General features: G+C 35.5%; 1 protein-coding gene, 1 long non-coding RNA gene and 1 other non-coding gene across 3 annotated transcripts; all 3 read left to right on the top strand.

Moving 5' to 3' along the window:
• The first annotated feature begins 29,179 nt into the window (after window positions 1–29,179).
• LOC127855156 (partitioning defective 3 homolog) lies at window positions 29,180–116,210 on the top strand. The gene is given in 24 exon segments (XM_052390561.1): window positions 29,180–29,387; window positions 39,446–39,550; window positions 40,886–41,084; window positions 44,159–44,283; window positions 73,232–73,414; window positions 75,575–75,634; window positions 76,880–76,889; window positions 77,670–77,751; window positions 81,629–81,754; window positions 82,674–83,427; window positions 84,629–84,796; window positions 87,810–88,109; window positions 89,334–89,804; window positions 90,738–90,877; window positions 91,190–91,323; window positions 95,541–95,672; window positions 98,013–98,246; window positions 99,244–99,381; window positions 103,795–103,954; window positions 104,448–104,675; window positions 105,252–105,376; window positions 105,734–105,873; window positions 109,378–109,502; window positions 110,527–116,210. Coding segments are annotated over 24 exon segments (4,845 nt in total). The 5' UTR covers window positions 29,180–29,261; the 3' UTR covers window positions 111,107–116,210.
• Trnaa-agc (transfer RNA alanine (anticodon AGC)) lies at window positions 114,236–114,317 on the top strand. Its single transcript has one exon. It is a non-coding gene; the product is annotated as a tRNA-Ala (tRNA).
• Window positions 116,211–126,507: 10,297 nt separating the features above from the next.
• LOC127855157 (uncharacterized) lies at window positions 126,508–127,862 on the top strand. Its single transcript, XR_008037376.1, has 2 exons — window positions 126,508–126,957; window positions 127,670–127,862. It is a non-coding gene; the product is annotated as an uncharacterized LOC127855157 (long non-coding RNA).
• Window positions 127,863–144,179: the final 16,317 nt, after the last annotated feature.

Below are 144,179 nucleotides of genomic sequence, written 5' to 3'. Positions count from 1 at the left end.
CACAATAAATTATACCCTTTTATATAGGGTATACTTTCTTTTTGAAATATTATGGAATGTACTACCCGAATTTTACAAGCGCTAGTACGTAAACATTTCCCTTTTATACTTTGTAAATTAATTCATTATGTATTCAAAATAGATTCAGATATTATCAAATTGGAGGAGCATCCGATATCGTTTCGCTTAAATTTGATTTAATCATTGCTATCATATGATAGGTAATTAAATGCTATTTCGAATTTAAATGTACTTCTTAATCATTTAATCATTTTTGGAATCATTGTACGTGTTGACATTGGTGTACCGTCGCGTTATCGTGTCGGAGTCGGATTCTGATTATTTCAGGTAACCATTGCAACATATTGATACAATTAAACGATAGATCCTGTATAAGCGTCAGTACGATCATAATAAATAAATAACACAATTACACGATATTGTGAGTGTGTGAAAAACAACAATAATATGGCTGTAACACGAAATAATATCGTATTATTAACATCCTAAATGATTATAAATGCAGTCTCTGATATTTCTTATTTAGAAAGGTTACATACAATCAATTATATATATATATATATATATATATATATATATATAGATGTATGTTTGTATTGTTGTATTGTATGTAATTGAGACTATAATAAAGAATAAACTTTTTCCTAATGTGCTAATATCTGGTTTTTGTTTTCGGTCTGCCGTGTAATCATCCTCGTTTGTCTTGTTATCATTAAAACGTTGTTTCATGTTTGCATCCTGGTACTTTTGGGCATCGCGATTAAAATCAACCGAGTCATACGCATCGGTCCGAAAGAGATTGTTTTAACAATTTAGTTCTAAATGAATAAAAAAAAAATAATAACTGACTATTTAACCTCCTCTTATGGTAGTAAATCATGAAAAATGTATCTAACTTATTGCACCCCTCAGTAAGAAGTCTTACCTTTTGTGTAAAAATAAACTAAAGAGAGGACAATGTTAATATTCCTTTGACCTATTTTACTAAGCAGATGAACAACAATTGTATACAATAACATTATTTACAAGATATTTAAACAGATAAATGCACACTATCTAAAAAAAATAAGTTCACTCAATATTCAAAATATAACTGGTTATGTATACATTCTAAATGTATTTGATTATCTTCAGACAGCCAGGAAATATATAAACGAAATTGCCGATTTAAGCCCTTGTTTAAAAAATCCGCACAGTAATTAAACAGCCGCTAAAACAAAGGCGACATATGTATATCTATGGCAACGAGCGACGTTTTGCAGACCGGTTTTCACATGGTTGAAAATCAATGGATCGCGTCATAAAATGGCTCGGATTATGAAGGAAAATATGTAGTACATATGTACATACGTTTACTACTTAAAATTGCAAGTTATATTAGTCTTCCAGCTACACATAAAGGTGAACATAAGATGCACCAACAAGAGAGAAAAACTTATTAAACACGATTCCATTTATTTATGGCAAGGAAAACATTTCCAAACAGTGGGACAAGACACTGTGAGAAATTATTCGATGATCGACACAATTCTTAACGGAGTATATACATCATGAAATAATCAGACAATGTTATCATTATAAAGCAAATGAATGCCTTGAAAACGATTATGTTTAAATTATAATTGTAACAATTGTAACTTAAGTACATACCAGCAACAACATGTAAATATGGGCTTTTATTCAAATATATTTGATTAAATATATCAAAATATGTGTATGAAAACAGACATAAATGAGATTGTTAAATGGCGACACAGGCATGCATTATTATCCCACTATTGCATATCTTTAACCGACTTTTGTATACTAGTCTAAGATACAATTGTGTTTTTTTTTTCACTTTCTGGAATAAACCAAATATAAAAAGCAAAATATTAATTAAACAGCAACATATATATATCGGTTTCAATTCGTTCCAAAGTTCACCCATGACCTGATAATCACTGAAACACTCGATATTGATTAGCTGTGCACATGTCATTCGAAATAAGGTAATCCACATGTAATAAATACAGGTGTTACGACATATCCATGCGCCCGAGAATAAATGACAAAAGCATTAATTTATTTAATTGTCAGACAGGTTCACACCTGCAAAGTGCTGTTGGCTGATATTTACTATTTATTTTTTAAACCACGACCTTAAATTTTATGTCAATAATTCATAGTTTTCACGCACTGATAGCAAACGCACTGATCGCATAATGCGGGCGGCGTTTTAAGGGAAGCAATAAATGTTATTACATCCCTTAGTAAAGGTGTTCCAGTATTTTTGTGAAATTAAACGCTATGATCAACGATCCTCATATTTCTTGAACATTTCCTTCTAATAATTATAAACAATAATGTAACAAACCACTTTTCGAAGGGAATTCAACACTATCTGCTGATCGCATAAAAGTCTTAAAGCTATGCAATTAAATTTACAAATAGCATATGTTATGTAATAGACCACAGTATTCTTCAAAAAGAACCATGCTATATAAACAAGTAATGCCTCTGCAATTACTGAGGTCCGGTGTGTGCTCGAGGTAAACAACCCCGAAGAAAATCAAACACAACAAACACTATTTCAAAGGGCGACGGAGTAATTTCGGTTACTCCATTACTGAGGGTGTGCACTTGCAGGCCTTTTTGATCATATTGGTTTGCAAAACACCAAAAAAAGTTAAACCACTTAAGAGGTATATTGCAAAGTGATTCTTATGCCTCAATTGACAGGATAAGTTAATATACCATGTACATAAGACGTGTTTTGCGCCAATTTCTTAAGACACTTGTCGGAATAAATAAATGAAAACCGCATTTGCATTAACAGGAGATAATTATTATCCTCATTATGAGGTTCTTCATTCTGGCAAGTGATCAATCACTTTACACACAGGACAAGACTCATGTGCTAACAAAGTTCGTAATGATGTAAAGAAATTTTAACGTTACAAATTTGAGATTTCTTTCAACTTCATATTAACATAAATATAGATTTATTTTTTTTATCGCTACTCCAAGTAATACTTATGTTTGCTGATTAAGTTCAACAACGTTGTGTAAACTTAATAAATAGTTTTATGCAGTTCAGTATTTCATTTATAAAAAAAATAATAAATAAATCAAAACAATAAAAAGAATAATATTCAAAACAATATACTTGACGAACAGTTGAATATTTAAGAACGCTAAAACATGCTATGACAATTAATGTAATTTTATTTTAATTAACTTATGTTATATCTGACCCGACCCGACCCGAATTTTCTCGGGTATTTTTATTTTGACCCGCCGACCCGACCCGAAGAATATTTTTGACCCGTGTGAGCCCTAGTGGTAATAAATAACATTGAGAACGATAAATTATGGAAAACGTAAGCGCTTTAACAACTATTCAAATAACTGATCGTTGATGCACTTCTAATCTCAAAGCATATGTCATACCACACCAAATATATTGAATCTACGAAATCCGTAGCATCTGTATTAATTTGATTATTAGATTCTCAATCACAAGAAAAATCATTCGGGTTTAAACAATATTTTTCTATGATTACATGTATGTAAAAGTCAGATGATAATAACGAGATTTTTTATTCTTCATATACTCTATTATACAAACAATCCATGAACTTCCATGTGGTATGGTGAAATGATTTTTGAGTGTCCATCAGTCCATTCATTATTTAGGAAAAGTGTATACGTGACTTCCAAATAAATTATACTCGAACTGACGCATAAAGGTCAACTGGTGTGGTATTCTGGTTTGCATCTTTTTATATATAATATAAATCTAGTTAAATTAACGTTGTTAAATTGTGTGTACATTCTATTCAGCAAAACAAAGTGCATTATTTTATGTACCTAAAGATAAACATAAACAACTAAGACATATAATTTGGCCATTTACGATCGGCTTCTTAATTAATTTCACGACATGAATGATAAATGATATAATGGTATGTTATTACAACTTTCTTTTATATCAACGAACAGAAGTTGTCGTCTTGATTTGTATCCTACACCTGAGTAGTGATGATAATTAAATTGAAACGTATTCACTTATAGCGCTATTTGGTATGAGTTTTGATGATTCGATGAGTATTTGTATTTACACTTTAATATTGTTTGTGAAACATTTCGGGCAAAAATGTCATTTTCCTGTGAGATGACCCGAGTTTTATTCATTTGTGTTTGTTAATTGAGAACCTGTGTTTCGTCTATTGTACATTTATTCGGTGTCATACTGTTTGGCAATCGGTTGCTTGCCATAATAGAGGGCCGCATAAGGTTTCTCTTAAGCTAGAGATTCATTCCGTGTATATAATATGATATCAAAATGTCTAGATATATAATGATAACAAAAGGTCTAGATATGCACACAAACCGTATTGGGCTTAGCAGCCCAGGCATGTACCCTTGGGTTTGTTGTTTGGGACGCAGACACTGCTGATTACGATCTAACACTGTCTGGTAAGTCATGTTCCTTTGCTAGCATCATTGCCCATGATGGAAGGGTTTTACAGTTTGTATACATCGGACCTCAAACATGAGAAGCGCGTTGCTCTTTATATGCTATGGATTTATAACACTAACATTAAATCGGGTTTAGCGTGGGTGTACTATTTTTATCCCTCTATTTTTACTCTTAAATAATTAATCATTTTATCGCAGTATACCCGTCTATTATTTTTGTATAGCTCAATCTTTTGAATTAGCTCCGTATGTTTTTTATGATTGATTCGGTTATGTCGTAAAAAATGTATAATTTAATATAACATTTAAACAACGTAACGTTAATATTGAACACTTATTTGTTTTCGAGCTTGTCCTTCCGTTACGAAGTTTAACATGTATGAAGTCTATGTAATATGAGCACCAAAAGTTTGCTGTTTTGCTGTTTACAAACTGGCGTTAGTTTGTAAACAAATATTAAGGTATAAATATAGTAAAACATGGGATAATCACTCGTGACGATTAATGCGGTTCAGAATTATCATTTACAACACAATTGTTAATAAAAAAGAAATAAAGCTTGCGACTGGGTGACCGACCGTTTGTATACCTAGCTATATTTACCCAATTATGTTTATGTCACTGTTAACAATGAACGTAATCAACTGAGACTTAATGTACAGTCAGTATAGACCTGCACACATTGGAAAATAAGGGAGATTACACAGCATGCAATAATGCAATCCATTACTGACGAAATTCGTCTGCCCAATATTTATATATAATCCATTTCTCCTCATAAGTTTAAAAGAACATTAACAGCAAATAAATAAAAAAAAGACAACAAATATTGGACGTTTATGCACATACAAAAGTATTTTAAAATAGTTCACGTTGTTTTGCAATGCGATTTAGTACTCCAAATAACTAAAAAGCAAACTTTGTAAAAAAAAACTCCATTTTCCCTCTTACTTGAAATCTCCAATTGCAGCTAAAATATGTTTCAACGAGCGCACATATAATTGATGAACCAGAACTAAATGTTCAGTTCGTTATATAAATGGCGCGAAAGTAAATGTCGTGATAACAAAAACATATTAAATACGCTGCGCCACGCATATTCAGACAAAATAGATAATCATGTACGTAAGTTTAAAGACAAAAGAAATGAATTTAAACGCATTTGCAAAATAAACATTTTACACTTTCAAAGTCACTAAGGAATTTTGTTTTAAATAAACCTAATTCCGTGAATCTTTTTTTAATATTAAACTTTCTAACGTTAAGTGTTGAAATATATATCTACCTGATGAGCGGCTTATACGCTTAATTAATTTACTATTAAATAATAACGAGCCGGGCTTTGCTTATGCTTCTCATTATGATTTCATTGTTGGAACTGCTGGAGAACTAAACGAATCATTTACATGCCAAGAAAAAGAACATTAATTGTTAAAACTTATCAACAATAAAATTCTGTTATTGATCGAAAACTGTCGAAAGTTTATAACGATACTTCAACGGAAATTCCAAGATACTTATTTGCACTTTTTAATTAACTTCTTAAAAACAGTTATGTGTACAAGTCTTATCTATCTCGTCTTTAAATCGGCTGTACTTAACGACCCAGGTAACTAAATAGGTATCAATTGAAACACACGTTATGTGTAGATATCATAAATAAAGCAATATTTAGCATTGTTAAGTCTTTCGTCATAATACAATATAAAACGATCAGTTCCGATTATTAAACATAAACGGTAAGCACTTAGTAACTAGTTGGTTTCTATTTACCATCCGGACCGACCCATCAGGGGGATTTAAGACAAGGTCAACAATCTTTACTCTTCGAAGTCGACAATGGATTTCCAAAGAAATGCATTAAAATGCGTGTTTTAGTGACACAAAATAGTACTTTACGGTGCAATCATTGTATAAAGATGTATTGAATGCAGTGGATGTTAAAGAGCAGTTTGGAAATGTTAATTTCACCGGATTAAAAATAATTTGTGTTGCATCTGAGTGAAAATCTTTTCAAATTACCTAAAAAGAATTAAACACCAGTGTGTTGTAAGGATTGTCACTATTGAGCAGTGGTTTCCAATTATTAGCTAGGATACTCGAGGTAAGGACAACTGAAATTGTACGATTTTAACGCATATATTTCAACAGACAAGAAATATAAGCCGGACACACGTGACAATAACTTTCAAGCATGGATGAATTAAATTCTATACCTACATGTATACAGCTTCACTCCACGACTGTGCGCATTTCACACCTACTAGAAGACCTCGTAGGAATGATGCGTAAAGATTAGGCGATGTTGCTTATTACACAGTCACAAACCTTATGAAAACAACATGACTAAATAAAACTTTTTGTCAGCGAAAATTTCAATCAAATGCAAGGCAAATACGATTATTTTGACTTTGACAAAAAAAATCATAGCTTGGACACGTCATCAGACACGACTCTCTGTGCAAGACTGTTTTCCAGGACAAAATAGAGGAAGGTTGACGTCGAAGCCATCAGAAGAAAACCTGCATGCACAATGTAAAAAAGTAGACAACCCTTTCTTTGGATGAATTACTCTCAGCAGCTCATAACCGACATGACTGGAGGAGGATTTTTGTATCGTCATCCATAATTTCTCCCTAACGGCCGAACCGGTCAAAGGATTGATGATGATGATGATGATGATGATGATGATGATGATGATGATGATGATGATGATGATGATGATGATGGTGGTGGTGGTGGTGGTGGTGATGATGATGATGATGATGATGATGATGATGATGATGATGATGATGATGATGATGATGATGATGATGATGATGATGATGATGATGATGATGATGATGATGATGATGATGATGATGATGATACAGTGGCTTTTTATGTTGTTTTAAACAATGGATCCCACATGAGTTTCATGTATTAAAGGTTAATTAGAGGACCTTTCTTAACTTAAGACTATTAAACACATTATAACAATAGTACACCATACTCTTAACATTCAATTTTGACCCAAGTGGTGACCAGTAAAGATCATGGAGTCCATAAGAAACCAATGCACAGTCGTTTAATATCGATAAAAATAGACTGGTAGCAAAGATAGAAATAATAGAAATAAAAGTTATATTGCACACCAGATAAGTATAAATACCAAAACAAATGATGAAGTATTGATAAATCATTCCTACTACACTACTTTATATCATGACCATACGGTCTGTTCGAGATGTATTTATTGATGTCCTTCAAAATATTGTTTTGCTTAACGTCTTTGAAATAGCATGCATTTGTGGGTTAGGGGTTTACACATATATATATAAATATATTAAAGAATAAATGTTAATAAGAAGGCGTCATTTTTTGAAAACTGGAGTTAGTTGTTAAGAAATTTAAAAACTATGTTAAGATGCTCTTTATAAACACAAATGGATCGATGAACAAACATCATAATAAAGGTATAATAGCATTGCTGACTCATAACAATACTTGAGTCATGCACATACAACTTTATTATTTTATTTAACCAAAATCATTTTATATTATACGATTTTGTTCAATATAAAATAACCATTACATCATTTTACTGTGTTCTTACTCTGCGATGGTCTTTTTAATACCTCGGTGTATTTGGGCTGAATTAAAGGGACCTTTTCAAAGATTTTGGTATGTATTGAAGTTTGCCACGAAATGCTTTATATTGATTCATTTAAACATTGGTTCTAAAACGCTCCAGTAAAAAGTCAAGAATTCAATTTATGAAAGAAAAAAAATAACCCTCAACTGGGCTCGAACCTCTGACACCTGGAGCCCTGGAGTAAAAGTCTGTCGCTTATACCACTCGGCCATCCGTGCTCATACAATGAGCGATGTATTTTATACTTTATATCTGCACTTCTCGTAATATCACAAAATATAACGACAACAACAGAACTCTCCAAATTATTCAATCGTTTCGCGTTGCAACGCTTTATAATTTTCAGGTTTTTAATTCGTCAAAAGATGCATAGAATGGATATTTTAGAGCATGGTAAATGTTCAGTATTACTGTTTCCTCACAAATATCATAACTACAACAAAAATGTGCGAATCTGAAACAACTTTGTTTTATTAATTCTGTCAATTTACCAAAATGTGAAAAGGCCCCTTTAATCAATACCTGTACAGGTAAATTATAAGGACTATATGGTTCTTTCACCCTGTTAATTTGCTGATAGATAAGGAAATTTGATTATATTGGTTTCGGAAACTGCTTACGTTCTTTACGACTTGAAGAATATGAATCTGTGTACGGAACTAGCGCCCTTTCTCTAATATCAATATACCCAAGTCAAGCGACTTCAACGGCGACCATCAAACAAGAGGTTTAAATGCCAATATAAAAAAACGTTACACTTCAATCTTTGCCATGTCTTCATTAAGCAACGAAAGTATGTCTTTCGAGGAAACACCAGACCAGAACATTATGGATTCTTACCTCATACTGTCGATATAGTAACTACCTGACGTGTGTGAAGTTAGCCTATTTGGCCTATTTAGCCTATTTAGTACATAGGTTGAAACATACATCCTATTTAGCCTATTTAGCCTATTTAACAGCCTCTTCAGCCTTTTTAGCCTATGTAGAAAGTTTAATATATAGGTCAAAACATACATCCTATTTAGCCTATTTAGCCTATTTAACAGCCTTTTAAGCCTATTTAGCAAGGTTAGTACATACGTAGACATACACATCCTATTAAGCTTATTCATCTCCTGGAAGCGATCTAGTGCAAGCTGACCTGCCGTCGACTGCCTGTCGGGCTGACCTAGTTTCGGCCGGGACTTTTAATAAGGATGGGAGTCATGTGCAGCCTATTTAGCGTATTACGCGACATTTTGCCTGTGAGTGGGTATGCCCCTTTAAGGGCCCCTTTCGGACGAACAAGAGTTATCCCCCGGAAGCGACCTAGTGCACGCTGACCTGCCGTCGACTGCCTGTCGGGCTGAGCTAGTTTCGGCCGGGACTTTTAATAAGGATGGGAGTCAGGTGCAGCCTATTTAGCGTATTACGCGACATTTTGCCTGTGAGTGGGTATGCCCCTTTAAGGGCCTCTTTCGGACGAACAAGAGTTATCCCCCGGAAGCGACCCAGTGCACGCTGACCAGCCGTCGACTGCCTATCGGGCTGAACTAGTTTCGGCCGGGACTTTTAATTAGGATCTGCCCCGTGCATGCAGCCTATTTAGCCTATTTCTCGTATGCGTCATTTCCCAGCGAGCGGGTATGCCCATTTATGGGCCCCCTTCGGACAAACAAGAGTTATTCCCCGGAAGCGACCTAGTGCACGCTGACCTGCCGTCGATGCCTGTCGGGCTGACCTAGTTTCGGCCGGGACTTTTAATTAGGATGGGAGTCAGGTGCAGCCTATTTAGCGTATTACGCGACATTTTGCCTGTGAGTGGGTATGCCCCTTTAAGGGCCCCTTTCGGACGAACAAGTGTTATCCCCCGGAAGCGACCTAGTGCACGCTGACCTGCCGTCGACTTCCTGTCGGGCTGACCTTGTTTCGGCCGGGAATTTTAATTAGGATGGGAGTCAGGTGCAGCCTATTTAGCGTATTTCGCGACATTTTGCCTGTGAGTTGGAATGCCCTTTGAGGGCCCCTTTCGGATGAACAAGAGTTATCCCCCGGAAGCGACCTTTTCATTATTTCTGAATGTAATTACGTGTCTTTATTGAGGCACGAACATTTGCACGTCTGACGAAGACAACTCAAAATACAAACGAGCATGAGCGATACTGACTAAGACAATAGTGGTGTCGCTGATTCCTGGTACAAATGGAAATTGTGTAATGTTATATCAGGGGTATCAGGAAACCGTTGTCTGTCGACATTAAGAGGGTATAAGAAATTAATGTGCATGCATGTTTGAATTTTGAAACATCTATCAATTCTTTATATCCAGAGATAACCAGTACACATTCAAAACGGCTGGGTTACGCTGAAATCTTATTGGTATAAATGTAGGAGGACAAAAGTAATTATTAGTAATTATGAAGAGTTTTTTTTATATAAATTCATACTCTCATTAATAGCTTGTTAAACACCAAAACAACAATACGTCCGTTTGAATTGCCTCATAGTACACCTATGATTTGACAATAATAGATATTGATGAGCTGTGTGGAGATGATTTTCAACATGTTATCAATACAGCCGTACAGACATACCCTCAATACGCCCGAGAATGAATAACACAAGCATTGTCTGATTCATTGATTTCATTGTCAGAAAAGTCAACACCTACAATGTGATATTTGTTGATATGGCGTTTACTACAAAACATGTTTTAGGTTTTTATCCACCTTTTACTTTATGTTCATCGTTCGTTTTGTTTTAAGGAAGATCTTAACTATCATTATACCTCACTTAAAGGGGCCTTTTCACGTTTTGGTAAATCAACAAAATAAAAAAAAGTTGTTTCAGATTCGCAAATGTTTGTTTTAGTTATGATATTTGTGAGGAAACATTAATACAGAACATTTGCCATGCTCAAAAATAGCCATTCTATGCATCTTGTGACGATTTAAAAACCTGAAAATTATAAAGAGTTGCAACGCGAAACGATTGAATAATTTGGAGAGTTCTGTTGTTGTCGTTAGATTTTGTGAAACTACGAGGATTATAAAGTATAAAATACATCACTCATTGTATGAGATCAGGTCGGACCTCAAAGACCTCGTGAAGAGGCCGGTAGGACCTGTAAATAAACTCTGATTTAAAAAAAAAAACTCATTGTATGAGCACGTATGGTCGAGTGGTCTAAATCGGAGACTTTTTGCTCCAGGACTCCAGTTGTCAGTGGTTCGAGCCCAGTTGAGGAATATTTTTTTTTTATTCTTGATTTGTTACTGGAGATTTTTAGATCCAATGTTTAAATTTTTCAATATTAAGCATTTTATGCCAAACTTCGATATATGCCAAAATCTGGGAAAAGGCCCCTTTAATGTTTCACAATATTTTTATGAAATTAATGTCCTTGAACAACCTCTGAATATTTAAGTTTCATTTGTTTTTAATTATCAGAAAATTTCAAAGGACCCACACCTCGAAAGGAATTCAAAATCCTATACTAATCGCATTTAAGTCGATAGCCTACATACTTCATACAAAACAATAGCAAAATAGCATCTGTGGTGTAATTGGAATATTATATTGTTCTAGAAGACTCAGGCTTCATATATAAGAAGTGCTACATGAAGATTTGAGGTCCAGTGTGTGCCCGAAGTCAACAATTCCGAAGTTAAACCAAGAACTACAACCTCTAAGGACGAAGGGGAAACCCCATGACTATGGGTATGCACCTAGGGGCCTTTTATAAATTTTCTTTGCAAAAACATCAATTTAAGTTAAAACCGTTAATAGGGATATGATGCCTGAAATAAGTACATACAGACCATTTCACCAGGTAAACTGTCTTATTTTTAGTTCACAAGGCATAATTAGTTAAATGTCGTGCCAAGAACAAAACCATTTGCGAATGCATATGTTCGTGGTTTTTAAACGCCATTTTAAAAGTTCTAAAGACACTTGTTTGATTATTAATATTATAAAAACTATTTTCATTAACAAGACATCATTCTTTTCATAACTTTAAGAGTTTTGGAAATGTTCTGCCTATGTATCTTATGACATAAAAAAACACTATATACTGGTGATACCGTTGATGCCACATATGAAATTATGTATACAGTTTATGCGTTAGAGCTACACGTACTGATCCCAAAGCAACTTGCTTTCCTAAGGAAACGGGGTAGAACCTTTTACATAAAGAACGGAATAGTACGAAAATGTGTTTGGCAACGCGAACGCTTGCAATGATAGATAACGTTATATCAAAATATGGTAGAAAACGATCTCGTATCACACAACACAAAACCTTTTTGTCTTAAGGAAACTATTACGTTATTTTCATCATGAAATAACGAAAAGCAGAAAACAGAGCAGGAACGATTCTTACATGTGTTAGATGATTGATACCTGGGACGACACTTTCGACACAGATACTGTTGGAATGCCGTTGATGCCTAAGATGAAATTATATGTTAAGTATTTCATCGTTACAGGTACACGAATGTTTATGTAAAGAATTTAACTCTACTTTCCAAGGGAAAATAATTTTGCAAAATCATGACGTTTTGTTTCTCGGAAGGCGACTTCCGAACAATGAACTCAATTGATACCACACGCACACACAAAAAGTTGTGCCTTAAAAAAGTAAAGAGGTTTCTTTATTAAGTCACGAAACGTAGAAAACAGAGCAGGACAGGAACGATGCTGACCTAGATACGTGTGACGACATTACGAAAAAAGGTATCAGAAAAACGTCGAAAGATTTTTTTTACAACGATTCTAGTATAAATATGTGGTATTACTTTGGACTATTTGCAAAAGAAAAAATAGGGTGCTTGGTATGCATGATGAATCCGGCACCAAAAAAGGGCCAGATCAGTAGCGGATGTGGAGAATCAATTAATCGGTCGCCTACAATCAAGTAAACGCGAATAAATACGATACTTAAATTGTTCTATTTATAAGTCTAGACCAATGGTAAGGTTTAAAGCTTTTTTAAACCGCTTTGATGCCGTAATGCTTTGAATTAAGCGTACTTGTTGTCAATGTGCGTGTGTGTTTTGTGAAGTCTGTTGGGAAATAAGTTATTATTTGATGAAAATACTGAGCAATTAGCTTGAATGCACCAAAAACAATCAACGTAACATAATAGTATTATATGGATATAACTAGGTGTCTTCTGTACGGTACGAATAATTTTATGTCTGACGAAGACAACGCAACCTAGAAAAGAGCATAGGTCTTTCCGACCCTAGTGGTGTCGCTGATTCACGATAGAGATCGATGATACATTTTAGATGGTAACAAGCGTAAACGAAAGAGTGCATGACATTAAGCAAACAGCTGTAATCGACGATAATGTCGCCCGGAAAAAGAATGTTTTGTAGCACGCGGTCTCGTCGTCTTAATATCGGCGTGCATGACTTCGTCAGGTGGTGTAATGTTTTACGGACAATACTATCAGGAGAACATTAATCGTCGATATCAACTGGATAGAAATGTGCAAACAATATGATCTATAAATGCTTCATATTCTGAGATTACCCTTACAACGTAAGCATTGCTGGATTACTCTGAAATACTATTGGTATACATTCAAAAGCAGGACAAACCTTTCATTTGCTTATGCTTAAAATGACTATGTTTATTAATCCATATCCATATTGATAATTGGATAAACACCAAACTAAAATTTATAAAGACGTCCCTTAAAATAGCTCATAATAAACCAATGACCTGATAAGTATAGAACAGCTCGATAATATTTAGGTGTGACTTGAAATCATATCATAAAGACTTAATCGATACAGCCGTCAGTACGCTCGGGAATAAATGAAAATTGCGTTGGCTGTTTGATAGATTTCATTTTTAGAAAAGTTCATATCTGCAAATGGCTAGAGATTGAAAAATACTACAAAAAAGTTTTAGATTTTAACCCATGACGTTTAACTTTATGTTTATGGTTCGTTGTTTTCAAGCCAATGCCAACAAGCGCCCTGCAAATCCACATAATGCGAGCAGCTTTTAAAGGGAAATGATACAAATTTTTACGTCCCTTGCTAAAGTTTTTTAAATATTGTCATGAATTTAAATTCCATGATAAACTAAATAAATATTTCAGGAAATTCTCCTTATTGTAATAATCAATAATTGAGTTACAAACCACACTTCGAAAGGAATTCAAAAGCATATACTAATCGTACTAAAATCCATAAAGTTAACACAACAATTTACAAATAGCATTTGTTTTGCAATGCAATGCAATATTTTTCAAGGAGGACCATGCTACATAAAGAAAAAGTGCCAGATGAGATATGGGGTCCGTGCGCGCCCCGATGTCAACAACCCCGATGTTGAAACATAACAACAAGCATAACTACTACTTCCAAGGGCGACGGGTGACAACCATGACTTCTGGTGTGCACTTTAGACCTTTTTGATCGTCTTGGTTTGAAAAATACCAATTGAAATGTTGTAAGGGGGATGTTGCAATGTGCGTGTTGTGCCTAAAGTGACGGGAATCGGTTACCATATAATGTAGATAAGCACATGCAGATGATCGATTTTCCATGTAAAGTTTCTTATTTTGTTTGATAATTTGTCGATAAAAGGTGTTATCAAACTTAAAAAGTCAAACGTAAGACATTAACAAAACATTTTGTGAATCCGTTTGGACAAATTCAAAGTTGCTGATTAATTTGCTCAATTGAGCATCCATTTGCAGATGATATCTGAAGCTTAAAAGCGCCAAAGTTAAAAGTAAGATGGTAATCCCTACGCAAAGAGAGCGCCTGAACAAACCCACACTGAACCTGTATAAACACAGTAAACTTTTAATTTGTCCTTTTTCCGCAATTAATGGAAGATTTGCTATAGATGATATGATTAAAAGAGGGTGTACTGAGTCTACAAAACTGCCCGAAATCAAAAACAAAGCCATGTCTTTAAAAAAAACAACGTTCGCCTGCATAGACGTTCGCCTGCATGATTAGTTCTCGGTCATTATAGGAAATAAATGCCCGAGATCATACATATATACATACCGTAGGCAATAATTTTGTGTTAATCATTTGCGCGTCCGTCGTCTGTACGCCGAGAAACACTTGTACCCATATTGCAATGAAAGTTGTCTTGCGTCATTTTGAAATAGAGTGTACGGTTTATGCATAAGTATATAAAACATTCTTATCTCAAATCTCCATCTCATATAAAATCTCCTATTTCATCAATGCTGAGTTTGATCACACAATCCTTAGCGGTATCTTACAGCGGCGTGGACAGTTAAACGTTCATGAGTAAACTGTATCTTCATAATTTTTGTTCATTCTCTCTTGACCAACCTTCATTAGGCGCAATCAAAGACAGTGTGTAAAAAAAACCTTTGCACGTAATTGAAAATGATACATTTTATGCATAACAATACATATATATTTCACAACCTTTTAAAAAACGCATATTTACGTAAATTGTATGAAGTATTCACAAATCACAACCATGCTAGACATTGTTGAAATGATAAAATGTATCTGATGACCGGTATGTGCCCGTAGTCAGAAATCCCTGCAGCAACCCATCACAGATTTTGTACCTCACGGGGCACCACTTTAATTTTCCCCAAGGGCCCCGTCGGGATAAACCCAATGCTTACGGATGTGTACCTACATACCGCGTAGCATATTGGTTTTGGAAACTCCATGTTTACTTTTCGACTTTAGGAATTTGAATCTTTGTACTGAACTAGCACGCCTGCTCTATTGTGCAGTGTAGTAAGTCAACATATCGAAATCCACTTTTTCAACGGCTACTATCGAACAAGAAGATTATATGCCGCCATAACAAACTGCACTAAAAACGTTAATATGTGCCTTCATTTAGCCACGAAAGTATGTCTGGCGAGAAAATACAACAGAACAGAAAATTAGGGGTGCTCACCTAGATACTGGCGATGCCGTAAACACCTGAGATTAAATAATAGTTACAGTTAATCATCGTTACTGGAACAAGTATTACTCTCTAAGCAATATAGCTCTACTTTCCAGAGGCAACGGGGCAGACCATATGACTGCTGGTGTGAACTGTGTGATCTTTTAAGCATATTTATTAGAAAAAAAGTTTTTCAAACTGCTTTAGTACGCTTATGCTTGCAATGAAAGGCGATGATATATCTTAAATTGACAACATAATGACGTTTGCTTTCTTTAAAGGCGACCACTTCACAAATAACTAACTAATATGACACCACATTAAAGAAATGCTGTGTTTAAGGAATGAAACAATGTGTCTTCATCAACTCCCGAAACTGTCTTAGAAAACAGAGCACAAAAGGAACGTCCTATAAATTTATTTGGTAATGGATACCTGCGCCGACAGGGACGACACTAATGACACATACTATGATCGTAAAAACGAAACAGTAAACGAGAGAGGGAAAGTAATTATGTACCCATGACAAAGATGTTGATCATAAAATAACATGCGTTCTTTCTTAATAAACATCCTCTCAAAGTACCTTTTTCCCCTAGCAAAGCGCTCTCAGGTTAATGTTGAAAGTTCTTTAACAACGGCAGTTAGAAACAGGAAAGTTAAGCTAAGTGATATACATGATGAAAATTGAGATCATATAAAGTTAATTTTCATTCGCACTTAAATTGGTGTATTGATAAGTCTGTGCTAACGGTAAGGTATGGAGCATTGATAACCTTATGATTTGCATTGATCATTATAAGTCGTCAAGTGGACACTATTTTTATCATTTTTGTTTGTTTTGTCTAATACAATTGTTTTGTGACATACTGTTTGGCAAGTGGGTCTAAATTAAACCTTTAATGCACTCAAAACATCAACGTTACACAGGTAATGAAAATAACTACAGCGACTTAACGAAGACTTAAGATGTTTGCTTAATTTCTTGCACTCTCTCGTTTCCTGGATACTTGAATCGATTGAAAGTAATCAGCAACTAGTGTCGATATTGCCCATGCTAGATTCCATGTTTAATTGTCTTCGTCAGACATAGAATAACTCGTACTATAATAAACACACCTTGTTACGTTTATTGATTACTATTATGTAATGTTGATGCTTTTAGGTGCATTTAAGCTCATAGTCCAGTACTTATTACAAAATAATTATTTCCAAACTGTTTATCACAAAACGATCGAAAAAGTAACGACACACACACATTGACAAAAAAAAACAAACAACAACACACAACTGGTGCCATTTCAACGACTAATAACAGTCAATTCAAAGCATAACGGTATCGACGCAGTTTTAAGAAGCTCAAAACTTTACCCTTGGCCAACAATGTACAAAACACAATTTTACTGCACATGAAAATAATATTCCAAGAACCACAACTTTAGAACGCAGCCTGTCGACATTTACCAATAACATTTATTTTTTGAACGTTTTTACTACTGCTTACTCAATTGTAGTCCACGGACCTGTCACGGTTCCGCTACGTATTTGGACCTCTTTACTGCTGGATTCATCTTGCATATAACGAACACTCTTTATTTCCTTTAATGATAGTGCCGTTGTTAACGAACTTTTGTGATTTTTTTCCGTATACCCTTGTCCGTAGGGAAAGAGGTCCCTTGTGATGCTTTTTATTGAGAAGAAACATCATTATTGGCAACATCTTTCGCATAGTGACACAATTACCTGCGCTCTTTTGTTAACAGTATTTTGTAACTAACACAATCTGTGTCGATTTTGTCATCTCAGATATCTAACGCATATCTCGGTCAGCATCGTAGATTTTTGCCAAATATTCAACCTCGTGTATCAACGGCATCACCAGTCTTTCGGCCAGGATTCTCCATGTTGAGTTCTCTCGAAGGACATTATTTGGTGACTTAATGAAGACGCATCCTGACTTTTTAGTGCAACGTATTTATGATGGTTTTAGGCGCGTCGTCCGATTATCGCCTTTGAAGAAAGAATACATTGGTTAGGATATATTTAATTATGACACTGTTAATTGATAAACGCTTACTAGTTCCGTAAAAGGCTCGTATTCCTCAAGTCGTAAGTTACAAGGCAGAACATTGCCAAAATTAAGAACCACAAAGTAGAAAAGATGTTTTGTTAATGCAACTGTGGTTGTAAATTGTTCTAACAAGTGTATTAAGACCTTTCAAAATGGCACTTAAAAAAACTTTTGAAAGAACAGAAGGACAAGTTTTGCTCTTCGACACAGATTAAAAAGTTTGAGCTCATGTTTAATCAACATAATCGTTATGAGATAAATAGTTCACATTGTTCATCGTACTGAATCTACTTATTGACATGATATAGTTATCAATCCCGTCATTTTAGGCAAATGAATCACGTTGATGCTTTTGTAGACGAATGTTAGTAAAAGGCCTTCAAGTGTCCACCCAAAGTCACGGGTTTTCGCCCGTCGCCCATAGTTGTTCTTGTTCTTGGTTTAACGTTCGGGATTGTTGACCTTGGGCACACACCGGACCTCAAATATACGGGTAGCACTTCTTCTATATAAAGCCTGTGTCTCCTCGAAGAATATTAGCTTCCAATTAAACCACAGATGCTATTTTTAAAATGAAGTCTGTTGTCAATGGATGCGATTAGAATAGGATTTTGAATTCCTTTCGAAGTGTGGTTTGTTTCTGAATTGTTGATCATCTTAAAGAGGAAAATTTCTTAAATATTCTTAGGTTTATCATTGAGTTTCATTTCATAAAAATATTTGAAAACTTCCACAAAGGTGTGTAATACTATTAATTATCTCCCTTAAAAACAATCATCATTAAACATACAGTAAAATGTGGACCAAAAAAAAGTTTTGTATTAAACATAACATCAAACGCTAGCACTTTGCAAGTGTGAACTTTACTGAAAATGAAATAAATTAATCAGACAAAACATTTGTTATTTATTACCGGTTATATTGAAGATATGTCTTAACGGCTTTATTGATAACACTCGGATGGTCTTACTTTAAATCGCCTTTACACAACTAATCAATATCGAGCTGTTCTATGATTGGCTGATCATTGATATATTTATAGCAAACTTAAAGGGATGTATTAATTGATTTTGGTGTTTATCAAGCTATCAATGAGGATAAGGATTTACCAAAAAGTCTTTAAATAATTACTTATTAAAAGTCCTTTTCTCCTCTGTAATTGCGTAATACGGATTATGGTATCAGGGGAACATTCAGTGTCGACTTCAACGGTGTAGAAATGTGCATACTAAATGAATAAATGAAGAACATATGTATATTATTTATATTTGGACATGAAAATTACAACTTGAGCATGACAGGAATACCACGAATACCATGAAAAACTGTTGGCATACATTGCAGAGTAGGAAATGACTTTTATTTTCTAATACCTTTAATGACATTTTTATTTATTAATTTTTGCATTGATAGCTTCATAAATACCCTTTCTGTTTGCTTCAATTACACCAATCACCTAATAATTATGTAACATCTCGATGATGATTTGATGTGAATAAAAGATTTGCATTCAGATCATTCATATGTAATCAACGCAGCCATAATAACATATCGTCAGTTCGCATGGGAATAAATGAAAAATGAATTGACTTACTTAATTTTCAGAAAAGTTCATCATGCAAATTGCTTGTAACTGATAAAATTCATAGAAAGTAGGTTTAATGTTTTAATCAACAACATTCAGGTCCGTTTTTTTTACATGAAAAACAAGAAACAACCACCAAATTTTAATTGTTTTATACATAGCCTGAAACTAAAAATCCAGATTGAGAAAAAAATAGCCCTCAGTAATGATACATTGCATATTTTTGAACAAAAATGGGATCGAATTAAATATTCATAATGCTTGTCCACTTAAATATACAAATCTCTTAATGTTAGTTTATCATTTCATATATTATTTCTAGTTTATTTTTATTTTTGTTTAATCTTATAACATCCTTGAATATATATATTAGAACACATCCTGTTTTCACTGATAGAAATGTTACAAACCAAGGTCTAAAACATTATAAGGCATATTCTGTATAATTTGTTAAAACCATTGTTTGCAAATGAAAGACATGTATGTATACAATATATAACAACAATACAATGCTTTAAATGGATACAAATAATAATTTAAAAAAAAAACACATTATACTGACTCTTTTTTGTGGGGGTGGAGAGCTAATGCCGATAGCCTGTGTATGTAAGCAGTGCGTAAAATACATAGTTTTACTTGCGTACAACGTTGTATTTAAAATCATTTGACGTCGATACTTTAACTAACACATGACATTTTATTTCCAAAAAGGAGTTTAAAATATAGCACAACGGTTACCCGTATTTAAAGATGATTATCCATATGAGTTAAACAATCAAACCGAAGCAGACAGGGACGCGGTGAGTTATCAAAAGAAATGACAGTATCAAGAAGAGATTGATCGAATGAAATAATCATCTTTATCAAGATTTAATATACCATGGAACAGAACAGGTTTAGCAATTCAATTTTCCTAAAAACAGTTATTTAAGGAAATTCATTAAAACAAATAAACAACCGCAAGCTTATCAATGGAGATGAATTTCGCAGACATTGGCTGTAGTGTTCTGTAAGTAATGACCCTGTTTTTTGTTTCTGCTGCAAAGATGATTTTCGGTACAACAGGTGCGTCATTTCTTATAAAGGTTCACGTGATTGTCAGCAATTCTATCAGCGCAAGGGAAAAGCAGTGAAAATCTAGCGAATTTTCAGTCATGGAAGGAACTAGAGCTTCGACTGCAACACATGAAAACAATTGATGACGAACATTTGCGTCCCATTAACAATGAAGAACCGTATTTGCAGCTAATTTGAAAACGGCTGATTGATAAAGTCCTTAGCATGCAAAATCTTGCTTTTCGTGGGTCGCATGAGTAACTGACCCCTTCTGATAACGGGGCTTCATGAATTTTGAGGATTTTCTCTCTTTGTTTGACCCACTTTAGGATGAGCATCTTCGAAAGATTAGAGACAACATGTACAATATCTAGACAAAGACCTACATAATGAACGTATTCACTTTTTATCCAATCCGATCAAACAAAACATTCTAGCATCTGTTCATGATGCTTAGTACGTTGTAATAATTTTAAATTGCACACCAGATGCTGGTCGTACTGAACAGATGACCATGATCATTCGCTTTGCGGATAATATTTCAAATACAAGAAATCAGATTGCAGCAGGAGCAGCATCTGTAAAGGAACATTTTTGGGTTAATGTGCCTCTAAAGGAGACAACTCGTACTAGTATGAAAACACAATGCTGTCCAACGAGTTTTTTTAATGTCTACCCCCGACTTTTTTCCTTGATGCCCACATACTTTGAGTTTGGCCGTTAATGATGATGCAAAATGTTGCTTCGAAGCTACAGCCTTCCGTGATCTAGTGACAAATGTACATGTATTCTTTTCTGCATCAACTTGTCGTTGGGACGTTTCGAATCGACATGTTTCTAATATCACTGTTAAACCACTGTGTAAAAGAAGACCGGTAAGTTGATTGGATGCTTTGTAACAGTTTTGCTATCAGCTTAGTAATATATAAGATGTCATTTGGGATTTCGGATGAAAAGCAAATAACAGGAACACTTGGAAATACATCACAAATAGAGGCACGGGGTACTGCAGAAGCAGTTTCTAATTTAAGTGTGTCGTTTCTCTTGTTGTGTGAAATGACGTATTGTTTCCGATCAGCATGATCAGTAAACAACTTCTTGCAAATGAATTATGTATAAATGGCGTAATCAATCAGCTGGATAACCGTATTCCGTAAAACGTAGAAACAACACGGAGTCTGATAAACAATGGTAATGCAGTTGAAATTTTAGTCAATTGAGAGATACCAACACTTTTAAGCCACAACCAACCCGTAATTGAGCAGAAGAAATAATTTGCATAGAATGGGATTTAAACGAACCTGTTCAGGATCTGAAAGACAAGTTCAACTTTAGCTTTTACTCTGCTGTTCTTGACACAGCAAGAAAGTCACTCCGATGTAACCAATTACATCGGTGTTTGGTTTTCTTTATGATGTCAACAGTTTGAAGAATAAAACTAGAAATAAAGTTATAGAAAATTTGTTGAATCGTGAGAAAGTTAGTAACATGGAGTCACCAAACATATTGATGCAGTTGATCATGGCTGTAAACGGAAAGCCATTATTTTTAATGCAGCTCACTTTCCAGCCGTATCAGTAAGAAAGTGATTCGTATTTATTTCGTATTTATATTGGCTCTTTATCTCGACTTTATTCGCTACGAATTTTCTTAGCGGGAGCTGTTATTTTGTGACCCGCTAGGGCCAATATTGTTTGTCACTTTAGTACCCTCTCTTACGATATACTTAACTGTATATTGAAAAACAATCTAACAGATATTGTTCCAAACACTTATAACAAGCGCACTGATCGCATAATACGGGCGGGTTTTAAGGGAGATGACAATTATTATTACTTCCCTTACACAAGGTTTTCCGATATTTCAATGCAATTAATCTCCATGATCAACTACATGCATATTAATGGATTTTTTTCTGTTCATAACAATTAACAATTTGGTAAGAACCCACTCATTGAATGTACTTTAAATACATACTTTAATCGCATAAAATCCATAAACTATGCACTTCAGTTTCCAACAAAGCAACATGCTTAATGTAACAGAGTGCAATAATACTTGAGAAAAAAACATGCTATATAAAGAAGAAGTGCACGCTTAAGATTTGAGGCCCGATGCTTGCTCGAGGTCAACAACCCCGAAGTTATCAAAGCAACAAACAAATCTTCTGTTACCAAGGGCGACGGGATAACTTCGGTTATTCCATTACTTCGGGTGTGCACTTGCAGGCTTTTTTATTATAATTGTGTGCAAAAACAGCAATGAAACCAAACACTTTCTTCTAAGGGGAATATTTGTGGGAATATTGTGTCTTAAATGACGGGATTTGTTACGATATCATGTAAATACGTTCACACAGTACGATTGTCCATGTAAACTTTCTCATTTTATCTGATAACGAGTAAGTCGAAAAAAGTGAGCTCAAACTTAAAAGTCAAACTTAAACTAAAAAGTCGCATCATAAATATCAGCACAGTCACATTATTACTTAAATGTGATTTCAGTTTATTTCCGTCAAATTTATTTACGGATATGTGGAAACAATAAACTGAACTGATGAGTATTAATTAGTTAATTCCCATTAATGAACTAATGCAAGACAAATTAAATCGCGCTTAAAACTGTCATGAAACACTTTCCAGTAAAACGAAAGAGTAAAATGCATCAACTTATTGAAATACAGAATATGTGTTAGATATTCTGACAATTTGAATAACTTTCTATACGTGGCCTCTGATAGATGTGATGTTCAGTTAAACAATTTGGAGAAATAATGATAACTGAGTGCTTAGCTACATTTAATGTCCATTTGCAGATGATATTTGCAGCGATTTACATGGACACAGTTCTTTATTCACACAATTTACCGAAACTTGTGTGTCATATCTGTATATCAGATCTATATTATAAAAATGATTTTCTCTGCACAAACTGTTTGGCATTGTTAATAAGGCCTATGTATAATAAATATCCATATTCTGTTCCCGCAAACTGTGATGTGAAGCGCCATTTTCAAAACTCTAAATACACTTGTTATAATAAAAACAAATGAAAACTTCATTTACATTAACAGGAGATCATGATTATCATCGCTATCAGGTTCTTCATAATGGCAAGTGACCAATCGCTACAAGTTAAGACACAGGACAAGTCTCGTGACAACAAATCGAATGGTCATTGTGAAAGCGCAAATGTAGAAATAAAGAGACAAGTGATATAACTATTATTTATGCCATCAATTTACTCTTTATTGACTGACACTCGTTTAATATTTATGCAGCATTTAAACATTAAACATATTGTGTACATGTACACTAAAACCTCAAGCGTAACACCAGGTATTGATTAATCACCAGGTAATTAACACAGCAATATTATTAAATTTTACCATGTTAAATGTTGTTATGTTCAGATGTATAAAACGATTTACTTGCCATAAACTAGAGCTATTATAAAACTTTGATTTAGCTGTAAAACATCGATAATCTTTTTCTTGTGCATATTCGTTCAAGATCTTAAAGCTGCTTCATGGGGCTGTCTATACCCCAGGATACGAACTAAATACATTTTATGAAAAATAAGAAACACTTTGTATACGTATAATGCTAGCGATATCTTTGTCTAAGGACCAATATGTATCTGATGTCAACATTGCCGATGTTAAAAGTGATTGGCAATTTCTATACGCAAAGGGAGACCGGGTAAACCCACACTGAAAACGTGTAGATTGTCATATAAGCACGTAAATGGAAAGTTTTGCTATATAAGAATAAAAGTAAAGACGATATGTTAAGTCCAAACAAAGCCCGAACTGAAAGACAAAGTCTATTTTTATCAAGTCATAAAATATGTATCTTCATTTGTGTTAACCAATTCTTGACCGAACCTACTCAGTGGTAATATAACACGTATATACTTTATTTACTAGAACATTAATGGTCTACGCACGCATGATGCAAAGAGCCAGTATGATTACACATTTAAGGTTTCTTAAAACTTCATATTGTCAAATAAATGTATGCAACTTATGCGCTGGTCTTGATGTAAATGATCTTGATTACATTTATCAAAAGCCATTCAATACTGCCAAATAAGTAAAATACATTTAAGTGCAAAATGTTTCCAAGATGGAGCAGACTAAGATTATTCAGATTTAGTTTAAACGAACCGCTGAATATTCATGTCGAAAACATGAACAAAGATCGTAGAATATGACCTTCAGACTCGCATTGGAAACCATAATAATAATCTTTGTAGAAACATAGGTAATCAATATAGACGTTAAGACATATCGTCAGAACGTCAGGAAAGAAATGACAAATGCATTAGGTTATTTCATTCTATAAAAAGTTCACACCTACAAAGTGCTAGTGATTAATATCTTCTAAAAAAATGTTTAAGATTTTAACAGACGACATTTTACTTTATGATAAGTGTTAATTGTTTTCACCAATCGTGATACATCGACTTTCTGCGGAACCTCCGTAAGATGTAATAAATCGCGTGCTGATCCACCGTGTTTTTTCACGCAACTGATAAACAAACGCATTTACCATCGCATATTACCTGCAGGTTTAAAGGGAGATAAATAATATTATAACATCCCTTACTTACGGTTTTCCAATATTTCTATTAAATAAATCTCGATGATCAACTATCTTCAATGATCTTGATTTTCTTCTTCTTTAATAATAAACTACAATTTAAAAACAAACCACTCTTTGAAGGAAATAACAAAATAATACATTTCGCATTTAAATCCATAAGCTACACGTTTCACTTTACATATAGCTTTTGTGATGTAATTTACAGGCACTATTTTTCGAAAACACCCGTGCTATATATAGAAGAAATGCATATGTTAATAGTGAGGTCCGGTGCATGCACGAGGTCAACAACCCCGAAGAAATGAACAAACAAACTTCAACTTCCTAGGGCGACGGGTTAAAACCCTTGACCTCGGGTGAGCATTTGCAGGCCTTTTTTTGATATTATTGGTTTGCTTCTTTTTGCCAAACCACCAATTAAAGTGAACACTTTTTGTGATTTAATTAAATATCGGAGTTAATTACTACATCAAGTAAATGGAAATCTGAAAACGAGTTGATCGATAAAAAGTGTGCTCAAACTTAACAAGTCAAACTTAAGTCAAATGTCGTGGCAAGAACAAGACCTTTTGTGAGTGCTTCGAAACAGAATAACAAACATATTTCATTGATGATCATAATTATGAAAAAGAACTCACGAATTGTTTCCAACGTGTTTCACGGCTCGGGAAAAATGTTTATATTTAATTTGATCGACGTCAGGTCACTGTTGTTTTATAACACATCGATATTTTTATTGATATTTTTAAAAAACAAACAAACAAACACGCATTTTAAATATCAAGAAAGTCACATTACTCCTTAAATGTGATTTCACTTTGTGTGATTTTTCAGGCAAGACATGTTTTGTAATAAATTGATTCGTGGATCTTTGCTAACAATACACTGAACTGAATGCTATTAAATTATTTGCATAAATGAACTGTCTGAATGGGAGACAAATAACATCGCGCGTAAAAAGATTGCAATTACTTCCTAAACATCTCATAAATGGATAGTATGTGCAATTATAACAATCGGTTAGTTAAACTTCAAGGTTACAGCGTACTTTTCGAAATTGAACATCCATTTTCAGAGGATATATTTCCAGCGATTTATTTCTGAACGTTCGGTTCAGATAATGTAAATGAATGTCATACTATAAGGAAAGATAATTCTTAATTTATTGTGTAAAAACCATACGAGTGTTGTCGACCATTGAAAGTATCATTTTAATTAAAAATTATTCTGTTAAGAAATTCGTGTGTAGTTATTAAACAAAATAGTTACTGAACGTAGGGATTTATTTTCAAGAATTGTTTTCAAATTGGGTCTTGATATCTCGATGTATCACAACAATGATCTAGTCGTCTTATTTCAGGAGAGGTTTGTTTTTAAATGAGGCTTTAACACTAGAATTTTGTCAGCGTTCATTTATTTGACAGTTGCTAGTAAATGCTTACGCAGCACGGATAATGTTTTCTTTTGAGATATATACATGACATACATTGTATTTGAACAACATAAATTATATACACGAAAACAATATTTTTGCATTTTATATTTCGTTATTTCAGTCGGTTTCTTATATGTTGTAATATAACTACCGGTAATCTCTCCGTTGAAATTAAGTCAACCAACAGTTTGAAATTATGCGCATACTATTTAACTCTTATAGTTATTTAGCTATCGATGTATTGTGTGTTGTTTTTGCTCGTATTTCATGACTTGAACACAGTGTGACCTAAACTTTTATGGATGAATATATATAATTAAATGACATTCGTCCGAATTAATGACTATACTCTTGAGCGGCTTTAAGATACTAATATAAAATTGTGTATACTTGTGGCTTTAACAGCATTTTAGGCAAACTGTAATAGGTATTAGTTGGGTTTGTAATTTGAAAGCCGTCTCATAATGTGATATTAAAAGAAAGTCATGCTATAACGAAGGGTATTGAACACATATATTTTGGCAACCAATAACTATAACAGACAAAACAGCCGCATGAAAAAAGTGGTATGATTTGGGTCATATTTTTTACATTCATGTACATATGTTGTATATTATGAGAGAATATTATGTTTTAACATCCGATTTCTCATTAGTGGCGTCACAAAACAACAGAACTGTCGAAGCTTTTCCTTCAATAACTTTTTATTCCTTCAATAACTTTTTATTACGACGTCGTTGACCCTTAACCAAAACAAAGAGAATTAAGAACGAACAACGTGGAGCCGAAATATAAACACTAAGTGGCTGACCGGTTTAAATATACATCTTTTTCTAGCCACACAAAAAAAACAATTCAGTCAGCCGCCATATACGTATTCGCTCACCAAAGTCAAGTCAAGTCAAGTAATATTTATTTATAAAGTCGGGTATATAAACAAATTAACCCAAACTCTGAAAAGCTTTTAAAACCGACTTATAAACTCAACATTTACATGATAACACAATAGCACATACAGTATACAGTTACATAACTTAAGACACATTATTAAAAATGTTAAAAACTGTTTAACATGACAAAATGAGCAATACATGGCAACACCATATTGATTAATTATCAAACCAATCAATCAATTAATTATTTAGTTTAAACCTATTTATTATTATTTAATTATTTAGTTTAAACCGCTCGATTGCGTCGAAAGCCTTAGGCTTATATGAACGCTCTCGAGTCCGTTTCCTGGACCTAGAACCAGTACTTGGTGTCTTTGGGGGGAGATCTAAAGAATGCTCCCACGGTGGGGATCGAACCCGTGACCTCCCGGTCGCTAGGCGGACACCATATCCTTTACACCACGGCGACCTTATTTATTAATAATTATTTAGATAATTATACAATTTAGATAATAAGATAATCAAAACAATCATCCTAGCAAACTGCTAAAATTGAAACTACTCAAGCACCGATATCTGTAGATACAGATTATGAAACAGCATAGTTATTATATAGCATTAAAATATATCAAATAGTCTGACTAGAGTTATTAATCATGGATATTATTTAAGCACAATAATGGGTAAACAATATGTTTAGCACAATAAGGTTTAAAATTATTTTACTATGATAATCATAAATTAAAATTTTGGCAAAACATCTTTTTCAGTCCACATTTGGTATTTTAAAAAAAATCTGGATATTTTTGTCTTTCATTATTGGTTATTATGACGATCATTTTCCATGGAAAGCAAGTCATTGATGTTTAATCTGGTCTGATTGTGGGATTATTTTAATCACATAGCTCACATGCATGTTTAACCGGTGAGTAAACGTTTTGTTTTAATTATTTCGAAGCGTTTTCATAAACAAAAACAATATAACGAAAAAACCATTTCCGTTATTGTCTAGTCGGGCGATTGAGCCTCTGGTAGAACCCTTGCATTGTGTTCAAATCGAGGCTACCTGCATTCACGCGGAAATACTCGGTTCGGTTCCCCAAGCGTAAACAAGAAAGTTTACTCACAATCATTGATAACAGAAAATATGGATATCTTACTGTTTAAATCGGAGTTTATGTGTTACAAGTAATCTATATATGAGAATTATCACAAAATCAAATCCGCACAATTGTTTATTTGTGGGAATGGAATTTAAAATGCGATCAGAATGAGAACAAAATATCACCTGTAAGTGTAAGAGGGGATATGAATTCGGTGTACTGTTCAGTCTGTTGTTTTAAATCTGAGTTGTCGTTATTTGTGTACATTAAGTTTAATTGTTTTCGTTAAATTTGTATAATTCAGTGCATTTTCAAAGGGTGTGTAGAGTGCTTTTTTATTTTTACATTCACGAAATCTGTATTGAAGTACACAAATTACCTGTTTGTTTACATAGTAATGACTAATGTGTTTGAGTGTGGTTTTGTGGATTTAAAATGAAATTGTGGAAGTAATGTTGTGTGATCTGAATATGTCAATTATGTGCAAACAATGCCAATGAAAGTGACAGTGTGCTTTGACAAAGTGAAAGTCCTTGTTCCATGCGGAGATGGTGAGATACTGGTTCGTGAATTGATTGAGAAGGCCATACATCGGTACCGAAAAGCTCAGGGAAAGGTATGGAAGGTTTACACAACATACTATTTTATGCATAGCTTTAAGTGTTTATCTTGGAGCAATGATAATAGCTGATCTCTTTATGACATGTAAATAATGATTAATTAATAAATAACAGTCTAAAGATAGCCATCCAATAGCCAAAATCATTGTGCAGCAAAGTACATGTAAATCCGGGCTTTTTCAGCTAATATTATAGCCATTATTAAGTCATGTTCCGATGGCAAACAGTGTCTTTTTCCACAAGTCCAGTCCAAAAATCCTATTTCATTGTCTTATCGTTTTGCAGTTTAGTAATAGAGTTTATTGGTCTAGAAATGAAAAGTTTTGAAGTTGAAATTTCCACTTTACTGATATGTTTATGTTTAATATTTTTAAAAACTGTTTAATGTAAGTTTTATCAACACTAGTTTGAAATGTATGTATCATACATTATTTATTCTAATTTAGTGTAAATTGACAAAAAAATCTCAAAATGATAAGAAAAACGCTGTAAATAGGGTTGAAATGTCCACTGTCCCTCCCAATAATATGCACAAGCAGTAATTAAGTTACCTATTGTAAGCCACAAAACAATTATCATTTTGAATGTAAAAAATCACCTTATTAACGGTTTGTCTCTTACATGAATGTCTTGGGCCTCTTACATGAATTTTATAACAACCAGCCCCTTATTTAATTCAGTGACAATGCCCCATTTGAATAATGACTCTTCTCATCTGTGATACATTCATCACGACACTCCCAGTATTCATTTTACTAGGAACATGTAAATTTATGCATTTGATGTAATCAGAGTGCTTTATAATATATAAAGGAAAAAAACATGTAGATGTTAACAGGGGTTTTTCAGCACTGTCTGCGCCTCCGGAAAACGGAGGCGCTCCCAAAGCAAACGGACCCGATCCTAAACCGAAATTATATAAAAAAATCCCCCCAAAAAATATTATTTTTTTTAAGAATGAAGTGTCTTATAACTTGTGTGACTAACCAGTGTTTGTTTTGGTAAAAAATATCTGCTATAAGGTTTTGACTGTTCAGTTTTTATCTCAGAGTGTAACTGTAACTGAAAAACAAAACTGCAGTACCTGAATAAACGTTGAAATAAACATTGAACATGCCCACTATTGCATCTGTTTATATAAAGAAGACAAATAACAAATAAAAACAAATTTATTTGTTAAACTACTGAATTATTTAAGCATGATATTCACAATTTTTTTCCCAAATAAGCCATTTCATCGAAGCAAAAATTCCCAAAATGGCAAATTTTGTTGATAAAAAATTCCCAATTTGGTAAGACTCCTTTTCCCAAAATAGGCAGAAACCCTCCTGGTTAAGAAGAGGGGAAGAGCCCTTCGCTTTCATTCATTTCATATTTTTGTATGAGTCATTTCACTTCATATGAATAATATAATGCAGTCTGATATATACGAGACATGTGTCAATACAATGTAGTGATAATTTATCATAATTATTAAAATAGTTGCTAAATTCACTGGAAAAGTATTGCCAAATATAAAAAGTATCTCAATAATACAAACCAGAGCATTCACAGTTAGTAGTGCTAGAAGTGTACGGATGTATGATAATTTCACATTTTGATGAGGGCTTTTTCTAACCATATAAATGAGAATATGACCAGGCAGTGAAATACAAGGTAGTGAATTTGTAATTTTAGCATTAAATTAATTTTTGGGAAAAAGATGTATTGCTTACCAGGTTATTTAAACCTTTTGCATTATTATTGATCAAACTTACATGTACATACAACAAAAACAGTATAATTTACATAAAGATATCATACATGTACTTATACTTGTTTATTGGATATGACAACCTCAAACCCTTTTTTAGCTCACCTGAGCACAACATGCTCATGGTGAGCTTTTGTGATCACTTTTTGTCCGTTGCGCGTCGTCCGTCGTCAACATTTTGCCTTGGGAACACTCTAGAGGCCACATTTATTGTCTGATCTTCATGAAATTTAGTCGGAACATTTGTCCCATTGATACCTCGACTGGGTTGTGCTGGGTCAAAAACTAGGTCACTAGTTCAAAAAAAAAGAAAAACCTTGTGAACACTGTAGAAGTCACATTTGATGCCTAATCTTCATGTAACTTTGTCAAAATGTTTGTCTAAATGATATGTTGGTTGAGTTAAAAAATGGTTCCCGTCAGTTGAAAAACATGGCCGCCAGGGGGCAGGGCAGTATTCCTCATATGGCTTTAGAGAAACCTTGTGAACACCCTAGAAGTCACAATTTTTGCCAAATCATCATGAAACTTGGTCAAAACATTGGTTTCATTGATATCTCGGACCAGTACGAACATGGTCCAGATCGGTGAAAAAACATGGCCGCCAGGGGCGGGACAGTTTTTCTTATATTGCTATAGTAAAACCTTGTTTAACACTCTAGAGGCCACATTTATTGTCCAATCTTCATGAAATTTAGTCGGAAGATTGGTCTCAATGATATCTTGGATGAGTTCGAAAATGGTTACATTTGCTTGAAAAACATGGCTGCCAAGGGGCGGGGCATTTTTTCCTTATATGGCTATAGTAAAACCTTGTGAACACTCTAGAGGCTACATTATAAGATGGGTGTTACTCGTAATTATCGGTGGATTAACAACTGACAAAACTCGCTGGACTTGGATCTACTATTGGATCTACGTAATTAATAGACATTTGATCAATATGGTTTTTACTTTAATTAATTTTGCTGACTTTCTTTAACCGTGCCGTCTGAAAAGTCTGCAAAAAACCTGCAATTATCGGATGGTAAATCAATTATCACGTAATCACTGCTGCTAATAACCCAGTTATTGGGCACGCACTATTTAGACGGTGACATGTGAATAGGAAGAGATGAGATAAGATAAACAACGTCCGCGATATTCCCTCGATAATGGCTCGATTATAGACCGAGTTTCAAATACTGAAACATTAATTTCAATTAGGAGCACAGCGGGATTTATTACCATGGAACTCGAGATGTTAACTGACTGACGCACGGGTCAAATTTTCGACGCGTCAAAATGACGCACAGCAGAAAAAAGGGTTGCGTCAAAAATGAGTCATTTTTAATTTGCTCACGTCAAAACGCAGGATTCTGCGTCTATTGAAATCACTGGTCAGTATATTTGTTTAAATGATATCTTGGATGTGTATGAAAATGGTTCTGGTCTGTTGAAAAACGTGGCTGCCAGGGTGTTCACTAGTCATGAAAGTTGGTAAGAACATATTGTTCCAATGACATCTTGGGCTGCACAGAACAGGTCAGTTCCTTTGAATCTCAGGTGAGCGACTTTGGGCCTTTCAGGCCCTCTTGTTTATACTTAAAAGCCCTATTTCTAAACGTCTGAATATTTCGGGAAAATAAAAAAAATGCCAATATGACTAAAACAAAGCCTGTAAAATCAGCTCCCCAAAAAGCCTTGGTGATGGTTCATCAGGTTGCATCATCAGTGTGTAAACATGTATTATTAATATGCACTTCCCTGCACTACACCAATATGTCAGCTAGTTGGCAGGTTAATTGACATATTTATGTCACTCCAACACCACTCTCTACATAAGAATTTCACTACTCAGCATGTTATCTGTATCTTAAATATCAATGGTAGATAATAAATACAAGTAACATGAATGCAATAACATTGAGTAGTTTCATTGCTGGCAGTCAGTTCCATTTCAGACAGTTGTAGAATTTTCATGAGGCCATAACATTCACACGATGAAACATGTGAAACAGACAACAACACTAAATTTGATAATTACATGTACATGTGTACATGTAGATGAGACACACTCACACTGATGAACAAACAAATTTGTTGTAACCTTATGTCAAGATAATTTTTCGATTACAGGTCCAAGAAATTTAATAATTGGTTTCTCATTCCATTGAATATAAAATAACATCTGTACAAGGCCAAAAAAAAGGTCCATTTGGGGTCTCCTTGGAAAAAAAACACAGGGTCGGTAGGTAGTGATTGTTTTATTTTTTATTTGTCTTTCGGGTACAAGAATGGAAGGCTACTAAAGCTTATAAAAAATACATGTATTGTAATATATTCTTTGTTTGCTTGACAGCACATCTTATATGAACGAAAATTAACAATTTTTTTTTCTTTTTTTTTTTCTTTTGGCGACACCAATACAAAGTTGAGGGCCGGGGCCAATTCGGGAGACACGGTCAGGAGATCTGAAACGGACCTATTTTTTTTTAAGCACAATGTCCTTTTTTTAAATACCTGAATTTTGTAATAAACATTCTACAGACCTAAGTAATGTGCTGTTGATAAGTAAATGTTTTTAAAACATTGTTTGCTGTATTATTTTAAATTAATTCATTTGTTTATGTGTTTCATAATTAAAAATTACATGATGTAGATGAAAATAAGTACAATGTTATACACATTGTTGTAAAAGTAATGCTTGACATAGTAATTTTCTGACTTAAGGACTGGGATTGTTAAGCTGCTTTCATTTATTTAGAACTACATGTCGATTATGAACATTGTACAGGGATGTCATATTCGTAGTCTTAATTCAAAAACCCACTTTCCTTGCCTCATACTTATTATTCCAGTGTGCAGTGACTGCCAGTGATTTTTTTCTCTCACCATTTTAATAACGGGACCCTGGTACATTGTACCTTTAGATTGGGAGAATTTTGTCGTTATCTGCCGAATTGGAGCGGGGGATAACATGTACGTGGTTATCTCCGCTGTCTGTCCGTCTGACTTGGTCACTATCTCCTCCTACACTCAGCGATTTTCCTTGTCCAATTGGGAAAAGTACCCGTACCGGTCCGATTGGGAAAAATTGAGTCGTGAAAACCTCAAAATTGGGAAAAATCGAGTCGTGAAATCCTGAAATTGGGAAAATCGCGTCGTGAAGTTTGGGTCTTATTGAATACATCATACAGTTCATACTGTATTGAACATACCCATTTAAATAATCATTTGCAGGCATGCCTTAATGACCATTAAGTTATAAAGTTTATATAAATAACAAAATATTATAAAGAACACACCAAATCAATTACTAGTTGTTTTAATCTCTTTTAAAGCAATGTCTCTCTCTTTCATTTTTGTGAAAATTTCAACAATCTTTGATGTTTGATCATCACTCAGTTGCTTGCATCCCTCCCTGCACAGCATCATTAGTGCTGTCAATGTGTCCTGTGATAGATGGTTCCGATTGGTTTTTTGGCATAATATTTGCTATTATGACTAATTTCAAACTACGATAAGGTTACAAACCGACGTAAAACAGTACGCTGACTGCCTGGCAAAAGAACCGGAAACAGTAACAACTCTATTGATTGAATGCGCTGAATAATAAAACCCGAAATTAATCGAGCGCGTGGTTACACACAACTATACGATTTTCTTTGTTCGCTCGCCGAAAGTTTGTTTTTTTACGAAACGTTCGATCGTTTTGAGAAAAAATTCGGACGCTGATTGGGATTTTTCCAGATGCCGATTGGGAATTTGGGAATTTTCGCTCGATTGGGAAAGTACCGTTTTGGGAATTTGGGAATTTTCGTTCGATTGGGAAAGTACCGTTTATCGGTACTTTATAAAGAAGGAGGAAATTAGCACTAGAACCTTGAAACTTAAGTACATGGTAGCTATGAGCATATGTGCGACAGTGCACTGACTATTTGGAATTTTGATCCGACCCCTGGGTCAAAAGCTGCGGCATAGTGCCGTGCGTTGGTCGCGGCTGCGCCATATCTAGTTAAATGGACTGATATCAGGAAATAAGTATTTTTGTTTCTTTGCTAACAAATGCCGCATCATGTTCTTAATTTTTTTATAGATGAAACGTGTTTTCGATATCATATTGCAGTGGCCCAGATAATTATTTGGGAAATAGGGTTTTCACCCTTTGATTTTGAAAAATAGGGTGATTTCATTCTTGAAATAGGGTGAACTGAGTTATAAAACGACGGATTAAGTCAGATTGAAAGCGCATGTATGTCGTCGTAAATTATTTGGTCAGACGCTTGATTTTACTATGAAATCTAGTCCGCAGAGCGTTTTATTTACTTTGACTGTTTCTTGCTCCAACATCCAGGTGCTTGCTGAATGAAAGCATCGCCTCGTTACGATAATACTTCAAAAGAGAAAATACCGAACATGAGAAAAGCATTTTCGATCGAAGCCATTGTATTGTACGCATCCCATTTGACGAGTATGCGTAAAAGTCAAATTGGTTGCGTTTTCAATACGCATGATATTGTATTTCTTTGCGTTTTTGAACATTTTAATAGGGTAAAAGACGCAGATTAACGCAGCTTATCTGGGGCTCTGATATTGACTTATGTTCATCTAACAGAGCTGGATGGTAGATGAACTAAAAATAAGATTTAAAAAAAAATAAAAATTGTATACCTTTTTTGGGGAATTTTAAGGTTTCATTTGGGGAAAATTTTACTTTTCCCATTGGAAATGAGTCCTAATAACTGCTCCTAGTGGGAATGAAAAAGTGTTAAATGCTGTTATTTTTGGTACTCATTCATCTTGAAGTTATTTAGTTAACCATGTAGTAAATTTAAAGGTAAACAATCTAATATACTTCCAGGATGAGGTATAATAATGTTACATAACATTTACTTGTTGTCTAAAACAAATTTAAATATATGGTTCACTGGTCTGCATTGACTGGTGTATGAGTGACTTTTCCATTTAACACCTGTGTGTCAAGTTGCCTGGTTAACTGTTTCTTCTTTCAACTTGTTTGTCCAGCCATGGCAAGGGTAATTTACATCTCATCTGTATGTCCAGTTTTATGGGGCCTTACTTTGATGGTGGTCCAGCTTGTAAACAAGATAATGTGGAGGATGAGTCACTCAGACAGTCCATATAGTGGGAGGGGGTAATTGATTGGTACATGGCAATAATGGGATAGGGTCAGCCTAAACATCTTTCCATTGTTATAAACATTAAATAACTGTGGTGGACATTGATGTATAATAATATCTTGGGAGTGTCAGATTGCCTAAATTTAAAGTATTGACTGCAATTATGGCAACAGTTTTCTTTAAATTGACACTAATGGGTGAGTAAAATCAAGGCTTTTTCACACCAGTTCAGGGAATAGGATCTATACCCAGGAAAAAGGAAAGCTAGAGTCAACTTAATATAAACTGGGATAATTGAGATTGTTTAATACATATTTTTGAAAACTTATTGATAAAATTTACATAACAAAGAACATACTGGGCATAAATATATCACATTCAGTCAAATAGATTTCACAGTTCAAATATCTTTATTGATCACATGCTATACCCTGTTTCCCATGTAATACAACCATTACATATTTTTTTATATTACACATGTGTAATACAACATTTTAAGCGTTTTTATTGGCTTAGTTTTCGTTTATTGACAAATTGCATTTTGTTATTTTGTTGAAATGACGCTGCAACATCAAATGACGTCACGAACTGTAAACAACATTCGGGATTTATCATTATGTTTGCGTAAATATTTATTTAATTTGATCATTTAAAAGCATGTGATAAAAAAGATCTTACACTCATTGTCATATCATACCATATTTTATTTAACTTGTCAAGGAAATTCGTTAGTAAGCTCGCCTAAGGCTGGCTTACTAACAAAATTCCTGAACTCATTTAATAAAATATGGTATGATATGACAACTTGTGCCAGATTCTATATTTATGCTTTAAAAATCTCTTAAAATTAAAAAAAGTCTTAATGTTTAGTCAAGCTATAAATTTTGTATTTGGGACAGTGTGATAGGGAAAAGTAGATTTTTTTAAATGGGATTCAGAATATGACCAAATAAATGCTATAACATAAGCTCTGAAAATACACACAATTAATAACACCAATAACCTAAATACAAACTTTATGTCATTCATTATGTACATGCAGTCTATATCTATGAAAAGTGTATCTTGGCTACGCACAATCACTCATGAATTATAGATGTTAGATTAAAAAAAGATCATAATACAGGGCCCTAGTTTGTCCGCTTTTGGGGCCGAAATTCGGCCCCATTACTCCCTTAAAATAGTATACTTTTTTCCCCTATTTCAGGTAACATTTATATATAATATACCTATGTTGCCAGCTGGTATCGTGCTATTAACCTTTGATTCAATGTATATTTATTTAAATTACATTAAAATATAGCAATTTTAGGTGTAGAATGGTTGGTGAAAAGATCTAAAATTATAATTTTCACACAAAACGATGTGAAATTCCCCCCTCTAAGCCAAGGGCCCTGGCCCCAATCCCCCAAAGTGTACATGTGTAGCAAGGGCCCTGTAATAATTAATGTATCCTGATACACAACCTTTGAGACATTCACTATGTATGAAATGCCTTCTTAACTTTAGTAGTGATAAAAAAATCTGTAGTTACTGTTGTTCTTTATGTACATGTACCGTAGTGAAACAAAAATCCTTATGATTCTGTGGGGTGGTAAATTAATGATGAAAATCTTGATGTAAAGCAGTGTGAATTGGTATAAATGAGCACCATGTAGTAACTGTTATGGTTTTTGTTTCAAGCTGTGTTTGACCTTAAACGCTGGCATTTATCATTGTTTCAGAAAAAATGTGCAACTATGTGAAATGTCCCCTGTACTGCAATCAGAGCTGCATTAAGCAAAAATGGGTATATACATGTATGTTAGGAGCTACCCTGTCTGCTACATGTATATGGTCATATTAAGGTCTAGCTCATTAGGGGAAAATGCTTATCAGTGATTCAGAGGCATGTACAGCAGTGCTGCAGCTAGGATTTGAAAAGGGCACGGGGGCTTTTTTGTCAAAAGGGCACTTTCGACGCGCAGTATTTTGTGAAAAGGGCACTTTCGATGCGCAGTATTTTGTGAAAAGGGCACGTTCGAGCGCGCGGGTGTTTCTGGAATGCTTTCTATTGCATGTTAATTTATATGTTATAAATAATTGTATTATTCCCATTATTATAAAACCATTCAAATATAATGTCTACAATGAGGATTAAACTAATTTCAATGTAATAAGAGATTTATGAATAATCATAATGTAAAAAAAAAAAAAAAAAATTTTTTTTTTTTTTTTTTTTAGGGGGTGGGGGGGCAGGGCGGAGGCTCGGGGGGGGGGGGGGGCAGGGCGGAGGTTCGAGAGGGCAGGGCGTGGCGCCTTTCGATTAAGACCTAGCTGGAGCACTGTGTACAGTATCTGAAGCTACAATAACACTGTAAAGATGTGCCCCTCAATGCACATTGTCAAACAGCGCTACTTAAATGCAAGTGGCATCGCCCACTTTTACAGCAAAAAAGTATTGCTGTTCCAATGAAGCATAATTGCAAACCTACCAAAAATCTCTAAAGTTTGCAAAAATAACCTCTGACAGATCTTGGCTAATAGACCAGTTTTATCAGGCATGATGTTAGTTTTTCATCAACTTTGATTATGGCATGGCACCTTTCTTAAGATATCCTAGTCCAACCACTGCCAGACATTCTGATAGGGATGGGCAAAGCCACATGATCAAAATGATGTGTTGAAGCTTTCTAATTTCGCGCAAGGCATATATTTTTTGTCAGTGGTGCTATTTTCAAATGGAGTTCAATCGTGGGCATAGACATCCTCAGGTAGGGCAGACTGGTTGCAGATGTTAATTTCTGTTTTCCTAATATATTTTGTTTAAGCCAACTGCTGTACGTTAATTTTAAAGCAGAATTTCTTTAAGCAGTTAGCAAGTAATCAGTGCTCATATTATTATCACAGTCTATTGTTTATAAGCATAGGTCTTATAACCGTTTCCCACTCAGAGGCAAAGTGAAAATGGCTTTTGCAACCAGCATAAAACCAGAACAGCCTGTGAGTAACTTGCAGTCTGTTCAGGTTTTATGCTGTTTGCTGCTCATCAGTAACTAAGGGTTGGAAATGAAGCCTTTACAACTTGAATTTAGTAAGAAAGGTATTTAATTAAATGTGACTTTCTAAGGGACTACAAATGCGTCAAAATACGTATCTAAGTGGTAAACTTATAAGAGCTGTACAACATACATTTCAGCCATCTGACCACTGGGTGAGTGTTCACACACTACGTACTGTCAGTGAGGACTCGATACTGGATCCAGACGACACGCTCTGTGATGTAGTGGACGATAGAGAACAGGTATACATGGCATCTACATCTAACGCAGTTAATAAGTCGCAAAATAATCGATTTCTCCACCCACATATTGACAACACAAGATTGTATTGATGTAACTTTAATTATGCCCCCGGTGGGATGACATATAGCAGTTGAACTGTCCGTTATTCCGTCTGTCCGTCTGTCAGTCTGTGCGCCTGTGGGAAAACTTTAACATTTGCCATAACTTTTGCAATATTGAAGATAGCAACTTGATATTGGCATGCATGTGTATCTCATGAAGCTGCACATTTTGAGTGGTGAAAGGTCAAGGTCATCCTTCAAGGTCAAAAGTCAAAAAATACAATCCATGGGAAGTAATAAGCTTTAAAAGGGAGATAATTTCTAAACCTGCCAAATGATATATTGAAATTTTATTTCAAAGCGGCGCAATAGGGTGTATTTTGTTTCTGACAAACACATCTCTTGCTTGTTTCTATGAGTATGGAAAGGTCTAGGATCAAAAAAGATTTTTGATGCTGCAAAATTGGGCAGGGTTGACACCCATGCCATTGCTATGACAATTTCTCACTTATTCATGTGATAGCCAAATTAACTCAAATAATTTCTCTGTCAAACACTTGCAGGCTTTTGCTTGGGCGGTTTTTGGACCGCGACTGCTGTTCCTTATCTTCAAAATCAAAGTCGCCAGGATGCTTACATTTTGTATTTTTCTGATCCAAGATATTAAATGCTTGAAACTTTCACTAGCAATTTCAATCTCTGATCTGACTGTTCACATTCCCATAATGACCAATCAGATCATGCTAATCATCTGTTTACTTGTATAGGGTTTTACAAAAGGCCTTTGAGAGATTAACAGTTTTTTTCATATAAACATCCTTAGTGGTCCAAATGACTCGCCTTCAATGTACGTCACAGTAATACTTGTGAAGTGCAACAAACATTAAACAGGCATACAAAATTTAGGTATGAGAATTACAAATTTGCATCTTTCCTGGAGTGAGGTAACTTAAGGTTTCTTAACCCTTTCTCACTTAGAAGCAAAGTGAAAATGGCTATGTGCAAACAGCTTAAAACCAGAACAGCCTGCATGTAACTCACAGTCTGTTCAGGTTTTATGCTGTTTGCTGCTCATCAGTATTTAAGGGTTGGAAATGAAGCCTTTATAACTTGAATTTAGTAAGAAAGGTCTTTAATTAAATTTAACTTTCTTAGGGACAACAAATGAGCAAAAATACATATCTAAGTGGTAAAGGGTTAAGGGAATTATACAATTGACTTTTGTTATGGGACATTCATCAGAGAATGTGCGGTACATTATAAAATACTGACAGAGTATAATCTGGTTCACAGCTGGTTGCAGACTTTGAGGAGCAAGGAGGACCCCGCCACCACCACAACGGAGGTGATGGACAGAGTGTCAGCTCTGCGGGGACCGCCAGCCCGGAGATCTTCACCTCCGACCTGACCAATCACAAGTCAGATCACCAACGAGGCTTCTCATTAGACAGCAATCACGATGTGATTGTCACAGAGTCTGATATTAATTCGGGTAAATCAACTGCTGCTAATTCTAGGGAATACTCATGTTGAGTCTTTGATATGACATGCATCTTTTTTTTGTATATTACTCATGTTGTTTCTTGTATATGACATGTAGCATATTTGCTATAGACTAATCTATATCTTTGACATCTATTTGCTTAATTTGTTCATATTTAACCATGATTTGAGTTCAACCAAGCTGATTTGTAACTAATAGGTATTGATATATGAGTTCATTTGAAGAGCAATAGCACAAAATTGGCCAGGTAAGAAGGTAATGTTAAAAAAAAAATACATATTATCAGCTCTCTAGGAACACCAGGCATAAAGAATCCTACCATTGAATTAGCCAGGGCAATCTGCATCATCTTTAGCATCATCATAGAATCCTACCATTGAATTAGCCCGGGCAATCTGCATCATCTTTAGCATCATCATAGAATCCTACCATTGAATTAGCCAGGGCAATCTGCATCATCTTTAGCATCATCATAGAATCCTACCATTGAATTAGCCAGGGCTATCGGCATCATCTTTAGCATCATCATAGAATCCTACCATTGAATTAGCCAGGGCAATCTGCATCATCTTTAGCATCATCATAGAATCCTACCATTGAATTAGCCAGGGCAATCTGCATCATCTTTAGCATCATCATAGAATCCTACCATTGAATTAGCCAGGGCAATCTGCATCATCTTTAGCATCATCATAGAATCCTACCATTGAATTAGCCAGGGAAATCTGCATCATCTTTAGCATCATCATAGAATCCTACCATTGAATTAGCCAGGGAAATCTGCATCATCTTTAGCATCATCATAGAATCCTACTATTGAATTAGCCCGGGCTATCGGCATCATCTTTAGCATCATCATAGAATCCTACCATTGAATTAGCCCGGGCTATCGGCATCATCTTTAGCATCATCATAGAATCCTACCATTGAATTAGCCCGGGCTATCGGCATCATCTTTAGCATCATCATAGAATCCTACCATTGAATTAGCCCGGGCAATCTGCATCATCTTTAGCATCATCATAGAATCCTACCATTGAATTAGCCAGGGCAATCTGCATCATCTTTAGCATCATCAGCAACAACCAGGCATAAAAAATCCTACCATTGAATTAGCCAGGGCAATCTGCATCATCTTTAGCATCATCATCAACAGCAATAGCATCACAGCATCTGTGTTTTCATTCTTACCAGATTGATGAGTGTGAACAAACAAATGTATTTAGAAACAGTATCCCCACCTACCCATTTGTGATAATACGCCTAGTATATTTAATGCAAAAGTGGAAGTGTCGAAAAACTTGATTTTATTTCTGTCATTAACATTTATCACTCAATGCATAAATAGGGGTAGAAACTTGTAAAGAATACCAGGTGTGTTTACCTTATCTAATTTCGATAATGAGCAGTCTTCACAGTGAGATATTCCTATACTACAGTGAATAGTAGTTTCTAGTTGATCGCTCATCTATGTAGGAAGAAAATTGAGAATTATAACAGCAGAATCAGATGCAAATATAGTGAATACTTAAACTGAAATTTAATCTACATGTAGGTAGTGTTATGTGCAATATTTTGAGGGATGTCATCTAGGTATCTTCAAGCTTGACTGTAAAGCTGTGAATAACAGTCTCTTCAAGCCTACCTACCTGTAGGCTTATTGATATATTGCCACTTTGGTGCAAAAAGATACCATGTGGCATTGAAAATAAATGGCACATGGTACCTTTTGGCACAAATGGGGCGAATTATGTACTTGTATTAAATGTCCTTCTCTGGTATAAATGATAGTCATGTTCAATATGTTATACACTGTATCAGCGCTTTAACTATCTCATTTTTCTAAACATGCCTCACAGTATTTATGAAAATTTAATGTTAGCTGCTAGGCTATTCATTGACATAGATGTGGTAATGTTTCACTTATAGGTAGTTACATGGTGCTTGTTTTGCAAGCTGGCCTTTTGGACGTATTATTTATAATGCAACTCTGATATTATGCAGCAGCATGCTCTTTTCTGCATTCCTTTGAGAGATATAAGTTCTAATGCGGTCTATGATGAAATATTGAAAAATATATTATATTTTCATGCATCACTATTAGAAAAAGGTATGGAAAATGCAATCAAAACAAAAAAATGGTGGCAAATATGTAAAACAATATTAACTATAATATGTTTTATAATTGTTAACAGTAACATGCATTATGGAATCTGCGATGCCTGACTTAGTACATGTAACTGTTAGAATGACACATGTGCAGCAGTAAATCTTTACTTTAATAGTATAAATGTTTTGAACACCTATACAAGTTCCAAAAGGCAAATAGCTTTAATGATCGACTGGAGTATATGGTCACTTTAAACAGAGCAATGTTGCGGTCAGTATGCTTTTGAACTTAAATCCAATAAATTAGTCACCTGAATAAGTGTGGGCTATTGTTATTTCTTACACCAGTTAAGACATCCGCTTGGCAGTTGGTAAATATTATTTAACTTAATAGGTAATCTAGTGTAAATATTAAGTAAAATTAACCAACTTACTGGTAATTGCCACAGGCGTTCATAGTGCTGTTTGATTTGCTCTGATCAACATTCTGAAAAAGGAATGAAGTAATTATGTTAACAGTGAACTGTAAGACTGCCACACTATGGTCTTTCCTGCATAGTTCAATGCTGCCCCTAACAGCAGTAATCAATACAGTCAGATGCTGCATGGGCCCTTTTAAGTTTTTTGGTCCATTATAAAAGGATTGGTTACATGTCTATTTCCACCACATGATTTAGATACATGAAACTTGGGTACATCAACCAGGTCCTGTATGGAAATTTAAGTCAGTGCTTACTTTTCCTCTGACTTTCACCAATAAAGCAAGTGTCTGCAAATTTTTAACTTTTACAAATTGTTTGTTTTTTTCTTCTAATAACCCTTAGAAAAAGCCGAAATTTACAGACTTTTTAGCAGAGAAAGGTAAATTGATTGAACACTTTTTTGTGGCTTGTGTCCCGTACATCTTGGTTAGATGGCACACTTGCTATATGAGTGTTTGTGTTTGCTTGCAGGTTCAGGTCTGAAGGTGCGACGGGGCAGTGAGCCAGCCCTCAATGTGTTGAGTGATGATGAGGAGGAGGCTGGGCGGAGTCTGAAACCATCCAGCAAGAGCCAGGGAGACCTTGCACTGAGACAGGTAGGCTGTAGCCTCTCACTGAGACAGGTAGGGTATCACATCTCAATGAGAAAGGTAGGGTGTCACATCTCACTGAGAAAGGTAGGGTGTCACATCTCACTGAAAAAAGTCGAAGGAATGGTTGGCGCTGATTTTGGAATGGGAAAAGGTGTTTGGGTTGTGCGTACCCTGGCCTCTGGGATATCCTTGTTGGGCGTGTTTTAAATACTTGTACCTTGTCTGCTTAAGGTGGACATTTAACAAGTCAGTATATGTGATTGTTAAATTAACTCCACAGCATTTGTTCAATATTCTTTCATAAATTAGTAACTAAAGAAATGAAGGTGTTAAAGTTTTACGTGCAACCACTGCCATTACAAGTTTTCATTTAAACATTTACTTTTTTATGTTCTTTTCCTCAATCTTAATATTTTGGATTCAGATGAGAAAGAATCAATTTGTTGATAAGAAGTTATCATTTTCAGCAATGTCTCAAAGTTGTGATACATTCTATAAAATATTACCAAGACTTGTTTTTATTTCTGTTTTATATAACTAATTTCCATCAAAAAGATTTCAGTCAGAAAACTGTTCATATAGCATTCTATCATAATTAAATGTAATCATTTTTACACTAAAGATATTACTTGTTATCCTCTGAACTAAAAAGCAACAACAAATACATTGTTTCTTGTACGAAATAATTTGAATAAAAGCTTAACCCATTTATGCCTAGCGTCTAGAAAAAAGGCCTTGGCAAACAGCGTCTCATCAGGGTCTGTGCTGTTTGCTTAAAGGTATTTCTGTAAGAAATATTATAAAAATAGAAATAAATATGCCAGACATCCCTAATTTTGGAAATAAATTGATCCAATTTAGAAGGATGGGAGAGTCCACTAGGCATAAATGGGTTAAACACGACTTGTCACACACACTGAATCCCATTCTGCCCTAGTGATGAACACTAATTATTATTTTCCTGTTTATTCCCTACATTGTTGAATGCTTAGCTATATTGACTTTTTGTGAGGTGTAACACATCATAATAAAATAATTACTCACCAATGTGTACCATATATACAAGCAAATTATTTTATAAAGCCAAAGGCTGTCATATCACTGCTTTATTAGTCCCCTACCGGTGAAACTGGAGGGGACTTATGGTTTGCGCTCTGTGTGTCCATGCGTCTGTGAGTCTGTCACATTTTTCTGGATCCTGCGATAACTTTAAAAGTTTTTCATATTTTTTCATGAAACTTGAAACATGGACAGATGGCGATATGGAGATTATGCACGTCATTTCATTTTGTTCATATGTCAAGTATTCTGGTTGCTATGGCAACAGATAGACTTGAAATATTGCTGAAAATGGTGATCCTGCGATAACTTTAAAAGTTCTTCATATTTTTTCAAAGGCTGTTGTATCACTGCTTTATTAGTCCCCTACCGGTGAAACTGGAGGGGACTTATGGTTTGCGCTCTTTGTGTCCGTGAGTCTGTCACACTTTTCTGGATGCTGCAATAACTTTAAAAGTTCTTCATATTTTTTCATGAAACTGGAAACATGGACAGATGGCAATATGGAGATTATGCTTGTCATTTCATTGTGTTCCTACGTCAAGAATAATTGGTTGCTATGGCAACAAATAGACTAAAATATTGCTGAAAATGGTGGAGTTTCACCGGTAGGAGACTTTTATTGCTTGGAAATAGTCTTGTTTTAACATAGTTTAATAATGATTGTATGTGGGATTTTTTAATGGAATTATTTATTTTGTGAAGAAAAAAATGCCTTTCAGTGGTAAAATTTTCATCCTTGATTAGCCTGTGCTTGGATAATACTTTAAACACATGCATTAACTCTGTTTTTCCCAGGCCCAGCTTGGAAAATACTGTAAACACATGCATTAACTCTGTTTTTCCCAGGCCCAGCTTGGAAAATACTGTAAACACATGCATTAACTCTGGTTTTCCCAGGCCCAGCTTGGACAATACTGTAAACACATGCATTAGTTCTGGTTTTCCCAGGCCCAGCTTGGACAATACTTAAACACATGCATTAGTTCTGGTTTTCCCTGGCCCAGCTTGGACAATACTGTAAACACATGCATTAACTCTGGTTTTCCCAGGCCTAGCTTGGACAATACTGTAAACACAAGCATTAATTCTGGTTTTCCTAGGCCCAGCTTGGACAATACTGTAAGCACAAGCATTAATTCTGGTTTTCCTAGGCCCAACTTGGACAATACTTAAACACATGCATTAATTCTGGTTTTCCTAGGCCCAGCTTGGACAATACTTAAACACATGCATTAACTCTGTTTTTCCCAGGCCCAGCTTGGACAATGCTGTAAACTCATGCATTAACTCTGGTTTTCCAAGGCCCAGCTTGGACAATACTGTAAAAACATGCATTAACTCTGGTTTTCCCTGGCTCAGCTTGGACAATACTTTAAACACATGCATTAACTCTGGTTTTCCCAGGCCCAGCTTGGACAATACTTTAAACACATGCATTAACTCTGGTTTTCCCTGGCCCAGCTTGGACAATACTTTAAACACATGCATTAACTCTGGTTTTCCCAGGCCCAGCTTGGACAATACTTTAAACACATGCTTTAACTATGTTTTTCCCTGGCCCAGCTTGGACAATACTTTAAACACATGCATTAACTCTGGTTTTCCCAGGCCCAGCTTGGACAATGCTGTAAACTCATGCATTAACTCTGGTTTTCCAAGGCCCAGCTTGGACAATACTGTAAAAACATGCATTAACTCTGGTTTTCCCTGGCCCAGCTTGGACAATACTTTAAACACATGCATTAACTCTGTTTTTCCCAGGCCCAGCTTGGACAATACTGTAAACACATGCATTAACTCTGGTTTTCCCTGGCCCAGCTTGGACAATACTTTAAACACATGCATTAACTCTGGTTTTCCCAGGCCCAGCTTGGACAATACTTTAAACACATGCATTAACTCTGGTTTTCCCTGGCCCAGCTTGGACAATACTTTAAACACATGCATTAACTCTGGTTTTCCCAGGCCCAGCTTGGACAATACTTTAAACACATGCATTAACTCTGGTTTTCCAAGGCCCAGCTTGGACAATACTGTAAAAACGTGCATTACCTCTGGTTTTCCCGGGCCCAGCTAGGACAATACTTTAAACACATGCTTTAACTATGTTTTTTCAGAGTGCAGCTCATTTATATGAAAGAGTCTTTTGTTCTTTTTCTATAAAAGTATTTTTTTCTGAATTAACATGCTTATGTTTTTCTTCAGTATGATATTTATAATACCGGTAAACTGATAGCTCCTTTTCCTTAATAATATTATTGGTCATGAAATCTATTAATTTTAATCCGATTTTTATCTTCTTTTCAAATATTAAGTATGATTATGAATACCATCCAGGCATTACTGTGGTCATAAGATGATAACCAAGTAGTGGATTTCCTTTCTTTATAAATTGTATGACCATGTTTTTTAATGACTTATTTTTCGAAAATCGGACATTGTGGCACAAGTGATATATAACCACGCTCTGAGATAACTGGGCTTTATGCATGTGCGTAAAGTGTCATCCCAGATTAACCCTTTCAGCTTTTATGGACTTTTTCAATTTAAATTTAGTGTTTTCCAATAATCCACTATTAAGGCGGTAAGTTTTGTCTGGTATTAGACTGTGTTGACTGCACAGGCTAAGCTGGAACGATACTTTACTCGCACACATTAAGCCCAGTTTTCCCAGAATGAGGCTCATACGGTTGCTCAAGTAAACTGACCACTGTCAACTTGGCATACCTGAAAGATTGATGTTACCTCAATTTAAGTGGTTTATTGTCATTTAATAGAATGTAGTTTCTCTGAGGCAAACTATTTAAATATTATTGACTGTCACATTCCCTGCATACTAATGTAAACAGTAATGGATACTGACCTGTGTGTGTAAATCACTGTGATGATATTTCTGGACACATATAATGTCTTTAAGCAATTGCTAATTGAATGAACTAAATAATTATTTTTAAGCGTGGACCACTTTTAGAAAATTTTGAGTATTGCCACTTCATTATTATAACCCCAGATTGAATGATCGGGGTATATTGTTTTTGGCCTGTCTGTCTGACTGCGATTGTATGTGTGTGTCTGTCTGTCAGTGTTTGTGTGTGTCTGTCTGTTATTGTAATTAAGTGTGTGTCTGTCCCCTAAGACTTTAACCTTGGCCATAACATTTGCAATATTGAAGATAGCAACATGATATTTGGCATGGGTGTGTATCTCATGGAGCTGCACATTTTGTAAGGGTCAAGGTCAAAGGTCAAAGTTCAAGGTCAAAGGTCAAATATTAAAGATAGCAACTTGATATTTGGCATGCATGTGTATCTCATGGAGCTGCACAGTTTGAGTGGTGAAAGGTCAAGGTCATCCTTCAAGGTCAAGTTCAAGGGTCAAATATATGGGTGGGAGCAGTGTGTTTCACAAAGACAGCTTTTTTTTTAAGAATTGAGACATAGAAACATAGAAAACTGGTAGGAAAAGGCAAGTCAATGGCTAAATAAGAGGAAATTGTATTTTTTGTTGAGACCATTACCATGCTGAAACAATATAAATCCCTTTATAAAGAATTACAGATATATTAATAAACCATAGAGCATAAAATGTGTTGATACACTAGTTGTAAATGAATTGACATGACGCCTTATCAGTGATTGCTCCGCCCACTTAATCACGTGGCTCAGCGGGAAGAAAACCTAGACAAGCTATCACCAAAATGGCTTCTTTGCCTATAGACTGCATATAGATTTACGCGATATTCCGGATGATTTTATGGACTTGTTTAACACCATATTACACTTGTAAAGCGGTTGATGCCATTTAGTTATTCTGCAAATGCAAAAAATATATGATTAAAGAGAACATCAGCTATTTATAACGGGTAAATCGGTACATTAAACACGCTCTCAAACGCTTGCGCGCTTACCGAAATCGAACCCGTTATTCCGTGTAATGGTGGTATTTGCAATAAATTAACACTTCACCGGTATTTACCCGTGTTATTAACAAAATTATTACCGAAACATTCCCCCCTACCCGTGTATTTGACACGAAATAGCGCTTTATAACTGGGAATTCAGTGAAGTTTTACGCGTTTTTTGACGCCGGGTGGGTACCTCAATCCCACATGTTATTGCGTATAAAAGTGATATTAATCATATTAAACATTGCTTATGGGACATTTATCAATCACTATAATTAGCGTTGTACGAAATGGAATACGGTCAGGCTATTATAAATTAATAAGGCTACCAATATCAGACTGTCGCACAGGTACCGTCTTCCCCGAAGTTACTGCATTTATTGGTTAACTAATATCAGAAATAATAACTCTTTTACAATAGCATTTATCAATACGTCTTTATTAAAATAATAACAAAATGGTTTTCACTTGTTTCTGACACACACAGAAACGCGATTTTTTACGGGGATTTCGTAAAGTTACACGAATTGGGTACCAAAATTCTCAATTATTTTACATGCACACGTGACATAATACATACTTAATAATGCTTAGTTATTGCTTATATGACATTTCAAGTTTGTGAAATAAATTAATGTTCTATAAATGGGATCTCGGTAATTCTTGAAGCTTCCACTCGCTCTTGTCAAGACCGCATTGCCGTGTTGGAAATGGTATAAATTTAATTCATCTAACTGTCAGAGTTGCATTAACCCTTTTTACACCGTTTTTGCCATATTTCATTTCCTTTTTTTAATCCGAACAAAATAAACGAAACTCGTTTAAAAAATGAGATCTAGGCATTCGAGCTCCTAGTGTGGATTAAAAGCGTTTATTGGTGACACCACATGAGTGCAAATGTGTAGATACCGTTAATGAGATAATATATCACATGTCACCTTCAAATAACATGTATGATGTCAATTAAGTGCATTACTATCAGAGTAATAAAACACAGCATGAACTAGGCTTCATGCTGGATTTTATTTCTCTTTAAGTAATGCAGATGAACCTCGCTTCTGACCTAGTAACTGATAAAACTATTTTTAAAAAAGTGAAATATTATGTGATAATCAGATCGATAACATAAACCATTTAAATCTGCTAGTATATCCGATAAAAATATATTATAATTGTCTTTGACAGTGTAGACGTTCAGTTGTTCGTGGTGACGACCGCATGAATTTATACATCTCTTATACTTCTCAAGATCTCTTTTCGGCTTTGGAAACGATATAAATTAAATGTCACCAACTAATCTTTCAGGATATCGATTGTCCGAGTTACATAATCCCCATTGACACCGTTTAACCATTTTTAATCGTTTTTTTAAAGAGGAAAACAAAAGAAACTCGTTGGAATAAAAGTGAACCTAAACATGTAGCTTGTCTAGAAAATGGCAGACAGGTCGTTGCTAACGAGTGCGCCCGATAAATCGATCGCTGATTGGTGGATCAATTCTAGTGGGCGGAGCGATCATAGATAAGGCGTCATGTCAATTGATTAACAAAATATATATGCATAGATTAACAAAATAAAGTTAGGTGCATTGATAACCAAAATATTCACAAAGCATATTTGCATCTTATGTTGGTTAAAAGATAAATATTCTGATTAAAATCTCGTTTCCCAATTATTCACTATTACTAAACACTTCTCTCAAAACAAATTTTATACAGTCATGATTGTTTCCTTTTCTCATGCATTGTGCTGTTTCACTCCATCTTGATCACTGTAGGCATTTAGAAATAAACTTGTATCAAATGCTAAATTATTCATAACCGAAGGCTTATTGAATTGAATGGAATTATATGTGAAATATGATTATATGAAACACGATCCCATTTGTAACTATTTGACTATTTTTAATTGAAGCTCCATGTTTTTTTGTGAAGCATTAAACCATGAATGATACAATTGCTGAAATGTTATCACTTAAAATGAAAAAAAATATATGCAGCGTAATTCTGTATTTATTGCATGTTTGATATGATTTATGTTGATTTTATTAGGTGGGTTTTCAGTTTTTGAATAGTACACGTGTGCATGTATGTGATAAATACTCTATCCAATATAACATAATTACCTATGAATATTCATATTGGTGTCAATAGAGTGACTCTTATCTGTTGTTTGCACACATTGACAATAATTATATTTATGGAATTTTTTTGTAACTTGTTCAGTTGCAACAACATATAAAAGAAAGAAACCACACATGTTAGATACTCTTTTACCACAATATTTTATATTCCAATTTTGAAGTGATAAGTGAAATCTTTAATTCCTAAGATTTTCATTAGAAGTCTGTATAATTGCTAAAACTGTGCATGAAATTGGTTTGTATAAATACATTTATCAATGCATGGCCTGCATTTTAATTTCCATATTCATGTACAATTATTACAATGGACTAGTTCTTGACATTCACATACTTGTTTAGCAGTTATTAATTAATCTCCATCTATGAATATGCACTATTGAACAGATAAACCCAGCCCACTTGGATGGCAAGTCCTAGTAAGTCCTTCCCAGACCCTGGTTTAATTATCCCCCGCCATAGGCGGAGGGATATTGTTTTGGCGTTGTCTGTCTGTCCGTCCTTCCGTCTTTCCGTCCGTGCGGAGCCATATCTTGGAAGTGCTTCGGCAGATTTCATTGAAACTTGGTATGAGTATATATATGGATAAGGCGATGATGCACGCCAAATGGCATTGTACACCATCTGTAAATAACGGAGTTATGGCCTTTTGTATCTTGAAAAAATGCTTTTTTGAGTGTCAAATATAACACTTTTGTGTCCAGAAGCATATTGGCGGGGGAAATCAATTCAACAAATTTGCTTGTTATGTAATATTTTGGGATAAAAATTTCACTTTACAGGGTTTGTGTTGGTGTGTTTTCCCTAAACCAGATTATCACATTTGACTAAGTAGTCACTAAATACTGGGTGTTTTAGCTGATAAAGTTCTGATTACATAATTGCAAAGATTAAGATGAATTGAAAAGTTTAGATAGTTTAACAAAAAATAATTAAACCAGCACTCTGCATGGTTCAATATCTGGTGGATATCACAGACTTCATTCCCATCCCTTTGAAACTGACAGATGGGTAGTTTATGCTGAAACATCTGCATTCAATCTTGAAATCAACCAGGAGGAAAGAGGGTGTGCACATCTTGTGTGGCAACTCTTGTAAAAATTAATCCCAAATTTGCAGTCTTTGAGCAAGATACCTCAGATCACCTTGACAAACCCTTACAATGTTCGCCTTTTACAAGATTTGTTGTTTTTTTTTGCTTTTTATGCCCCCAGATCGAAAGATCGGGGGGGGGCATATTGTTTTTGGCCTGTCTGTCTGTCTGTCATTCATTCATTAATTGTGTGTGTCCCAAAACTTTAACCTTGGTTAAAGTTTTGCAATAACTTTTGCATTATTGAAGATAGCAAATTGATATTTGGCATGCATGTGTATCTCATGTAGTTGCATATTTTGAGTGGTAAAAGGTCAAGGTCATCCTTCAAGGTCAAATGTCAAATATATGGCTTTAAAGCGGCGCAATAGGGGGCATTGTGTTTGTGATAAACACATCTCTTGTTTTAACTGTAGTTCAGTTAACCAACTTACATTTTTCTTGCTAAGCTAGTTAACAGGTACAATTAGTGCACATACTTATGCCAGTAACTGACTCTACAGTCTACTGCCTTACTTAAATGAGAGGAAAGGGGAGAACCGCCATTGAAAGTATGCCCTGACCTATCCTACACAAGTTAGTAGGCCTGGACAGAATTCTAACCTGCAAACCTCTGACTTGTAGTCCAGCACAAACCTCTGATTTGTAGTCCAGTGCAAACCTCTTATTTGTAGTCCAGTGCAAACCTCTGACTTGTAGTCCAGCACAAACCTCTGATTTGTAGTCCAGTGCAAACCTCTGATTTGTAGTCCAGTGCAAACCTCTGATTTGTAGTCCAGTGCAAACCTCTGATTTGTAGTCCAGCACAAACCTCTGATTTGTAGTCCAGCGCAAACCTCTTATTTGTAGCCCAGTGCAAACCTCTGATTTGTAGTCCAGTGCAAACCTCTGATTTGTAGTCCAGTGCAAACCTCTGATTTGTAGTCCAGTGCAAACCTCTGACTTGTAGTCTAGTGCAAACCTCTGATTTGTAGTCCAGTGCAAACCTCTGATTTGTAGTCCAGTGCAAACCTCTGATTTGTAGTCCAGTGCAAACCTCTGATTTGTAGTCTAGTGCAAACCTCTGATTTGTAGTCCAGTGCAAACCTCTGATTTGTAGTCCAGTGCAAACCTCTGATTTGTAGTCCAGCGCAAACCTCTGACTTGTAGTCCAGCGCAAACCTCTGACTTGTAGTCCAGTGCAAACCTCTGATTTGTAGTCCAGTGCAAACCTCTGATTTGTAGTCCAGTGCAAACCTCTGACTTGTAGTCCAGCGCAAACCTCTTATTTGTAGCCCAGTGCAAACCTCTGATTTGTAGTCTAGCACAAACCTCTGACTTGTAGTCCAGTGCAAACCTCTGACTTGTAGTCCAGTGCAAACCTCTGATTTGTAGCCCAGTGCAAACCTCTGATTTGTAGTCTAGTGCAAACCTCTGACTTGTAGTCCAGCGCAAACCTCTGATTTGTAGTCCAGTGCAAACCTCTGACTTGTAGTCCAGTGCAAACCTCTGACTTGTTGTCCAGTGCAAACCTCTGATTTGTAGCCCAGTGCAAACCTCTGATTTGTAGTCTAGTGCAAACCTCTGACTTGTAGTCCAGCGCAAACCTCTGATTTGTAGTCCAGTGCAAACCTCTGACTTGTAGTCTAGTGCAAACCTCTGATTTGTAGTCTAGTGCAAACCTCTGACTTGTAGTCCAGCACAAACCTCTGATTTGTAGTCCAGCACAAACCTTTGACGTGTAGTCCAGTGTCTAGTGCAAACCTCTGATTTGTAGTCCAGTGCAAACCTCTGATTTGTAGTCCAGTGCAAACCTCTGATTTGTAGTCCAGCGCAAATCTCTGATTTGTAGTCTAGTGCAAACCTCTGATTTGTAGTCCAGCACAAACCTCTGATTTGTAGTCCAGCGCAAATCTCTGATTTGTAGTCCAGTGCAAACCTCTGATTTGTAGTCCAGCACAAACCTCTGATTTGTAGTCCAGCGCAAACCTCTTATTTGTAGCCCAGTGCAAACCTCTGATTTGTAGTCCAGTGCAAACCTCTGATTTGTAGTCCAGTGCAAACCTCTGATTTGTAGTCCAGCGCAAACCTCTGACTTGTAGTCCAGCGCAAACCTCTTATTTGTAGCCCAGTGCAAACCTCTGATTTGTAGTCCAGTGCAAACCTCTGATTTGTAGTCCAGTGCAAACCTCTGACTTGTAGTCCAGCGCAAACCTCTTATTTGTAGCCCAGTGCAAACCTCTGATTTGTAGTCTAGTGCAAATCTCTGATTTGTAGTCCAGTGCAAACCTCTGATTTGTAGTCCAGTGCAAACCTCTGATTTGTAGTCTAGCACAAACCTCTGATTTGTAGTCTAGCACAAACCTCTGACTTGTAGTCCAGTGCAAACCTCTGATTTGTAGTCTAGTGCAAACCTCTGACTTGTAGTCCAGCGCAAACCTCTGATTTGTAGTCCAGTGCAAACCTCTGACTTGTAGTCTAGTGCAAACCTCTGATTTGTAGTCTAGTGCAAACCTCTGACTTGTAGTCCAGCACAAACCTCTGATTTGTAGTCCAGCACAAACCTTTGACGTGTAGTCCAGTGTCTAGTGCAAACCTCTGATTTGTAGTCCAGTGCAAACCTCTGATTTGTAGTCCAGTGCAAACCTCTGATTTGTAGTCCAGCGCAAATCTCTGATTTGTAGTCTAGTGCAAACCTCTGATTTGTTGTCCAGTGCAAACCTCTGATTTGTTGTCCAGTGCAAACCTCTGATTTGTAGTCCAGTGCAAATCTCTGATTTGTAGTCCAGCGCAAACCTCTGATTTGTAGTCCAGTGCAAACCTCTGACTTGTAGTCCAGCGCAAACCTCTGATTTGTAGTCCAGTGCAAACCTCTGATTTGTAGTCCAGTGCAAACCTCTGATTTGTAGTCCAGTGCAAACCTCTGATTTGTAGTCCAGTGCAAACCTCTGACTTGTAGTCCAGTGCAAAACTCTGATTTGTAGTCCAGTGCAAACCTCTGATTTGTAGTCTAGTGCAAACCTCTGATTTATAGTCCATTGCAAACCTCTGATTTGTAGTCCAGTGCAAACCTCTGATTTGTAGTCTAGTGCAAACCTCTGACTTGTAGTCTAGTGCAAACCTCTGATTTGTTGTCCAGTGCAAACCTCTGACTTGTAATCTAGTGCAAACCTCTGATTTGTTGTCCAGTGCAAACCTCTGATTTGTAGTCCAGTGCAAACCTCTGATTTGTAGTCCAGTGCAAATCTCTGATTTGTAGTCCAGCGCAAACCTCTGATTTGTTGTCCAGTGCAAACCTCTGATTTGTTGTCCAGTGCAAACCTCTGATTTGTAGTCTAGTGCAAACCTCTTATTTGTAGTCCAGTGCAAACCTCTGATTTGTAGTCCAGTGCAAACCTCTGATTTGTAGTCCAGTGCAAACCTCTGATTTGTAGTCCAGTGCAAACCTCTGATTTGTAGTCTAGTGCAAACCTCTGATTTGTAGTCCAGTGCAAACCTCTGATTTGTAGTCTAGCACAAACCTCTGATTTGTAGTCCAGCGCAAACCTCTGATTTGTAGTCCAGTGCAAACCTCTGATTTGTAGTCCAGCGCAAACCTCTGACTTGTAGTCCAGTGCAAACCTCTGACTTGTAGTCCAGCGCAAACCTCTTATTTGTAGCCCAGTGCAAACCTCTGACTTGTAGTCTAGTGCAAACCTCTGACTTGTAGTCTAGCACAAACCTCTGACTTGTAGTCCAGCGCAAACCTCTTATTTGTAGTCCAGCGCAAACCTCTGATTTGTAGTCCAGCGCAAACCTCTTATTTGTAGTCCAGCGCAAACCTCTGATTTGTAGTCCAGTGCAAACCTCTGACTTGTAGTCCAGCACAAACCTCTTATTTGTAGCCCAGTGCAAACCTCTGACTTGTAGCCCAGTGCAAACCTCTGACTTGTAGTCTAGTGCAAACCTCTGACTTGTAGTCTAGCACAAACCTCTGATTTGTAGTCCAGCGCAAACCTCTGATTTGTTGTCCAGTGCAAACCTCTGATTTGTAGTCCAGTGCAAACCTCTGATTTGTAGTCCAGTGCAAACCTCTGATTTGTAGTCCAGTGCAAACCTGATTTATAGTCCAGTGCAAACCTCTGATTTGTAGTCCAGTGCAAACCTCTGATTTGTAGTCCAGTGCAAATCTCTGATTTGTAGTCCAGCGCAAACCTCTGATTTGTTGTCCAGTGCAAACCTGATTTATAGTCCAGCGCAAACCTCTGACTTGTAGTCTAGCACAAACCTCTGATTTGTAGTCCAGCACAAACCTCTGATATGTTGTCTAGTGCAAACATCTGATTTGTAGTCCAGTGCAAACCTCTGATTTGTTGTCCAGCACAAACCTCTGATTTGTAGTCCAGGGAAACCTCTGACTTGTTGTCCAGTGCAGACATCTTATTTGTAGTCCAGTGCAAACCTCTGATTTGTTGTCCAGCACAAACCTCTGACTTGTAGTCCAGTGCAAACCTCTGATTTGTAGTCAAGTGCAAATCTCTTATTTGTAGTCCAGCACAAACCTGTGATTTTTAGTCCAATGCAAACCTCTGATTTGTAGTCCAGCACAAACCTCTGATTTGTAGTCCAGCACAAACCTCTGATTTGTAGTCCAGCACAAACCTTTGACGTGTAGTCCAGCACAAACCTCTGTTTTGTTGTCCAGTGCAAACTTCTACTTTGTTGTCCAGTGTCTAGTGCAAACCTCTGATTTGTAGTCCAGCGCAAACCTCTGATTTGTAGTCCAGTGCAAACCTCTGATTTGTAGTCCAGTGCAAACCTCTGATTTGTAGTCCAGTGCAAACCTCTGATTTGTAGTCCAGTGCAAACCTCTGATTTGTAGTCTAGTGCAAACCTCTGATTTGTAGTCTAGTGCAAACCTCTGACTTGTAGTCCAGCACAAACCTTTGACGTGTAGTCCAGTGTCTAGTGCAAACCTCTGACTTGTAGTCCAGCACAAACCTCTGATTTGTAGCCCAGTGCAAACCTCTGATTTGTAGTCCAGTGCAAACCTCTGATTTGTAGTCCAGCACAAACCTCTGATTTGTTGTCCAGTGCAAACCTCTGATTTGTAGTCTAGTGCAAACCTCTGATTTGTTGTCCAGTGCAAACCTCTGACTTGTAGTCCAGTGCAAACCTCTGATTTGTAGTCCAGCACAAACCTTTGACGTGTAGTCCAGCACAAACCTCTGTTTTGTTGTCCAGTGCAAACTTCTACTTTGTTGTCCAGTGTCTAGTGCAAACCTCTGATTTGTAGCCCAGTGCAAACCTCTGATTTGTAGTCCAGTGCAAACCTCTGATTTGTAGCCCAGTGCAAACCTCTGACTTGTAGTCCAGCACAAACCTTTGACTTGTAGTCCAGTGCAAACCTCTGACTTGTAGTCCAGTGCAAACCTCTGATTTGTAGTCCAGTGCAAACCTCTGATTTGTAGTCTAGTGCAAACCTCTGATTTGTAGTCCAGTGTCTAGTGCAAACCTCTGATTTGTAGTCCAGTGCAAACCTCTGATTTGTAGTCCAGTGTCTAGTGCAAACCTCTGATTTGTAGTCTAGTGCAAACCTCTGATTTGTAGTCCAGTGTCTAGTGCAAACCTCTGATTTGTAGTCCAGTGCAAACCTCTGATTTGTAGTCTAGTGCAAACCTCTGATTTGTAGTCCAGCGCAAATCTCTGATTTGTAGTCTAGTGCAAACCTCTGACTTGTAGTCCAGTGCAAACCTCTGACTTGTAGTCCAGTGCAAACCTCTGACTTGTAGTCCAGTGCAAACCTCTGACTTGTAGTCCAGTGCAAACCTCTGACTTGTAGTCTAGTGCAAACCTCTGACTTGTAGTCCAGTGCAAACCTCTGATTTGTAGTCTAGCACAAACCTCTGATTTGTAGTCTAGCACAAACCTCTGATTTGTAGTCTAGCACAAACCTCTGATTTGTAGTCCAGCACAAACCTCTGATTTGTAGTCTAGCACAAATCTCTGATTTGTAGTCCAGTGCAAACCTCTGATTTGTAGTCCAATGCAAACCTCTGATTTGTAGTCCAGCACAAACCTCTGACTTGTAGTCCAGTGCAAACCTCTGACTTGTAGCCCAGTGCAAACCTCTGATTTGTAGTCCAGTGCAAACCTCTGACTTGTAGTCTAGCACAAACCTCTGACTTGTAGTCCAGTGCAAACCTCTGATTTGTAGTCCAGTGCAAACCTCTGATTTGTAGTCTAGCACAAACCTCTGATTTGTAGTCCAGCACAAACCTCTGACTTGTAGTCTAGTGCAAATCTCTGATTTGTAGTCTAGTGCAAACCTCTGATTTGTTGTCCAGTGCAAACCTCTGACTTGTAGTCCAGTGCAAACCTCTGATTTGTAGTCCAGCACAAACCTTTGACGTGTAGTCCAGCACAAACCTCTGTTTTGTTGTCCAGTGCAAACTTCTACTTTGTTGTCCAGTGTCTAGTGCAAACCTCTGATTTGTAGCCCAGTGCAAACCTCTGATTTGTAGTCCAGTGCAAACCTCTGATTTGTAGCCCAGTGCAAACCTCTGACTTGTAGTCCAGCACAAACCTTTGACTTGTAGTCCAGTGCAAACCTCTGACTTGTAGTCCAGTGCAAACCTCTGATTTGTAGTCCAGTGCAAACCTCTGATTTGTAGTCTAGTGCAAACCTCTGATTTGTAGTCCAGTGTCTAGTGCAAACCTCTGATTTGTAGTCCAGTGCAAACCTCTGATTTGTAGTCCAGTGTCTAGTGCAAACCTCTGATTTGTAGTCTAGTGCAAACCTCTGATTTGTAGTCCAGTGTCTAGTGCAAACCTCTGATTTGTAGTCCAGTGCAAACCTCTGATTTGTAGTCTAGTGCAAACCTCTGATTTGTAGTCCAGCGCAAATCTCTGATTTGTAGTCTAGTGCAAACCTCTGACTTGTAGTCCAGTGCAAACCTCTGACTTGTAGTCCAGTGCAAACCTCTGACTTGTAGTCTAGTGCAAACCTCTGACTTGTAGTCCAGTGCAAACCTCTGATTTGTAGTCTAGCACAAACCTCTGATTTGTAGTCCAGCACAAACCTCTGATTTGTAGTCTAGCACAAACCTCTGATTTGTAGTCCAGCACAAACCTCTGATTTGTAGTCTAGCACAAACCTCTGATTTGTAGTCTAGTGCAAACCTCTGACTTGTAGTCTAGCACAAACCTCTGATTTGTAGTCCAGCACAAACCTCTGATTTGTAGTCCAGTGCAAACCTCTGATTTGTAGTCCAGTGCAAACCTCTGATTTGTAGTCTAGTGCAAATCTCTGATTTGTAGTCCAGTGCAAACCTCTGATTTGTAGTCCAGTGCAAATCTCTGATTTGTAGTCCAGTGCAAACCTCTGACTTGTTGTCCAGTGCAAACCTCTGATTTGTAGTCTAGTGCAAACCTCTGATTTGTAGTCCAGTGCAAACCTCTGATTTGTAGTCTAGTGCAAATCTCTGATTTGTAGTCCAATGCAAACCTCTGATTTGTAGTCCAGTGCAAATCTCTGATTTGTAGTCTAGTGCAAACCTCTGACTTGTAGTCCAGTGCAAACCTCTGATTTGTAGTCCAGTGCAAATCTCTGATTTGTAGTCCAGCACAAACCTCTGACTTGTAGTCCAGTGCAAACCTCTGATTTGTAGTCTAGTGCAAATCTCTGATTTGTAGTCTAGTGCAAACCTCTGATTTGTAGTCCAGTGCAAACCTCTGATTTGTAGTCCAGTGCAAACCTCTGATTTGTAGTCCAGCGCAAACCTCTGATTTGTAGTCTAGTGCAAATCTCTGATTTGTAGTCCAGTGCAAACCTCTTATTTGTAGTCTAGCACAAACCTCTGATTTGTAGTCCAGCGCAAACCTCTGATTTGTAGTCTAGTGCAAACCTCTGATTTGTAGTCCAGTGCAAACCTCTTATTTGTAGTCTAGCACAAACCTCTGATTTGTAGTCTAGTGCAAATCTCTGATTTGTAGTCCAGTGCAAACCTCTGACTTGTTGTCCAGTGCAAACCTCTGATTTGTAGTCCAGTGCAAACCTCTGATTTGTAGTCTAGTGCAAATCTCTGATTTGTAGTCCAGTGCAAACCTCTGACTTGTAGCCCAGTGCAAACCTCTGACTTGTAGTCCAGCTCAAACCTTTGACTTGTAGTCCAGTGCAAAACTCTGGTTTGGTGCTCCACTGAGGAAAACTTCCTGATGGATCTTTCACAATAAAATCATGCTTTGAGATCTTTTATGTCAGGATCTGTAATCTGACCATAAACTATATCATGACCAGTCCTGACAAGTGTCTACCATGACAATGGAGAGACTTATATCATGGCCTCAAATGACCAAGATAGGTTCTGTGAAGATCTTTCGTTCATGAATAGGAATTAACCTTATTATTATGACATGTTATTACCATGATCTCAAAGCAGGGAGATATTATGGACATGGTCAGTTTGTTTGAAGATCCTTTCTGTTAAGGATCTGTTTTGTTATGTCCCCGGATCGAATGATCGGGGGTTTATTGTTTTTGGCCTGTCTGTCTGTCATTGTGTGTGTCTGTCCCAAAACTTGAAACCTTGGTTAAACTTTTGCAATAACTTTTGCAATATTGAAGATACATGTAGCAACTTGATATTTGGCATGCATGTGTATCTCATGGAGCTGCACATTTTGAGTGGTGAAAGGTCAAGGTCATCCTTCAAGGTCAAAGGTCAAATTTATGGCTTCAAAGCGGCGCAGTATGGGGCATTATGTTTCACAAATACAGCTCTTGTTCAGTATAAAATACAACATGATTTATGCAATAATTATAATTAGAGTAGGTTGATTGTCTGTCCGCCCTTATTACTGGAATACTTTTCATACACTGCAAAGTCTTACAAACAAACAAAACTTCCAAGCCAGAGTATATTTCAATAATTCAGATGAGGCTTTTTATTCTCTGAAGGTGGTCCATGCATAATTATGTGTTGTTAAAAATTCAGCTGGCCTGTCTTTTTACATTGGTAATGAAATCACAATAATTTGTGTAAAATTACAGGCACAAAACAGGTCAGCCATGCAATATAAAGTGGGATGTTAGTATGAGCAAGCATTGGCTGTATTTCAGTATTATAATCTTGTTTTTCTGTGGGTTAGGTGATGAATGTTGTGGTTTCAAGCTTTTTAAGATGTGTAGTTTTGTTCTTTGTCCATGTTTTTTTAATTCTTGTTCCTTATTTCACAAAAGGTGGTTTAAAGAGACATTTGTTGGTAAAAAGCTGTCAAGTATTCAAGTGTATCTTTTTGCATTTTTATATGCAAAATGACAAACTAGTTGGTTGGGTTTTGTACAAAATGGTAAACAAGCTTTTTGTGTGTCTCCAAGGTTTTAATACTCACGCCATACTTTTAACATAGCAGTATCACATACCTTCCAATGTTTTTAACTCATAATACGAATCTTTTTACATGTAGAAATCATGAATCTCCATAATTTCAACAAACATTTGAAATATCAATAGACAGTTACATTAAGATTATTAATATAAGTCTTATCATTTTCTAAAACACTTATTATGCTTAATGGATGTGTTCAAATTCATGTAGGTTGCCATGGCATACTGGAAAGGGTGTCTGCCTAGCGATTGGGAGGTCATGGGATCCCAACTGTGGGTTTGTTAAATCTCTCCCCAAAACACCTATTGTACTGATTCTACCCAGGAAATGCACTCAAGAGTGTTTAAATAAGCCCTGTGCTTTCATGCAATAGAGCTGATATAAATAGGTTTAGACTAAATTCAAACAAATTTGTAAGTGCACAATAACATTTTTTATGTAAGGCAAGAAGATGCTCTTAGATGACTCCAGGATATACAACAGCTGTGTGATGTATTTGCCATCTGAAGACAGCCAAGCAGACAGCATCCCAAACTTTTTTCATGGAAGATAAATGTATGCCAACAGTTTTGGTTTATCATTTAGGCCTTACCTGCCAATATCTCCAGCAGATTTTATTTGGGCTTTGTGCTTCTAATAAACAGTTTACCTGTTTTTACCATGGCTCGTTTACATTTGCCATAATATTCTTGTCTTATTATTTTACCAAGGGTGTGTCTTGCTTTAACATCCATGGAAATCTGAAATTGTTGTAAACCTTTGTATTTTAACATGTATGATGAAATTAATGGTTGCTTTTTAACTTTATTCCATGCATCACATGTTAATAACTAAAGCCTCAAGTACTGCATGAATCTCTTGTAGCTTATATTTTTGTATAATAAAAGTATGATCCTTTTGAAAAAAAGCTAAGTATGTAAATGCAATTTTGTTGTATGTATGAAACAAAAAGTGTTTAAATTTAAGAAAACACAACCATTTATTTTAATTGTTGGGGTAATCTGGTGAAAATATAATGTAAACAAAAGAAATCTAAAATGATCAACTACAAAGTATCCAAAATTACTTCATTCACTTATTTAACCCCCATTTTCCTAGTATGTTAGAACCAGTCAATAAATTAGGAAAATGTTCATTTGGGTGGCAGACTCAATTAACATGGGGACACCAGATTTCCTAGGAGGGATACAAGTTTAATCAATTGTATGACTTCCCATGGGCAGTTTGGGGCCCCACGACTTGAAAACCTTTGTCTTTGTTTGGTGGACACAGACTAAGGAATTGCTAATCAATGATTGTTCTCCTCTCCCTCAGCTTAGAGCCTTGATGTTCGATCATTCTGAAAGGGATTTTAACCCATTTAGGGTGTGGGTGTGTAGCTAATTGATGTTTACTATGCTAGCACATGTGGACTAGAAATCACACAGTGCAGATACTTAGGATGTTGATGTTGGCAATGCTTTGTCCTTTAAATATTAAATATTGAGTGTTGACACACAAATGCAACCATAATACTGACAATACAAGACTTAATTAGGCTCAGTAAAAATGATGTTTGCTTGTCACTCTTGTCAGGAATGACTGTGAATTGATGAGAGTATTTTATTCAAAACAAACATGCCATGTGAAATATGGCTTGCTTATTATTTATGTTTGTCAATTTTTGATTATGAAATAATAATGATAAACTAAATGCACACATTAAGCAAACAAATATCCTTAATTTGTTGAGTCCAGAGATGTAGTTGGACAATATCTCTGATACGAGCCCAATTCAAACTTGCACTGTTTTAATTTAAAACCAAGACATTAATGATATTTCATGACTTTGCATATTGTTCAATAAATGAAGACTACAAATTTAGTAAATAGTATTTCTGTACAATAAATATAAACATAACTTGACCTGCAAACATCAGTTGTTTTCAATTGTATTCAAGTTTACCATTATGCTCATATAATTGCATAGCTATAAATAGTTATACTAAATTGTCAGTATTCATGCACTACTTAATTTAAAAAAAAGTTGTGTTCAAGTGACCATAACAATAATAATTTTCATATTTGGCAAACATTATTTTCCTTCGTTATCTTCAACTGAATTAGGAGTATATCACTGTTTAAATATTGTCTTAACTTGAGTTTGTTTAAACTGAAGGTAACCTATTTGCCATGGACATTAATTATATTAGTTAGATTGTTCCCCATAATGTTCATGGTACATATGGTTGACATTGGTCGCATTATATATTCAGGTACTTTCAATGAATTTAAAAAACTTAAACATTTCTGCTTGACTGAGTGCATACCCTCTGATTTATGACTAGATAATTTGACTAAATTAGGCAAATTAAGCATAGAAAGGGAAAGTATACAGTAAATGAAACCTGATCCATTGTAGAATTGGTGGTATGGATAGAGTTTCTAAACCTTTCCCCAAGTCTTAACCACAAATGTGAAACAAGAGAATGCCATTTAGCCACAAAATAATTTCATTTTGTTATATTTTAGGATCAAGTGCACAGCTGAATGCTGTGAGATTTGTTTTAAACTGTTAAAAGATAAAAGTGTTCTTTATGGGTTTTAAATTATTCATCTATTTTAAATGCTTAATTGTGAAAGGTTTTTATGCATGAAAATGCTGTTGTTATGCTGGAGCCCCGATGGGTGTTTAGCACGATATATGTAGATAGTTATCAGCTTTGGGAAGGTCTTTCCAGATAATAATATTTATGAGATAAATATAGTGATTGTCACAAGAAATATAACAAGAAGTAAAAATTGGCATAACGCATACACTGATGCCTGTCTGTGCCATCGATACAAAAATAGTTTAGTAAAACATTACCTGTATTTTAAACAATTAACACGTGTTATTTAAAAAACACATGATGCAACATTAAAATGCACCACATTAATGTCCTTGTGGGTTTCATCAAAATTATGAAATCAATTCATATTTTGCAATTACTATCTAATGAAAAGGAAAATCTTTGTGCCCAAAGTGCTTCTGTGTTGTTTCCCCATTTTGTTCACATGTGTCTTAAATCATTAAGAGTTTAAATTAAAATGCCTATTGTCCCAGTTATGTACTCCATTCACAATACCTACACACACAAATTATGACAGTTGATCACAAAGTTAATTTTCAAAAACTCTGGTCACTGCAAATAGAAAGCAGAAATGTGTTACTTAAAATAAGTTACTAGCCATTGTGTTTGTTTGTTAAAGCCACACACCTTGAAATGAAATGTAAATCAATACATATTGATGCAATTTGAAAGTGTGCAAATTTGTCATTAAATCTATACGCTAGTTAGCAAGTATTTTTTTTTTTAATTTTAAAACCGAAAGGTTCGGGTTTGTATGCTGTTTGCTGCTCATCAGTATCTTAGGGTTGGAAATGAAGCCTTTAAAATTTGAATCTTGAAAGGAAGGTCTTTAATAAAATTTAATTTTCTGAGGGACTGCAAAGGTGTGAAAATACCTATCTAAGTGGTAAAGGGATAAGTTACACTGTCATGTCATTACACTGCACATACCCTGTAATATGATGCAATTTGTGGGCTGTTTCTGAATAATAGGTACTACCGCTGATTCATCAATAAGCACACTCAGTGTCAGAGGCTGAAGATATAGGATGAGTATTTAATTTCAAATTCATATCCACCAGGCCTGTGGGCATTATTTACTCATCAGTAAGTGGCCTCAATAATGTGTGCTTGCACGCAAGGGCCAATGTTAAACTGGCACTTTAGTGGGCCCATCTAGATCTCTGTGGTTTCCTGCCCAAGCAATGAGCAAGCCACCATTGTCACTTGATCCTACTGATATTACCTGTTGGCCTATTGTTATTGATAGAGTTTTAAATAGAGCAGCATAGATAGTGTTACACTTTTGTTAATAGTTGTTGTAGCTCACCTGGCCATCAAAGTAATAAGAAAAAAATCTTTGACAAATATATATATTATTTTTCATATTCTACCTTCTGTAAATGAAATACTTCTTCTCTTCTTGGAATATTTCAAACACGGTGTATCTACTTACTTTTAAGTTCATCAAAGGCAAACAGATTTAACCTAATTTTCAGTTTAGGGGTAGTGAGTGACATTTGTTTTCCATGGATGTTTAAACACAATGTGGCCATTTCTGCTGAACATTTGTTAAAATGGTTGTAAATGTTTTTCATATAGACAACTTAAAACATGCAGCAATCCACCACAATAGTGTGGGACGTATTGTTTTTGCCCTGTCTGTTTTGTTGGTTTGTTGGTTTGCGTCAAACTTAAACATTTGCCATAACTTTTGCAATATTGAAGATAGCAACTTCATATTTGGCACGCATGTGTATCTCACTGAGCTGCACATTTTTAGCAGTGAAAGGTCAAGGTCATCCTTTAAGGTCAAAGGTCAAATATATGGGTCAAAATTGCTCATTTAATATACACTTTTGCAATATTGAAGATAGCAACTTGATATTTGGCATGCATGTGTATCTCATAGAGTTGCACATTCTGAGTGGTGAAAGTTCGAGGTCATCCTTTAAGGTCAAAGGTCAAATATATGGGGGGGACATAGTGTTTCACAAACACATCTTGTTTTAGCTATTTTAAAATACAGATTTCATTCCTAAAGCAATTTGTAAAAATCATCTAATAATACTTACCTTATATCCTCTATCATTCAGACATATGTTATTTTGCATAAACTCTGGCCCTTAAATGTTTGTGGAGATTTGGAGGTTTGCATTTCTGCTATTTTAGCAAGGTTCTGTCATAATAGTGCCTTATATGCCCTGTATAAAATTCTGGTCATATTCTTCTTGGCTTCTCAGATAGTAATTAAGTTAAATAGCATTTATTTGGTATATGTAGTAGTTGTTTAACCAATTTGGATAAGATGACTCTTTGAGATTCATTATTTTGATATTCATATAACACAGATGTGATATGTATGTTAAACCACTTCTTGGATTGGTTTCAGTGGTCTCCCCTGAGTAAATTTAACCCAAGACAGTTTGAACCATGATTACAAATGCTGATATTGGTTCACTTATTTGTCAACATCTTTAAAAGGATGTTGAGCATATCTTAGCTGGTTGTTTTGAACCTGTACTCTTTTTCAATCTTGATAATATGGTGTCCCATTTATTAATCTTTTGGACAAATATGTGTGGGTGAAGTACATTTTTTATCGAGTGCACTAATATTCTAGATCCCATATGGTTTAAAGTTCCTTATACAGGTTGTTAGTTTGGTTATGGGGGTTATAATCCTAGATCAAAATACAGGAGACACACTGTTCCTGAGATGACCAAGGGTGTCTTTGTGGTCAGTAGGAAGCACCTAATACTATTGCAGGAACATTCAACATCTCATACAAAAGATGAATAAGTTCTGATTACTTAGGATTGAGGTGGGATCGACCTGCAACCACTGATTACAGGCACCACTGGGTTATTGCATTACCAAAAAACCACTCTTGATGGACTGACCTAAATAAGGCTAAATTAATTATTGCTAGAAATGACCTTACACACTGCCTCTGCTTGTTACCACATTTCTATTATTATAAGATCTGGTTTGATTTTTACATAAACATTTAAAGTTCATTCAGTGGGATTTTAATCACTTAATCCTCTAGCCCAGAAATGTGGTTTTCACCAGATATACCTCTATCATTTTTTTAAGGAGATCTACCTTTATGGGGCCCCCTGTTTAAGGTTTTTTGCTTATCACAGGCATTGCCAGATAAGCCATTGGCTGCCCAGCCTTGTTGCCTTAGATTAATGGGTTATGTCGCATTAACTGCCTTGTTATCCAGATTGGAACCTTTCAAGACTAAAAGATAAGCATTTGGCTCGCCTGACCAGGATACACATTTTGAGCTGGGTAATGACATAATTATTATGGGGCGGGTGAAGCTCCAGGCCAGTTTGCGACCTATTTTAGTCTGTTCAGGAGCCACTTTGTCCGATAGAAAATCACAGGAGGTTTCATGGTCTCTTCAGGGTAGCTGACCTAACCTGACTGGACTGGTCTGCAGCTATGCTATTCATATCCCTTTCCCACTCAGAAGCAAAGTGAAAATGGCTATGGGCAAATAGCATAAAACCAGAACAGCCTGCGAGTAACTTGCAGTCTGTTCAGGTTTTATGCTTTTTGCTGCTTATCAGTATCTAATTGTTGGAAATGAAGCCTTTAATACTTGAATTTTGTGGGAAAGGTCTTAAATTAAATGTAACTTTCTAAGGGACAACAAATGCATAAATATACGTATCTAAGTGGTAAAGGGATATATGGCATCATAAGACCCTTTTTAACAGGATACCTGAGTCTTATGATGTCCAGGAAGTTTTGATCACCTTCATGTTGATACACTGGTAAATTGTTAAATTCAAAATAAGTAGTATGTAATAATGATGACATTTGACGATGTAATGCACTGGTATATATATAGAGAGGTATATAAATAGATGGATGTTACGTTAACAAATTACCTAATTCAACTCATGCTTGATATTATTATGACCAAATTTGCAACTACCCATATAATATAGCTGGTAGAACAATGGGACAGTGGGTTGGGCATAGAAAAGTTACCACGTGCCTTCTAATTTAAACGACGCAAGGTACCTTTTTGAACCCGGGGGGGGGGAATTTTTTAAATAAAACTACACAGGTCTGCATATTTCCCTTGTTTCACTGTTAACTAATAGTGGACTGAATATTACTAATGGCAAATGTGCATGTTTTTTAATGCATTTAATCAATTTCAGTTCAGACATGCATCACAGTTATTTGCTGAAAGTTTGGGGCCCTTACAGAGGCGCACTCAAGCAGGAAGACCTATATTGTTAATTGCCTTGCTCTCAGGTCTTCTCTAAGGTCTTCCATAATACCTGGATACCTGGACATGGGAATGGTTTATACATGGACTTGAAATTCAAGTCTGTCATTTAAGTAAAGACAAAGTATTATTGTATATACCCATACATTTATGTCTTAGCCTTAAGCAGAAGGTAAGAGTGACCCATTAATGTCACGAGATAGGCAGGTACATTGATAACCATGTTGTAGTATGGGCGAGATATTAATTACCAAAGAATACACATATACAATAGTGGGAAATCAGATAAGCATATTATCTGAGTTAAGAAAATAGGAAAAATATACTTGATAAGAGTTGTACTATGTGCTGTGAGCTCATTCAGTTTAAATGTCTCCTTAATGTTGACACAAGTTGGGTAACATAATATTATTCTCCTATTGATCATGTGATATGATAGAGTTTTATGTCTGTCATGTGTTAACTGATGCATCAGACATGGCAATTGTGTTTGTACTTATATGAAGATTTTTCTGTTGAATATTAGATTTTCTTTTGGATAATAACCTGGTTTGTAGGTCTGTCAGGATTGTGTGTTACAATGTTTCATTGAGATTATCAGCGGGGAAGGGTAGTTTGGGTGTAAGGGTAATTACAGATCAATTAAGATGTGTATATGGCTGGTTAATGGTTGCTAACTCAGAGAAGGAATGTGCAAGATTAGTTCTAAGTGGTTCTGGAAAGTATAAGACCAGCAGGAATCCTATCTAAAGATGTTTGTGTATTATGCTTGTGAAAAAAATGGAGCTTGCATTCTTAAACATGGAAATTTGTTAAAAGATGTAGACAAATATAAAATGGTAATTCAATTGAGTGTTAACTGTGTGTTCTCAAGTGCCAGGGATACTGTTGCTGAATTAGTGAATTCTTTGTGAAATAGTGATTTGTATTTGGATGTTTTTTATATATCATGTTAAAATTATTATGCCTTGGAAGAATCCAAAGTAAATGTTGCTTTGCACTTAAATGATGGGTTGTGTCCATTGGTAGTAAGGTCTATGGACACTGCGTTTCCATGTGATGCAAGAGAATGCTCACAACCATGCAATTAGTAAGATAATTACTTTGTTGGAAGGATGATTTTGAGGTTAACAGGTCATTATGGTCAACTGGTCAAAGTGCCACAGTAAATTGCTTTTTGCATGATATCATGATTATTCTTTGACCTGGGATCATGCAAATTGACATTGTGGTTACTTGTGAGAAGGAGAAGAGGCCTAATGATTTCGAGTTCATCAGAGTAAAGGTCAAGGTCACGGGGGCTTGTAATAGAAAATTATTTTTGTTACTACAATGTATATTTTTGAAATAATTCGAACTGCTATCATGCTAATAGGTATTGTGGTTATATGGGAGGAAAAGAAATTAAAGAATACTGGTCAAAGTTATTATATGATCACATGAGCTTGTATGAAGAAATTCTTGTGTTGCATTATATTTAGATGGCTCTTTCATTTACAATAATCAATTGTGTATGCAGGTTACTTGGGAAAATAAAAAGAAGCCTTTTTATTATGAGGTTAACATGTCAAAGGTCAAGGTAACAGGGGAAATTTGTTTCCAAATATATCTTAACACTTGAGGATGCTTTGACCAAGGACCCTGTGTTTGGTATAGTGGTTTATTAGGTGGGAAAACATATGCCTAATTTGTTTTGGGTCATCAAGTTACAGGTCAAGTTATTAGAGGGGCTTGTATACAAAAATTGATTTTCACACAATATACACCCTTTGACCTATAGCTGTCTACTTAATATGTTTTCTGGTTATTTGAGTGGAAAGAAAGATATCTTATCATTTTAAGATTAAGAGTTCTAAGATCAAGGTCACATAGGCATGTTACATATAAATTATTTCCACAAAATATTTAGAGAATGCTCAGGATCATATACAGACAATGCTGTTAAGTCTTGGCAAAGGATGCATCTTGATGGGTATTATACCAAGAGAACAAAGATAAAAGTCAAAGAGAAGACTTTGCTGCAAGATAAGGGCCAAGCTTGTTTACATCTTTCTCTTGTTTATAATTTAACTGATATTACAAAGATTAGTTTCAACCTATTTATGTTATCTTGATTGCATTGAAAGCCTTATGCTTATTTGAAACACTCTCTAGTCAGTTTCCTGGGACCTAAGAACCAGTACTTTGTGTCTATGGGGGAGATCTGATGAACAACCTCATAGTGGGGATTGAAACCATGACCTCTCGGTCGCTAAGAAGACACCAAATCCACTACGCCACAGCAACCATCAATGAAATTAAAGATTAACAGTTTATAAGATAAATTTTGATGTTGCACTCCAAGAGTTTACCTGTTTAGTGTTATCATGCTTTATTTTGTCATACATGTAGATAGCTTAGTAAGTAAATAAAGTGAATGTATGTATATAATAAATCTTATATTTATTGTACATGAAAATGTAGCATCTTAATGTTTCTTTGTGGATGTATCACTTTCTCATGATGTGGAAGTTTAACTATCAAATTGAAAGGGGACAGTCTGCAATTATCTTAAAATATACATTTGTAATAGAATGATGACACTGCACTATCTAGATATAATAGAAAGGTGACACTGCACAATTTAAAATGTTTTTTGTACTGGCAATTTGTTTATGATAAGTAAATGGTTATTATGGCTACACATAGACATTTTGTATGGGGATTAGGATACAAACCAAAAGTGTACTGTTAAGTTTATATTAAAGCTTTGTACAATTTTATATTCCTCATTTGTTTTATATTTGCATATGCTATAAACTGAGGATGAGACTTACTGTCTTCAGTACATTTAACTGAATTTGAGGAACCATTGTATTATGATGGCAATAAATGATGATACCTACAAAAGTAAACAGTTGATATATGAATTTCTGTCACTTTTTTACTGTTCACCAGGGAAGTGTCAACTCGTGAACTTTTCTTTCTGGATTTATTTCTGTTACATGTAGCTTGTTACACATTCTTGTATTGTTTTGCCTTAAACAAAATTAGGGAAAAGAGACAGAAAAAAGTGTTGATAATGAAAATGCAGTTCCATTAATTCATTAAAAGAGTAGATGATTAATCACATTTTTGATAAGAACAAGATGATAATGAATTTTTAAAAAAAGGCGACTATTCTGTGTATTGTGTCATGTGCCAGCGTTTCTGTGGAGTTATATATGTTGAGGAAGTTGTGACCTTGTTTGTGTCAAAGAGATGATGAAGTCGGTGTGTTTGCGGTGGTTGTTTGTGCAAAACTTGTGATGGATTTAGTCCCCATATCTGAGGTGATTGTTTTTAATTTCACAGTCTACATATGTATGCGTGATTATGTTATTTTAACTTAAATGGTTTTATTTGTTATAAACATAATTTGGATGATTTGTTTCAATGTCATCATAATTTCATAAATAATAATTTATAATAAGTAAGGCAAAAAAAAAATTCAGACAAAGTTGATTGAGCCTTCAAATGATATACCTTTATAGCTGCCGAGTTTATTACACATTTCCAATGCAGCTATCACAGGTAAATCATATATAATGTGGGCTGTGCCCTGCAAGTAAGCCACATAAGCAACCATGCCTCTGAAACAGAGTACACTAGGTTCAGCTGACTCAAAATGTTCTTAAAGTAACAATACTATTCAAAATCAACGAAAATTTCGTACAATTGTTCGTAAAATAAACTTAACAAATTAAAAATCAGTGTTCCTTATGGCAATTGCCGAAATTTCAAGGTCAGATGTGGTCTGATAAAGTAGATGTTTGTAGATACAAAATGCTCGTTTTTTTTATTGTTTTGCATATCTATTCATACGACACATGAATACTAAAATGGTGTTCGTGTGTCTATGAATAGATATATTCGCAGGAATTAATTGTGGCCACAAATAAATAAAAACGAGCATTTTGAATCTTCAAAAATCTATGTAATCATACCACATCTAGCGTTGAAATTTTGGCTATTGCTATAGGGAATACTGATTGTTAAGGTGTTAACTTTATTTTACGAAATACTATTTTTGACAAAATTTTTGTTGATTTTGAGCGTTAGAGATACTTTAAGCCATTATACAGTACAACTCGTTAATGATTGACATTTTTCTGCTATTGAAATTTTAGATAAAAATGTATGTAGCGAAATGTGTACAGAAAGCAGCTGGCTAATTGGATGCGTCACAAATGACAACATAAACCCTATAATGTTATATCTTGTGCATATTATTATGTTAACATATATAATGGCAACTAGTATTATGTTTTAACCCTTTCCTTTTCAGAAGCAAAGTGAAAATGGCTTTTGCAACCAGCATAAAAACCGGAACAGCCTGCGAGTAACACGCAGTCTGTTCTGGTTTTATACTGTTTACTGCTCATCAGTAACTATAGGTTGGAAATGAAGCCTATAAAACTTGAATCTGGTAAGAAGGGTCTTCAATTTAATATTACTTTCTTTTGAGACACTACAAACACATCAAAATATGTATCTAACCATTTCTTGATCACCTAACACATCAACTACATTTCAGGATGAGACCAGTCCGAGCCAGAATGAAGCACACAAACCGGTCATACGGGGTCAGCGAGAGAAAGAGAAGACGCCACCATTCTCAAGGTTTGCGCGAGACTCCTGGCGACAGTCCCTTGGTAACCAGCCCAACATGTTCAAGTGGCTTGAGGCCCAAGAGCGACAGGAAGACCGGATCAAACAGGTGACTTGGGCCCTGGAGTTATAAAGCCTTGTACAGTATTATCTGACCCCTTTCCCACTTAGATGCAGAATGAAAATAGATACATGCAACTTGCAGGGTGTTAAGGTTCAATGCTGTTTGCGGCTCATCTTTTGTAAATGAATCCTTATAAAGTTTAATCTATGAAGTAATGTGATAAATCATTTTTTATTGTTTAAGGGACTACATGTACCTATCTAAGTGGTACAGGGTTAACTTAAAGTGGAATAAATACTCAAAATCAACTAATATTTTTCAAAATGTTTCGTAAAATAAAGTTAACCCATACAAAATTAGTGTTCCTTATAGCAATAGCCAAAATTTCATCGCTATATTGGGTATGGCAACATAGCTTTAATGAGATACAAAATGCTGATTTTTATTTTTTGTGCGACAATATATTCCATGTTAATTTCCAGTCACGATATCTGAAAATGTACGAGTGAACGCATGACTGGCTTTGGGCAGTGTTCGAAGAAAGACGTATTCATGAAAACTATGTCGTGCTTCCGAAGCTTTCTGAAGCCAAGCTCAGTTTGCTCGAAAATATTTGGATATCGTAGCCAAAAATTCACATGTAATATATTGTGACACAAAAAAACACAATAATAAGCATTTTGTATCACGTTAAATCTATGTTACCAGACCACATGAAGGGTTGAAATTTTGGCTATTGTTATAAGAAACATTGATTTTGTATGTGTTAACTTTTAAATATTGTATAAACTATTCGTTGAATTTCAGTGTTAATGGCCTTTTAAGACACATTTAAAGGAAAATCTTGAATAAAACTTGATTTTTTTTGTAAAGATTATTGTTAATTGTTGAAACTTAAAATGTTATTTATATATTTTACATACAGTTAAATTACAACCATATTTACAACAATATAACATGCTGAATAAGTAGCATTTATTAGTTTCAAGAACATGTGCAAGACAGATATTTTATAAATTAATGATCAATTGCTGCTTACCTGTATGTGATAATCACTCTACAAGGTCCATAATGGCCTGAGGGCTGTAGCCTGAACAACATTATAGACTATGATGTAATGTTTAAATAATGGCAAGCAGTAAGTAATCATTAGGGTTGTTAATATGTTTTTTTACGCTTAGTATTTAAAAAGCAGGTCTTGTAATTGGGTTTTGTTTAGCACTTTAATGGCATGTCAAAAGCCATATATTTTTGTAGTCACTTTTTTTCATGCGGCTGAACCTTGTTCTCAATTCACCGTTTGGTTGCTTGGTATCTTACATAATACAGGCATGGAGTTCCAAATATTAATAATTCATCATATATTATTGTTTTTATCAACCCTCAAGTTAATTAAAGAAGATTTTAATGTAATAAAACTATTATGCACATTAATGGTAGGCAAAATAAAGACATACTGTAAACAAAAAGCAACACATTTCATTTTTAACCAGGTTTTCCGAAGGAAAATTAACCAGGTTTTCCGAAGGAAAAAACTGGTTATTAGATTGGCGAATGCGGGCGGGCTGGCTGGCTGGCGGGCTGGCTGGCGGGCTGGCGGAACAAGCTTGTCCGGGCCATAACTATGTCGTTCATTGTCAGATTTTAAAATCATTTGGCACATTTGTTCACCATCATTGGACGGTGTGTCGCGCGAAATAATTATGTCAATATCTCCAAGGTCAAGGTCACACTTTGAGTTCAAAGGTCAAAAATGGCCATAAATGAGCTTGTCCTGGCCATAACTATGTCATTCATTGTGAGATTTTAAAATCATTTGGCACATTTGTTCACCATCATGGTACGGTGTGTCGCACGAAAGAATCACGTCAATATCTCCAATGTCAAGGTCGCCACGACTAAAAATAGATTTTTTTTTTTTTAACAAACTTACAAAGGGGGGTAATTTTGTTTGTTCATTTCAAAAGTTCAGTTTGAGTTTTCTCCCTTTATCAGATTTTTTTTTCACAATGAAAACCTGGTTTTGTGACAATTTTGTCCCTTGTTAAAGGTTGTCCTCTTTCTCAATAAATAAAAATATCTTAAAAATTATTTCTTACTCTATTTCATACTGTATACTCGATTAACAAGAATTATATTTGAAACTCTGCCACAATATTAATTGGATTATATGAATCTCCATTTACAGACTGGTTTTCATTTCAGACTGAGAGGCAGGGGCCAGTGGGCAGTGCAACCAGTCCAGAACATGACACTCCAGTTATAGTTTTCCCTGCTAAAAAGTACGGCGGAATTATCTTGTTTAAGTGTGTTCATCATTAATGGACTGAATATCTCAATTATCTTGAATACTAGATTTTATCCAAAAGTTGCTTAGAACTACAGGGATAATTTTTGTTTAGTTAAATGTTTTGGTTTTTTGGGTACACAATTATTGAAGTATGTTATTACGTGTTTAAGTTTTTGTACACTTGTAAGTTTTTGTTCACCCTCTTGGTAAGTTAAAATAATCATTTTGTGTGACTTCAATTTTTTGGATATCCAGCTTCATTTAAATCTATTTATTTTAGCTTGATTGCATCGAAAGCCTTAGGCTTATATAAACGCTCTCGAGTCCATTTCCTCGACCTAGAACCAGTACTTGGTGTCTTTGGGAGAGATCTAATTTGAGTGATTTTCAAGTAGTGTCCTGAAATATTCACTGTTAAATTTGTTTTTGTGTCTCTGGGGGGGGGGGAATCTAAAGAACGCTTCCACAGTGGGGATTGAACCCATGACCTCCCGGTCGCTAGGCGGACACCATATCCATTACACCACAGAGACCCAGATATCCAGCTTATTTCATTGATGTAACTTAATTTTCTGTAATTAACCTCTTTGCATTAATCCAGTGACACATCACACATGTGTTTTACAACCTTATGACTGTTATTAAACCTGGTAGATGAATTCTAGAAGTCATTGGATTGTAACATGCACTATTTGGGTAAATAGGCGTGTATACTGGTAAAGACAATGAATGGCTTTACCAGATTAATGGAGGTGTCATAGTAAGGAAGCAACAAGTTTCGCTTAATGCTTAATGCATTCGTAGTTTTTATGCCCCCGGTAAGGTGGCATATGGCATTTGAACTGTCTGTCTGTCCGTCCGTCCGTCCGAAAACTTTAACATCGGCCATAACTTTTGCAATATTGAAGTTAGCAACTTGATATTTTGCATGCATGTGTATCTCATGGAGCTGCACATTTTGAGTGGTGAAAGGTCAATGTCATCCTTCAAGGTCACAGGTCAAAACACAAATCCAAGGGAAGTAACAAGCTTTAAAGGGAGATAATTTCTATTTATCATTTGGCAGGTACAGATCATATTTACAAGGGAAGTAATATTTTTTAAAGGGATATAATGAAGAAAAAAAATCAAAGTGACACAGTAGGGGGCATTGTGTATCTGACAAACACATCTCTTGTTTATGTATATTATGCAAGGAAAAACTGGGTAATGTTCATTAGTACCACACATGTACCATTTGATTTTGATTTTTGTTCATTAAGTGTCAAATCACAGTTCAATTATCTATAGATGTATGTTCATGCTAGAGTGTGAAAAAATTGGAACACATTTTTTGTGCCATATTTTGATGTGTGAAAAACACTGAAATCTCAATATCCACAGTTTTTGTTTGGGTTAAAGTTAAACGAAATTGCTACAGTATATTAGATGCTAATCCTTTTACTCTGTGGTCAAAGTACAACCTTCGAATATCTTTCTGTACAACAAAATGAAACACAGCAAAATTATTTTAAATTCATTGCAAAATTATTCGTAAGTAATTACCACTAATTGGTGTGGTAATATTCATTGATTTTCATTGGTGACTTTAGGTACAGTATGAATATATGAACATCAATGTTTCCAGTATATTGTCAAAATTTGTGGACACTGTTTTTTGTGAATATTTTTTTAGTGTCTGAAAACTGATAATTATTATGTAAATGCCTTCTAAGCAGTATGAGTGCACATTTAGGAGATGCAATTTTAATATTGTGAAGGATTTATGGTACCGTAGTTATATAGATACTGAGAGGGTTCACTCATGCAAACATTTTATATTGAAGAATTTGTTTAAATTATATGCACATGAACACTTCCCATTGTAAAACGCATGTTATTATACCTGCCTCTGAAAAGCATACTAAATAATCCAGTATAATGATAGCAAATTAGGACGTATCAAATTAGTACAGTAAATAAAAAAATAAGGACAGAACAATACTTCTATACTTTGTTTTGTTTTCAGAGAGGTTGGAATCCTCATATGTCTTGTAAATGATGGGAGCCCACTGGGTATCCATGTTGTTCCACACTTCAACGAAGCAGGACGGTGAGTCAGCTAAATTTGAACATATCCCACCACTCACTTAAACTATGTCAATGGATAATGGTGTTAAAATTACAACTTAAAGCTTATTCTCATAACACAACAGTCACAAGCAGGGATCATATTTTCCAGCAACTTCAATCGGTCTGGATTTAAATGGGGAAAAAGTGTCCGAAAATTTATATCTGAAATCATGACAAATTACGATAAAATATATACCATTGATTTTGCCATTCATGAAGGTGGTATATTAGATGTACAATTTAAATTCCCTTAGGCCTTTTTTTTAAACGGAATATACGAGTTTTCTCAATTGGTTTTATCATTTCCTATTTCATTGTTGTTTTGTGTGCTCAGGCTTTTTCCGCTCCATTTTGGGAATACGCCACACTGGAATTTTGGGAATTTCGCGTCGTGAAAACCCCCATTTTGGGAAATAAATTATTCGCAAAATTGGCTCAATTGGGAAAAATGATCGCATGTAAATAGTGTTTCTTATATTTCAAAGAAGCCGTTAACTGGTAAATAACGACTATTTTGATAACTTATTATTAAAATTTAACAAAGTATTATGGACGTGTGAGATAAGTGCAGGTTTTTTAATCTGAATTTGGGGAAAATGCCTGGCCTTTTTTGAGGTGAAAAAAATCGTGTGAAGCGCCGGATTTTGAGGAAAATAAGGAAAGTCTTAAATAATCATTAACATATTTTACAGTTTTTAAAACAAATTCAAGGAAACAGATAATTTAATTATGCAACACTTTCTATTTTCTACACCGGATCAGGTAAACTTATATATTTTAAGTAAAAAAAAAAAAAAAAAAAAAAAATATTTTTTTTTTATTTTTTTTTGGAATTGGGAATTTTTTTTTTGTTTGGGAAAAAAACAACCAGATTTGCATTGGGAATGGGGCCGAATTTCGGACCCGTAGCATAGGGCGGAAAAAGCCTGGTGCTGTTTTATCAGACTCTTTTTCATTGTTGTCAATATTATTAATCTGTGTAAGTCTATACCGATGTTTTAAATCAGGTCGACTCGATAATAGCTTACAAACATGCACTGAACCAAACAAATGTCTGTGCGTAGGTTGGCTACTGACAATAACAATAATTTGTGTACGTTATAGTTTATTGTCGAATAACCCACGGCTGAAAGTTAAGATGCATAGGGATTAAATCACGAGTGCAATTAGTGATCGTGTTTTGAAACCACGCATCTAAACTTCCGGTCGTGGGCTATTTAACAACAAACAATAAAGTACACGAATTATTTAGACTCTAACACGATATTTACTAAAGATTTATACAATGCATATTATTTTTCTTGTGTACTATTTTATGTGAAGTTCCGCCCATAAAAATAACTTTCGGCCGTTCTGTCGATCAGATCCGCGACTTTCATCCATTTATTGCCAGATTATTACGCTTTGTAAAATGTATCAGCATGTTTTGTTTAGTTACAGCGCATGCTTTCAGTGTATAAAGTCGGCCCACAATTATTGCAGAATATCCGATTTTCTTCTTTGTTTATATGAAACTTTATGCATCATACATGAAATGCACAATTTCCATGAGGATAACATCAAGGTTTTCATCTCTGAAGTAACTTTCAACGATTTTTTCGTGGACGAGTTCACATTACGGACCGATAAGTGTGCTTGGTATAAGCCAGTGAAATTATCGATTGATATTGACACGGTGTAATTCATGCATGACTAATACACAACCGCGCAAATCTTCGCTGCTTTGGGTCATAATATAATACTAGTCGGCAGACGTGCAATAAACTGGTCCTGACCGGTTTAAAGACTGCAGCAAATAGTTTATCACACCTAATCGAGATAAGAATGTAATTAGGGTTGTGCACTGTGTAATCAATTTTATGACATGGGAATTTTAGCAAACAGAATCGGACCGACTGTTTGGGATTTTAAATCGGTCTTTCATGACCCCAATTGGTCTAGGACCGACAAAACCAAAAAAAAAGATCCCTGGTCACAAGTATAGCACAAATTGTGGGTTGATTTTAATCATTAAACTCTTGATATATAGCTAAGAAATATTGTTTTAAAACAACATTATTATTTGTTTTACCGGTAACCTGAATTCATACAACTGTTGAAAGCGAAAAAACTAACAAAACAAACATAATTATATGTTCAGCATTGTCTAAAACGGAATACAACCCACTAGGAAGTGATGCATGTAAGGTAGTAAAATGGCAATGAAGATAACATATGAGGTGTTTTTTGTGGTGTCTTTGGTAGAAGATAACATTTGGTTTTATATTGCTACACTTAATGCTCACACTAAGTGGTTAATGATGTTACATGTTGAGATTCCTATTGCAGAGTGTATGCTGTATGGTTGTTGAAGCATGTAATTTTCATAAAGATGTTACATTGCACTGTTTTTATAAATGTATTGCTATGAATAAAGACAAAACTATTAAACTTTCGTCTGTATATTTGTTGTCTGTTATAATAATAAATAATAATTGTGTTGATAGTGTGAAACCACCATCTCAAAAATAGGTTCTTCTTTTGCTGTGGCAATTCCAATTTCAAGATTTGCATGCTATGAATAACCTCAAAACTTACATTTAGGGGAGGTTAATTTTTTGTGAAAAAATGTCAACAGATCATGTACTACTAATGATTATGTAGTATGGAAACAACTGATTAATAAACAATTTTGTGTTACTTAGAAACGCTTTATAAACAATACATAATGGCAAAACAATTTGATAAGAACATATCGAGTTATGATGAATTACAATATTTACCTGTTTTTGTCACATTTTTGATCCTCAAAACAATGGTGACTGTATCAAAACATTTTCATTAATTAACTGCATCAGAGTCGAAAGTTCTATCAACTGATTTCATGTGATCTCTATACCCATGACTCATAAAGAACCCATGTCTCAACAAGCACCTACTGTATATTCCATCACCTAAAATAGAAAAAAACAGAACAAAGTTATTTTTATGCCCCTAAATCGAAAGGTCGGGGGTATATTGTTTTTGGCCTGTCTGTCTGTCTGTCATTGGGTCAGTCATTGTATGTGTGTGTCACAAAACTATAACCTTGGTTAAACTTTTATAACTTTTGCAATATTGATGATAGCAACTTCATATTTGGCATGCATGTGTATCTCATGGAGCTGCACATTTTGAGTGGTGAAAAGTCAAGGTCAAGGTCATCCTTCAAGGTCAAAGGTCAAATATCATTGTATTTTTTGTTCTTAAAACTTTAACCTTTGTTAAAGTTTGGTCATAACTTTTTTAATAATGATGATAGCAACTTGATATTTGGCATGCATGTGTATCTCATGGAGCTGCACATTTTGAGTGGCTTAAGGTCAAGGTCATCGTTCAAGATCAAAGGTCAAATTTATGGCTTCAAAGCGGCGCAATAGGGGCATTGTGTTTCTGACAAACACATCTCTTGTTTCTAGATGATCTAACATTGTGTAAACCTGTCTATTCTAAAAAGTTAAAGCTGCAATTGTTATGTAAATCAATATATAAATCATGTATGATAACATTTTCATTTGTTTTATGACAAAAAAAATTAAGCTATAAGTATTGCTCAATACAACATTGCTCTTATTATTTAAGGAAGTTACATGTAATGCACAACTATTTATTTTTGCCTAAAACATCAGGGTTTGTTTTACTAGTTTTTTTTTATGCAGCATGAAACTGATTCTCAGAACCAGTTATTTTCATTGTTGTCAAACAATGGTTATAATTGGGATTGCCATAAATTTGGGAAAATAAGTCATGGGTGTACAAACAATGCTGACCTCTTTTATGTATCAATCATTGTAGTTTAATGGTAATAATTATTGTGAAGTTGTATTTGTTGTTTCCAGGGAGAGTGGCCTATCAGTCCAGGGTATTGAGGATGGAGGTCGCATCAACCGCGATGGCCGTCTCAAGGTGCATGATCGCATCATCGAGATCAATGGACATGATCTCCATGAAATATCCTTCCCAAAGTGAGTGACCTGATTGGTCCAAATATAATCAAGTCCATTAGCCAGGGCTTTTCCTGGTAGATTGACCCATACCCTATGCAATATAAAAAAAAATCCCAATTAAAAAAATCCCTCTTCATGTTTTTATCCCCCGCCATACGCGGAGGAATATTGTTTTGGCGTTGTCCGTCCTTCCGTCTGTCCGGCCGGCCGGCACTTTTGTTTCCGAAGCCATATCTTGGAAGTGCTTTGGCAGATTTCATTGAAATTTGGTATGAGTATATATATGGATAAGTGGATGATGCACGTTGGCATTGTCCATCCATCCAGAAAACTTCCGTGTCCAGATGTATATTGGCGGGAGATATAAATTAAATGAATTTGCTTGTTTTTCTTTTTATTTAGTATAAAAGAGTGATATATTATTTAGTTTTTCCCAAGTCATTGTACTTTTTCGTGTGAAAAAATACCAATTGAAAAAAAACTTTTTTCTCAAAATGGGCCTGAAAAAGACAGTTAGCCATGTGTGAAATTTTCAAACTCCTACCTCAGCTGCCCTTAGTAAAAAAAATAGCACAGTATCATTCCTGTAAGCTTTGGATTTTAGACAAGACCTGTCACTTGTATTACGAAGTAGTGAAATGTGTTTAATGTGGTACAAAGCTGCTTGTTATTTAATACCTGCATTGTATAATAGAGCTTTGGTCTTGAAAATTACATTTTTTGTTGTGTTGATAGCTAAGACGAGGCTGATAAGCTTCGGGTGTACAGTAGATAGTTTTTGACACACAATTTGAAAGACTAAAAAAAATATCTTATTACACACACCCAGTGATGGTGTCGATTACTCTATTCTCTGATGTCTTTTTATAGGAATTTAATTGTAATTCAGAAAAGCTATATAGACGTACTAATGACAATATCTAATCTCATTTTACAGAGCTCAGGAAATATTTCGAAATGCAATGAAGACAGATGAAGTGAAGTTGAAAGTCGTAAAACACTCAGTGCCACAAATGCCCAAAAAACTCCCTCCAATGGTTCTACCCAAGCCAAGGGGTCACTCACCAACTAAGCCCAGTCCCCTAACTTTACCCCCTCAATCTTACGACCTAGATTTCCCGGACTCCAGTCCGACTGAAACCAGTACACCCTTGGAGAAAAATGGAGATCACAATCTACACAACCAATCAAGTCCAGTGTCTTCCAGTTCTGAAAATAGTGCATCAACGAAAACAAACTTTCCTGTAAAGGCCCTTTCCCCTGTGGGTAGACGGATTTTACCGCCGACTCCTCCCATGCGACATCCTTCAACAACTTTGAGCACAGGTGAAAGTGGGTCAGAAGGGAAAAATAATAAAAATAGTGCTGAAACATCAGACGCAGCAGGAAAGGTTCAAACTGGTGGTCAGGAAAATAAAAGTGATAGTGGTGAGAATAGTGTAAATCCAACAGCTACTCCTTCGGGAACTTTGACTAAAAATCGCAATAAAAAAATCGCACCAACAAACACTAAGAAAATAGGCAAGTGTATCGAGATTGAACTTGTGAAAGCTCAGGAAGGATTAGGGTTCAGTGTGACCACACGGGACAATGCCACCGGCGGTCCCTCACCGATCTACATTAAGAACATCTTGGCGAAAGGGGCTGCTGTAAGTGATGGACGATTGAAAGCTGGGGACAGGCTACTAGAGGTTTGTAACATATTGCTTTATGCATCGTTTACAATCATTGCTACATAAGTTCATAGGTATGCAGGAAGATTTTCAGTATCAGATGAGCATGTGCTGAAGTCAGGTTTGTAATGTCACCTCCTTTCAGCTGTCAGATATCGTCATTTTGTTAAGATACTAGTTAACTTTAATTGATTGTGTAATAACCAAGGAAGAATGGTATTTGCGGTCCCTGATATGTTTTCAAAACCACACCCCTGTCACTAGATATAGCCTGGAAAAACTAGCATTTGGGTTAAAGCTAAATTGAATAAACTCAGTTTGCAAAATAATGGATAAAGTATCAAGTAACTATTTCAATATTGTTCATGCTACAGTTGTTAAGATGATACATAATTTTCGAAAAGATGGATCAGTCAATAACTTACTGTTTCGAAAAATGGATCAGTCAATAACTTACTGTTTCAAAAAATGGATCAGTCAATAACTTACTGTTTCAAAAAATGGATCAGTCAATAACTTACTGTTTCAAAAAATGGATCAGTCAATAACTTACTGTTTCAAAAAATGGATCAGTCAATAACTTACTGTTTCAATATTTTCAACTTGGAGCTTATTGTTCCCTACTGGTGAAACCAGAGGGGACTTATGGTTTGCACTCTGTCCGTCAGTCAGTCTGTCAGTCAGTCTGTCTGTCTGTCACACTTTTCTGGATCCTGTGATAACTTTAAAAGTTCTTTTTATTTTTTCATGAAACTTGAAACATGGATAGATGGCAATATGGAGATTATGCACATCATTTCATTTTGTTCCTACGTCAAGAATTCTGGTTGCTATGACAACAAATATAAAACATACAAATAAAAAAATATTGTGACGATGGTGGAGTTTCACCGGTAGGGGACAATATTGCTTGGCAATCTCTTGTTTTATTTAGCTTATTTTGTGAAAGAATGGATAAAGTATCAAGGAACTAAACAATAATGTTTCAGCTAGAACTAATTTGATGAAACTTATTTAGCAAAAAAATAAATAAGATATTAAGTGACTATTTCAATAATGCTCAAGCTAGAGCTAATTTGATGAAACTTATTTTTGCATAAGAATGGATAAAGAATTTGTTTACAATTTCATTAGTGTTCAATCTAGAGGTAATTTAATCACCGCAACCAGGTCCAGCATTGTCTATTAATTTACCATGCACTGCACACTCCATCCCCAGGTTAATGGTGTAGAGATGACCGGTAAAACCCAGCGCGATGCAGTGGCCATGCTGAGAAACACACCTCTTGGTTCCACCGTTCTCATCGTGGTCTCTCGACACGAGCAGGAAATGGACGAGGAGGAAACCACGCCCCAGGATGAGAGGTTCAGGGTGCCCCGACCCTTGGTACGTATCACCTTGGTAACAGTGTGTTATCACGGCAACCATGATTGTACACCTGGACTTAGTTTCGAAAGATTAATCACAAGTTAAGTTAACCATGGTTTAGGCTTGGAGATTAATTTGTCTTTCTTTACTGTATACATTTGTATATGAAGTCTAAAATCTGTAGATTTGTTTGCTATGATGTGTTTATTTTGGAAAATCATTAACAATGGTTAACCTTTTGAAAAAAAATGCCCTGGTCAAATGTTGAGACACATGTGCTTGCACACACTTTCACTGGATATAGAGATTTAGGTATATGTTACTTAACAAATCATTTGAAATCTTAAACTAATTTAAAGAAAACATATCTCTGTTTTATGTTTGTTTTTACTTGCTGGTTGATATGGTTTATTATCATGTATTTATATTTAGTAGAAGTAAATAACTACCCCATAAAGGTTGAAATAGACTGATTATAAATGTTATTTTCTGACAATGTAATCAGATATCTACTTTGATTAGTACTTTCTAAATAAGTATTAATTCTTTTACTTTGTTAATTTCAGAGGTAGTTTTAATTGTGTCATTTTGCAAAATGTATTGGGCTTCTGTGCCCACTATAAGGACACCACCATGGACCCCTAGCTACCTTTTCTGGACTCACCCAGACCCCTAGCTACATTTTCAGGACCCAGCCAGGCCCCTAGCTACATTTTCTGGACCCAGCCAGGCCCCTAGCTAATTTTTCTGGACCCACCCAGTCCTCTAGCTACATTTTTTGGACCCAACCAGGCCCCTAGCTACATTTTCTGGACCCATCCAGACCCCTAGGTACATTTTATGGACCCACCCAGGCCCCTATTTTGCTATGACATGCAATGAACTCAGCTCAGTCATTATAATGTCATTTTGAAAGGTCTTTAAATAGGACGAATTCCAATAACTGTTTTATTTGTCCTCTTTGATGGTTAAAGTCACAACATATAAATATAAGTATAAGTAGTTAAACAGAAATTGGTGCCTAAACAACAAACCATTTTTAGACATAAGTACTAATGAGCTGCGCTGTATGTAAAGAGGGTTTAATGCATGTGCGTAAAGTGTTGTCCCAGATTAGCCTGTGCAGTCCACACAGGCTAATCATGTATTTTTCATTAAAAGAAAGACCCTTCTTGACGAATATCCAGTTTGGACTGCACAGGCTAATCTGGGACGACACTTTATGCACATGCATTAAACCCCTTTTTCACAGAGCGCGGCTCAAATGTATATAGACTAGACTAAGACTCAATTAATATCTCCTTACACATTAAATAGATGCAGGCCAATAATGTTTCTTATGTCATGAGCACTATTTTTATATGAAAAATGATGTCATTTGAGGTGTTTAATGTCAATTTAGACTCAACAAGTTTATAGACCCCTACCGGTGAAACCGGAGGGGACTTACTGTTTGGGCTCTGTGTGTCCGTCAGTATGTCATTAAGTCAGTCAGTCAGTCAGTCAGTCAGTCTGTCTGTCACGCTTTTCTGGATCCTGCAATGACTTAAAAAGTTTTTAATATTTTTTCATGAAACTTGAAACATGGATAGATGTCAATATGGAGATTATGCACATCATTTCATTTTGTTGCTACGTCAAATCTTCTGGTTGCTATGGCAACAACAACAAAAATCTGACAATGGTGGAGTTTCACGGGTAGGGGACCATATTGCTTGACAATAGTCTTGTTCTTATACTTAAGTCTAATGATTGGTTGGTGAATATGGGCCCAGGGACAAAAATTTTTGAGTGACGTTTTGACCAACAGTCTTCTTATAGACTTTGTATAAGAAAACCAAAATATTTCCAACAATTGAAAATACAAGTATTGTTCACACTTTATTTTATTTCGATATCTTTGTTCATCTTTCCAAGACAGAATAGTTTAACATAACAGTACAGAATATCATATGTAATGTGCTGATTTGTATAAAAAGAAAGATAACATGTAAACAACACCTTAAATATGAATTATGAAGTCATGATTTGCAATATCTTTCCCAATGATTTGATCAGGAATTTTAGGTACAATTCTTTTTAGAGAATAGTAAAAAGGAAACTTGTATTTTATCTTCACTTTATATTCTTTGTGTTAAATTCCAGTGAGTCTTACCATTCTTTAGTGAGCTTTCTTTTAAAACCTTACAAATTTTGCTGTTGTTGAACAGCTCTATTACAGCTAAACTAGTGTCAAAGTTAAACTAGTGTGTGTCTGTAGTTTTTTAATAAGTGGCTTTCTAACGATTGTATTCAGTTAAATATTTATGATTTAGAGTTATAACAGCATGCATAACTTGTTCTGTATTGCTTTGATTTCAATTACCTTTGTTTTTATCTTTTCTCCATCTGTGCATTCCAACGTTAATTCATTGCAAAATGCAATACTCTGTGTCATATGAGTATTTAATTTTTGATGAGTGTTCTTTAGTTGTTCTTCCATTGTTTGGTACATGTACATGTAACTCTCCGTTCAGCAGACACCCAATACTTCTAATGGAATTAGATGCAATTCTGGGGGTCTGGTGTTGTACATGGAGAGATGCTTGACAATGGCAGACTGACACAACAAGCACATTGTTCTGCCTTTGTCTTGTTTCATGGCATTAATGTCATTGCTTTTTGATGTTGTATTGATCTCTATCATTTGATGCCAGCTAGTGTTGTGGTTTACACAGTTAGTTAGGCCATGTTAAGTCTCTGTATTTATGATTATTTTGTTCTCGTTGTTTATTTATATTGGCAAATAAGAATTCTTAGTCTCTTTTTCTACTTAGTTTCTCTTTTTGTGTTCTTTCCTGGCACTTCTGTGTTTTGTCATCTTAACCATGTCATAATTAAGTTTTCAGCTTTTCACTAATTTGTTATAATTAGTAAGTTAATTTGCAGTGCATTTTATTTTTTAGTTTCCATTGTGTTAGTTAAATAGCTATGATTTTGTGTGATGTGTCTGTGTTGTGTGAAGTGTGCACGCCATTTCTGTTGCTTTCAGCATGACTCTAACACCAGTGACCTTGAACCCAACTCAAATGACCTTGAAAACATTCCACAAGGTCACCTTGACCTTCATGACACTGATGGAATTTTCCAGCCCCCTGACAAGGCTGGAGATGATGGCACGTTGGCGGTGATGAAAAACAAGGAGCTCATAGAGTTTAACATTGCCCTTAACGATACGGGGTCAGCAGGGTTAGGGGTCAGTGTAAAGGGCAAGACCCTTACGACAGAGGAAGGGACTCGTGACCTGGGGATTTTCGTAAAAGCTGTGATAAACGGTGGTGCTGCTTCGAAGGTACATCTCTACATGAGGGGTTGAATTTTTTATGTTTATTTAGTCCTTAACCCCCGTTCTCACAGAGCTGCGACTTTATGACGATCATTCTGATCAAGCCATGATATGAAAAAGTTTTGGATTTGGGGGGATCGAGGCCGAGTGTAGTCTAAATTGAGCAATTTGACAAATTATGGTCTTCATACTATGATGCCCCTATATATACACCGAATAGTGTTGGCCACGATCCGCTACGTTTGTTTTGTGCATGTTCAAAATAAGTGTGGCGAGAGCGTAGAGCTCTCCGATCATGAAGACTCTATGCGATCATACTGCGCTTATGAAGACTCCACTACGTTTCTCCTGCGATTTGTCACGATTGGCCATGTTTTTGGCCACGCTTTGATCGTAGTAGAAGGGGCGTCTATGTGTGAACGGGGGGATAGGAATTCAAAGTCAATTAGTATACACATATATATATAATAAATTAGTTTATCACTTATATTGCAAAGATTTTAGATTTTGGAAGAATCAAGCTTTATGTTAATTTAATGTTTATTTTCCTTTTGGTGAAGGTTTTAAGGACTAAGTTTGCATGTAAAAATCATCATCATGTAAGCTTTGAGGCCTTTGAATCAAAGTTAAACATGCTTTGTTGTAAAATGTTTTTGAAAATTTGAAAATGCCACCATAGAAGACATTATAACAAAGCAATGCTGACTTAGGTTTGTAACACACCATGTGCACTTGTTTACAAGCACGAGTTTCTGGTAAAAGGCCAACTTTGTGATGCAGTGCTGTGTGCAGAACATACAGAATTTCACCGATCATTTCACTCTGTCTGCCTTGTTTCATTTACCATAAAAAATTTGTCTGGTTTAGTTTAAACAATTGCCAAGAAGTTGGTGGCATGAACTAGCAAAAAATGTACATAGACATTTACATTTATCAACAGTTTTCATGGCTGTATACAGTACTACATGTATATCTGCAGGTAGTTTGGTGAATGTGAGTTAAAATTCCATGATTAATGATGTTTGCAACAAAAATAAGATACTTGCAAATATTTTGCTTTCTCATAACCTTTCTTTCCTTAGTGATTTTGTTAATTCTATGTTTAACATATTTCTTTAGATAATATTGATCTGTAGCCTATCATATATTCTTTATATTGATCTGTAGCCTATCATATATTCTTAATATTGATCTGTAGCCTATCATATATCCGCCAAATCTTATTTCTAGGATGGTCGTCTGCAAGTGAACGACCAGCTTCTTGAAGTGAACGAGGTCTCGCTGATCAAGCGTACAAACACCGGGGCCATGGACCTTCTACGTAACGCTATGCAAATAGAGGGGCCGGTTCCAGGCAGTATCAACATCAAGGTCGCTCGAAGAATAGGGGCACCATCTCCCTCACCTTTCACCTCACCAGGATTGGAGGAATCCAACTGGGGCGTGCCACCTGGGAAGGAGTTGAATAACAACGATTCATTCGACAATAATGATCATGTGACTAAGGATGGGCTGGGCACCCCTCCACGGACAGCCAATGGGGATGTGATGGGGAATTTTAAATCTCCTAATATGTTCTTGGACAGGATAATTGCGGGTAATGGGCTGAGGAACGAATCCTACACTCGGGCAACGCATGATAGCTATGTGGACTCACCCGGGCTGCCGGGTAGAAAGAACATCATTGACCTTACAAAACAGGTAGCATTTTTGGTGGGTTGTTGCAGTTTAGATAAACTGTTTGTTGGCATGTTGTTTCTTTGCAAGTTTGCATCACTAAAGTTTGATTAAGCCATGAGATGTTGTTTTTTGGATGTTTTGTTCAAATTATCAAAAGTCTCTGTTTTTACTGGCTACTAAACATGTTGGCTAGGCAATTTATCCTTTTTGGACAAATTAAAAAAAATTCATTTAACCTTACAGCACAATTCACAGATAAGCAAAATATATCAATGCCATGTTCTGAAGGCATGGCTTATCAGCATTATAAAACAGAAGATACTTTACATGCTGTGTACATGTGTGTGGTCTCCAATTGATTCTTTACCAAGAACCTGATCATTAAAATACTTTTAGACGATATCCCTCAGTCTGTTACAAGATCATGAAAAGGAATTGATGTAATTTATTAAAATCCTGCATAACGGGCAGTTATTTAACTCTACAGGAAAAAAAAATCTTAAAAATTCAGATGTTTGTAGATTGAGTGCAATGATTTAGTTTTACAGATTTGACAATCAAGAAGCTTATGGTAACTGTTACCCAAGATTACCCAGTATAAAAGTTATTTAAAAATAAAATGCAAATTATCACATTATGGTATATGCAGACTTCAATAATTTTAAAATGATATCCGTCCAAAATTGTATCAACTTTGATCTCAAACATAAAGTGTTGATATCAAACATATTTTTGTATGCTTAACTCTGCAAACATATTTATAACCTTGGTCGAAGAGCAGTAAATTCATTGTCCATATCTAGCCAGTGCCCATGATATGTCACAACTTGTATTGACAAGTGGAATATATTGCAACAATTGGACAAGTATGTATGTACCAGCACAAATTAACATTATCTGCCTATATTTTTATAACCCAATAATAAACATTGAATGAGAATTTTTTTTTTTCAGCGTCCCCGTCCTCACTCAACGCTGGGCATCGAGCACGGTTCCCCCAGTGAGAGTTCTGACGAGGAGAATAAGGAACCTGCCTGGATCAAGGGCCCGGACTGGAACCGGCATCCAAGCCAGGCTAGCGACGAGAGCGAGCTGTAGGTGGCAGAAATTGAGTGTCGAACCTGTATATCATGCTTTGTACAAAATATAGGAAAATGTTACTGAAATAAAAATTGATATTTCACTTTTTTCATACAACTTTGGTTCCAGAGTTCAAGCATTAATTTAAGTAGACAGTATGGCAGATTCACCATTGTAAAATGATGTTATTTTTATTGGCACCCTAAATATATATTCTCAATGAAGACTAATAAGGGGAGTTGCATCAGTTTTGTTTTTGTTTTGAGAACTGTAGTACAACATGTTGTCCTGCTCTTTGTTTGCAATGTATCATCCCTTATTTACAGGACCCCAGTGGGTGATGGATTTAGTCGAGACGGTTTCGGTCGACAGAGCATGTCTGAGAAACGAAAGGGTCATATGGATCCCCGAAGCAGTGAGATTTATCAGAAAGTTAGGGGCCTTAAAGAGCTAAATAAAGGTATTGGGACCAGGGCATGTAGATATTATACTGCTTCTGCTTATGAGACATAGAGTCATTCACGTTATTTTAGAGAGACATTTATGCTTTTGAGACTGTTCACGGGCAGGAAGTAAAATTTGAATGGTAGTTTGCCTTGATATGATAACTATTAATGTAGGGTATACTGAGCTATATACATGTATTAGTCATATTGGCAGAGGCAACATTATCATAGCCTTAGTTTGCACTTACCTAATGTTATAATTATCACAAATGCATTTGGATTTGTCATTCATTATATAAGCTTTATAATAATTATGTATGTTTGCATTCTGAGGCATTTCAAACTGGAGTAAGATATTTTGAGGAGAGCAATCTGACAGAATTAACTTATATTCCATGTGCCTATACCTTGAGCATTTGTTTTAAGGTGTGTTTTCTTAATATGAATAAGATTCTATCTCAATTCATTGGTGTCACATATAAAATATTGGGGGTTATTACTCATTATCCAATGGATTGAAGTTTAAAAATGTTTACAACAACAGCTCTGGGAAATGAGAAATCAGCTCATACATTATAAAAATAGCTTTTAGTCATAATTTAGATGGGTAACCTGAAAATTATCATCACAAGTATACAAGATTAACCCTTTCAGTGCTGGAACTGAATTTTGAAGGCCTTTGCAGACAGTTTGGATCCAGATGAGACGCCACAGAACGTGGCGTCTGATCAGGATCCAAACTGTTTGCCAATCTGATAGTATTCTTTGAAATTTTTTTTTGAAGAAAATGCTAATTTTAGAAATTCAGAAGACGAGATTTTAGCAGACAACAAATTTCCCAGCATGCAAAGGGTTAATGCTAATATATGAACTTGTGGTTGTATTGGAGTCATCTGAAGATTCAATCTGCATGAGCCTCCCTTTGGGAAAATTGGGATGCATGTTGGTAAAGTGTTATCCCAGATTAGCCTGTGCAGTTTGCCTAAAGTCGATTACTGCTAAGACTAGTTTTCCTTTAGACCAAACATTTAATATAATCCGAAAGTGTCGTCCCTGATGAGCCCAAGTGGACTGCACAGGCTAATCTGGGACGATTCTTCGCAAATGCATTAAGCCCAGTTTTCCCAGATGGGAGCTCACATCTATTCTGGGTCTCCACCGGTGTCCTACTGAGACCTGTAAACCATTGGTATTAATTCACATTTCAGGATCCATGCATCAAAGGGGGAAATCTTACGATGGTAGGAAGGATAACTTGGGGGTTGATTACATAGACTAATGCATAACCATGATATAATACTATTATATTCAGTGTGACTTACTTGAATCAGACACCAAACATGTTTTTGCTGAAAAGCAATTAATTCAGAGCTTATAAATAATACTGATTTTAATTGAAAAATTCTATTAAATTAATAAATATTGATTAGAATAAAGAATCATAAATATATCAACAGCTTTGCAAAGTCTTCATTAGTTACTGATAATCATTTCTTGATTACGTGTTTGTCCATTTCAACAACATTCTTATGGTGTACATTTCAAGTGTGTCACTCTGTAAAACTGACTGATATTTGTGTGTGTACCTTTTGCCATAGGTAGCTAGTCGGCCTTTAACTACCACCAATATTTATGCATTCAACAAGCGCAGAAATGGTCCTGCTGATACGATCCAAAATATTTCAACTGTTTATTGAACTTTTTTTCCGCATGAAATATGATGTTTATGGGCCGTGCTCTGTGAAAAAGGGGTTTAATGCATGTGCGTATAGCGTTGTTCCAGATAAGCCTGTGCAGTCTGCACAGGCTAATCAGGGACGACACTTTACGCTTGTATGATATTTTTCGTTTAAAGAAAGTCTCTTCTCAGCAAAAATCAAGTTTAAACAGAAAGTGTCATCCCTTATTAGCCTGTTTGGACTGCATAGGCTAATCTGCAACAACACTTTACGCACATGCATGAAACCCCCTTTTTACAAAGGGAGGCTCATATATACTTCATTATCACAACATAACTAATCAGGAATGAGATTCTATATACTCTACACAGCATGCTGGACAAGTTTGATAGCGAACTTTATTCAAATTCCAAAGCATAGTTCCAGTGCAGTTTTTAGGATTTAACCCATTAATGCCTAGCGTCTAGAAAAAAGGCCTTTGCAAACAGCGTAGACCCAGATGAGACGCTGCATGATGCGGTGTCTCATCAGGGTCTGTGCTGTTTGCTTAAAGGAATTTCTGTAAGAAATATTCTACATGAATTATACTTTATTACTTCCCTTTCCATTTCCAACTTCAGTGTCAGAATATATAAATAACAGAGAAACTATTTTAAGCATTTTTCTCGTTTTTTGTGTGTTTGATTCTTGGCTTTTGGTGCTAATTAAAACTTGTCTTTGGTGATAAATAAAACCTGCCACTGGCTACTTACATTTCAAATTTTATCTTTTACTTCTACTTAAAGTAATGTGCAATATTGTTTCACTAAATATGATAAAGTTATATAGGTAAATATTTCATAATTGTCAAGAGATATTCAAAAAATAATTTTATATTAATTGTATATATATGTACATATAAACAACTGTTTGGAGTTCTTATGCTCAAGGTATTAAACCAAGTTTGTCTATCTGAACAATAAAGAGTTGTTTAATGGCCATTCAACAATGATAAAAAATACCTTATTTTATGTCTATCATGATGTACTTTTTATGCAGATTTATAAAGAAATTTTACGATGATAGAATGTTGTACTTTGTCTTTTGTTCAGGTAGTATCACATGACATTAGTGCATTTCCAAATTATATGTATTCTTACCGCACTTTCAAACGGTTTAAACCCTTTTTTATTATCAACACATTCACGGAACTTAGGACAGAGCAGTTTGGTCAGGTTTTTTTGCTGTTTGCTGCTCATCAGTAGCCAACGGATGGACTTGAAACCAATAAACTTGAATCTTAAGTTAGAAAGGTCTTTAATTAAATGTAACTTTCTAATGGACTACAAATGCGTCAAAATACGTTTCTAACTGGTATTAAAGTTTAAACATCATAGCAACTCTATGATTAACCAACAGACTGCTCCAATGTTTGTAAAAAATCACCAACTGTTAACATGGTTTATAATGGCTGATTCTAAAAATAGAAAAAGCAGCCAAAATGTGCTATAATTGTCAATTTTTGTTATCATCTTTCTCTAGATGAGATTGCGTATACATGCGTACGGATGCCTTTAGTTCACCGCTCTCACACTTTCAACATTGAAGGTGCAGTAAGCAACAGAATGGATGTCAATGTGTCCATTTTAGTTCGGCTGACAAATTTTTTTGTAATGTTTCAGTTTCTGAATGGTTGTTGTGATTTTTTTTAATGAAAATGCAGTTATTGACTGTTTAACCATGGATGGTCTATTCCATAGAATTGTTTTGCATAATGAGCATTAGAATTAGTTTGCTTTGCATGTTAAGTTTGATGATTACCCAAAGAGCGCGTAGTTAATGAGAACATAGCTGAAGGATTTATTGGCAAATAAGAAATTGTTATAAAAAACACATTCAGAATTAAAGAAAATATCAGATTTCCTAGTCAACGTTACCACTGAGATTGCAAAATAAAACACAATCGTTTTGAGAACAAGACAGCTACATGTAGCATGGCTGCATGGTCAATGACAATTTAACCATTGATAAAAACATAAGAAACAACAGTCTTGCAGGTTGACTACTAGTGGCACACCAAATATCATCTGACACATAAGGTGCCTGGGTTACCATGGTGACAATCACAGTGATGTCACACATGTGTGGTCCACTATGAGATCACCAGATAAAAAGTTACTAGTTCCCCCTCGAGTAGACAGAATTGAAGGGACCTTTCTCATAGCAACCAGAAAACTGCTAGAATCTCTTAATAAGCGTCTGGCTATTCAGTTTACCTAATTTAATAGATATGAGCCTTGCTGTGGTAAAAAGGGGCTTAATGCATGTGCGTAAAGTGTGGTCCCAGATTAGCCCAGGCTAATGAAGTATCTTCTTAGCAAACTCAAGTTTATGTGGAATGTGTTGTCCCTGATTAGCTTGTGCAGACTCCATCAGCAAATCTGGGACGACACTTTACAACGCCCATGCATTAAGCCCCATTTTCCCAGAGCGAGCCTCATTTATTTCATACCATGGCATTCTTTCATTCATAAACTCTAGCTATGCCTTCATTCCTATACTTCTGTATATAGGCATTCAGCAGTCGATACAGAAATCTGGCAGCTATCGACGTCTCGTGCGCGCAGAATCTGCGGAGTCTCTTCTTAGCCGTTCCAACAGCAATATCAATAGCTCGAGAACTCTCGTGCATGAAAAATACCGCTGTATGTTGAACAACATTGGCAAGCGTAATTCAGTAGTGGCTTGAGTGGTAGTGCTGTGTTCGTTCTTGTTTTAATTTTGTAGACACTGCTAAATAATTTTAAGGGGATGGAATTTTGCTGCATAATTCATTGTTCGTTTGCTGACACCATTACAAATTTCCGCACACAGGTGTCGATAACTTTTTGAATTTGGTATTATATTTCACAATCACTGTTGTTTGAAACTACTATCACAAGGTAACCCTCTGTTTTCCACCGGTATATTTTCCATTTAAAAACAAGTTACAATGAATTCCTCTTGTAAACTGTTATCATGTCATTAACATGCATTTGAGTTATTTTAAATCATGAAGTAGCAATGAAAAAAACAACACTTTATAAATGCTTTCTTTGGTGGAAGAAGACACACAGGTTGAAGATTCTAGCATACCATGAATGTAAGAGACTAGATTGCTTATAGTATTTCAAACTGGCCTACACCTCTGAATACAACTTGGTATTTCAGCCGCTGAGCCGTCTTATTTAGTGATTTGTGTTTTGTACTTGGGTATTTTAAATTATAAAAAAAAATCTACCATATGCACAGCTGATAAATAAATCAATATTACCCATGCCATATGAAAATGGGTATTACTTCATATGCTGATGTCCTAGCTCTAGGGCCAACTGCCTGAATGTGTGAGGAAATGACCCTGGCTGCTATAAAGTCACTCAAGGTTTTGTGCCCTCATTAGTGGGCATTATGATCTTTCATCAGAGAAATCGGATGCAGCTAAACTGTTCTGATAGGTCCCATTTTGGCATGATGTTTGCTTTTATGGTGATTGCATTGACTTCTTTGCGATCACTTTTGGCATATGAGCTGTGTCATGCAAAAAAGGACCTTATGCCATGTGAAGCCAGACTAGCCTGCGCATTCAAGCAGTCTGGTTAGGAGCTACCTAGTCCGCTATTAAGTCACACAAGGTTTCAAGGTCTCATGAGCAAACAGGATATGGCCGCATATGTCACAAGACCCATTTCCATTTAGAGGCAAAAATCCCTCCCAGCCACCAGGTGACACTGGTGTGATCCAAACACCCGGACTGAAATACTTAAACTGACATGTATTTATTTGAATTAAAGTAAACATCCACAATGATAACATTGAATGTGTTCATAATAAGTGTAGCGGTATGTATACAGACAGCAGCTGTAAGTTTGAACACTGTCAGTTATCTTGTATGAATTAAAATATCATTGCCACATAACCTCACTCATAAAAAAACAGTATAATAATGTGGTGAAGCCATAGATTTCATTTGTCATAATAAACAGTATGAATGCAAATTGTTCCTAAACGTGTACCATATTCAACCAAGATATTTAAAAAATTACAGATGATATAGCAATACTAAGAAACTATAGGCATATCAATTTCTTAAGATAAATTTAATTTTATTTTTAATATTAGATTTTACCTTACAGGGATTTTCAAGTTCATGTCCATATTGTTCAAAATATTACTAGCAAATTGCATGCAGTTGTAAAGTGCTATGTATGAGCAGGTAGTAGAAACATATTGCAAGCATGAATAGTGTATGTTGTCATTGGGAAATACATGCGGATTTCTTATTGAAAGCAGCTTTCAGATTTTCTGGTTTGAAATTTTAGAGAGTATGAGGGAAACCAGCCTTAATGCGTGTGTCATAATTGACATCCCTGATTAGCCTGTGCAGTCTGCAACATTAAGGCTTATCTGAGGGACAACACTTTCTTCTTTTAGAGATTTTTTTTTAAAGGAAGTCTTTTCTATAAGAAAATCCAGCCTAGGTGGAAGGTAGACTGTAAAGCCTTATCAAGGACAAAACTTTCCCCTTTTTTGGTTTAAAGGAAGTCTCTTATAGACGAAAATTTAATATGGGTGAACAAATGTTGTTTATAGAACATCAGCTGTAGCCACATTTACTTTATATTTCTCAGACATTTGTTTGTCAAGTTAATGCAATTTCAGAATGTGTAGAGAAATCCATGCATGTTTTTCCCAGAAACTAACCCTTGTTTGCTGTGGCCTTATGCATCTAACAAAATGTGGACAATGGGTGTTAGATAGGGTGTTACTGGGTATTGTGTTAGATAGAAATCTAGTATTCCACTTTTCAGGGTACCAATAAAAGTAGATATATTAATTTAATGAACATTGTAAACAGTTTAAAAATATATTATTCTTATTTACTTTTGACTCCAAATATGTTCAAGTAACTTTTTATGATAAAACTTCCCAACTTGTTATCTCAACAATGGCTAATTACTGCCTAATACATATAATATATCCAGTACAAATTATCCTTAAATTTCCAGCAAACATTCGAGGACCTAAGCCTCCAACAAATCTAAAGCGATTCAGTTCACTGGAAAACCTCTCCACAATGACTCCGGATCAAGACCAGAGTACGAGCCTAAGTTACGATGATGATGAAGACGAGGGGGTGAGTCCGGCACCAAGGATGGCGCGGCGGCGCGGCGGCAACGAAAGTTTCAGAGCTGCAGTTGACCGCTCCTATGACCCGGTTCCACGGCTGGATATGGACACATGTAAGTATGGATGTGTGGGTGGTGAAAGGTTGAGGGCTTGGATGGATGTGTGTGGTGGGTGTGTGGGTGGTGTGTAGGGGTCCGTTTATCATTCAGGCTTGGTTTTTACACTTTGAAGGGGATCAATGAATAAAAGAGTATTAAATGTCTGCAATTAATTATTTCTTAAATAAGTTGGATCGGTACGTTATAGAATGATGAGCTTTGGCTAATACCCTGGATCAAATGGTTTCGTATGGTAAAGGATAATACTGCATGCATAAAAAATAGTTTGGAAAGTTTCTAAAGAATATGTAAGATACTTTGTATAAAAATATTCAGCTTGTATTTAGTTAAAGAAGCAAAAATAACGTTAAAATCATAAAATAATATGGTAACAACTGTAAACATATGATTTGATTTGATTTTAGAATGACCATGTTCTCAGTAAATGTTTTATATTTGATTGTAATTTTTTCATTATCATTTATAATTCCCTTTGTTTTTGTCCACACAATTTCAGATTTCAGATGTGTGTTACTTTTGTGTAGTCATTGTGTAGCAATACATGTTTGCTTTAGCTTAAAAATATTTAATCAGATTATAAACTGTATACTTGATGTCATTGACAGGCAAAAACTGCTCATTGGCCTCAAAATCTAATTCAGCCAGATCTCCAATACAGTGAATAGTTTTTGCCCATATAATTTTTTTTTTAATCAGTTGCTATCCATGTGAAGTTGATCTTTGTTGTTACATGTACTTAGGCCTGTGAACTGCTTTCAGTGTTTGCTTTTATGAAAAAAAATATTGGAAAAATCATCTTGATAAGAATGTACATGTCGGACAGATGTAAGAAAATGACACCATAGCAATTCTTAGACATGACCAATAAGTGAATAACACATTTTGCAATTCTTAAACGAAACAAATTACAAAAAAAACAAAGTATTAGACTAAACGTAGAATTTTATTAAAGTATTCCTAATCATTAATCTTCCTATATCTCCTCCCTCAGCGGGTGATCTAGTTGCCAGGGATACCCCAGGGTTACAGCGCAGTCGCTCGGGTAATATCGCATGTTCCGTCTCGTCAGTACATCATGTACCGTCTGATATTTGCAAGTCGCTTGACTATATATTCCATCTCACTGAAGGTACTATTAGTTTCTCTGTTCAGTTCTCTCTAGTCTTGATTGCCATGCAGTGTTAAGGCCATTATGTTAACACATGTTCATTTTGATTTGCAAAAATTAGAACGAGCCTACTATGTGTATATCTGATAGAAAAATTGATAAACAGATAAACTGAGCCGTTCTCTTGGAAATACAGGCTCAATGCAAGTGTGCAGTCCTCACAGGTTAATCTGGGATGACACTTTGTGCATTAACTGGTTTTTTGCTTAGAAGAGTTATTTTAAATGAAAAATTCCTTAAAGCTGAAAGTGTTCTCCCTGATTATCATGTGCAGTCTGCATAGGCTAATCTGGCAAGATCTCTTACACATTTCACGCCTTTATCTCAGAGCATGTTCCAAATGGCTCATTTGCTATCCTCTATCTGATAAAACTTGTTCTGTTATATTGAAGACAGTGAATTAAGGCATTGTTTATTAATGAATCAATAGGTATAAACTACACAAATTTGATATGAAATTACAATAATCTTTCCACTGCATTGCAACCTCTGTTCTTTTGTTCTGGTAAGATTTCATTTTGGTGTAATGAGTACTTCAGCCAAATAAAAAGTTCCATTTCTTGTATCATGCCCTTACATGCCATAATATTTGCAATCAAAAAAGGGGGAACATTTAACTAGGGCACGTTATTGTTTGACACTAAAATTTGGTCAATTTAACCGTGGCCACCAAAATTTCAAAAGGACCAATTTTATCTGAAAGGTAGCTGGATTGTCTGCCTTGATTCTTTCGGATTCTGCTTACAGTCTAATTTCAGCACAATTTCCAGGACATATGACCTTGCGTCATCACGACCTTAATATGATAATTCACAGTAAACACAAACATTTTACATGTTTACATTATATGTGAGTTTCATGAACTGGTCTCATTTAATTATAACTACCAATTAACAATGAAATTTAAATTTCAAAAGTTCAGCAAAACAAAACAAAAACATCATGCAATTAATCAAAATTAGTGCTCAATTTTGCTTTTTGTAATAAGAGCATATATTAACAGCCCTTTGTTAGCAGGAAACGGGACTAATTATTTATTTGGCCTTTTAGTTCTGAAACATTTATTTCAATACTTGCTTGCACATTCAGTGTAACCCTCAAGGCAAGACACCTAGTTTCTCAGTCTTAATTTCTGACTTTGTTAAGCATGATGGTTCTTTATAACAACCAGTTTCTTACATTTTGTTTTAGTTATTTCAGTTGTGTTGTTATGTTTGTTATTTAATTTTACAGCACACCAGTTTTGGAATGCCATTAGTCCTTCTGAATTAATCTCGATGGTGTTTGTTGGCCTGTACCACCAGTGAAGCATGTTGATTTTTAAAATCTGATTGATTTGTTTAATGTTGTATTAACTGAATGTTTGTTGTTGTTTTGATGTTACTGAATATTTGTATAAAAATGAGGAAGGACTGTATGCATATAATGTGTATGGTTGATAAAAAGTATGCCATATCTTTCTTATAACGTCATGGAATGTCAAATTATGGCATTGTGACATAATCATGAATTGATAATTAATGAAACATGAGAGCCTTCCATATAATGTTTTATGTGCATGTATGATCTTAGCAATCTTGGGCAAATTTGGTAGTAGTACCTGCTGGATACAAGTTTAAATTTTCACCATAATTCAATGAATTTAATAGTCACAGACTGTGATTGTTGGGTTAATTTATGATTGTTATCTTTTGGTCACAATAGGCTGTGTATTGCTTGCCCATTTGAAGACATGACATATGTTGATGTTAAGCTTGCAACAGCATCAGAATTTTATAATGTAGATTATATCTTGCATAGGATTTAAGATAAATAGGAGCTGTTCCATGACATATCCTGTATAAGTAGCTGTCTGGTTGGCGCAGTGGTATGTACACTGGCATCCCGCCGTGTTAATTCCTTTTGCGACGCATGTGAGTTTGGTTGGTTGTCACCATACCGGAGAGGGGGGATTTCCCCCTGGTTCACTGATTTCCCCCTGACATCTAAAGACCACACCAAAATTAAATATCTTCGAGTAAAAACTAAACAGCTTCAAATTGCTTTAATTCAAAGTTGGTTCCAACTGACGTCAGTTCAGTAAGCCAATTAAGTAGGAGAGCTGTAACATACTCCAGGTCCTCACATAATGTAGCCACAGGCATGGAAGAATCTTATGAACTTCAAAACACACAAACATAGTCTTTATAAGTGAAATTAGTATTGATGTTACGAAAATCCATTTTCAACATTATGTTTTGTGAATTTTGCACATACCTGTTTTTGTCAAACAAACAACATCAAATTGGAAACATAACCTTATCTATATACTGTTGCTTTTTTAGCTCACCTAAGAACAATGTGCTCATGGTGAGCTTTTGTGTTTGCCCCTTGTCCGTTGAACATGTTACCATTCTATAGGCCACATGTATTGTCTAATCTTCATGAAACTTGGTCAGAACAGTTGTCCCAATAATATCTTGGCTGCGGCCAAAATTGGTTCCAGTTCGTTGAAAAACATGGCGGCCAGAGGGCGTGCCAGTTTTCCTTATATGGCTTTATAAACTTTGTTAACACTCCAGAAGTCTTATTTTTAATCCAATCTTCATGAAACTTGGTGAGAACATTTGTTTTTAATATAAATCGGCTGGGTTTAGAAAATAGATATTGTCCGTTTAAAAGCATGGCAGCCATGGACAGGGCAGTTTTCTTTATATGGCTAAAGTAGCAATGATAGTAAAACCTTGTTAACACTGTAGAAATCACAATATAAGTCCAATCTTTATGAAACTTTGTAGGAACATAATTTTCATTTGTTCTTAAGATATCTTAAATTAGTTTTAAAATGGTTGCACCAGGATGCCTTGCAGTTTTCTTTAAATGGCTATAGTGTAACCTTGTTAACACTACAAGACAAATTTATAGGCCAATCTTCATGAAACTTGGGCAGAACACTTTTTTTATGGCTATAATAAAACACTCAAGTTTAACGTAAATAGTACTCAGCTGAGCGTCCAGGGCCACCATGGCCCTCTTGCTTAAGAATGTGAAATATAAAATATTCAATTAAATTAATAAACAAATGATATTTAAATTATTGAGAAAGTATTTGTCATGAATTAACTCACACACACATGATTAGAATTTAAGCCCAGATTGTCCATATCTATTTTGAATGGTCCCAGGAGAGCCCTTCTAGCACTTCAATAAAGGTGTTGGGGACAAACCTGTACCACATATTAGCTGTGTACCTCTAGATTCTAGATTAACAGAAAGAATTACAGTAGAATGTTTCTTAGTAAAATCTTATTAAACATTAATATTTTACTGTCTTTTTTTTAAACAAAACCTTTATGCATATGCACATATGCGCGCATATGTAGTGTCAGATGTTTGGTACCTTTAAAGAAGATAAATGTTGAATTTTTAGTAGATATTCTCATACTCTTTTACTTCTTTATTACTGACTTTGATATATGATAACAATTCATCATATTGTATTTAATTATGCAAAAATTCTTCACAAACACTCAATCTATTGAAAAATACAGTTGTTTTCGGTATGTTAAGTTTTTCTTGCAAAAACAAGTTGTAACTAGTAATCCCGTAAAACATCCAAAGATGCGGAGATGCTTTATCTCATGAATTCAAAGATAAACAACACTTTGTGGAAAAACATAATTCAATTTTTTGCTGATTATACTCATTATTAAATTACTGTCCTTATATTACTTTTATCCAAAATATAGCTTTGTTGCAAGGGATAATGTCTATTTCCAAAAACCTACTCACACACACACAACTACTTATGATACATGTATTTATATATCTGCGAAATGAAAAATTATGTAAACAGCCCTTGCTTAACATTAGTATCTCTCAGGTGAGCAACCAGAGCCACCACTGCCCTCTTGTTTCTTTTTTCCACCCATTTTATTCTTGTAGTATATTTGATATATATTTCTCTTAGAATATTCATATTGCATTAAGACTGCTACACATTAATCATATGTGTGACGATATTTGGACCCACAACATAGCAGTTAGCCAGGGAAATGAATATTTATATCCTATTCTGGATATTATAAGAATGAAGCGCAAAGTGCAGAAAACCTAACATGATTTTATGATCTTTAAATAAAGGTAATTGTCAAGGCAGTGTTAAGCAGACATTGACATATTACGCATTCTTGAAGTCTAGTTTCCCCTGCTTAATATGTATGTTCTTAAAATAGCAACAAAACATTATGTCCTTGTTTCCTAGTTTGGACTAGGGGTGGTCATGATGTGCAGTGTGTGCTGGAAAGAACTAATACAAAACACAATTTGGGGGATTTCTTTTCCGATCATTGGCCTTTCCGATCTTTGACCTTTTGTTGACCTTGACCTTTCCAGTGGAGGAGGAAGGCAGTGAGGGTGGGTCAGCAGGCTTTGACCCCACAAATTCTGCAAGGTCATCCGTTAGTGATAACGTTTTCGGTGAGGATGGAAAGAAAAAGGAAGGAAAGAACAAGGAAACAAAGAAATCAGGCGGATTCCTCAAAGGCTTGTTCAAGTAAGTGATGAAACATAGTGAGTATTAATTTTTCTCACAAAACAAATATTAAAAAAACACATTTTCACAACGTTATCATCACAAAGTAATGATACTCACTGACAGATGTAAGTGGTGATGTGACTGAATGTCCACATTATGACTAAGTCATAATCAAAAATGTTTTGTGCTTTTAGAAAGACAATACACATTAGTCAATGAACAATGATTTAGATTTTAAATCATGACCATGTTAGCTGAAATTTTAAACAGCAGATCATCTGTTCTACACAGAGTTCTTCATTGATTGATAAGTAATGAAATGATAATGACAAAAATTTACTTGAACTTAATTTTACTTTGCTGTGTCCTGGTTACTGCTTTGATTTTGCCTTCATGAGTAGTTTTACAACACTAATTTTGTTTTTACACCCCAAGTCATAATAGCTGTATAGTAATTTTGTAGTAAAGAACTGAATCTAACTCAATTTCTATACTAAATGCTATCTAACAGGTTTGGAGGAGGCAAGGCCAGGTCTAAGACCCCTGTGGATGAGGTTGGTAAGGGCAAGCTGCAGCTAGGGGTCCACAGGCCCCCTGCCCCTCACAGTACGGGGCTGTCTGCGCCTGTCCTGTCTGGGCCCCGCACGGAGGTCACCGGGCCTCGCACGGAGGTCACCCATCGGGAACATATGGAGTATGAAGAGCAGAGGTGGCGAGAGGCGCAGGCACAACATGACAGGTGAGATGGGGCAGTTGTCTACCAGGTGTGCTTGAATTTGATCAGGAAATGACCAACTTAATGGTAACAGGCAGGTAGTGGCATGGTTTCATTGAATTTGTAAATGAAACATTGATAAGGTCCAAGGAAAAAGTACTCTGTTTCAGCAAACTGAGCCTACCTAGTGGAACAGATTTTTTTTTCACAAAATAAATTATAAATCAAACCATGTTTGCCTTCCCTACCTAATTTGTGTCAGATGGTCCATAAATACATGATATGTTTTAGACCTCCGTATACTAAATTATCAGATAGGATGATTTGTGATCTGTATTAGGCTTTGTATCAATTCTTCATGCTTGGTATATACTGTGTTTTTTGTAGTGATATTAACACATGAATTCTTAGATTTATATACATACTATGATAACTGTTTTGAGTATTCATCTGTTAATTTTTATTGTTGAATCACATGTATCCTTGTATTATTTCTCAGTCAAACTTTGTACTGATACACCAATTTTACTTAGAAGTAAACAGTTACATATTTTTAATGCACTCAGACTCATTATGGAATGGTTGCTGTATTGATTACAGGGCGCAGGAGATTTACCATCAAGAACAGCAGCAGTATGACAGAGATGGGCGGGGCATGATTGCGCAATTATACCATGCATCCCCTGACCCCCACAGCCTGGGACACTCCTCCCCCATTCATTCAGGTGTGAACATAGATAGGGACAGGTCGGGAGAAAGGGGCAAAATTGATGCAATCCTTGAAGGTTTTTAATAGTGTATTTTGTTTGGAATGAGCAACAATTTGTCTTATGAGTATGTGTATGTGTTACTGGTCTGTATATACAGTAATAGTAAAGACTGGCAGTTTGCTTTTAATGTCTGTAGTATAAACATAAATGTATCAAAGACAATTCAGCAAAAAGTCAGATGATGACGTATTGGTTGTCCTTATAAGGTATTGCAGACTTGATTTCAATAAGTTTGCCTTTGAATAAATCTTTACAATTAACTGTGAATGTTGGTATTCACCACTCACTAAGTACTCTTTACGTACCTTCTAGACCAGCCTGTGAATCGTGCTGAGCGTATTCAGCAGTTGCGAGCCGACCACCAGCGCCGCCACCAGGAGCGCCAGGGCCAGTACCCACAGGAGGAGCGGGAGGAGGAGTATGAGAGGATCATACAGGAGCAGGAGAGACAGGTATGTTACCACTGCAACCAGGGGGTGGGGTAGGGGGAGGAGTATGAGAGGATCATACAGGAGCAGGAGAGACAGGTATGTTACCACGGCAACCAGGGGGTGGGGTAGGGGGAGGAGTATGAGAGGATCATACAGGAGCAGGAGAGACAGGTATGTTACCACGGCAACCAGGGGGTGGGGTAGGGGGAGGAGTATGAGAGGATTATACAGGAGCAGGAGAGACAGGTATGTTACCACGGCAACCAGGGGGTGGGGTAGGAGAGGAGTATGAGAGGATCATACAGGAGCAGGAGAGACAGGTATGTTACCACGGCAACCAGGGGGTGGGGTAGGGGGAGGAGTATGAGAGGATCATACAGGAGCAGGAGAGACAGGTATGTTACCACGGCAACCAGGGGGTGGGGTAGGGGGAGGAGTATGAGAGGATTATACAGGAGCAGGAGAGACAGGTATGTTACCACGGCAACCAGGGGGTGGGGTAGGAGAGGAGTATGAGAGGATCATACAGGAGCAGGAGAGACAGGTATGTTACCACGGCAACCAGGGGGTGGGGTAGGGGAAGGAGTATGAGAGGATCATACAGAAGCAGGAGAGACAGGTATGTTACCACGGCAACCAGGGGGTGGGGAAGGGGGAGGAGTATGAGAGGATCATACAGGAGCAGGAGAGACAGGTATGTTACCACGGCAACCAGGGGATGGGGTAGAGGGAGGGGTATGAGAGGATCATACAGGAGCAGGAGAGACAAGTATGTTACCATGGCAACCAGGGGGTGGAGTAGGGGGAGGAGTGTGAGAGGATCATACAGGAGCAGGAGAGACAGGTGTGTTACCACGGCAACCAGGGGGTTGGGTAGGGAGAGGAGTATGAGAGGATCATACAGGAGCAGGAGAGACAGGTATGTTTCCACGGCAACCAGGGGGTGGGGTAGGGGGAGGAGTATGAAAGGATCATACAGGAGCAGGAGTGACAGGTATGTTTCCACGGCAACCAGGGGATGGGGTAGGGGGAGGAGTATGAGAGGATTATACAGGAGCAGGAGAGATAGATATGTTACCACGGCAACCAGGGGGTCGGGTAGAGGGAGGAGTATGAGAGGATCATGCTGGAGAGACAGGTATGTTACCACGGCAACCAAGGGGGTAGGGGTGGCTCTAATTCAAGTGTGCTTGGGGGATGGTGTGAATGTAACAGTAGCTCCAGTGTACAGTGTAGTACCACATTATATCATCACCCCAGGGCTTTGTTTTTCCTTCATGAGCAGGGCCTGAATAAATGCTCTCTCTTGCTAAGAATTTCATGTAAATCATGCAAATTTCCACTGATATCAAATTTACCATGTCAAATTTCTTCCCTTGTCTCATTTTTGTTAATTTATTATTCCTCTAAATAGTATTGGTCTTTTCCTTTCACAAAAAATGAAGGGAAATGAAGCCATGAATGGCATGGTAATGCTGTCTAAGATCTGGAGACATTGTATTCATGAGATGAGCTTATTGCTGAAAATTAAAATAACAGTTGCTGAAATCTTATAGCACTATGAGAGCATTGTGTAGGTAAACAGCAGGTATCTCATTAAAAATTAATAAACTTCAGTGTTTTGATCACCTTTAGTGGTAAGCTGGCAGGTCCTTTCATGTGGGGAATATTAGACAAAAGGGGAATTATACTTTTGTTGATATGCCAGATTTTATGTTTATGTTCTACTTTGTTATAAAACATGAATCGAATACTTTGCTATGAATGCAAGATTGTATTATGTTCAAATTTAGTTTAATGACAGTAGCTGGGAACATACATACAAATGCCTCTAACTTTCATTGGTCCATGAGTTGACCATAGTATGAGTTACATGTAACTTCTAATGCATTGTCGACACCCTCAAGTCATAATAGTAATATAGGAAGAGCAGACTTAAGATTAGTTTAATTACAGCATGTACAAATGATACTTCATATGTGCATTTTTTGTACTGTGGGCTTAAAGCCTTTTCCTGCAGTTTGTTCTGTAAAATTGTGCAGATTAAATTTACTTTTTCCTTTGTTTTTTGCATTATTTTTCCATAACAAGCATTAATATTTTGTTTACAAAAATGTTTTCCCTATAACGTCAATCAAATGTTTAATTACCTTAACGTGTAATTTGATACTGATTTCACGCTTGTTCATCATTTTCTTTTTCCATATTATTAGTGCATGTTTAGCATTGATTAATAAATTACTGCATGATCTACCTCTATGTTCATGTATGTCTACATGCAGTGTAGTTTAGAGAGATGTTTTGTGTGCTCTACTTTTCATTCCAATCTTGTTTGAATGTGTATTCCAATATTTGTATGTGTGAATATATACATGTATAGTGTAACTCTGATAGTTTATGCTAGTTCTGAAGAGCCTTTTATATATGTGTTAAAATTTTATGTTTGCATATTGAATGTGGTTTCCAAATTTAGAAATAATGTATATTAGGGGCGTGGACATTTATAGAATGTAGATATTTTCTTCTTGTCAACAGAAGATTGAAATTTAAAAAATTGACTTTTACGTGTTCGAAACTCTCTTGTCCAAAAACATGTTTGTTAAAACAAAATGATAAAAAACAAACTTATACATGTGTTTAACCCTTTTTGAGCCACCACTCTTTACTGCAAACGTGAGTTTGTTGTTCTTGTCCATTTTGCAAAACACAAAGTTCTGGCAATAAATACGTACATACGCAATATAAGTCACAACAGGATTACAGTTGAAACAGCCCCAAGCTTAAATGGTCTGAAGTTATATTTAAAAAAAAACGCTCAAACATGGCCAAACTGTAAAAAAAAAAGGCCACTCATTTTTAATATATCAAATATCATATTTTTGACAATTGTTTTCACTGCATTAAAGAGATGTAAAATTGCCATCAGGTGTAATAAATGGAAACCTGATAACACCATTTTTTTAAATATTCAATGTCATTATTCTTTATTGAGAATGAACAGAAAAGTTTGTCAGATCATTAATTAATATTTACTTAATTCTCTATGCTAATAAAGTTTACTGAAAGTGCTCTCAGCATTTTTATCACATGGAATAGGTTTTTGAATTCAATTCAGTCACTAAAATTGTATTTTGAAAAAGTTTTATTTTTTAAAAACTCCTTTAACACCCAATGTTTCTCCACACCCATACAAAAATCATCAATAAACCAATTTGAAAAAGCGGCCTTATTATTGATCTGCTTTTATTGTGACTATAGTAGAATTGTTTCTTGTAATATAAATGCAATATCAATGACAGTCACCAAACAATTTCTTACCAGACTATTTAGTTCCCAAACAAAATCTGACTACCGTACGTCAACAACAATGTCCTAAGTATAAAAGTAACTTTAGTCATTACCTAATTTGCTAGAATTGCATGTGCAAGCCCTTTTTGCATTTTATATATACACTATTCATGTATTCCTACCTTACATGTGCTAACCTAACCTCCTATATACTCTCTGCTTTTTCTAACCCCACAGGGAGCTCGCTATACTAGTGACCACGAATATTTCTTTTACCAGAAATATGGGCAAAGTGCAATACCTAGTCAACTGGAAGGTCAAGGTCAGAGGTCAAGACCTTCCAGCCGGAACCAGACAGAAAGGTGAGTAAAGGTCAAGTTAGGTGTGTTCATGTACATGTCAAGGTCATAATGGAAGGCATCTGTTTACATCTATTGCTTTTTTATGCACCTGAAGAGAGGCATTTAGTAACTAATCTGTCATTCAGTGTGACATTCAATCCCTTTTATCAATACAAGAAGTTTCATTTTGAATCCATTCAATATTTTGATGTGCTTTGCATTAGAAACTTACAGTTTTCTGGTATGTTTTGCTTTTTTTTTTAAGCTAGAAATGTATCTAAGACATTGATGCCCCCGCAACACATGTTTTGCATAACAATCCATCATATATTCTACAGTGGACAATAAGGCAAAGGCCATAATTCAGCCAAAACAAGCCTATGGCAAATAATAATGAAACTCCACAAACTATCAAGAGAGACATGATTGTTTATATACAAATATTTTATAATAGAAAACTAAATATAAACATTAAATGATTAAAATTGGAAAATTTGCCATGGAACACTGTTATTGCCAACTTAGATAGAGAGCTTGTCGAACATTACACTTACCCAAGAATAATCAGAAACCGTACCCATGAACCAATTAAATTTATTGCAACTATGCAGAAATAAAAAGAAAACATGAATGACTAAAATAGTTTGATTCCTCCCATAGGGGACACTTTATCATCCCCTGAAAGACAATCTCTCAAATAATATAGGCCCATCTGAAACTGATCTTATCCCAAGCTTTTTTATTTCCATTCTATGAAGATTTTTATCCTTAATGCCAAAATATTGCTATATTTGTCCCAAATGAGCGCAAAAGGTTCAGTCATTATAGTGTGCTGAGTTTAGTATTGAAATTGCATTTAATGTTATAAATTCTACAGTTTATCATTGGAAATTGTGTAGAGTACATATATTTATTTAACCTTAACTCATTTAACAATGACATAATTACTCTTGTTACAACAATAACACAGAGCAACAACATGAATTCTTAATTTGAATATGACATTTGTGAATACTAACCCTGCAGTGTTTGCTGTTGCTTACAGACCCAACAGTCGACAAGGCCAAGGCGAGCAGTTGCCTGCTGGTAACTATGGCAACTACCAGGACCCGCCACTGTCTGGTGCAAGGCACGTGAGTGACTCAAACGTGGCAAAATTCAGCAACGTCTATCGACCAGCATCCAGGGGAACCAGTTCTTCCTCCATGGAGACGAACATTCATAATCCATCATATCAACACAACTATGTGAAAAACTCTGTTGTCAACCCTGTGCAGCCCTTTGACAGACTGCCAAATCATCCGTTAAACAATCAGCGTGGTACCCCTGTTCAAGACCACGAGAGGATCTCAAACTATAGAAACATTGCAGGTGGGCAGGGTCAGAATAACTCAAACTACCAAGTTGTGAACAGAAATACACCAACAAATTTCACTCCACTTGAAAGAAGGAGCATTGCAAACAATTATCCATATAGACAGGACCTTGATCCCCCTCCGAGTTCTGGTAGCTATGGTAACAGTGTCTATGGTTACAGAGATCCTGTGTTTACAAGCATGGCAGGAAAGCGGCCTGTGCAGACCTTGCAACAGCAGCAACAACAGCCAAACTCTGCAAAAGTGTGACTAGCTTTCATCTCTTGATTGTTCTTGATTTCATTACACCAGCCATTTTTGTCTGATAGTTTTCTGAACACAAATAAATTTTCGAACGTTTTTGAAATTCTTTGTTAATATCATTCTTGTTAAAGAATCTAAATGGAACATTTATCTTGTGGAATGAGTCTTTATTCCATGTATTCATATAAGAAAAATAAAAAAATACTTTTTTAAACAGGATGTCAAAAAGGGCAGTAAATTTCTGCAATTACTGATCTTAAAAAGTGATATTTTTGATGACATACTGCTAAATTACTTGCAATTCTCTTGTAGAGGATTTTTTTTAATATGCTGTTTCTTAAAAAGGTGTTAGTTAACACCAATGGAAAATGAAAAAGGCATCATATCGAATTGATTTTGTTAAGAAGATTATCACAAAATGTTTTATATGTTTATGCATGATGCAGCATGAAATCTAAGAGTGATTATATACTAGTAAATAATTTTTAGATTGTATAAATTTGTGTATCTTTATTACAAAACAATGAACAATTCATCTATGAGAACATTTTCTCCAAAACTGTACTATAACATGAGACCTTATCTATGGGATATTTTACTGGCCTAGGTGAATATAAAACTTGGCCATGGTTGGTTAAAAAGATAGTGATTGATAATTGGAAGATTTTGCTGCCATAGAATATTCATTTATTTCTGAACTTACATGTATAAATTGTGATTAAAATGAACGATAATTTAGCCTTAAAATGTTTTTAAATTTAGAAACAATCATTGGTTGTGAGAATAATGTGTATTGCAGGGGCTACTTTTGATCATTTAATATTTTTTCTTAATTACTGTTTTTATTGGTTGTGGATCACATGAGGTACAAACACTTAATTGCTTATGAAAGAAGATAATTTTTGATTGCTTATGAAAGAAGTTAATTTTTGATTGCTTATGAAAGAAGTTAATTTTTGATTGCTTATGAAAGAAGATAATTTTTGATTGCTTATGAAAGAAGTTAATTTTTGATTGCTTATGAAAGAAGATAATTTTTGATTGCTTATGAAAGAAGATAATTTTTGATTAAGCTTTGAGTTGTTCAGGCTAGGTTAAAGCACCATTCAAATGCAGTAGGATGATACAGTAACAGTATAGACAGTGCTTTGTAAATTGCTTCATACTAGTTCATTTTCATTTGATTTACAAAGTGATTTAGTTTACTTAAATTAGAGTGAGACATTTTTTAAGACAAAGAAAACATAAATTGGCTGGGTGTTATTAGATTTTGTGCAATAGTAATAAGGTTAGTGACCGTTATTTTGAAGGTGTATAACTGTATATTGGTTGTTTTGAAGGTAAATTGGTTATATTGGAGGATGCGACAAGCGATTGTCGTGTTTGGTTCATATTTGATAAAAAAAAATAATGCTCAGAAAATTTATTTCAAGAAGTCACGCTTAAAAAAATCCATACCCTATGCATAACAATATGAAATATGCAGCTAGTAGATTACACCTTAGTGCATTTTTGTCATTGTATATAAAAAAAACACAATGTCACCTTAAATAAATAAATAAATTTTACGTCATACAGAGTCATTTTTAGCTAGAGAGGAAACCAACCATACCGGTAATGCAGGGTTTTACTAATGAAATCTGAAATCTGAAAAATGTCATTCCCTTCACAAACAATCAGTAACCATTCCTGGCTTTGGAATGAATATGAGAACCAATCGCAATTAGCAAAACAGATTATTAAACAAAATGTTTTTAAAAAGTGTTGTCTAGTAAAGTTACACTGTTAAATTGTATAATTGGAATAAAGATCCACATTGTTTCTTTCAGTAACAGCACAGATCCACATTGTTTCTTTCAGTAGCAGTACATGTGCATGTTTTGTTGAAGTAGTTTGAGCATAGCACATTGCTGTATTAATGTATTCTTTACTTGGTTCCTAGATGAGTGTACATCATTGTTGATACTCATTCCATGGATCATTTGTCTTGCAATCATATATACCATATAAACAGAAACTATTTATAAACTGTTGATCTTTTCCAAGTTTTATGTCTATTTGAGCCTTGTTCTGAGAAAACTGGGCTTAGTGCATGTGCGTAAAGTTTCATCCCAGATTAGCCTGTGCAGTCCGCACAGGCTAATCAGGGACGGCACTTTCCACTTTTATGGTATTTTTAGTTTCAAGGACGTCCCTCCTTACCGAAAATCAAGTTTAGGCAGAAAGTTTCATCCCTGATTAGTCTGTGTGGACTGCACAGGCTAATCTGGGATGACACTTTACACACATGCATTAAGCCCAGTTTTCTCAGAACAAGGCTCATTTTTACGTTTGTTGTATGTAAAGTATTATCTGGACAGAGATTCAAATCCACTCCATTTTACTTTGTATCTTCCCCTCACCTAATTGTGAGCCTCGCTCTGGGTAAACAGAGTGTGATGCTTGAGGGTTAAGTGTAGTCCCAGATAAGAGGACTATTTCCGCTGTAATTGTTGCTGTTAATTGTTGCCACCTGTAGGGTGGCATATAGCAGTTGAACTGTCCGTCAGTTCGTCCTTCAGTCTGTTTGTCCCTCTGAAAGCTTAAACATTGCCCATTACTTTTTCAATATTCAAGATAGCAACTCGATATTTGGCATGCATGTGTATCTCATGGAGCTACACATTTTGAGTGGTGAAAGGTCAAGGTCATCCTTCAAGGTCAAAGGTAAAAAATATGGCTTCGAAGCGGCGCAGAAGGGGCATTGTGTTTCTGACAAACACATGTCTGATTAGTTTCAAGGAAGTCGCTTCTTTGCAAAAATCCACTAAGGCAGAAAAGACAAAACTGCAACAAAACTTTACACACATGCATGAAACATCCTTTTCCCAAAGCAAGGCTTATGTAAATAGACACCTTCTGGGGCTTTATTCAAAAAGATCCGTTGGGATTATTTAAGAAAGTTTTTAAAATTCATAATATTCTTTCAGTCTCCGTCTATTTTATCTGAATTTGTTTTTACATAACATGAAACAATACATATTGCCAAAATTATTATATATATAAATATACGTTGGATAAATTAAGATTTGTTTAAGGTAGCGCACCTCTAATGATTTCCTGCGATTTCTTCGAAGGTTGAAGAGCCTACTATTAGGTGCCGTAGCCTAGTGGTTAAGGCGATAGACTAGCAATCTTTTGGGATATTCCCGCGCAGGTTCGAATCCTGCCGACGACGTATACTTTTTTGCGACGTGTTTTATTTATTTTCTAACCTAATTTGATTTAATATGGCATATAAGCTATATTTATTGTTAAATATGTTGCAATTTTTATGCACATTCTTCAATTATTAAAATTAAAACAACGTTATGGCGAAATTGGGTGATTTACTGTTGAAAATACGAACCATGCATGTTGCATTTTTATTTTTATTTCAAAAAGTAAACGGTAAATCTGTCTAGTTCTTGGTATTTTTGCTGTATATAGTGTTTCTATAAAAACTAAGTTTAAAATTTGACTTAAATGATACTATTTTGAATTTTATGATACTTTGTGTTTAACCGACCCAATTTTTACTTGGCTGAAATCACTTACATTTCATGGCGCTCTTCCATAGATAAAAATTTGTAAAAAATAAATGTCTGTAAAAGAATACTTATTTCATCTTGTTTAAACTTTAAACACCTTTACAGCATCTGTACACACCAACTGCATGCCCATATTTGGAAATTTGAATGAATTATGGAACTTTTATATACCCCAGGGGTGAAAATAAACTGGACAAAAGCCGAGCATGGGGGTGGTTTTGAAAAAATCGGTATATTTTTTTAAAAAGCATGGAAAGCCTACCTACAAATTTGTATGTAGTTCAGTGAAATTATGCTGATTAAGAAAATAATTAATTAGATTATATTTGGATATGTGCCCATTAGAGGTGCGCTACCTTAAGGAGCCCTCTAACATAAGTCATCATATTTTGGTTAAACATCATGTAAATTTAACTAGGTACTAAAATCCCAACAAATATCTGTTAAAATGGGGGAGTGGTTTTTAATGCAAAGGATCTAGATGCTCTGTCCAGAGGGTTTTACTTTTCATCCATTATGTTCATCTCTGTGCAATCAAACAGTGGGGGTGGGAGTTGTGTGCCTTTACAACAGCGGTTGTTTTAACATTAACACTTTCTGTGTTTTCTTTTACCTTTTTAATGTTACGTGTAACAGCGTACAAGACACTCATTTGTGTTGCCTTAATAGTGCATAGATGATCACCATATTCATGTTTTCCTTTGAAGCTATGGTTGTAGAGCCTTCCATGCAAAATGAAAAAACTCTAATGCTAGTTTTAGGAGTCTGTACATATTGATGTAGGGTATCATTGTCTCAACATCAATATTTGGTGGCTGTAATGTTTCAGCAAGTGTTTCCTTGAGAGTGTTGTTATTAATTACTTTGTAGGACTCATTAAACATTTTGAACTTTCAGTGCTACAATCTTGTAAAAACAATGTCATAATCCAGTAGAAATAAATATTGTGTTTGATTTTACCAAGAAAGCTCAATTTATCAAGCAGTTATCCACACATGCTAACCAGGGACAACACTTTCCCCTTGTATGATAAAAAAGTCTCTTCTTAGCAAAATTCCAGTTAAAGCAACAAGTGTCATCCCTAATTAGCCTGTGCAGACTGCACAGGCTAATCTGGGACGACACTTTACGCACATGCATTAAACCCCCCTTTTTCAAAGAGCGCAGCTCAAATGGTAATCTAATTATCACCTCATTAGTATCCTTTTTTGGAGATTATTTAAATATTTCAATGTTTGCTTATAAATATTTAAGGTTTTGTAATTGTTTAATGTCTGTGACATTCTAAAACATTCTGTTGACATGTACCTGTATATCTTTACATAATATTTATGTTTGCTTATCCAATGTCCGATTCAATGCTGAATTGCATGCCAAATTACATGTGTTATATATCTTAAACGTTGTACATAAGCATTATGGTTGTCAAACATGAAAGTTGTTACGTATAGTATTCATTACCCATTTCTGGCATGTATATTTTATATTTTTGTATAGCCATTCAGTATATTTTACGATCAAAATAGAAATATTGAAACATAGCTATTGTTTGTTGTTTTAAATTTGTATCTTTGCCTTTGTGTCCCATTTGCAAAAAAATAACCAGGCACTTATTAAAATGTAAATGAGTACTTTTTATATAAAAAAAAGAACACAACATGTAATTTAATTAAGAAATTCATAATTGACTGCTGTACTTATATTCCCCAAGGCTATATATTAAAAAATAAGATAAAATGATATATTTAATGTTTGTTCCCAAGATAAAGTGCTCATTCTTACAAAATGTTATTCTTGTTGTTAATATCTAATTTCTAACAATTATCTGAAATGTAAATGGATTCACTAGTTATATAGTTTTAAAGGAATAGAATATAACAATTTTACTTGTTTTGAGAATACAACAATAAAAACATAAAAGTGGTGCATAGGATATGGTGTCCGCCTAGCGATAAGCACAGGGTTGGATCCCAACTCTGTTAGGGTCCTGAGATCTTTCAAGTACTGGTTCTATCCAGGAAACTGACTCGAGAGTGTCTGTTAAGGTGGAGCCTTTTGGTACAATCTTCATAAAACAAAAAGGTTTAAATAAAGAATAAATTAATAGGAGTATGAAAAACGAACTTCTCTGTTGTTTTTCAATGGGTAGACATTATCAAGTAAAGAATATTATGAAATATTTTGGGATCCTCAAATGAGGTTTTGCTACATTCCACCTAGACGATTCCACGATTGAAATCTTAATTCCGAACTAAGCGTAGTGATCTTATCCGATCTTCCAGGTTATTAACAGATCTTGATGTAAGTCCTGTCGGTCGTGTTAATTAATTTTAATTAATGGTTCAACACATTTCTACAATTACCACGTTTAACTGTAAAAATTGTATATCATTGTCATCGTACGAAATCTTATTGTTTCGCAACAAAACGCGAAAAAACTTAACACATACATGTACTGGTGATGGAAATCAATGTTATGCATGAAAAAAGTCACATTCTCTTGCAATTTTAAGAATAAAGGACATTGATAGTCAATCAGGCTGTATCAATAACACCCAGGCCTTGTCATGGCTCTCCTCATAAATACGACTTTTTTTAATCAAGAAATATATTGCAACCATAGTCCTGTTGTTTCATGCCGAAGCGCATAGATTATTCATAACCCTTATACAAATTCTGGGAACCCGAGTGTGGTGAATCAAGATCCAATCAGTTTTCGGTTACAAATCAGTTATTTTACGATTTGGGCTTAATAACCCCTTTCCAAGTTCAACAACAATTACTGTTGTTATTCTTTTAATCGGGTGATAACAATTGCAGATGCGCAACTTTACATCATATGGAGCAATGTCTGTCATCCAGTTTAACATTTAAAAGTTGAGAAGATCGCCAGACAGAAGGACACATAGATGTCATATTAAAACAATGTAATTATATATGTATGTTTGTATTTAATAACTACAATTAAAATTGTAATCAATGATTAAAACAATAGAGCCAAAGGCCCCAGTCGCTCACCTGAGACTTCAGGGAACTGCAATGCTATGGGCAACTTTTTAGATGTTTCAGAAAACCATTTTCAAAATTTGCCAAAAAAATCAACTAGAGAGTTAAGGTTTTACTATAGCCCAATAAAAAAAAGCCCAGCCCCCTGGCGGCCATGTTTTTCAACAGCCAGGAACCATCTAAGAACTTATCCCCGATATCATTAGAACAAATGTTCTGACCAAGTTTCAAGGGTTTACTATAGCCATATAAGGAAAAATGACCTGCCCCTTGGCGGCCGTATGTTTGGACGAAGCTTAACTTTTTTCGATCTCAGTCGAGCTATCATTAGAGCAAATGGTCTGACCAAGATCCATAATGATTGGACTATATAAATGTGACTTTTTGAGAGTTAACCAGGTTTTACTATAGCCGTATAACAAACAAGAAATGTCTTTAAAAAAGATATACGGCGTTGATTGTGGTCGATGTTTATGAACGATCAAAAGTTATCTCTATGAGATAAAAAGTAGCGGATGCCGTTTTTCTGCGCAGTTCTTAGCTCCATCACAAGCAAATGAATTACGGGGTGTTGCGCCAGATTTCGTGGCTTATTTTGCTTTATGTGATATTATTACTCAGATATCTATATTTACAGAATAGAAAAACACAAGAAAGATGAAAATAATCGAGTGCATATAGGTCAGCCGGCAATACTCGAATCTTATTTGATTGCATAATTATAGTATAGTGAATTATTGTGCTCATGCTTAATAAACTGGTCTAAATGGATAATTTCTACTTAATTTTATCAAAATTGGTCCTTATCATGCAAATGTTGAAAACATATTAAAAATCGATGATTGACATACCACAATAATATCGCCGAATATCTTTATTTAGTATCTTTTTGATCAAAACAGACTTCAAGTGCACAAAGTTTACGAGACGGCGTTTATATAAAGATTTCTGCAACTGACCGCAAACTGACCTTGATACCTTGCGGATTGAAATGCAATGCATTAAAATTGGGTAACAATTCTGCTGCTGAAACGACGGCTTGTTTACGCCAACTGTACACGACCAAGGCAACAGCTGTGCATTAAATATTGATATATCGACAAAGCGACTAAACGAACTATTTACTCCATCAGACAAAAAAAGCATAGATTCCATTTTTTTCCTTCAATGAAAAGATCGCAACCCCTTCTGCGAACTCCGGTGATGAACTGTATAAACTCTGACTTTCACACACTGGCCGCGAATTGACCCGAAACCTCGCGGGTTGAAATGCAATGCAAGTAAGTACTAAATATGAGAATATAGCCTAGTATAAACGCTTTTGCGCTGGTAATTCTCTGAAAATAAAAGGTGAACGCACAAACTGTATTTATGTCGAAAATTGATTGTAAAACTGTTCTATCTATTGAGCCTTTTCATTAGAGATAAAATTGTTTCATGCAGTAAAACAGTGTTACAAAGACGCGGATATGTTTCCAATGTTCTGGTGTTATACTCAAATCAGCCAATGGAATAAATGAAGTGTAATAATTCGTACCCTAGCCGCGGGAAATTTTATTTGAATATTATTGGACACTTACAAAGGTCAAGTCAGGGTGAAAAGCTGGCTTAATACAGCTTACGCCGAAAAAAATGCCCTGACTCCAAACGGCAATTGTTCTCTATGGATGGGAACGGTTTTCGAACTCAGCACAGATATGATTAAAATGTGACTTCTTGAGTGTTAACAAGGTTTAACTATAGCCATATATGAAAAATGTCCCGCCCCCTGGTGGCAATGTATTTAAACCAACCGGAACCATTTTAGAACTCGTCCATTATTATATATGATTGGTACAAATCTTCTGACCAAGTCTCATGTAAATCGGACAATAAATGTGGCCTCTATACTGATGACAAGATGTTACTATAGCCATATCAGGAAAATTGCCCCGCCGTCTGGGGCCCGTCCTAGATATCATTTGGACAAATATTGTGACAAAGTTTCAGGAGAACTGAAATATATGTGGCCCCGAGAGTGTTAACAAGGCAAATGTTGACGCCGCACGACACACGACGAGCAAAAAGCGATTACAAAAGATCACCATGAGCACATTGTGATCAATTAAGTGAGCTCGAAAGAGTGCTTATATAAGAATGAAATTTGTTGATCTGCACTAAATATAAAAGTTAAACATTAAGTTAATATCTCAGTCACACTAAAAAGTGAATTACAAAACATATGCATATAGATACACCTATATGAACTTAATATTAATAATAATTACACAGTTGAGGATAGTTCGGAGCTGTTGTTATAATGACACCGGTTACCTCCAGGGTCCTATAACCTATATTATCCTTTGTTTGAAATTAATTCCAGTTTCTGTTCATTGTCAGGTCGGTAATTTATGCACAAATTCATGTATAAATAGTGTTATGCTCACGGCTAATATCCTCTGAAAAACGGTATTGTAACAATTATACAATAAATTTAATGTGTTTTGTGTTATTGAAAGCTTCTAAATCAACAAAAAACTGAATGCACTGGAAATACGCATTTTATTTGTATCTAAATTCTGACCATATGACTCCTACATATGGTTGCCAGTATGTAAAGACAATTAACATCTTACTAGAGCGTATCACAGTCAAACAAGTGACAACTATATAGACCCCCCTAATACCGAAATTGACACTGGGGCGTTGCCAGTTGTAACAAAGTAGTTATAATATTAAGCGGACTAATAGACGCACAACCCAAAACTATATCCATACGCCTTTGGCAAGGGATAATAACTTACCAAAAACCGACTATATGATGTTACATACAAAACATAACCTTTCTGGACATTGTGCTTTCAGCCATTTTTTTTTGGGGGGGGGGGCATATTAATCTTCAATTTCTGGTATATCTATCTGTATAAGTTTAATTTAAGACACAATGTAACATTGATTTATGAGAGAAATAAGACTTAGAGCGCTTACCTGAAACTTAAAGAAACTAAAGTGTTGTAAGATCGTATGGTTCACAATAAACGTATTTGCTAAGAAAATCGCCCCTCCCTCAGAAAGACATGTAATCTAAAGGAATATAATCAATTTCAAATTCATTCAGTATATTAGAAGAGCACAGTCTTTTCATGCTATGAACAAGTTTTATGATTGTGTAAAATGTGGCTTATCCATTGTTCGTGTCGTTTGATTAAGATTAGACAAAAACATCTTGTAGAGTGTTTGCACGTCTTAGGAAATGATATCTGCACACTCACACCTCTGTTTATCAAAGGACCTGAACCTCTTGTGAACTCGCTGAGGGTATTTTTAGAACATAAGTGCTCAGCAAGTTTAATGAAAAGGGCATACAATGTGACTTAAGCTTAAAGCTCAGCTTTTTGTGTGTTTTTTTGGCATTTTAAACAACCATAAAAAGTAATCACTTTCACAGATATTGACAAATGGTAATGTTTGTCTTGAATGATGTTGCGAGAACAGTGTTAGCAATTGATTAAAAAGATATAGTAATACTAGATTTAAAAATGTACCGTACATTATTGATACAGATTATCACATCGGAACAAACACTTGTTATTTATGTCCAAATGCCCTACGAAGACGAAAATATTTATACATAATTATAAATTGTAACTATTAATTTACTTTACAATTCACTAAAATATCCACAAATTAACATTTTCACAAACAGCTTTTAAAGGAATCTTTTCACGCTTTGGTAAATTGACAAAATTGAAAAAAGTTGTTTCAGATTCGCAAATTTTCGTTTTAGTTATGATATTTGTGAGGAAACAGTAATACTGAACATTTACCATGGTCTAATATAGCGATTATATGCATCTTTTGACGATTTTAAAACCTAAAAATTATAAAGCGTTGCAACGCGAAACGATTGAATAATTTGGAGAGTTCTGTTTTTGTCGTTAAATTTTGTGAAACTACGAAGATTGCTTATATAAGGTATAAAATACTTCTAGTAAGTGTACTTGGCGGAATAGCTCAGTAGGCTAAAGCGGTTTTACTTCAGGACTCTGGCAGGACTCTAGGGGTCACTGGTTCGAAACCTGCTCCGGGCAATGTTCTTTTCCTTTTTTAAATTTTATTCTCGATTTTTTACTGGAGCTTTTACGATCCAATGTTTACATTTATCAATATAAAGCATTTAATTAATAAGTTAAAAAATGCCAAAATCTGTGAAAAGGCCCCTTTAAAATTAAGAAGGCACTCGATCCAAGAGGCAGCTATATGCCCCACCGATATTTTTTTACCATGCAGTAGTAACCTTTAATTTGAGTAATCATGATAGACTCATTACATCTGAACGTCAGAATGAAATAAACTTATCATAAAAATCCTTCAAATGGTTTAGGAGATATGAAGCGCATATGAAATCAAAGCGCTGAAGGCACCACTGTTGTTCGATCTTGAATGTATTTAATATTATATTCGTAGGACTTAAATTTCGAGTTGTTAACGTATGCCGATCGAACGGCTACGAAAAAATGCAAACAACAGTTGAATTTACTTTTAATTGTCTACAGTGGTGAGTTTTTGCAAAAAGATCAAGAACGAAAATGACATTGATTTACAATCTCTCGTAAGTTTATACAGGATTAACCCAAACTCCGATTAATATGATAACGAGGATGAGATTTAGTTTAAGCAAGAAATCTATTTTTAAAAAGATATTCGACGTGTGTTGGCGTTAAGGAAAAAAAGTAGTTGCCAAATTTCAGCGTTACGATGACATCATAAGCTAATTTGCTTTATTCATAGGTATACCTGTCGCTTTGAGTGAGTCTTACAAAGAATGAACAAGAACAAAATTATGGTATCAACGAGCACTGTATTAAATTCTCACGCAAATCACATTTAAACAATATGTTTTCGCCTGAAATTAAATGCTTCATTAATTTATTTCAATTTCATTTGCATTCATTTTCATGTTTTGATTGTAATGTGTAACTCCTCTCCTCCCCCCTCCCCTGTCATCAATATTTTTTTACAAAAGTACCATCTACTGCAATTGGTCATCACTCTGTCATCGAGCGCATTTCTTCCGATTTAATACGCTAATGTAACGCTTTTTTTATTATATTAAAACATTGAAAGTGTCGGTGTTTAGACTAACTCGCATTACAAAAAATACATTAACTTTATTAGTATTCGATATAGGTACTATAGATCATATTTCGATATAAGTATAAAGGTGTTTTAATGTTTGTTTCGGAATTTCCTATCGATTTATTGAAGAAACACATGCGTGTATACATACGTTTTGCGTTTCTGTAACCAGTGCTTTTGCAAACCAGTCAGTACGCATGCGCGGACAATCCCGAGTGTAAACAATAACACTCAATTGGTCTATGGGCGTTTATTTCCGCCAACAGCCTAAACGTCAATCTTTGACCTGGCAAGTGATATGAAGTTTGTTTTAACTTTAACAACAAAAAGAAGAGCTAAATAGAGTAAAGAAAAGCGGCAACGATCGAAGATCCTTGAACGCCTCAAATGGAAGATATTAGTTTCGAAGAAAAACTATTAGGTCAAGATGTATAGCTGTGCATGTTCAAATGGTCTCATCAATCAATATGTGTTGTCTGGCTTAATATAGATACGAAACAATTGTCGAACGATGAGTATAATGTATATTTATATTTTTCCTTGACGTATGTGAAGGATGTCAAAGGAAACTAACGACCCCGTAGGCCCTTGCTGTACTTATTGATACACACTTGTAACTCGATTGTTATGATGGTGTAAACCATCATTTTAGGAAGTAAAGCCACTCTAGCTATGTCAAAAATCCGTATAAAATAGGATACCGTCCTGCCTGTGTTAAGACTGATAAACGGAAGTCGCATACAAAACGGTTTCTTCTGTTTACCATCTGATAAAACACTAAAATGGCCAAACTTGAAAAAAAAACATGTTTCTTTCGTAAAGAACGACCAACAAATTATATAAGGGTGCATTAATAAACAGTTCATTATTTCATGCAATTTGGTAATTCGAATATTGTTAAACTCGCAAAATATCATAGATATATGTATATCCAACAAAACAAAAACACGTTATCAGAACAACTCTTTGGTCAACACATTGAGTCTGAACCAACCATATATTGTTAAACACCTAAGTACTAGCTAGTGTCCGCATTTTACATATCTTCAGTTGTACGTTACAATTCATCATAATTATCATCCATTGTAAACGAAAATTAATATACCATTTACATAGTGCAATATACTTCATTTTTAAAGGGCTTTGCTTTATGGTTGATCCAATGCACCTCTTACACTTTCGTTCGTTCATGAAACATAACTTAAATTAGCACAGCCGGTACATTGAGGATTGCAATTACATTTCTGGCATCTGTATTTTCACGATTAAAATGTGTTTTTGTTGTTTTCATTAATTGAATGTATTGAACTTCTTGTACAAGAAATAGAACGGCTACTTTATAGCTTAATTTTAATTCGTTACAACAGTGACATTGTCGATGTTTATTATTGACACTATCTTAAGTGTTTTCACCAGGCCTTTTTAGCGTGGCGAAAAGCCACGCCGCCCTCCCGGATCGCCACTCTGCCCCTTTCAAAGGCAAATTTCGCCACGCGCCCTTCTTTTCAAAGGCAAATTTCGCCACGCGCCCTTATCGATAACATCTTTATTGCCACGATCTAACTCGGTCCGCAAAATCAGCTTCCTTGATTGTCTGTGACGCTCCGACTGTGCTTGATTTACTCGAGAGACGTCAACGTCTAATCGACGAGTAGATTTAATCTATAACAGTGCTCGAATTATAGGTAGTCACACTGACTGCTCCAAAGCTGTGAATTAGTCATGCGTGAATAACCCCGTGTCAGTATCAATCTATAATGCCGGAGGCTATGTTATACCAAGCGCCCCTTTCCGGTCGGCAATGTGTACTACTCCACGATAAAAATCATTATTTCGGAGACTTTTGATGAAAAACTCGATGTTATTCTCGTGGCAATTGTGCATTGCATGCATTATTCAGTTATATCAAAACATATATTTTTACGCATAATTGCATTTAAAATCACAAACAAATTTATTCTTTATCGTTTTTCGTCTTTAAGATAATTAGATCTAATTATTGAAATAATTACTGAGACGTATACTAATTTAACAAAATGCGAATCGTGTATATACGATTTAACGCACCTGTCGCTTACATCATTTGACATTTTATCATTCATGGCGGACTATACAGAATTAAATTGTGACTCGGCAAAAATGGCAAATAACGTCGTAAACGATCGAATTAACGACGGAGATTATACTTTAAAGAAGGAATTAATGAAATGTCTGTGATAATCAACGATGCATAAAAATGTTTTAGATAGCAACAACATTATTTATGTATTTGTAATCTACTCGGTGGATGTATGTCACGGAAACGAGTGTTTGCATATTGTTAGCAATCAATTTACTCGCAATGTTATTTTAAACATCTGTCAAGATTATTGTTAGAAAATGGGATAAGACAAACATGGTTTCATTTATATGTTAGTGGATCTGTGTATAATCAGATTCATATGCATATATTGCTTTATTATGTTTGTCGTGCTGTACAGTTTATTGAAACAGCATGGAACTTAAATGTACATTGCAAGGTAAATATATTAATATAAATCATAGTAAGTTAAATACATCTATTACCATTAAATGTGCTTGTTTATATGTTATTTTTTCCACAACTGCTTCTGATGCGATTACATGTTTCCCCGTAATTCAGGTATTCAGGGAACGTTTTTGCCCTTTTTTGCCTAAACTGCGCGTTAAAATGCCCTTTTTGAAAGTAATGCGCCATGCCCCTTTGCCCTCCTGGGAAAAACACTATATCTTTACCAGTGGCGTATCCAGAAAATTTTCAGAGGGGGGGCTCAACAGGGGAGGGTGCGGGAGATGTGTCCCCTTCCGTCGTCGAATTTTTTTTTTTGAAATGGCACCTTGAAATGATGCGATTTCCTGCTATCTAATCAGCATTTTGCATGATAAAAGTGCATGTGAAACAAATAAGAACTTGAGTTCACACATCAAGTGTGACAGACACACGGACAGACAGACACACAGAGGTAAATCAAATGTCTCTCAAACCACTAAAGTGGTGGGAGACATTATCTTTATCCATAACTTTTTTAACGGTGTAAGATGGGTGGACCTCCTATTTAACCTTGTTGAATATCCTACTAGGTCAACTTAGGTACAACATTAAAATGTTTATGTCCATGGCCCTATGAATGGAAAGCAGGCACACAGCGGAAAACCTGTCCTGACCCATTGATGATCTTAGTTTTGTCTTAACAAGTCCTTGGGCACTGATACTCCTTTCACACTCGCATGATGTGAAAGGGAACACACATGATATGGACAAAACAGTGTAAATGGTGGGGTACAGCTGGGAATCACAATGTGCATCAGAGCCCTGAAGGGAAGTAGGTGGGTTGGGTACACCTTTCCACCTAGCCTGCCATATAAAGTGCAACTCGGCAGGGAGGGACTGCGGGAAAGGGAGATCATCATTGAACCATTCAATGTCACTAGCACTGACAGGAGAGGAGCACATTTGTTCAGGTATAAACTTCAATCCCATGGCTGCCTTAGTCTGCAAATAACTGAATCGGGAGTCCATTTCGTTCACAAAAGTGTCAACAAAGGGAGTCGTTAGGTGTCTTTTGTAGTTTAATTCGGGTGTTGCTGCCTCGATGTTGTCACGCTTTAAGAAAATGATTTAGTTTCATATAGCAAAGTAATTCTTCATTTTTGAGTCTTTTCTAATTTTAAAAACTATGGCAATCGTGATACATCGGCTATCTCGGATTCCTCCGTAAGATAGGCCTCGTAGCTAACGGTCGCCATATTGCCTTGTATTACTACTTTACTACCCAAAAGGTTGTCAGTCTATTGTTATGAGGCTGTATACGATGCGCGTTGAACTAGCGCCAAACTTTTTACCGAAACTTTGATATTAATAGCACTATTACCGTTCATTTGTGTTGCATTTTGACCTATTATCCAAGTGATTTACTTTTCCATTATTATTTATTCACCCTATCATCCAATTTTTAAGATGAAATTACGGTGTTTACAAAACCAACCAAACCGAAAGTGAAACTGGATGCATTACGTTTCGCGATGTAAACATTAAATATTTGTTCAGTTTGAGGAAGCGAATCGATAATAGACGTTGGAATATGTATGCAATACAGACTATCATTGCCGATTGTAGTACTGGCTAAAAAATACCTTTTATGACAGGTCATGTATAGAACGTTAATCAAATAGTGACCATAAATCACTATAAATGTCTGGGTTGTTCATTAATATAATTAATGCACGTTTCTGATCTAATTGCCTGTATCTAGTTGTAATTACCATGATATTGATAAAATTAAAACGTTTTTTTCATAAATTAACATTACATGTTTTATTTTTATCATTTAGGGAATATATAATTGTATCATTATCATCATTAAATATTCTGAAAATGATCTAAATTATCATGATTACTTTAAAGTAGAATTTTTAAATTTTACTCATTATTTTTAATGAATTTGCACATTTGCTTGATTCAAAATAAAATGTATTAATAAGGGTTTCAGTTGTTAGTTTTAACCCATTTTTAGTTCGATTAAATTTAAAGTACTAACTACGTACATGTATGTGAAATGCTCTTGAGTTCGTTTCCTGGGCCTAGAACCAGTACTTGGGTGTCTCTTGGAGATTTTTTAAGAATGCTCCCACACTGGGGATCAAACCAGTGACCTCCAGATCATTAGGTGGACACCACATCCATTACACATCAGCGACCTTTAATTAGTAAATTACTTTAGTGTTGCAGCATTATATAATGTAATGTTGCTACATATTTTTGGAAAATGATTAATGTGCAGTACTAAATAAATCTAAATGCATACCATTTTAATTGTGTATATTGTGTGATTATTAGTTACAAATTCCCTTTTTACAGGTATACTGGATTATGAAAGACTGATAAACATGAAATTGACAACTCATCTCCCCAACGATATTTGTGTGGCTCATTCTCAGAACAAACCCATAGTCAGTGAGAAAACTACAGTGTAAAAAGACCACTTGATTGTGACAATTATGGCTGACCAAGCAAATGTTATCATTTAAAATAAAGAAAACTTCCAGTTCAATATACATTTTATACCAATTATGACATTGGCCAACACAGAAAATAATTATAAGGTTGATTTTCCCAAAATTGACTGTTACAATTGGATACTGTTTTAAGCTTCACTCTACTTTGTCTGAAAATAAACGTCCTAAATGATGTAATAGAAACATACATATTTAATTTTTAGTTTTACAATATATATATATATATATATATATATATATATATATATATATATATATATATATATATATATATATATATATATACATATATTTTAATATCTTTTTATCGATGGTCAATCAATTTAAGTTTAACTAATATATACATACACATTTTATACATGTGTATGCTTTGATTTTTTTCTATTGAAGCCAAATTAATATCCCATTAGATAGATAGATAATATCACATCAGTATTCCTAGTTTGTCTGCAAGTACTGCAGAAATCATGGATTATTATTTTACTGAGTCAGCCTTAATCTTTATATTATAATTGTTAAGATTAAGATGTGCATTATACAATTGAGGATGCATCAAGATTAAAAAATGGTACATGTATAAATTAATAAAGAATCAATAACAATCAGAAACTGTGCATTTTTTTCAGTATTGTGTGAAAGGATTTGAAGTAATTATGTGTTTTTGAAATATGATTTATGTGAATTTGAATAAATATATAAAATTTAGTGATTTTCTCAGACAAAACTGTTAATTACATACTTAAGTATTCAGAATGTATTATTGTAATATTCGAATTTTTTAGTACAAAAAGCACTTTTCCCTGGCATTTGTATTTATAGTAATTGCATATTTAATAATTCTGACAGCATTTATAAACTGTGTTCATGCAAGCATGAGCACGGTTTCATTTTTTGAGTATTTAAACAAGAGGGCCATGATGGCCCTGTATCGCTCCACTGCTGAAAAAAGGCTGAAACAAATTTCTCTGCATGTGCAAATACTTAGATATAGGCCCTATTTAAGCACATGTACACTTTTGTGACCTTCTGGGCTGGGTCAAATTTAACCCCAGGGGCATAATTTGAGCAAACTTTGTAGAGGACTACTATATCTCACTACATACAAAATGTGGTAGCCCTAGGTCCTAGAGTTAAGAACAAGAATATTTTTAAAGTTTTCACAAAATAAGTAAGATATAAGCGTATATGATGTTCAATTTGTTGACATGCGGGTCAGGATCAAATTTGACCCAAAGGGCATAATTTGAACAAACTTGGTAAAGAACTATAAGATGTTACTGCATACCAAATTTGGTAGCCATAGTCCAAAAGGTTTTCGACAAAAAGATTTTTAAAGATTTCACAAAATAGGCGCTTTAAAAGCGTTTATTCAATTTTGTGACCCCCCGGGGCAGGGTCAAAGTTGACCCCAGAGGCATTATTTGAACAAATTTGGTAGAGGTTTATTAGATGTCACTACATACCGAATTTGGTAGCCCTAGGCCCAATGGTTATGGACAACAAGATTTTTAAAGTTTTCACAAAATAGGCCCCATATAAGCGTATGTTCAGTTTTGTGACCCCGGGCAGGGTCAAATTTGACCCAAGGGGCATAATTTGAACAAACTTGGTAGAGAACTATAACATGTCACTACATACCAAATTTGGTAGCCCTATGCCTTATGGTTAAGGACAAGAAGAGTTTTAAAATTTTCACAAAATAGGCACTATATAAGCATATAATTGATTTTGTGGCCCCCGGGGCAGGGTCAAATTTGACCCTTGGGGCATAATTTGAACAAACTAAGTAGAGGACTATACAATGTCACTACATACCAAATTGTGTAGCCCTAGGCCTAATGGTTATGGACAAGATTTTTTTAAAGTTATCACAAAATAGGCATTATATAAGCATATGTTCAATTTTGTGACCCCCGGGGCAGGGTCAAATTTGACCCTAGGGATTAAATTTGAACAAATTTGGTACAGGACTATTAGATGTCACTACATACCAAATTTGATAGCCCTAGGCCGGATTGTTATGGACAAGAATTTTTTTGAAGTTTTCACAAAATAGGCCTTATATAAGCATATGTTCAATTTTGTGACCCTCGGGGCAGGGTCAAACTTGACCCCAGGTGAATAATTTGAACAAACTTGGTAGAGGACTATAAGATGCCACTACATACCAAATTTGGTAGCCCTAGGCCCAATGGTTATTGACGAGAAGATTAGTAAAGTTTTCACAAAATATACCCTATATAAGCATATGTTCAATTTTGTGACCCCCGGGGCAGGTTCAAATTTGACCCCAGGGGTATAATTTGAACAAATTTGGTAAAGGACTATTAGATGTCTCTACATACCAAATTTGATAGCCCTAGGCCCAATGGTTATGGTCGGGAGATTTTGAAAGTTTTCACAAAATAGGCCTTATTTAAGCAAATTTTCAATTTTGTGACCCCCAGGGCAGAGTCAAATTTGACCCCAGGGGCATAATTTGATCAAATTTGAAAGAGGTTCACCCCAGGAACATTCCTAAGAAATTTCATCAGAATTGGACCAGTAGTTTAGGAGATGTTTAAAGGAAAAGTTTATGCATGGATGCACGATGGACACAGGACATTTGGCCAGTGGAGCTAAAGATCAAATTAAACATTTAGTTTTGATGTAAAATCAGTTTTTATATGCAAGTGTCTATTTCACTTATAAATTTAAAGAGCATATTATTCATTATTTAAAAGAGTATTCCAAGCTTGATGTCATATTTCAACTTTGCATAGTGTAGTTAATTGAACATTGTATTGAACTGTATGGGCAGCTATATTTTTTAATTTATGTATGTTGCATTATACAAAATGCATTATTTCTACCACAAGTAGACCATATAAGGCCTACTGCTACTAAATAGGCACTGGTATGAATTTGACACTGTTTTTGATGCTCATACAAAACTTTAATTATTACTACACTTTAGTATATTAAATATTTTCAAGTTTTTGTTCAACCTTTTTTTGCAAAAGAAAAGAGTGTCTTAATGCATTTGAAAATATACTTAAAACAAACTAAAAATGCATTTTAACATACCTTTTTCCTGGTAAAGTGTATTTGGGATGATAAAAAATACACTTGAAGAGTATTAATGCTGGAAAAATGCTGGAAAAATGCAGAAAAAAATACATTTGTTTCTGTTAGAAGTGTGTCTTGTCTGCATTTTTAAGTGTATTAAGGTAGTGCACCTCTAATGATTTCCCGCGATTTCTTCGAAGGTTGAAGAGCCTACTATTAGGTGCCGTAGCCTAGTGGTTAAGGCGATAGACTAGAAATCTTTTGGGATATTCCCGCGGAGGTTCGAATCCTGCCGACGACGTATACTTTTTTGCGACGCGTTTTATTTATTTTCTAACGTAATTTGATTTAATATGGCATATAAGCTATATTTATTGTTAAATATGTTGCAATTTTTATGCACATTTTTCAATTATTAAAATTAAAACAACGTTATGGCGAAATTGGGTGATTTACTGTTGAAAATACGAACCATGCATGTTGCATTTTTATTTTTATTTCAAAAAGTAAACGGTAAATCTGTCTAGTTCTTGGTATTTTTGCTGTATATAGTGTTTCTATAAAAACTAAGTTTAAAATATGACTTAAATGATACTATTTTGAATTTTATGACACTTTGTTTTTAACCGACCCAATTTTTACTTGGCTGAAATCACTTACATTTCATGGTGCTCTTCCATAGATAAAAATTTGTAAAAAATAAATGTCTGTAAAAGAATACTTATTTCATCTTGTTTAAACTTTAAACACCTTTACAGCTTCTGTACACACCAACTGCATGCCCATATTTGGAAATTTGAATGAATTATGGAACTTTTATATACCCCAGGGGTGAAAATAAACTGGACAAAAGCCGAGCGTGGGGGTGGTTTTGAAAAAATCGGTATATTTTTTTTAAAAGCATGGAAAGCCTACCTACAAATTTGCATGTAGTTCAGTGAAATGATGCTGATTAAGAAAATAATTAATTAGATTATATTTGGATATGTGCCCATTAGAGGTTCACTACCTTAAATGCACATCAAATGCAGATAAATACAATGCCAATACTGTTACATGTATTGTAATGGACATAAAATGCACTTGTTATTGTAATTAAATGCTTTAGTGAATTGAAATAACCTTTTATAACGTTTTAACAATTAATAATACCTTTTTATATAAATTTTCTTTTGAAATGTGACACTTAAATGATTTTTGCACCACTAGTAAGAGATATAATTTGTGCTCATAATGCTTTATCATTACACTATATAATATCATTTGTTGTATGAAAATTACCCGTAAAATTCATGTGAAAGCTCAAGAGATCAATAGCAGCGTGCTATACCCTGCTCCTTTTTACATGACTTGATGGTATTTAGTCCCCAATTCTACATGGCTAAGGGAAAATTAATGTGCAGATTTGACAAATAAGTCTTAACTGGGATCCAATAGGCAGACTTTCATATTACTTGTGTTTAATTTAAATCATGATCTGAATTGCTCTTTGGCAAATCTTTGTTGGTCACAGTATTCAACTGAATTTTGTTCACTTTGTAGTGATTAAATTTTCTATATTTATCAGACAACATCTTTCTTCAAAAGTTTAACATGATTGCTTGGTAAATTTAGAAACAAGATCAATGCATCATAACATAAAATGAAAAAATGAGTTGTAGTAAAAATGGCAGCAAAAAAGCACTAGATTATCTGCCTTAAATCTGAGACGCTATGTTGATGTATTGGAATTTCTCATAAATAATGTGTCCCATAGTTGTATAATTGTATAGTCGCATGCATGAGTGGTGTCAATGTCACAATACCAATTAAAGCCTATAATTTACTAAAACAATTTGAAGTTTGATGTGTGTTTTTTTCAAGATCTGTTATATATAATTATATATAAATATATATTGTTGAAAAGTTAACATGCAATAAGTTTACTGTAATTAAGTGACAAATAGTTTTACTGATTTGGTTGGATGCATATATGCAGATATATCATGGTTTGTGCAGAGGACAGTAGCAAAAACAAGAGCTGTCTCCGTAGGATGACATACGCCACCGATAAACGCTTTAAAAGAAGTTATGAGCATTTTTCAAAACCTAAACGCCAACCCTAAGTTCAAGGTCAAAGGGGTCAAAATTTGTGTGTGTGGAAGGCCTTGTCCATATACACATGCATACCAAATATGAATGTTACATCTGAAGCGACATAGAAGTTATGAGCATTTTTTCGAAACCTAAATGCAAAGTGTGACGGATAGACAGACGGACAGTGCGATCACTATATGCCCTCCTTTGGGGGCATAAAAATGTGTTTCACATTGTTTTGGTAAATGAGTAATGTAGTTAAAAGAACAGAATCATGAATTATAAAGTTATTGATTATAAAGTGTTGCTGGCATATTTGATGCATTCATCTAGCTATAAGAAGGTCCCTGTTTTATCCCCACTGGCACCGAGTGAGGGTTCTCAAAATCTTTAAACAATATGAATAACTACATATAGGGTCGAGAGCCTTGTTGATATGGGGGCTAAACACCTGAAATCAAAGCGACCCAGGTTAAAGGCCCAGGCCAAATAAATAAACCAGAGGCCGCATGAGCCTGCTATACTCTGAACAAGTATTGTTTCTTCTCAGAAAACTGGCTTAAGTGTCTTACTAAGCTTTAGACTTTGAGTTTCAGTGCAATCTATCTAAAATAAATTGGTCAAATTAAATAATAATTTGTAAAAAATAAACATTCTGCACAAATTCAATTATTTACTTTACCTGTGTGCATGAATCATTTCAGTCTTGATGGTTAGTGAACTATGTCAAAAGCACCATAGCTATGAAACACTTGTATTTTGAATATTGCAATGTTCCACAGAAATGATGCTGATGATAATTCTACACGATGATGAATTATTAGATATATTTCTAAATTCCATTTCCACTAACAATTCGCTTATTCCACTACCAGTTCAAATGCTTCGTACAGTTGAAAATAACACTATTCCACTCAACAACCGTGACACATGTACTCAATTTTTCAACTTTTCGCAATTAAAATTGTCTGTTATTGTTGTTGTTGTACTTTTGAAAGTAGTTCTAAAGATGGCGACTATTAACCCAGAGATTGATTTATGAAATAAATCGTCTGCTGATCCAGAGTGAAACTATGGATGAACATCAAAGCAGTTAGCCCGATTTGTAAAAAAAAACAAATCAAAAAAATAAATAATTGCCATTCATTAAGTGTGCAGTTGAATTTCACTGGCAATAACTTGTTACTCAAAAGGATTATCACTCTAAAGAGCTAATACCAATTAAATTCATCAAAGAAATTACTGAAAAAGTAATAATGATTGTCCATTGCATTCGTCTAAACTCTTTAATTGCTACAAATTGAAAGATTGTTTTTCACAAGTCTCATGCGGCAGCCATTTGTAAACATTTATCTATAGCTAAATGTATGGATGAATTTCATTAGTTGAATGTATCTTCTTCAGCCAATCAAATAGCGCAGTTTATTACTTACAGTCAATGAAGCGTGCACTTAATCTGACGAAAGTTAGATCGTCTGTACACATGCCTGGGGGATAATCACACAAATCGACAGCTGTTTATGGCTTAATTAGGGACAGGAAATACACAAGTGGATTGAAACTGTAAGGGGCTCATTTTTATTAAAAATCGTGTCTAGCCAGCCATCTGGGGGGGGGGGCTTTAGCCCCCTAGCCCCCCACCTAAATACGCCTCTGCTTTACTATAATGCTTATCACGGAATACGGACAAAACCCCTCCCGGATAAAAACCCTCCCGTCATTTTCATAGGGGGCGGACGAAAACCCTCCCGTGAATAAACATGGGCGGACAAAAACCCTCCCATGAAAAAAACGGGGGAGGACAAAAACCCTCCCATGAAAAAACGGGACCGGACAAAAACCCTCCCGTAAAAGAAACACTTAGTGTTGCATTCATTAATCCGATAAAATTACCCATCGTGTGTATTGTGTTTTCAGGGGTGTGAAATTGAAAGAAAATGTGTATCCATTAACTGTAAACATACCGCTTTCTAATTTGCATATATATCCGATAATCCAATATAATAACAACATCAATTAAAACATAAAATGAGGCCATTTATAGACGACTGAATTTTAATTTAAATTGAATGCAATACGATACAGTGCAACGTTTAATCGCGTCATACTCTCATTCATGCAAAAAAGTGCTTTCCGGGAAGTTTCTGAAAACTTTGCGAAAATGAAAGTAAAATTATGTTAACAACTAACAATTCGTTAGCATGTAACTAATTTGTCTCAATTACTTATTTAATTTAGCTTTGACTGTAACGTTTTCAATTACATTTTTGCAGACAATATATAAAGCATACTGTATTGTCAAATATGTCAATGATTCGGTTATTGAGGCCCACTAATCAGCTAATCATAACAATTAACTAGTTAATGGCATCAATAATATGTATCAAAATAGCAAACTGTGAATCTGCAACTGCGGACAAAAATCCTCCCGTGAAAGCAATTAAACACCGACAAATGTAATTGCTTCACACATTGTGGCATTCATTAATCCGCAAAATTTACTAAAAATAGCAAACTGTGATTCCGCAACTACTTTTAGTTTTTAAGTAGTTTAATCACAGAATTAATTAAAAGCAATTAAACGCCGACAAATGTATTTGCTGCACACAATGTTGCATTCATTAACCCGAAAAAATCACTCAATGCTGACAACATTTGTTCAAAATATCATACTGTGAATCTGCAAATATAAAAAGCAATTTGTTTGTGTAAAGGCACACAAGTGTCTACAATGTTGGTTTTTGTTTATCAATTGATTATGCTTATTTGTCAATGTATGTAACATTATACTGTCTAGACTTCATAATACTTGTTATAAAACGAAATAAAGAATGTCTTGGGAAGCCTGTGTCCGCCTCTGTGATTTTTGCGATGATGACTAAAAAAGAAACACGACTTTGATGTTCTTAATGCACTGGCCGGCGCACAATTGTTGATAGTGTATTCGTGGCTCAGATCACGGGAGGGTTTTTGTCCGGTCCCGTTTTTTCATGGGAGGGTTTTTGTCCTCCCCCGTTTTTTCCATGGGAGGGTTTTTGTCCGTACCCGTTTATTCATGGGAGGGTTTACGTCCGGCCCCTATAAAACTGACGGGAGGGTTTTTATCCGGGAGGGGTTTTGTCCGGCATTCGCTTATCACTAACCCATATTTTTTATAACATACAACATTGGAACTAAATATGATATATGTTAATTGCAATTTAGGTATTTTAATGTTTATTTAAGTTTATTTTTTTAACTGAACGAATGAATGTTTGCCTATATAACGTAACTGTAATCAGTGATTTTGCCAACCAGTCAGTGCGCATGATTGTAAACAAAAACAATCAAATGGTCTATACGCTGGCCGATTACCGCAGTGGTTGGTGCACGCGCGTTTCACCACGCGATCCGGGTTCAATTCTCGTTCCCGGAAGCATGTTAGGTTTGTTGGTGGTCACCATACCGGCCAGGTGGAGTGTCCTCCGGGTACTCCGCCTCTCTCTCCCCAGAAGACCGCACCAAAATAAAAAAATCTTTCAATAACATTTAAATATCTGGAACTCCGTCTTGCAGCTATTTTTTAAACAAATCGCACCAACATTCGTCTAGTAAAATAATAAGTTAGGAGTGCTGGGACACACTCCGGGTCCACACAACTATGCAACCTCAGGCGCGGAAGGACATCATAAACTACGACATACACTAATGTGTGTGTACACACAAATGGTTTATAGATTAACCATGTGTACACGGCACGACCAAGCATTTCATCCTGGTATATTATAATGAGACTCATCAATAGATCAAAATATATTTTCTAATCAACATAAATTTCTATATAAAAATGACATGAATATGAATGACGTGTATGTGTATTAAAACATATACACATGTTCATTCAGCGCAGATTTATCCGAATAATTGTAATTCGTCACACACCAATGTCGTAATGGTGACAGGATCGATATATCCTCTATATATATATCTTGCGCAACTACCGGTAATAAATTTCTTGCACGACGGTAACATTACATTCACCTCTGTGTTGGGCTCGGAAAGAAGTCCGTCCCAAGTCATGTGATTGTAAATGACAAAACATTTAAAATGGCGACACCTTTTAAAGGGATCTTTTCACGCTTTGGTAAATTGACAAAATTGAAAAAAGTTGTTTCAGATTCGCAAATTTTCGTTTTAGTTATGATATTTGTGAGAAAACAGTAATACTGAACATTTACCATGGTCTAATATAGCCATTATATGCATCTTTTGACGATTTTAAAACCTAAAAATTATAAAGCGTTGCAACGCGAAACGATTGAATAATTTGGAGAGTTCTGTTTTTGTCGTTAAATTTTGTGAAACTACGAAGATTGCTTATATAAGGTATAAAATACTTCAAGTATATGTACTCGGCGGAATAGCTCAGTTGGCTAAAGCGTTTTTACTTCAGGACTCTGGCAGGACTCAAGGGGTCACTGGTTCGAAACCTGGTCCGAGCAATGTTCTTTTCCTTTTTTTAATTTTATTCTTGATATTTTACTGGAGCTTTTACGATCCAATGTTTACATTTATCGATATAAAGCATTTAATGAATAAGTTAAAAAATGTCAAAATCTGTGAAAAGGCCCCTTTAAAATGTCAATATCACGATGCTATATGTAAGTGTTTTGTTTCCAGAATTAGACATATTGTCCAGACTCTGATGAGTATGTGTAACTTTAAAGATGATGATTGAACAAATATACAATGTCATTGTTAAACTGACGACTTCAGCAACTAAATACAATACTCCCGAAAATAAAAAAGTTGACAGTTATATGAAACAAGAAGCGGCACATGTGTTCTACGACGAGTAAAGGGATGTTAAGCTTCACTTCCCCTTCAACTACTGTCCCAAAGCGCCAATACATGCATTGGGGTCTGATTTTGTTATGGACCTCATTGAGATATACTTTTGTTGTTTGCTTGATTTGTGCTTGTTTCCGCGACCCCTTTATTAAATTGGTTTTAAACTAACGAAGATACTAAACATAATCATATTATTGCATTTTTTGTATTTGATGTTATAATATTCTATTATATAGTATTTTGTTCATGCATTATAATTTGTTTTCAGTAATACATTTATACTCTCGTGCAAAATACACGTCCGTCAAATAAAAGCACTTTCCCGTCGCACACCCTTGACCCTGCTGACTTGAGGTATACTCTTAAGTAATTCAGGAAAAACTGGCGTTTCAGGACAATTTCTCTAGCTTTTTGTACATAGTTAACTTGCAAACCTTCACGGCTGATGAGGGTGAGGTAGCATACGTTGCGAAGGTAAATAATCTCTTAAATGATAAAATGCATAGAGGTTTGAGGGGTGACCATAATCCATAAAAGCTGAGGTAAAATTATCAAACTATATAAGCACCTAATGAACACGAAAACCACACGAAACATTCGTACAATAATTCGAAAAATAAAGTTTAACAATTTAACATCAGGGTTCCTTATAGCAATTGCCGAAATTTCAAAGCTCGATGTGGTCTGGTAACATAGATTTTTGTAGATACAGAATCCTCGTTTTTATACGCCCGTCTATGACGGGACGTATTATGGTATACCCCGCGTCTGTCCGTCCGTCCGTCCGTCTGTCTGTCCGTCCGTCCGTCCGTCTGTTAATGTCGTACGCTACGTCAAATATCCTTTGACAGATTTTCTTCAAATTTTAACACAATCTTAATATTGATAAACCCTGATCCCCTTTCGTTTTTGACGGAATTCTGAATTGTCGTTCCAGAGTTATGGGACTTTGTTCGTCAAAATTTCGTGATTTCATTGAATGTCCTACTGTAGCTCAAATATCCTTCGATGGATTTTTTTCAAATTTCAACACAATCTTAATATTGATAAACCCTGATCCCCTTTCGTTTTTGACGGAATTCTGAATTGTCGTTCCAGAGTTATGGGACTTTGTTCGTCAAAATTTCGTGATTTCATTGAATGTCCTACCGTAGCTCAAATATCCTTCGATGGATTTTTTTCAAATTTCAACACAATCTTAATATTGATAAACCCTGATCCCCTTTCGTTTTTGACGGAATTCTGAATTGTTGTTCCAGAGTTATGGGACTTTGTTCGTCAAAATTTCGTGATTTCATTGAATGTCCTACCGTAGCTCAAATATCCTTCGATGGATTTTTTTCAAATTTCAACACAATCTTAATATTGATAAACCCTGATCCCCTTTCGTTTTTGACGGAATTCTGAATTGTTGTTCCAGAGTTATGGGACTTTGTTCGTCAAAATTTCGTGATTTCATTGAATGTCCTACCGTAGCTCAAATATCCTTCGATGGATTTTTTTCAAATTTTAACACAATCTTAATATTCATAAACCCTGATCCCCTTTCATTTTTGACGGAATTCTGAATTGTCGTTCCAGAGTTATGCGACTTTGTTCGTCAAAATTTCGTGATTTCATTGACTGTCCTACCGTATCGGATTTACCATGTTACAATGTTAAATTATCAAGTATTCACATATTCAACTGGATGAGATTTGACTGGAACATTGGAATTCCATACACACATACTCAAATGGGTGAGTTGAACATATTTTTTTGACAAATATTCCAGCTGTCTTCTGCCAACTGAAGTAAAAAAATGATTCAAAGGGTTATTTATTACCTTACTACTTCATTGGCGAACGACGGGCGTATCATGCGCTCATGGCGCAGCTCCTCAGTTATTTTTTGGGGGCACAATAAATATATATTCCATTTTAATTTCCCGCAAATATATCTATTCATACGACACACGAACAGTAAAATGGTACCATGTTAGTGTTCATGTATCGTATGAATACATATCTTCAAATGGAAATAATTAAGACACAAAACAATAAAAACGAGCATTTTGTATCTACAAGTTTGAGTAGTAATGGGGCTTTCATAATTATCAGTAACTCCCATCTAGTCATGGGTTAAATTCACAACTAAATTACAATAAAGCCTAGGTACTTCAACTGAACCATGTTGCAAGCTGTCGTTCAATACAACAAAAGTGTTTTAAAATAACAGATATGTGTCGTCTAATAGTTCTGGTGTGTGATTAGAGTGTGCTTTGCTGGAGACGCCTCATAGGCATGGTTATACCACAGGTGGTTAGCGAGTGGCTTTGATATTAATTAGTGAAAACATCATTTTGAATGATAAATAATCATATTATAACGAACAATCAACTTTTCTGAACAAAAGTATATATTTATATATATATAACAAGGTATTCAACTCGAAATCACCCGAAAACAGGGTGCCTTGTGATTTGCGTCTTTCAACCTCTCTTCTTTTTGTAGCTTGCCGAACGCTAGGCATGAACTGCGACCGCCGCTTAGTGTATTTCTTCCGAGACCCGTTGATTTGTTTTCTGACCTTGCTAGTCTGTACTTGCTTATGATCCTCCCGCCTATGAGACTGCCAAGAACACCTCTTTCTCCTCGTTTAATTCTTTGTTGACTTTTTTGGAGTTCTGACTGGACAACATTAGGAAATAAAAGCTGCTTTCTCGCTCTTCTGCTTTGTTGTTTTGTGAAGCCGGCACTACGCATTAGTTCATCTGTCTGGCGCCTAGGTGTGTTACTTTCCGCTGTTTTCATCTTGTATTTGGCCCTGCTGAGTTTCGTTTCGCTGTTTCTTCTAAATGCGCTGTAATCTTCTAAAGTTGGTTCTGTATTTCTTTGCTATATTCTCAAACTTCAACTCTTTATATTCTCTGTTTTTCTTTGAAAGCGCCCGTTGAACCCGTTTCCTGAGCCCATTTCTTTTATTTGAAAAAGACATATTCACAATCAATGTATCAGCTGATTATGTCGTCTCGTATCCGCTTTTCGATAAAGATGTACATGGCTGTGGTATCTTCACTCTCCCTATCCTTTTCTTAATCCTGTGCGCACGCACATCATTTATGTTTTTTTTTCTCGCGGCGTCTTTTCTTCTCTCTGGATGACAACTGAATAACCGGAACATTGTTTCTTCAGCCGCAGACTTCCCCTTCTGCAATAAAAAGATTTAATAAAACCCTGACAATGTACATTCAAGGTCAAATACTGAAATTGTAAGGTTCGTTACCACAAATAACGAACCTTACCATCAATACTGAATAGAATATCTTGTGAAATATATCTTCTACCGTTTAGCACACACCTAATTTAGGAAAACTATGATTGGTGTTTGCCAAGGCATGTGCCAATAGTTTCCATAGCTGTAAGTACATATTTAAAACACAGACGAATGGTGTGAAGTGTGCATAATAAAAGATGATCCAAACGAGTTTATTATACAAGCGATTAACAAAAGTGTTTCAATGGTGCACCTTCACTAAAGGTTGGTAAAATCAGGTAAGTAGCTATATAAAAATAAACCAAAGCGCTGAAGGCACTGAATTTGTTCGCTGTTTTATAATCTTAGACGCAACTTAGTTTTCAAAATTATGTTATAGCTTTTATTATCGCAGGTTTGAAATGACCACAACCCATTCAAATTTATAAAGAAGGTGTCTTAAAGCAAAGGTCGAGATGTGTGTTGTTGTTTTTTCAAATCATTGATACAGCTAATCAGCGTGCACAGGCTAATCTTATTTGACATGCATTAAGCCACGGTTTACCATCGATGTGTGCTGTTACGAAGAATAAGCCGACCCTATTGAAAGAGGATTTCTTAACTTCACCACCCTTGTCATCTGTACTTCGGTTCATTTTGTATGACGCATTCGTATTTGACCTTTGGCTATTATTATACCTGGGAACATTAGCGCGCCTTGGGTTCCATCTAGGTGTTCGGAAGTTATTCCGCGGTCTATCTGAGCTCGTATTCCCAGGTTGAAATGACCTCAGGACACTATTACTTTGTCGTTTCCACTCAAGGAACTCGTTTTGTAATTGTTGAATTGCAGACTGCAAGGACTTGAGGTCGTTCTGATGTTTGACCTGGCTATCGCCCTCCGCAGTATATGTTGCCAGCACCTGACTTGAGACAAGGTGCTTTCGCTCAACTTTGTAGTAGGCTTCCATTTCGACTGCATGACGCACAGCATCATTCAGACTCGATGGTCTAGCCTGTTTGGTGCGTATCCTCAACTCTACGCTATGTAGCGAATCTATAAATTGCTCTTTTGCAAGGGTTTCTCTAACATCGGCTGGGCAGTTGGGTAAGCCAAATTTGTCAGCCTTCTGATGTCCTGCGCTAGTTCTGACAAGTTTTCAGATGCACGCTATTTTCGTTCTCGAAGCTGCACCCGGTAAAATTCTGTTTGATTGGGCGGCTGAAACCTTTCTTGCAAAGCTATCACAAGCTCTGTAAAGTCATTGCATTGTTTGGACAAATTTCCAAATACACCTTGTGCCTGACCTCTCAACGATGCGACAAGGTACAGTCCCTTCTCTTTTTCAGTCAATCTGTTCAACTCTGAACAAGCATCGAAATGCGCTTAAAAATCGGACCAGGACCAGGAACCATCATATGTCGCAGGTCTCATAGCGGTACGCTCCTTGCTCGGGGTCTCCGCCTGGGGTCGCGATGTACTCCGTCTTTTGGTCACATACTTCGGGGAATCTTGAGCATATTTCGGGTCTGGTGCTCGAGTATGTTCCGAGATACATGGGCTTGACGCTTGTTTCATACCCGCATCTCGAGACAGTATTTTGCGTTCGGCCGACCATGTGTCCATGTAATCCATTTCTAGCTGTAGTCCGGAGATCTCACTTTCTAATCTGAGCCTCTGGGTTTGTATTCAAAGTTGCTCTAGCTCTTCATACAAGACAGCTTCCGATGTCAATTGTAAGGACGTCATATGTATTCAACTTTCCCATTTGAAACCTAGATTAAAGTTAGGAGGTCAAGTTCACTCATGCTTTTTTGTTCAAGAATAAACGCCAAAACAGACAGTAAACCAGGATGCCAAAGCAGAAATATTTGTATCCAAAATAGCTTTAAAAAGTCTTTATCGCACATTTCATCTACGGGTTAGTCGAGATTATACGATTTTTATTTTTGTTATATTGTAATATATTGATAAAAATATGTTACAATAACACAAAATAGGAAAGAAAAATTATGCATTGAAGACGAATTACATAAAATGCAGCAAAGACAAATTTCGCCCCGAGCCGATTGCGACGAAGATATTTCGTACATATTTTCCTACAATAACCGAAGCATTCGTCTTTTTATTAGGATCGGAGTTAGTGTTCGTGTGTCGTATGAATAGATGTCGTTGCAGGAAATTAAAATGATCCGTAAAACAAAATTGTGTCTTTGTGTCGTATAAACGAATCTGCACTTAAACTAAATTTAGATTCACATTGTACATGCATGATATACATGCTCGCGAACTCGGCTGTACATACATCTGGCTTATTTCGCATTTTTCGACACATCTTTTTTTTTTAACTTTTATTTTAATTAATAATGAAATATATGTATAATAAGTTTTTTTTACAAATTTTATATAAATTCATAAATATATGACAAAATCGTTTAAACTCGCTTTAACCATTAAATACTACAAGTGACAATGTTTGTACCTCCCACGCGCGCTCAGAAATCGGAAAACCCCACAGCGAGTTCTGAATTAAACCTACTGCTCGTCTATATTTTACGGAATCTGGATAGTGCCATATTTAATCTCGCCCTTCTTTCATCAAGGGCGACACTAGACACACGAAGCGATACACGATATTTTTCGCGACAGTCGCGGCGACGCACGATATTTTGCGCGACAGTCGCGGCGACGCATGATATATTTAACACGATATATCGTCCTTGTGTAGGTAACCCAAAGGGCGATATATCGTGTTAAAAATACCGTCTATTTAATGTATCAATAGACTGGACATTAATGTTGCTCGTCAATAATCTGGATAACCTATAAATGATGATTACACATGTACTGAAAAGAAATCTTCTGGTTTCATGTTGATGTCTTACTTGAAGTTAAACTTTATCTACAAATCTGCAATCCTATTGGAAGTGATACAGATTATAATGATATCTTAATATTGATACAAATTTTTCTACATTGTTAAAATTTCTGAATAGTTTTAAACATATATCCTTGTCAATATATATCAAAATTATTATGAAAATTAATTAATTTGTACTCGGTTTATTAATGCTACAATAATCTTTTATAAGTGTGTCGAGGGCAGCAATATTGATAATAAATTGTTAAAAATTACTGTAACACCGTTTAAAAAACGCGACAT

The sequence above is a fragment of the Dreissena polymorpha genome, chromosome 13, assembly GCF_020536995.1.
Source record: "Dreissena polymorpha isolate Duluth1 chromosome 13, UMN_Dpol_1.0, whole genome shotgun sequence".
Classification (NCBI taxonomy): Eukaryota; Metazoa; Mollusca; class Bivalvia; order Myida; family Dreissenidae; genus Dreissena; species Dreissena polymorpha.
The sequence above is the reverse complement of the archived record's forward strand: the minus strand, read 5'-3'. Positions and strand labels throughout refer to the sequence as shown.